At 44.9% G+C, this 144179-nt stretch overlaps 1 protein-coding gene across 2 annotated transcripts; it reads right to left on the bottom strand.

Moving 5' to 3' along the window:
- Positions 1-46679: 46679 nt before the first annotated feature.
- On the bottom strand, positions 46680-113393 carry ETS1 (ETS proto-oncogene 1, transcription factor). Of its 2 annotated transcripts, XM_060103001.1 has the most exons (8): positions 112929-113392; positions 80215-80334; positions 78234-78434; positions 75408-75485; positions 74163-74411; positions 69518-69778; positions 51645-51763; positions 46680-50456 (listed from the first exon to the last, which is right to left on the bottom strand). In XM_060103001.1, the coding sequence occupies exons 1-8, from the start codon at positions 113008-113010 to the stop codon at positions 50241-50243; spliced, it is 1326 nt and encodes a 441-aa protein (XP_059958984.1). In that variant the 5' UTR covers positions 113011-113392; the 3' UTR covers positions 46680-50240. The 2 variants fall into 2 exon arrangements, with proteins under 2 accessions (XP_059958984.1, XP_059958985.1); XM_060103002.1 differs by lacking the exon at positions 69518-69778 and having other exon boundaries at positions 112929-113393.
- Between the last annotated feature and the right edge of the window lie 30786 nt (positions 113394-144179).

A 144179-nucleotide genomic window follows, 5' to 3' on the forward strand; every position in this document is an offset into this window, starting at 1 on the left:
GCTGTCAATTAGCTTATATGAGCTGGTAGATATTCTTGCTTGGGGTAAGGAGAGTCCCAGCGATTCACTGTGTTTTCCCTAGGAATTTGCTCCTGCCAGCCAGTTTGCTTCAAGACCTTTGTAACTTTCGTGGTTCCCATATGCTGAGAAAGCCATTTTTTAAGACAGAACAGTTGTCCTTTCCTCAAGTTGTGCAATCATCAATTTGCAAAACCCAAAGCCCTTTGTTGCTCTGCCAGATTTCATCTGACCCCAAACAATTAAGGGACCAGTGTTGGTTATTGGTATGGCATACGGGATCCCCAAAAGAAATATGAAAAGAAGCACTCATCCTTGAAAGACTGGCTCACACAACCTCGTAACAATGTTTCAGCTCTCTTAGCCCACAGAATGCTTACAATTCTCTTCTGCCACTAGACACAGGCCAGTAATGATATATCTAATAGAAATTGTCCAAAGGAGTTCAGTATCAAAGCTCTGGAATTTGACCCAAATTCAAAAACATTACAGCCTGATTTCCTTTCAGTCAAGCCTAATGATTTTCTATCTCTTCTTTTTCTTGCCAGCTTTGAAACAATAGACGTGGTGGTAGAATAGTTTCTTTATTTAGTTCACAAGTTGGGGGAGGGGGTAGCCTTACCACAAAAAAGCAAAGATACTTACCATATACATTTAGACACACATATTCCCAAACCAAGGCCCTTCTGCACACAACCCTAAACCCTAAAACCTTCCATAACTTTCTTGCCAGAAACATTCAGAACTGGAGACCTTAGCACACATAAGCCCAAGGAGCAAGGGTCATCTTGACCTTTTTCTCTGGGTGGATCTGCACTAGGATAGCTCTCACCTAGGTCTTGTTATATCTCTGTTTCTGTTTTCTGCATTTTTGATTCTTAGGAAGCTGGGGATCCATTCAACATCTTCCTACACTCTTAAGAGACTCGTCTATCCATTAATTTACATTCTTTTGTTTTTTTCTTGTCCAAGACTTCCTATATTTCTGAATCAGCAGCTGTACACATCTGGCATAAACGAGACCTTTTTTTTCAGTTGTCGCTTCCTAGTTTGTTTGTTTCTTTTTTTTCCAGTTTTACTGAGATATAATTGACCTATAGCATGTGTTAGTATAAGGTGTACAACATAATGACTTGTTATGTGTAAATCTTGCAACATGATCACAATAAGTTTAGTTAACATCCATCACTTCACATAATTGCATTCTTTCTGAGGAACAACAGACTCTGCCAGTTACAGCATCACCCTTAATTTTTCTGCCATTACTTCAGTCAAGAAATGCCTAGGAAAATATTGTCAAATCACTGTTGCTAATCCTGATTCAGCAAGAGGTTTCACTCCGTGACTTAAACTCCTTCCAGCCTCTCTCTGTAACACTTCTTTCTGATTATTCAATTTCCCCTTAGAAAGGAGGGTTTTATCTCATCTTGATGTTGTTGGGATACAGATATTGTTCAGTCATTAGCTTTCTCCCTACAGTGTCGGCAGCAAAAGTTCTTGATTTGGCTTATCGCCACAGTAGCTTTTGATCTCTTAATAATCTGGAGAATGGTAAGGTGAAAAGTTTGGCAGCAAAATGAAGAGAATTGCCCCACTGACATTTCTATTGCCTTCTGTTCTCTAAAAAGTTTCTGTCTTCCAAGATAGCATGATCTCCAAGGAGGATGCAGCCATGCCCTGACCCGATGATTTGGCCCCTACACCTCATGCTTGGTGAAATGATAGCTGTGCTAAGACATTGCACACACATCCTCCTCTTCTTCTTATTAATATATAACTGTTGCTTAGAACTGGCCTGGTTCCAACCACTGAAAGATAAAAAAGTTATTTGAAGAACAGTGAGTCTAAATCAAAAGAGAATGATGATAATATTGTTTCTCGGTATGTTAAGTCATAGCCCATACCCACTAAGTATCATTTTATCAGATATCTCTGGTGAGCACAATGATTTCTAATGCCCAGCTAAGGGACCATTTATTTTAAGAAATATTAGCTATATCTACATTCAAGTACATTTTAAAAAATGGGCAGACCCTTGAGATTATAATGGAATGTTGTCCATAGAATATATAGTCACCCAGGTAAATTTCCTTTCTTTCTTTCTTTCTTTCTTTCTTCCTTTCTTCCTTCCTCCCTTCCTCCCTTCCCCCTTCCCCCTTTCCCTCTTTCTCTCCCTTCCTTCCTTCCTTCCTTTCTTTCTTTCTTTCTTTCTCCCTTGTCTACCATTCCTTGATCCAAATGGCTAGATTAAAACCAAAATAAAGGCTCTGCTATGACCGACAAGACTTGTTATAATCTGATACCTATTACATTTCCAACCTACTCTCCAGTCTCCCCCCTCCCTTTATCACTTTTTTGATCATAGTGGCCTGAAATATATAATTTTCTTCCCTCTAATCTTTCACACGCTGTTCCGTCAACCTGGAATGCTCTTTACCTCTAACTAACCTCTACAGATCTTCAGATCTTCAGATCATGGAGATACCATGTCTTCCGAAGAGAAGGCTTCTCTGTTATCCTCAGACTAATTCACTCATGGTGAACAACTGTGGCTTTTGTGTCCCTCTGTCCATTCAACCTTCTAATAATAAGCCTATCCCATCCTTTCTGGGGACCTAGGCTCACCCTCAATCATACACCACACATCTCATTCTGGTGGAGCTCCATGGGGCACAAGCCAAAGCCAAAGTGATTGGCATGGAAATGGGCTTATTACCCAATCAGACCTTTTTCTGAGAATTCTGGTATAAAGATTCTCACTCTTTTCCACTGGGCTTGAAGTTGAGACATAAGATCTAGAGCTGCTCTATCTCCAAGAGTCTTCTGTAAACAGCATGTGGCATACACACAATAGAAGCAGAGATGGGAAACCAGACTTGGATAGTTCTGGAACCCCTACTGTGAGATATGCCTCAAGATGTCAACTCTTTAATTATGTAAGCAAATAAAATGTTTTTTTTTTCTTAAGCCAATTTGATTTTGATTTTCCCTCATTTTCAAGAGAAAAAGTTCCTGAGAGCCCTGTGTTTTCTTGGATTTTGGCAGCCATGATAAGGGCAAGCATTTGTTCAATTTCTGTCTTTCACACAAATTAGAAAGTCTATGAAAGCTGGAACCCTACAAATCCTATGTATTTTTGCTTTCCAGTTTCTAGTACAATGTGGAACACATAGTAGAATATCAATATTTTTGAATGAACAAAGGAATGAATAACACATGAATGGAAGATTCTAAGATCCCAAGGCCTGTCAACTTTTTGTTCCAAGGTCCTGATGTAAAAAGTGATTCTAGTTCTCTGTGTCTCATGTTGGACTCGATGTTCTGGAAAGAGTTCAATTAGAAGATGTTCCCACTTTCCTGTTACTCCTTCCTTCCCAAGAGAGTAACTTACCTGTGTGTACCTTAGTTCTGTAGCTTACAAGCCTCTTCACTCACATTCCCTCCACCAATGCACAATTCCTGGAAACTCTGCCTCATGTGTGAGGGTAGTGGAAGAGGAAGCCTTCATGCAACGCAAGTCCTTACGACCTTCTCACCTGAGCCGTGGTCTCCAACCACTTCATTCAAAGAAAGATGCTATGTCCATCTTCAGCCTGTCGACTCCATAGACTATCTCTCAGTATCCAAACTGGGGCAAGAAAAAAATGGGATGCTATTTATTTTCCTTATGAATCCAACATTCAGTTTAATGAGCTGGAAAACTTCAGAAATAGAAAAGGATTCGAATTTGGAAAACTAAACAGCACCTGTAGATTAAGGTTCCTGATGGGGCCTTGATTGCAGGCTTTAGGTCATAGCTTTTAGCAACCATGGATTTTGTGGAGATTTGACCTTATGCCAGGCAGCTGGCTGTTATAGTTGTGGGTTGTGAGGCTTTTATCTAGTGCAGCTTGTGGAGGCAGATTAAGGCCTCAGGCTTTAGAAGTCAACCATATGGGATTTTGATATTTGTAAGTCACTAGAGTTGATGGCACTTTTCTTCGGCAGGTTTGTAGCTTTCCTCAGCACCCACACACCATAGCAAAATGACCAACAAAAGGGGGGCTTAGTAAGCGCGTGAAAGCTGTGCCTATTCTAGCAAGAATTTGATCACAGGAAAAAGTCTTGCTAATACAGCCCTGCAGGCCTTGTGGTGGGTCAGCGAGGAGCTGGGCAGTGTCCAGGAAGGGACCCTGCAGAACAACATTGGCTGCCTCTGCTGCATTTCTCCAACCAGAAAGGAGGTATAGACTTTACACTTCAAGGGTAGACATTTTTCTAAACAGCAAGGACCTCCTGTATAGCACAGGGAACTGTACTTAATATTCTGTAATAAACTATATGGGAAAAGAATGTGAAAAGATTATATATATAAATGAATCACTTTGCTGTACACCTGAAACAAGCACGACATTGTAAATCAACTATACTTCAATAAAAAGTAAATAGATATAAAAATAAATTTGTTTTAAAAAAGTAACCACTTCCCACCTGTGCTACAGAACACCGTGATGTGACATGCTAGCTTTAAGTGTTTAAACCAGGAAGAGTTAGTCTTAGATCAGCTACCCATAATTTTGTTCATCTTTCCATGTTGTTTTGAAGCCCTTTTAGAGCCCAAAGAGGAAAATGTGGGAGGAATAACTTTGAATTCATGCAGCTTTTCTTATCAAGAGTCACCCCAGAGTAAATGGCGTAACTTAGTTAATCACATATGTTTAGAAGGAGGCTTTAGACATCGGAGTCCCAAGCTACAGCTCCTCCAACAGAAGAATATTATTATAGATTGTTTTAGGAAACAAAGAAAAAGGAAGGAGAGTCTTTATTATTAAAAGAATATGCCATTATCTTGGGAGGACATAAAGAGAAAAAAAAATCAATGGAATCATTGTAAACCCAAATGCTAGAAGAGAATTTGAAATACCTATATTTAAAAGGCTTGACCTCTAGAAATCAAGCCTGCCTAGGAAATTCAAGAAGAACTGTAATTGTTTGCAAAATCAAAACATGTTTGAGTCATACAAACAGAACAGGGGCAATAAAAGATTAAGAAAAATTGCCCAAAACCTGTAAAAAATAATCAAAGGGGAAGATGGTATTTTCTTCCAATATCATACAGAAGCATTGAATAGGCCTGCCCAAGGAGTCTTTAATTTTCTTGGGGAATTTCTTTATGTTTGACTTTCCTAATACAGTTTGATTATGGCCCAGATGCTGTAAAGTTTCAGGTTAACTAGCATATTTCTTTCTATTAGAGAAGATAATCCCAAAGGTTACAGTTTTATTGTCCTGTTGAACATTAACCAATTTGGTACCTATCCTAACAATCTTATTCTAACATTCTTTTTTATTTTTTAATGCTTATAAAATATCCAGTTCCTCAAAGCTGTCCTCTCTGAGGCAGCTTTACCATCTTACTGGTTTCCCCAACGATGAAAAACTAAGAATAATGTTGGAGAAGTAGTCCTTCTACATGTGAATGAGAGTCATGTTTTTAACTTTTTGAAAATTATACTTTAACAGTTGTGGGGGTCCCACTGAGATGCCTACAAAGCCAATTAAACTGAATTATCTAAATATTCATTTCATGGAGCAAGTCCAAAAATCTCTTTTGTTGGTTCTTGGAGTGATTCTCAAGGGGCACAACAACTTAACCTGTCTTGACCCTTTTTCTGGTCTTTTCCTCCAGATTTTGTGTTTTTGTTTTTGTTTCTATACTTAGCCAAGTTCAGTTCTGGGTCTGATTTGTGCATGGCTGATCAGTTATTCCTTATCGATGGCAACAAGATTGGGCATCTAATTTTATTAATCTGACCATTTGGTGATTTCTCTTGGATGATGGGTATCTATTCTAAGCTGAGAAACAGCAGAGAATCCGTTTTATTAATTTTTGTTTGTCTGTCTACTTATGAGCTTAAATAAAAATTATATGTCCTGGGCTTCCCTGGTGGTGCAGTGGTTGAGAGTCCGCCTGCCGATGCAGGGGACACGGGTTCGTGCCCTGGTCCGGGAAGATCCCACATGCTGTGGAGCGCCTGGGCCCATGAGCCATGGCCACTGAGCCTGCGCGTCCAGGGCCTGTGCTCCACAACGGGAGAAGCCACAACAGTGAGAGGCCCTCGTACCACACACACAAAAAAAATTATATGTCCTCTGAGAAGGAGACCTAATCTTTGAGATCTAGTCTGATGAGTCTTTCTGTTTACTTTGACCCATGGTTAAAGTTGTAAAACTGAAGCCAGGGTATCTCTTTGTATAAGGGAGGGAAGTCTTTACCTCTCAGTGTGTGAATGTGAAATATTTTTCTACCTCTAGAGTATATTAAGAAATGAGATCATAATGTATTTTAAATTAAAAGAGCTATGTTTTAATTAGTTTAGCGAGAATAAGTGCTTATAAATATATATTCCCAGAATTCAGAATATTTTCCCAGAAAATAAAGAAACTAAACACCTAATACTTTAAATATATTTTTAAGGGAATAAAAAGTTCTTTTCATAGAAACTGCTAGCCCAGAAGTATTTTTATGTAAAAATCCAAGTTTACATAATTAAAGTGAATCCATACTGGTTTGGTCATTTTGTTTGAAAATAATCATATTTTCAAATCCTGATTTTATTAATGTTAAGTATAATATAAGCATTTATCTTGTTTTTATAAGATTTGATGTTCAACTAAATAAAAATATAATTTCAACAAAGTTTTAACATGTTCTGTAATGTTTCAGCTTAAAAATAAGTGTAAAGATTCTTAGTTAATTTTAACTAGAACTGATATTAAATTAATTAATGACTAATCTCTGTACACCTGAATAGATTCTAAATAAAATAGAATACTAAAACATTGATCATAATATGTATCTAATCTATATACTTTTGTTTCTTATTTTTGTATGTTATGGAGTGACTATACCTTTGGGTCATGTTAATGGATATATTTATTTTGTCACTTTAGGAAGTTGTAAAATGGGTGTATGTGACTGTGGGTAGTTGTACCATGTATATCATATCCTAGCAATTCTGCTAAAATGCTTGCAAATGGACAAATAATTATCAATCACCTCCCTCCCAGTTTTTTTCCTATGAAAGTACAAGTTAGTTAATTTAGTTACAAGTTATAGTAAATATAGGTGATTAATACTATACTAGCAGAGATAGTGGCAAGAAAATACAACTGTGTTTTCATAATGATGGAAAGTGTTTTGGTTTATCAAGGAAAACATGAGGGTGGGCCAGCAGACTGGACACCCAGGGAAGAGCTGGTGCTGCAGTTCAAGGCCACCTGTTGGCAGAATTCCTTTTTACTCGAAAGAGGTCAGCCTTTTGTTCTAGTCAAGCCTGCAACTGATTGGGTGCAGCCCACCCACATGGTGGAAAGCAATCTGCTTTCCTCAAAATCCACCAGTTTGAATGTTAATCTCATCTAAAAACACCCTCACAGGAACATCCAGAGTAATGTTTGACCAATTATCTGGACACCTTGGCCCAGCCAAGTTGATGCATAAAATTATCCTTCACACTATTGTTTCTCAGGCACCTGTGATACTATCTTAATCAAGCCACCAAATCTACTTTTAGAACTCTCTTGAATTTAGTTTGCTAAGAGCATATCCCAAATTTGAAAAACAAACAAAAAAAAGAAATTGCAATTTCTTTTACACCCAAAACTATTTTTGAGATTTCCCAGAAAGCCCTGGATAGTCACAAAGATTTGTCCTTTCACCTTCTATAAAAAGAAATACTAGAAATGATTAGGTATACTTGGTATGATCTGTACTTCCTAATTAGCTCAGTGCTATTTTCAGAGCAGCATGGGAAGAGATGTTAAGTCAAAGGATAATTTTATGTAGGTAAAATGTCATTAATATAAATATTTCTGAAATTGTACACTTTTTGAATTGGAAGTACCTGGAGAATTATTAATGTCTTTACTCTCTATAATATGTTCTTATCCTCAGGAGAAACATTTGTTAAATCTTTATGAAATGGTTACTTATTGTCCCCCAGTAGAGAACTTTGTACTACTCCATTTGGATATTATTAATGACTGTAATAAATTAACGACACAAATTATGGTTAATTTTATCCACACATATTTTCTGCTTTCCTCAGATGCTTACCTGAAAGCTCACAGCTTTTCACGTGTTCAACAAAGGACAATCCCAGAGCTTCATGCAAAGGACTCTACCAAATACTGTTAACTATTGTTATTTCAAGGAGTAGAAATTCTAAAGTATGGGCTTCAGAGCTTAAAGCTGACAGTGCTGAGCCAGTTGTTAGACTGTACCATGGGACTGTACCAGGAGCCTTTTTAGTTCAAAAGCAGATAAATTCAAGAACATAGACTGCTGTCCAAAATCCAGCAGCACAAGAATTAATTTCACAAACAGAATAAATTGATGAGGGATATTTAGTGACGATTATTTATTTGGTAGATGACTTATCTCTTAATGTTTATATTTTGATGGAAATAATGAGAAAGGTCATTCCTTTCCCTTCATAATCTACCGCAGATTTTCAATTTAGTAAACTATGCTCTTGCAAACTAAAATAAAAACATGTGTAAATGGTATCTGATTCCCAATGACCACTCAGAATTCAGAAATAATTTGAGGCTTTGCAGGCCATATGGCCTTGGTTGCAACTACTCAATTCTGATGAATATATCTAAATACTGAAACAGCCATAGATTATATGTAAATAAATATTGTGCTCCAGTAAAACTTTGCTTACAAAAACTGGTGATGGGCCTGATTTAACCCAGTGGGCTATAGTTTATCAACACCTGATCTGAAGTATCCTGAAATTTCTCTGTTTTCTGCCCTGGATCTTGACTATTCCGGTGCCAACATAATTTTTAAGTCTAAAGTGTATCAGGCATAAGCTTTCTTTGGTGAATCATTTTTAGGGTCTTCGAGTTGGTGAGGCTGTTCCTCCACCTCTGTCTAAACGGATATTTTATCTCCAACATGGCAGAAGCTAAATAGCACCAACGCTCTTCTACCAAAGTTGGAATTAATTAAGAGAGAAACACTGGCATTAGACATCTGCAGATCCAAATGTCAGGCTTTTTTACAGATAAAAACTATTTTGGAGAATGCAGCTGAGGTTCGTAGCCAAGTGGGCATGCTAATACCTCATTCTGAATTAGACAGTTACTTACCCAATCACAAGCACATCCGGATGCAGGCCTCTCCATGTGGACCTATCCCTGTAAAATTCAGAGTGTAAGTAGCAAAGAGACACACTCTGCAGGAATATCTTAGGAGAGGAGTAGGAAGGGGGCTGAATAACACATGCCCAGGTGTATCTCCCAATTTCTCATTTAGAAAAATAATTCCTCCTTCCCTGGAGATGTTTACATTAGGGGATTCAGAGGCCAGAAGTATTTCTTTACTAGATATTTATCCACAATGAGATATAAAACAGGGTAAAAAACCAAAAGGTTTCTCCCATTACCTAAATAACCTTTGATCCTTTCACTCTCCTGATCAAAATGTTCAATGACCCCTCTTTCCTAGAGCACCCAGTCTGATATCTTGCTATGGTGTTGGAAGTGATTAGCTATGAGGCTATAAATTGCCATGGTTATAGTACTATTAGCTACTACCTAGTAGCACTCTGGCCAGATGAGCCTATTCACAGTCTCTAGAAGATGCCATTCATATTGCTGCCTCTTTTTTTTCTGCATGCCATTGTTTCCACCTGGAATGCCCTTTCCTGTCTGCTCCAGCCTCTGTGAAAACTTCCGTGATGACTCTAGTTCTCAGTGACCTCTTTGCCCTTGAACTACGAAAGCCTTTAGTGCCTGTCCCACTCATTAGGCATTTGCCATTTTTGTTGTCAGTAAATTTTGCACAATTACATTCTATCTCCAAATTTAGACTTTTACTTCCTTTAAGATCAGAAACATTTAGTAAGATTCTCTGTATTCTCAAAGCAGCCAGCATAGTGACTTCACCTAATGCAGTGTTCAAATATTTGCTCATTGATTATATACTCTTTAAAATGATTTGTTAAATGTTATACAAATGTCTAACCACTAGGATTCTTCACTAATCCAAACTACTCCCATCAGTAAAAATGAATGAGGACTCGCTCTATTCAGAATAAGTCTCCAGGAAATTTCACAGGTTTTATGCTGATGTTGACCAAGAACCATGAAATGAGTTTTTGGCTGAGCTGTTCCTACTCCTGTGGAAATGTGGGCTTCCTGGGCTTCCAGACCACATCCTTCTTGTGAATGGCACAGATATTAAGGGCATTTGCTTCCAGAGACAGAAATGGTGTGTTCAGATTCTTTCTCCTTCAAGAAAGTCTGTTGAATCCTCTTTTGCAATTATACCAAAGTAATTTGAAAGTGTTAGAACACTTGTGTGGAAAGCATAGGCCTTTCAAATAACACTGTTTCATAAAACATGAAGGTGAACTAGTCAAAGCAGGTTTTTCTACATCAGTAGTTCAGCTGCTGTGGTGCCACACTAGTAAAAAAGCCTTAGAAATTGAAAATGAATTTTGCATTGTCACACCATTGCCATTTAGTGTGGAAAAGCCAGGGGAACTAGGTATCCTAGATACAGTGGACATTCCCAGGCAACGAAAAATTATCCCACGTTCCACATGGCTTGTTTTCAGAAGTCCCTTCAGACATTCGTGTGGGTGAAAACCTATTTATAACTATCTGAGCCTAATACTTAATTCCATTTACATATAAACACATAGGACCTAATTTTCGTACAATTTTAAAGCACGGTTTTGTGCAGTTTGCATTTTCCATAAATGCAGCTGCTATGTAAATCGAGGGAAGACGTTCCTTTGTCTTGTATGGAAAATTAACAAGCTTTGTTAATCATTCTGAAAAGTCATATTGCCAAGGGCAGCACCACTTATGCCATCTGAATACCCATGCTACACACTCATCAGATATAGAATCATCTTCTCAAATATTTTCTCCATATAGAAACCTCTTTTTTTCCTCTAGATGTATTCAACCAACTACTCTATCCTTCTCTTGTCGACACTGTAATCCTCAATTATGCGTATTAACTTGGGCTACACTTTTTATTTACACATGCATGTCCTAGCCTTTAAAAACGTGAACACCATAAGAGGAAAGGCTGCGCCCCATTCATCCTTATATCTTTAAAATTTTGCCTAGTACCCAATATGTAGAAGGCACTATAAATGTTTAGTGAATATATTCATTCATTTTGTATTTGTTTTATAACAAATATTTATTTAGCATTTACTATGTACAAAACTGTGCTAGATGAAAAGAGTATTTCAGGGGGCAAATCTGATCTCATGGAGCTCAAACTCTAATCAGAGAGAGAAAAATATTCTTAATTGCACAATTTTTAACTGTGATACAATTATCATAAATGCCAAAATTTACTAGAACAAGGTGCCATGAAAATAGACAAATGGGAGAACAAGATCTGGGTTAGAAGAGAAACAGGAAGTAATATTGAAATGTATCAGTTATGATTTGCTGCATAACAAATCAACCCAAAACTTAGCGTCTTGAAACACCACCATTTATTATTGCTCACAAGTCTGTGTATCAACTGAAAGAACTGGTTGATCCAGACCAGGCTCTGATCTCAGTTGGGCCTCCTCATGAACTTGTGGTTCATTTCCAGATCAGCTGGGGTTAGCTGGTCTGAGATGGCCTCAGATGGGATCCACACGCAGGCCAGACCAGGCTTGTTCACATGGTGACAGTGAGGTTCCAAGAGAGGAAGCAGAAGCCTGCAAGACTGATGAGGCTCAGGCTCATCCCTTCTGCAGAATCCTGTTGATGGAGGCAAGTCACAGGCGAGCTCAGATTCGAGAAGAGGGAAAAGAAACTCTGCCCCTCCACAGGAAGTTACGTGGCAAGAAGTGCCGATGGAGGGGGGGTGAAGAATTGTGACTACTTTTATAATCAGCTGCACCAAGTTAAGACCTAAAGAATAAGTAGAAGTCAATCAGACAAACAGGGAAGGGAATTGTGATCAGCATGTGAAGACCCTGAGGCAGCGAGAAGCCTGGAACATTCCAGGAAGTCCAGAAGGCCCGAGTGGCAGCGTGCTGAGATTGCAGCTGGGCTGTGTGAAAGGAGGCTGGTAAGGAGGGTGGGGCCGGTGTCACAGAGTCAGGGAGGGAAGCCAAGCTATGAATCAAGGCCTTTATTCAGGAAAATGTTTAAAGCAGGACAGGGACATGATCAGAATTTATATATACCTAGCTTCTGCCTGGACTATATCTCAGACAAGTTAAATGAGCATCTCTGAGTTTAGGCATCTGTAGTGATGTAACTTTCCCAGGTGATACCAATATACGACCAAGGTTGAACCTCTGTGTATCAGAGAAAGGAAAGACTTAAGAAGTTATTATTACCTGTTATCCAGGTGAGAGATGACAGTAGCTTGAATTAGTATGCTTGCTTAGTGAATGAATGAATGAATGCAATTGAACCTCATGTGAAAGGATCTTTAGTAAAACTGTCTTATCTCAAAGCACAGCTCAACCATGAACTAGCCGGGTGACCTTGGGCATCTTACTTACTCTCTGGGGCTCAGCATCCTCATTTTCACAAGGAGGACATCAGTAACCCCTACCTGCACAGTGTGTTATGAGGACTAATGGGGTCGTCCTCCCAGAGCACTGAGTACAGTGCCCGGCAAATAATGGGCGCTCAATAAACGTCAGCTGCTGTTACCATCATTGTTAAAAGGATGATGTCGGCAACGTCACATGGTCTCACACAGTAATAGCTTTGTCCCCATCAGCCTCCGGAAGGAAACTCTCTTCTAATCCCAATTCCACTCTGTAGCTCTGACTTAGCTCATGTGGTTACGATTAAGCCAAAGGCCGATCAGGGACCAGATATTGTCTTCCTCCACTTGGCTTGCCATCCATCCTCCAGCTGCCCCTCCTCGGGTCTGTCTCAGGCTCTGTCATCTGGCTTTAGCTCATCTGGGGGAGGACAGGGAGAAGCCAGATGGCCGTGAATCTTGCTGTCTGCTCGTGAATGTCCTCCATCTAGGGAGGGCAAAGAGGAGCTCCTGTCAGGGAAACGTATAGCTACAGTAGCAGGGGCGGATGCCCTTTGGCTGTGCCAGAGCCCAGGGTCAGTGAAAATCCTTCCGGAGACCACAGCACCCAGCCAGAGCCTGGCTTTACACAGACTCCTGTGCAACCCATAGGTGATGGGTAAAGGGGAAAGGGGAGACTTTGAGCCTGAGCCCCAGCTGTGTATGTGGAGATGGGGTCCCAGGCAAGTTCCACTCACAGAAGGAGGTGATCTTGCATCATTACATGTAAAGAATTTGTTTGACTAAATTACATATTTTAATATGTATATGCTTTGTTGAAATCTAGAAAGAAGACAGGACCCTAGGATAGCACAATGGTAATAGTGATTGTTAAGATTAGAGATGCTTTCATTTTACTTCACTCTTTTCTGCATGTTCTCATTCATTGTCCATAAGCCTGTATTTTAATAATCAGAAAAAAATGGAAATTAAAAAATCAAATGTTAAGTATGTCAAGAGTTACCCCCACATTCTTAGTGAATTCATGAATTGCTTGTCATAATCCCATGGTACAGCTCTGGGCACTTCGCTTAGAACCAATCCCAATTTACTCCACTTGGGTGTATTAGACACACATGTGGGCCAACAAAGCGGACCCACAGTCTGCTCTGCCTTTTGCCCTTTTGCCTCCTTTTCATCAGCTCTCACCACTTACGACTTCCCTCACCCATTCCTTAGGGCTTTAGAGCTCAGTTTACAGTATAAGAGGTGAGTTGAATCTGAGTCAGATCCTTCTTGGTCATGTAACCTTGGCTGGGTTATGCAACTCAAGCTCATCATCTGTAAAATGAAGATAAAAGGAGAATCTGTATTAGAGGATTTTTGTGAAAGTTCAGTGAGATACTAGATATAAAGTACTTAGCAGAGCGCCTGGCATATGGTGACATTTGAAGAAAACTTATCATCATTAGTCCAATCTCCCTGGCTATAGCACGCTTGATGTTGACTGTAATCTCTGCGCTCTGGTCCTTTGCCTGATATGACATATAAACAGGAAATAAAAAGGAAGTCAGATCATACAAACAGGACACTGTTTTTATTATGCCAGCCTGTGCCTTATTGAAATCTGCTAGGCAGGATTGGCAAACACCAAATGTTTCTTGAGGAATGTAAGGAAAGAGGACCCTGCCCCTCGTATCTCCCCACCTGATAAGATGTCTTGGTCTGAAATTGGGAGTGGTTAAAAGCAGAGCTTTGAGGGAATTCCCTGGCAGTCCAGTAGTTAGGACTCAGAGCTTTCACTGCCCGGGGCCCAGGTTCAATCCCTGGCCGCACAGCACATGGCACGGCCAAATTGAAAAAAAATGGAAAAGCAGAGATTTGACAACAGACCTTGGTCTGCTCCCTTTCTTCGCTACTTAGAGCACTGGGACTTGGGCAACTTAGTCGCAGGCTTTCTCATCTCTCCTTGGGGAGCTGGGGTGCACACCCAAAGCCATGATGTCACCCAGCACACGCCCAGGAACCACCGGGAGGGCTTCCTCACTTCTTACGGGCTCTGATCCAATGGCAACTTATTGAAAGGCTTTCCCCGATCAGCCCGTGTAAACAGGGGCTCTGGTCCATCTCTGACACGGACACACACTGGCTCTCCACAGCCCACAACTCTGCTTCACTTTCTCCAGTCTTCTTATCCCCAACTGACATCTCACAAGTATTCTTCTGTCTGTCTCCTCTCAGAATTCAGGTGCCATGAGGACAGGGTGGTTGCATGTTTTGTTCACTGCTTTACAAGTACCTGGCATGTAGTAGGCACTCCATAGTATTTGTTAAATGAGTATCAATGAGTAAGTTCGTAGGTGACTGGATTAATTAACTTAAGGACAGCAAAGTCCTTGGGAAAGAAGAACACATGAACACCTCAGCTTGATGTGGGAAGAAGTCCTAAGATGGGTCTCAGTCAACTACTTATTTGCTGAAGTGACCCTGGGCCTGTCAATTTCTCCCTGAGCCTCAGTTTCCCCATCTCTAAAATGGAGACAATACCTTACTTACTTCAAACAGCTAGTGGGAGGATAAATCTCAACCATGGATATAAATCTGCTTTGAACACTGTCAATCACCCTATCAAAATGTGATGTTAGTATCATTTTTTTAAGTAGCGCAGCAGTTTATTTCCAGGGTGACACCCAAAAAGAAAAACAGTTCCAGTCAGAATGGGATAAAGTCAAGGCTTCATTTGGGACCCATGTCTGACTTTAAGCCTTGGTGCCCCTACTTGACTCCCCGCACGCCCTCACTGCCATGGCCCAAGGTCCCAGCTCCACGGGCACCGCAGAGGGTACGGCTGGAACTGTCCAGGCCGCCCTCCCAGGCAACATGCCTTTGGCACGTCCACAGCCCTGGAGCCAGCCCAGGCTTAGTAATGGGATACAGAGCTTGTCACCGGTCAGAGGAGGGCTTGCGTCAGGAGCTGTCGCTTTCTGGTGGTTGCCTGGTGACCTTAATGGAAAATGAGCTGTGGGGACCTAACCCCAGGAGCCACTCCCAGAGCTGGCGGGCCCATCGGAAAGCCAGAGTGCTACAGCAGGGGGAGGGGCCGCCTCCAGAGGAGCTGTCCCCGGCGCCTGTGTGTAGGTGGTGGCGGGGATGGGCAGAGGAGTGGGAACCGAAGGAGGGCTTGGACCAGGGCCTGGATCTCCTTGCAGCCTGAGTTGCTGTTGCTCATAAAGCACAGTCATTAGTGCTGGCCCCAGGCCTGATTTTAGGTAAAAAGCACAGCAGAAAATTCCCATCTGTGCTCCACACCCCGCAGCTCCCCAAACACATGAGGATGGGTTCTGAGTTTCTATGAGGTGCTCACTCAGACCCATTGCATTGCTGATTCCAGGAACCATAGAGGGGAGGCTGGGGACACTCGGGGGTGGTAACCCACCCAGGAGAAGCATCACACACAGGACAAGAGAGGCTTCCTGGCCCTGGGTCTATAAGAAAGAACACCGAGAGGAGAGTGGACCCTGGCTGGTTGGAAGATATACACTGAGCTCCATTGGTAGGAAGACAAATTGTCTCGTACATTTAAAAAAATGGAGGCACAGATTCAGCCAAGTGCACTAAAATGCCAGCTTGTAAAGGGTGTGCAGAGACCCTGGGCTGGACACCATTAGGCTCTCTCCCAGCCCTGCTTCATTTCATCCCAAAGTTACTATCATCATATTTGTAGGTATTAAACGTCTTGTTATAGAGATGAAATTGAGGCCCAGAGAGACTGAACAATTTGTCTGAGGTCACACAGCTACCAAGCGACAGAGTCAGGATTGAATCCTTGCTCTTCTGATTTTATTTTTATTTTATTTATTTTTATTTTTATTTTTTATTAGTTTCTGCTTTATAACAAAGTGAATCAGTCATACATATACATCTGTTCCCACATCCCTTCCCTCATGCATCTCCCTCCCTCCCACCCTCCCCATCCCACCCCTCCAGGCGGTCACAAAGCACCGAGCTGATCTCCCTGTGCTCTGCGGCTGCTTCCCACTATCTATCTACCTTACGTTTGGTAGTGTACGTTGCCTCTGCTAACATCCTGCCAGCGCCCCAGAGGGGAGAGCTCTTCTCCACCGGCACACCGACTCTCTTTCCCGATTCTATTCCCCTTCACCCAATCTCTGGTTCAGTATGACCTCAATGAATCAAGAACTAATTTCACTGATTTGGTCATTCATTTATTCACCAACAACTATGCACTGAGTAGTTACTGAATTTTAGGCCTCAAGCTAGGTGCTGGGGATGCCACAGAGAATTTAAAGATGTGCTCTTAATCCTCAAGGAGAAGAGGTATTGACTTATCCCTTGAAAAGAGAGTTTACAGAGTTATAAAGCAGCTTAGCAAATAAGACACAGCAAATAGCCTTCTCTACCCGGTGCTCCCCATTCCTACTGCTATATTTAGAAGTAAACAATCTCCATTTCGTTTCATCCTTCTCTATTCAAAGAATGGCCTCAGTCAGCAGTCTTCCCAGTCATGCTAGTGATGAAGGTCTATCCAATGAAGACGTTATGAGGTTAAGAAAAATAACACATAACGTCTCTCTTTTTTTTTTTTAACAAATCTACCTAAGGTAGCTCAAATATCTTACTGAAAATCAGAATAATTAAGAGTAGTTACCACAAAGGCAATTTCCCAGTTCTTGGTGCCTTAACTCAGAAGTTTACCTTTTTTACTTATGTGATGGTGTGCTTTGGGTGGCCTCTGTTTTGCTTTTGTTTTCATAGCTTTGGAACAGACTTATTTTTTTAAATTTTTTATTGAAGTATAGTTTATTCACAATGTCATGTTAGTTTCAGGTATACAACACAGTCATTCAGTTATACATATGTATAAATATATATATATGTATATATATATATGTATATATATTCTTTTTCAGATGTTTTTCCCTCATAGGTTATTACAACATATCAAGTATAGTTCCCTGTGCTATACAGTAGGTCCTTGTTGGTTATCTATTTTACATACAGCAGTGTGTATATGTTACTCCCAAACTCCTAATTTGTCCCCCCCCTTTCTCCTTTAGTAACCGTAAATTTGTTTTCCATGTCTGTGCGTCTCTTTCTGTTTTGTAAATAAGTTCATTTGTATCTTTTTTTTTAGATTCTACATATAAGTGATACCCTATGATGTTTGTCTTTCTCTGTCTGGCTTACTTAGTGTGATAATCTCTGGGTCCATCCAATATTGTCTTTATTCATGCATTTCTTTCTAGGAGTGAAAAAGATTTTGCTAAAACTATTTCAATGAATGTGTTCCCAGCACTTATGGATAGAATGGGCTGAGTGCAAGGAAGAGTGGCTGAGACAGCTGAGATCCACCCCATTCATGAAAGAACGAGGCAGAGACCCGGCCAGGAGTTCAACCCTCCCTGTCTACCTCCAAGCCCCTGTGTTTGGAGCAATCCTCAGGTTTCTGGGTGTTTCAGCTCATCTGTACTTGGCAGAGGACGGTTTCCTGTTTCTAATAAAGGACTGCTCGGATATCTTACCAGGTCCCTTGGACAGTGAGTCCTCCTGTTCCAGGCATGACTGGGGGTAGAACCAGAGGGCAGGGATAGTCCCCGGGTGGGAGGTTGGTCCTCATTAACGCCCTCCAGCCCTAAGGTGTCCTGAGACTCACAGAATGAGGCTCTTACAAATATTTGTCAGATTGGCTGAAAAATGAAGATAAGTTTACAACAGGGCTGAATATGCCCGAGCTCTCCGAAGAACATCTGGATTTGCTAAAGCCTGAACCAGGAGACAGGACATGACAGGGACGATGGGGAGGGTCGTGTGTGTAACACCTTTGAGCCCTGGCATGGACGCTACCCTCTCCGCCTCCTGCTTCAGCTCCCACCCCGTCTCTCTCCTTCCAGCTCGGTAGTCCTGCAAATCACTTTTCCAGTGATATCACAGGCGGTTACCATGGAGGCAGCTGTTATGGCAAAACAGAAGTGGCTGATCTTCACCCCCCAGCTCGAATCCTGAGGCAGAGTGAGGAGGGCAGCCATCCTGCGACCACAGGCCTCAGTGGAGCGCTGGGTACAAACACAAACAGAAGCCCGGGACCCGCCGTGGTGGGGAAAGAAGACCCTGTGACGAGATGGGAAACTCCCCCGAGAGGGTGGAGGGAGCCTCCTGCTGCGGCCTGGCCAGCTATCCAGACTGAGATGCAAGGAACAGCTGCCTTCCCCACCACCAGCCCAGCCCCACCCCAGCTGGACCATTCTCCCATCTCCGCTGCTCCCTACATCCGCTGGTCAGCCACAATGAACAGCATCACTTGCAGCAGCTCTCAAAGCCCTTTGGGGGGAGGAGGAGCAGTCTACAGAAAGTTGATGAAGCTGCCTGGGCTCCGTTCCTGGTCCCACACTCTCTAGCGTACGACCCGGCAAAAGCCACTCAAGGTCCCAAAAACTTCAGTTTCCCAATTAAGATGATATGGCATCATCCCTCACCCAGTTGTTATGATAATCAGTTGAGATATTGTAGGTAGTTTCCTCCTAACAGATCTCCCGATTTCCCCTCTTGCCTCTTTTAATGCTTATCGACCAGCAGCCAGCACTCTTTCGAAAAGATGCCTCAGACTGCAAAGCTTCCCTTCTGAAGCCTTCTAATGGTTTCCATAGGGAGTGGGATTCTCACCGTGGCCCAGAAGGCCACGCCTGCTGGAGGCCCCCATGAAGCTCCTCTCCTGCCCCAGCCCCAGGCCCAGGCCACCTCCAAATGCCAGGCCCTCTTTCTGGTCCTCAGGTTTGCTTCTGCCTCAGGACCTTTACACATGTTCTTCTCTCCCAGGAACACACCCCACCCCCAACAAGAACCCCCCTGCCATGGGTGGCTTCATCCAAGTCCAGCACAACCATCACCTCTTCAGAAGGCAACCATCTATATAAAACTGTTGTATCTACCCTCAGAGACTCTCTTTCCCATTTTCTATATTATTCACTTCACAGTACTCATCAGTGTATGAAATTACCTTCATTAGCTTTGTATAATTGTTTACCATCTGTCTCTCCCAGGAGAAACTAAGGCCCAGGAGAGCAAGGATCTTGTTTTCAACTGAATTGCCAGTTCCTAGGACAGTGCCTGGCACCTAGTAGGCCCCAAATAAATATTTATTTTATTAAAATAAATAAAAATATTTAAGGCAGTGTCTGTTAAATAAATACTAACTGCTTATATTATGAACTGATAACAAAATGAATACACATTAACAGCATACTACTTGTTTGGGTAATAATAACAGTCACCTCTCACTCGGGAACAGTCCGTTACGGATTGACTGGACATGTTGGTACTCTCACCTCACCTGAGTCTCAGCTAGCCTACAAAACAGCCAGCACTGCTCTTGCTTGTATTGGGATGGCCAAAAATTCCATTCAGATTTTTCCGTAAGATGTTACAGAAAAACCCGAACAAACTTTTTGGCCAATCTGATAGATGGGGCTTGAGGAGATTTGGCCGCTTGCTAGCCTCAAAACCTAGGCCTCCAAACTCCAAGACAGAGGTTCTTTCAACCACTGAATGACCAGCCTTCAGATAACATCGTGTCTCAAACCAGGAAAATGTACGCCATCCTCTCAGGAGGCCTGGAGGGTGAGGGGAGGAGGGATTCCAGGCCCTAGGACAGGCAGCGGGCGGACCCTCAGGCCACCTTCAAAGCTCAGGGTCCCTGAGAAGGGCCAATTCTAGCTGCTGTCATCTTGGTTGACCCACCTCCCTGTGTCCATTGTCTGAGATACGGACTCCCTCCAGGCCACAGCTCCTGCTTCCCCACCCTGTTCTGGTTCAGGCAGTTAGAAGATAGGAAAACCACAGACCAAGAGAGCCTACTGTGGGCTCCAGGCCCCAAGAGTGCAGAGCTCGTGTAAAGGGCACAGCAGCAGGAAGAGGGTTTGGAACCCACCCACCTAATCAATTCTTTCTCTTCCCCCAAAATGTCAACAGGGTTTTCCCCATCCAAGTATGGAGCGTTGAGGCCAAAGGAAAAGGGGAGGACCTGGGACTACAGCTTCTGGGCAGACTAAGGAATTGGGGTATTTCCTTCTCCAAAGTATGGGATTTGGTCGTAAGAATCGTCAAAATAAGAATAATAGCTAAGTCTGCACAGGGTGGCCACCAGAGAGGTGCCCCACTGGGCTCTAAGAACTGTGGGAGAATCCTGGTCCTTCTGGATTAGCTGGTTGATCCCAGCAAGTTCTCCTCATTCGGCCCAGACCTGGCACGTCCATCACTGTTCTGCATCATGCGCAGCCTTCTCCTTCTCTCCATCACTTCAAAGTGGGAGGGGAAAGTTGGAGGAATGGAATCACCTATCCTCTTCTCACCTTTCCTTTGGATATGCTCAAAGAACGTCATATCCTGACATTTCCCGTAATTTGGACACTGCTTCACACATTTTCAGTGGGTACCAGTAATCATGTGCACCCTTTCCCATTCCCACCTACCTCCTTACATGGAAATGGAATTAACATGAGTACCAAGACCACAAACATTGCCAGGAGTGATTCCCGGGAAGATGGAAGAAGAAAGGTACTAAGCATCCAAGTCCTGCTCCAAGTATCAATTGTGTGTACTAGTTAGGTCATCAAGGGTATGATAAGTGATGTCCTCGGAGGTGCTGGGCTAGATGTTGACTTACATCTCAGGCTCCACTGGCTCCACTGCTTCAGAGAAGCAGCAAACATGGTAGGGGCACGTATAGACTCTGCAGTCAATCAACCGGGTAAAAAATACCTCAGCAAGTATTAGTTGCATGAATCTGGACAGGTTATTTAACCTCTTTCCCCAAGCCTCTGTTTTCTCACATGCACAATGGCGGAAATAAGAGTAATTTCCTCTTAGCACTGTTGTGACTTAGGCCAAGTGATTGGTACAGTGCCTGGCACACAGTAAGAACTGAACAAATGTTAAATGTTGTTGTTTTTACTATTATTATTCAGTCTAGGCTGCATGCACGGCTGAATTCAAACATGTTTGTGCATTTCTGTCAAATTCATAATTGAGGCCATCTGAAAAATTTTAGTTTTACTAGCCCTGTGGGGTCTCTAGGAGAGAACTCATTCCAAAAAAAAGCTGGAGCTAGGTACAAGTATGGTGAATTATCCCAGGAGCAAAGCTTTAGCCAAACACACTGTGGGGAAATTCCCAGATGTTCCTATAAATAGGATCAGGTAGGTCCCTCTTATGGGACTTTGCACTTTTTTTTTTTTTTTCTTTTTTTTTTGCGGTATGTGGGCCTCTCACTGTTGTGGCCTCTCCCGTTGCGGAGCACAGGCTCCGGATGCGCAGGCCCAGCGGCCATGGCTCACGGGCCCAGCCGCTCTGCAGCATATGGGATCCTCCCATACCGGGGCACGAACCCGTATCCCCTGCATCGGCAGGCGGACTCTTAACCACTGCGCCACCAGGGAGGCCCGGGACTTTGCACTTTTGTTTGTCATAGGGGGTGGGGTTTTCTGTTCAGTTCAGTTCAGACACTCAAACTCTCTCTCCATTGCCCTCAGGCTCTGATGTTAGTCATGTACCTCTTAGTATGAATTCCACCAGACTATCGCCTCTCCCTCACAGTAGAAGCATGGAAAAAATTATTCTAAGGGTTAAATGGAAGTCTGTAGCAAACACTGTAGAAAGCCGGAGGTTCTTTCTTGGAATCCTAAAAAATAAATTGGAAAGGCACTTGTGCAATGGGAACTTTTAGACCTAGGTTGTCAGGAATGGTCTCAATTTTAAACCATCTTATCTGTTATTCTCATAAACCATCCACATTTTTCTGGAAACTACATTTCCCAGGCTTTTTCTCACACTTGGATATGGTGCAGAAATCCTTTTTTATGCTTGTGAGGCTCAAATTTAGTCTGTTAAAGTGGGCCGAGTCATTCATGGGAAGAACCCTAGACAGAGAATCAGTTCTGTTGTCACTCTAGGAATCTGATGGGCTGGCAAGTGGAGGAGACCACAGATAATACCAAGCAAAGTACTGTACCACAAAGGCCCATTCCAGGTCGTTTCAAGGTCTTCAGAAGGCTTGAAGTTCCAGTAAAAACCTCCCCCCATGAATGATGACATTCATAATAGAGAACTATTATTAACACCATCCCTTGAGAATCTCAAAGCAAAATCTAGTTATTCCTAATACAGCATCACCTGAATTCTCCATGCTGATGAAACAAAGACCTGGAGGCTAAATGATCTATACAAAGTTTCCGTGTCTATGGGAGAGCTCAGACCGGAACCTGAGAGTCCTATCAGGTTCATCTGATTTTCTTAGCCTGTGGAACCTTGTGCCCTAACCTGGCTCTCACCAAACGTGGATGTGAAACAGCTTAATTGTAGAAAGCAGCTTACATGTCAAAGGCAACACTGTGATAGAGAAACTAAGTTTTACCACCAGCCCTAAAGAGATTCCAGAAGAGGGCATTTCCTACTACTTATTTTGTACGGGCTCACAGTCTCCCCTGCCTCAGTCTGTTCCCATTTCGCTACTATTCCCTCGTCATCTGGGTGTGGTCTCCCTGCCCCCGTTTACTTTCCTGTGAAGTCTGTGGGCGGCAAGTGAAGAGCAGGAGCTTTGGCTCAGACCCAGGCTCTGCAGAGACTTTCTCATGGAAGGATACCCTTGTCCTTATGTGGATGGGGCTGGGATGTGTAGACACGGCTGCCAAGGTTCAACCACCTAGAGGCTTTGCTTACCGAGAACGGCAAGGAAGGGTCTGAACCATCCATGGACCAGCACACGGTGCGTGCACACGCACACACACACACACACACACACACACACACCACAGTCTGCCCACTCACTCCCTACTCCCTACTTGTACAGAGAAGCAACAGGACCTGGAGATATCCCAGCCACCTTTCTTTACCAGCCTTTGCCACCTTCCTCTGGATTTGGCTTTTTCTAGTGAAAAATGAGCCCCAAAGCCCTGGAGGCTTCTCGGTGATTTACCGAGAACTTTACCTCCACAAGGGCTTTCCGGCTGCAGCCAACTCCAAGAGCCAGAGGGAGGAAGAGGGAGAAAATCATAAATGGATAGTAAGATGAGAAACAGATGTTCGGAGCCTTCACTGGCCGGGAATTCCCCACCTCAACCCCCTCTCTTCATGGGATTAGAGGGGCTTAGTCCCTGAGAACAGACTCTTACTCTTACCTGCATTTCACCTCCCACCCTCTGCCCCCCAGCAACTCCTACTCCAGCTCTCAAGGTTCATCCTGACGCCCTGCCATATGGATACCGACCTTGTTGGATCATTTCTTCCTGATTTTACCCAAAATAAACGAATGCTAGGTGATCAGACCACAGACAGGTATAAACATAATCCTTTGCCATCAAGGAGCTCAAAAGGTAGAAAAGGAAACAGAGAAATGAATAGGCAGTGCCAAGTGGGTAGGGTCTGTCCTGGGACAGAGGTCAGTGCTGGACACTGTGGAAGCAAACAGGAGGTGATCTGAGCCCAACCTTGGGCTCAGGTGAGTGGAGGAATGTCAGAGGATATGTGCGCTGAGTTTGGAAGATATTATTCAATTAAAGGTGGATGGAAGTTGCTTTGGAGGTATTAACTGACCCTATGTCAATAGTATTTATTCAGTGTAATGCAGTGGTGAAGAACAGCATCTCTGAAGCCTGAGCTTGAAACCCAGATGGGAAATTTATTATCCCATTGGGCAACTTAGTAAATCTCTCTGTGCCTCAGTTTCTTAATTTGTACAGTAAGGATAATAATACTTATCCTGGAGGGATTGTTACAAGGAGCATGTGAAATAATATTTGTAAAGCATTTAGAGTAGTACCTGGCACATAGGAAGCACTATATTTTTTTAATGAAAAATTCAGAAGTATTTTGAGCCTACTATAGAGCAGGCAATGTGCAAGGCTTTCTGGATACTTAAATAAAAGCCGTAGTCCCTCTTTTTCAGGAGATCACAAACTAGTGTGGCTGAATTATCAATGAATTATGAGGCAGTATTTTAGGTGGTCAGATAGAGGTATTGATCGGAGGCATCTCATATGACCAAACCTGAAATCTAGGAGCCAGCATAGACCCTTATCTGTCACGTTCAACCACCATGTCCTACAGAGTCCACTTCTTTATGATCTGTTGAATCCCTCATCTTTGCTCCTTTCCCACTGTCATTGCTTACTCTGGTCCCTCATCACCTGTCACATGGACTCGTGCAAAACCAGTGTCCATACCTCCAACCATCTTCTTACATCCACCAAGTCAGTTTCTTTTTTGTTTATTACAGTTGTATTGAGGTATGACTGATACACAAAAAACTGCACATATTTAAGGCATACAATTTGATGAATTTGGAGACATGCATACACTCGTTACACCATCACCACAATCAAGGTAATAAGCATATGCATCACCTCCAAAAGTTGGTCTTTTTGCTTTTTTTTTTCTTTTTGTAGTAAGAATGCAACATGAGATCTTCCCTAAGCTCACAACAGCACATCGTTAACTATGGCACTGTGTTGTAAGCAGATCTCTAGAGCTTATCCCTCTTGTATAAATATAACTTCATACTCACCAACAATAACGTCCCATTTCCCCCTCCCCCATCCCCTGGCAACCACCATTCTATTTTTGCCTTCTGTAAGTTCAGCTATTTCAGATGCATCATATAAGTGGAATCATGCAGTATGTGTTCTCCTGGAACTGACTTATTTTACCTAGTATAATGTCTTCCAGATCCATCCACGTCACAAATGGTAGGATTTCCTTATTTTTTAAGACTAACATTCCATCATATGTATATACCATACTTTTTTAAATCTATTTGCCCATCAATGGACATTTGGGTTGTTTTCACATCTTGGTTGCTGTAAACAATGCTACAATGAACATGAGATTGCAGATATCTCTTTGAGATACTGATTTCAATTCTTTTTTTTTTTTTTTTTTTTCAGTACGCAGGCCTCTCCCGTTGTGGAGCACAGGCTCCAGATGTGCAGGCTCAGCAGCCATGACTCACGGGCCTAGCCGCTCTGCGGCATGTGGGATCTTCCCGGACTGGGGCACGAACCTGTGTCCCCTGCATCGGCAGGCGGACTCTCAACCACTGCGCCACCAGGGAAGCCCCTGATTTCAATCCTTTTGAATACATACCTAGGAGTGGGATTGCTGGATCATATGATAGTTCTATTTTTAAGTTCTGAGGAACTTCCATACTGTTTTGCATAGTGCTTGCACCATTATAGAGTCCCACCAACAGTGCAGCAGGGTTCCAACTTCTTCACATCCTCACCAACACTTGTTATCTTTTGGTTTATGGATAACAGCCATACTAACAGGCATGACGTGATATGTCATTGTGGTTTTGATTTGCATTTCCCTGATGATTAGTGATACTGAGTACCTTTCCAAATTCCTGTTGGTCATTTGTATATCTTCTTTGGAGAAATGTCTATCCAAGTCCTTTGCCCATTTTTTAAATCATGTTATTTGGATTATTTGCTATGGAGTTTTGGGAGTTCTTTCCATGTTTTGGAAATTAACCCCTTATCAGATATATGGTTTGCAAATATATCTCCCATTATGTGGGCTGACTTTTCACTCTGTTGTTTCCCTTGCTATGCAGAAGCTTTGTAGTTTGATGTTGTCCCACTTGTCTGTTTTTGCTTTTGTTACCTCTGCTCTTGTTGTCATATCCATGAAATCATTGCCAAATCCAATGTCATGATGCTTTTCCCCTGTGTTTTCTTCTAGGGGTTTTACAGTTTCAGGTCTTGCTTTAAAATCTTTGATCCATTTTCCATTCATTTTTGTCCATGGGGTGAGATAGGGGGCCAGTTTCATCCTTTTGCATGTGGATATCCCATTTTCCCAATGCTATTTTTTTTTTCTTTTTGCGGTATGTGGGCCTCTCACTGTTGTGGCCTCTCCCGTTGCGGAGCACAGGCTCCGGACGCGCAGGCCCAGCGGCCATGGCTCACGGGCCCAGCCGCTCCGCGGCATATGGGATCCTCCCAGACCGGGGCACGAACCCGTATCCCCTGCATCGGCAGGCGGACTCTTAACCACTTGCGCCACCAGGGAGGCCCCCAATGCTATTTTTGAAGAGACTATCTTTTTCCCATTGCACATTCTTGGCACTGTAGTTGAAGATCCATTGACCGTAAATGCATGTGTTAATTTCTGGGCTCTCTATTTCATTCAACTGGTCTACATTGTCTGTCTTAAGCCAATACCATACTGGTTTAATAACCAACCCTGTTTCTTACCGCAGCTATAGTCATATTTTTGGCACCCAAATTCTCTCATACCATTCCTCAATTCAAAAGTTCTTAATGGATCCTTCACTGTTATAGGAAAATAACCAAATTTCTTAACATAACAGAGCCCTTTGTGATATGATTCTTATTTTCCTATCGAGTCACATCTCTGGAAACTCTCAGCCCTTCAACTCAGATGACACATTCTTCTATGAAATCACTGTGCTAATTTTGTGGACATGTTGCCCTCCATATTAGGAATAATTTCTCTGTCCTGTCCATCCAGCACACTCCTACTACTTTACTAGAGAGTTCAAGCATCACCTGCTCTGTAACAACTTGTCTGATTCCTCTTTGCGGGATCAGAGCATAGCACCCCTTTTTCCTATCTGAGCTCTGAAATAAATTTTTTAAAAGATAAAAAAAAAAGAAAGCAAATGGAACAGGATACCAGATTATTACCTTTATTACTGATAAAGCTGACTTAATAGTGTGGAACTTATACCTATGGGCAAGTGGACAAAGGAGCTTCCTAAAGACCCAGAATTTAGCTAACTTACCCTCTGAGGCACAGGCTCAGATGGACGGAGTCAGAATTCCCCACTGGAAGATTTATGGGATGGTCTATCAGAAGAGAATATGAATCCGCTATAAGAAGGACTAATCTCTTCTTTCAAAATTCACCAATCAAACACATCACTCCTTGGAACAGAGCAAGTAAGGGTCAGAGAAAGGCTCAGAGCGTTAGGCTAATGGACCTCCTTCCTCATTTAAGGCAGCACCAAGTGCAGCACTAGGAGCAGAGAAGATGATTGTCTATCCCTTCCCCTATACACACATCATAACTCTCAATCATGTTATATGGTGTTTTTCTTTTTTGTCTCTCCATGAGATTAAATGATACTTGTAGTCAAGAAACATGCCTTTTCATCCTATCTTTTCAATCTACACAAGTCAAAGACTCATACTTGGCACCAAATAGGTGTTCAACCTATTTGTTAAATGTTGCTGAAGAGAGAGGAGCCAATGTATAGCAGGTTCACTTAAGAAGGAACAGCTGGGACTTCCCTGGTTAAGAATCCGCCTGCCAATGCAGGGGACACGGGTTCAAGCCCTGGTCCAGGAAGATCCCACGTGCCGCGGGGCAACTAAGCCCGTGAGCCACAGCTACTGAGCTGGTGCTCTAGAGCCCGTGAGCCACAACTACTGAAGCCTGTGTGCCTAAAGCCCGTGCTCTGCAACAAGAGAAGCCCCCGCAGTGAGAAGTCCGCGCACCGCAAAGAAGAGTAGCCCCCACTCGCCGCAACTAGAGAAAGCCTGCACACAGCAACGAAGACCCAACGCAACCAAAAATAACTAAATGAATAAATAAATTAAAGAAAGAGAGAAAAAAAAAAGAAGGAACAGCTATATCAGCAGAAGTGGAGGAGAAGGAAAAATGGGGGGGCGGGGGAAGATTTCAAAGAACAGGAGATAATTGAGCTGGACTTTGGCAAACAAGTAAACTTTACCCACACAGAAAAGCCAAAGGTGACCATTGCATAAACCCAGAGGCCTGAGATATTAGCAAATCCCTGGATGAAAAAAAAAAATCGTTCATGAATGTAGTACAGAACGTGGGAGGTGAGGCCGTTCTCCACCCGGGAATACTTAATAGATATGCCTAAATACTGAACAGCCAAAAGGGTGACTCTCTCCTTGAGTTTATTCTTTTTTTCTTTGAGTTGAATTTTGGTCATTAGGGCAGTAGGGACAATATTATAAGCTATAGGGAAGTCTCCTCTTCCTGTCTGCTTACACTTTCTTATCTGAAAACAAGACGTATTGAGGGTACTAAGAGTCTCTGGGCTTACATCTGGGAAAACCCAGAATGCTGATGTCACCCCTGTGGTGTGGAGCAGCAGGGATTTGGAAGCCACAAACCTTGACATCAGGGGAATTACATACTGCATGTCTAGATGATGAAAAATGAGGGTCTGAAAAGGCTGCTGATGGCTGGTGCTGTGATTTTTCTACTTAAATGAAAGCCAGGAAGATGCCTTTCCTTGCACTTTTCAGGATTCTTTTTTTCATGAAATAGTTATATGAAAATTTCCAGCCTAATATTAAGCTTTATTTACTTAGGGAACCCATATTTGAACCTGAAATTCATCAACAGTATGTAGAATATACCCCAAATTCTGACTTCAGACAATGCTTAAAGTCCTTCCCATGATGTTTCAATGATTCATGTAAAGGCCAACTATAGAGTTTTCCTCCCAGACCCTCTTTTTGGGGAACAACACTCCCCATCCATAGGGCTGATAACCTCTCACATTTCTGCTTCATGACCCTGACCCCCAGCTGTATGTAATTTGTTCAGAAATAGGAACATGACCCACTCAGAGACTTTGGAATTGGGACTGAAAGATATAGTCTGTCTTCGTATGTGCCTTAAATCGTAAAATCTAAACTTGGGGGCTGAGGACCTGCCATTCATTGCCTTCATGTGGATTGAATAACAGAGATAGATGGTGGACAGATCGGAAAAAAAGATGCTTATGCGTACGGCCAAAACCTTGGCAAAAGATTGGATACAGCAAAGGAGGGAAATGCAGAAGTCCAGGTTGATGTCTCAGTTTCTGGCCATAAATATTATAAGACTTCTGGTTCTAAGGATAGAATAGAAGAGCAGTTAGGATGGGACTGTAGATATTGAAGATCATTATTACAAAAGTACTAAATGACATCATGAAATTTGGTGAGCTCCCTGAGAGGAGGCACGCCCTGAACGCTGAGCCCAGATCCTTGAGACCCCCCAAAATCAGGGGCAGAAGAAAAGGAGGCTCCAGTAAAGGAGTGTAGAAATGAGTTGAAGACACAGGAGACATGCTCCACGGTAGGTAAAAAGCATAACATGAGATTCTGTCTCTCCAATATTTCATTTACCTAAGCTGAACATTACATTTGCAAAGCTTGGATGTAGTAGAACAGACAAGAGAGTTGTTCATTTATTTATTAACTTATTTTTATGGCCCACATTTAAAAATTTTATTTCATCGGAGTAGAGTTGTCTTACAATGTTGTGTTAGTTTCGGGCATACAGCAAAGTGATTCAATTATACGTATGTGTACATCCATTCTTCTTCAGACTCTTCACCCACACAGGTTATTACAGGATATCGAGTAGAGTTCCCTGTGCTATACACTAGGTCCTTGTTGGTTATCTATCTTATATATAATAGTGTGTGTATGTTCATCCCTAAGCTACTAATGTATCCCTCCCCCACCCCATGTTTCCCCTTTGGTAACCATAAGTTTGTTTTTGAAATTTGTGAGTCTGTTTCTGTTTTATAAATAAGCTCATTTGTATCATTTTTAAAATTAGATTCCACATATGAGTGATATCATGTGATATTTGTCTTTCTCTGACTGACTTACTTCACTTAGCATGACAATCTCCAGGTCCATCCATGTTGCTGCAAATGGCATTATTTCGTTCTGTTAATTTGATTTAGAAAGTGTTGCGCTTATATACCATTTGTGGAAATGTAGGCCCTTTGAAGGAATTAAAATTGTCACGTACATAAACTTTGACCCAGGAGAGTGGAAACACTGAGTTGCCTGCCCAGACACTGCTCTCTGGACCCCTGCTCGCCCTACCACTAGTGGAGCTCCCAGCAAGAGGGTGTCTTTCCCCACAGCCTGAGCTAATGGTCAGGGGTAAGCATGTGACCCATGAATCAGAGCCCTTTTCCTGGGATTTTTAAATTGTGACAGAGGAAAAGAGATTTGGTCTCTTGTTGTGTGGCAGGGTCTATGCCATCTAAGCTCTGGAACTTTCCCAAAGTCGTGTTTCCTGTCAAGAGGAGAGAGAATGTTACAGAAGAAATACAGAGGGGAAAAGAAGAGATGGATAGGAGGTCCTGATGACTTTTCAGTCCCTGGTTCTGGAAACTTCACAGTTCCAGCTGCCTTCCTGATGGTCACAGAGGCCCATCACTGAGTCCATGAAATAGGTGTTTACCTTCAGAGAGCTCAAGATGCCTCCTGTTACTTGCAAATTAAATGAGTCTCAAAAGTAGTTCCACTTCCAAGAGTTTGGCCTTAAGGAATTAGGAAATAGTTGCAGTTATATATGTAAAGATAAATATCAGTGTTGCATGTACCTGTGATAAAATGGTCAATAGTTCCAATAACTATCAAGTCGATCGGGTAAAATAACACCTAGGAGTAGCAGTAGTAGATCAATATTGTTAATTAATACTTAGTCACTTACTTAACATTCATTTTGTACCAGGAGTTGAATTTTGTTATTTATGTGTTCATTTGTTTGTTTTTTAAAGAACTGGTCACAGCGTTTTTTGTTTTGTTTTGTTTTGTTGGCCTCGCCGCGTGGCTTGTGGGATCATAGTTCCCGGACCAGGGGAACAGTGAAAGCGCTGAGTCCTAACCACTGGACCTTCAGGGAATTCCCTGTTTTTTACATATAGCATCTATTTTAATCTTCATAGCAGCCCTAGAAGATGGGTACTATTATTTTAAAATAAGCATGCAAAGTATTTAGCACATTGCTTTGCCTACAGCCAGAGTTTCTTCAAAATACTAACTACGACTATTCTGATTTTATGGGGAAATAAGAGCTAAGTTTTATGACCCAAAATTCCAAAGATGTTATTCAAATTAATGTAGTGTGGAAAATGGTATAATGGTTGGGAATGTGAGAAGGGTGGAACACTCAACAGGTACGCCTCCCTAACTATTGATCTTGACAGTGAGCATCCGATAGGACCAACTTTGTACTTTTTTTTTTTTTTTTTTTTTTTTTGTGGTACTCGGGCCTCTCACTGTTGTGGCCTCTCCCATTGAGGAGCACAGGCTCCGGATGCGCAGGCTCAGCGGCCATGGCTAACGGGCCCAGCCGCTCCGTGGCATATGGGATCCTCCCAGACCGGGGCACGAACCCGTGTCCCCTGCATCAGCAGGTGGACTCTCAACCACTGCACCACCAGGGAAGCCCAAGAGCTAGTGCTTTTGTTCGTGATGTGTAAAAGCTAACAAAAAGAAATAGTTACCAAAAAAGTTACACTCAAATTATGGAATTAACTACACAGAGACACACAAACACCTTTCCAAATGACAACAGAGCCACAGATTGTTTTGGCAATTGTTACCCAACTTTGCTTCCTGGCAAAGGGAAACCTCAGTTCCCTAACTCTGTTTCCCTTTTTTTACTGCCACCGAGCTGCTTCTGTCTCCCATGATAATCATCACTAGTGAATGTCAGGATGGTCATTTCTTTGAATAAGTCCTTACTAACTGCAAAAGGTCTTTGGTAAGTGTCCCAAGGTACGGTTGACTATTTCTATATTTACAAGGTACATCACAAATATGAGAAAACGCTGGAAATGTAACTCTTCTCTAGTAACTACAAGTATGCCTGCTGTGACTGCTTGTTTATGATATTTGCACTGCAACTCAGAGCTGGAAGTTTACAGTTTTGGGTGAATTTTCCAGACTGAGTTGGATCTTAACATCTTCCTCATTACACAAGATATTATCACTCAGTGGTTATTTCCCATTGCATGTTATAGAAACCTACACTGCCATCAGAAGCTGGATTTTTAAAACACCAAACTTGTGACTTCCCTGGGATTTTTTTGTTTACTGTGTTTTGTTCACTTATGTGTAAGATACAAAAGTACATTCAAATTCATAAAATAGCATGGAAATTATATCACATACTATATACTCCATTACTATATTCTTAGCATACAGATGATATTTGTCCATCATGACATTAAATCTATTTCTAGGTATGAGAGCTTAATTTTTATCACTGATTTGACTTATTTGATGGTATATTGAACAAAAGTCAGGGGATGAAGGGATTTCAAAATATTAGTGAGAGCCCATCTCGCTCTTGGTTATGCAAACTACATCCCAGAATCATCAGTGAGCCTAAATATTGCAATAAGGCAAAAAAAAAAAAAAAGGAAATAAAAGACATACTTATTGGAAAAGAAGTAAAACTGTCCCTGTTTGCAAATGATATGATTTTTTTAATGAAAATAAAATCTGAGGGGATCTACAGAACAACTATTAGAACTAATAAATGGATTTAGCATGGTTATAAGATACAAAATTAACATAAAAATTAATGTTATTCTTACACACTAGCAACATAAAATGGAAAATAAAAATGTATAAGTTCCGTTTGTAGTTTTGCCTCCAAATATAAAATACTTAATACTAATTCTAATAAAAGAGGCCCAGGACTTTACACTGAAAGAATAAAATATTCCTGAGAGAGATTAAAGAAGACCAAATAAATGGTAAGGTATACCATGCGTACAAGTAGGAAGACTAAATATTGTAAAGATAGTAGTTCTTCCCAAATTGATCTATATATTCAATGCAATATCAACCAAAATTCTATCAGGCTGTGTTGTAGAAATTGACAAGGGGATTCTAAGGTTAATATGGAAATACAAAGGATCAAAGTAACTTTTATTTAAAAAAATAAACCCAAAAGTTGGAGGTCTTAGCTGTTTATTGACACTTTCAAAGTTTATGATAAAACTACAAAAATCAAGATAGTTTGGTTTTGGTAGATAAAATAGACATATAGATCAATGGAATAGAATGGAGGGTTCAGAAATAGGCCCATATGTATTTTTTCAATTCATTTTTGACAAATATACTGGAATTGTTTGGATAAATCTTTTCAACAAATGTTAGTGGTAGTACAACAATTGCTTATGTGCCTGCTTGTTTGAACCATGTACGACCACACACAGAAATTAACCCAGAGGCATCATAGACCTGAACAGAAAAGCTAACATAATAAATTTTGTAACAGCCAAAACTTGTAAACAACCTAATTATACATCAACAAATGAGTGGATAAGTAAGTTGTGGTACATCTATACAATTGAATACCACTCAGCAATGGAAAGGAATGAATTGCAACAGTGTAAGTGAATCTCAAAATTATTATACTGCTAGAAAGGAGCCAGACCCCCCCCCCAAATTACATAGTATATGATTCCATCTATACAAAATTCTAGAAAATGTAATCTACAGTGATGGAAGACAGATCAGTGGTTGCCTGAGGACAGGAGATGGGGTGAAGGATTGTGTAGGAGGAAGGTATTACATAGGACTTGAGGAAACTTTGTGGTGATGGACATATTCATTAGCTTTAATGTGGTGATGGTTTCACAAATTGTCAAACCCTGTAAAATTGTACATTTTAATTTGTACAGTTTATTACATGCCAATTATACCTCCATGAATCTACTTACATTTTATTTTTAAAAAAAGAAAGAGGAGAACAGATATTTAGATGCAAAGAAATGACATGAAAATATAAGTTTAAACGTGTAAGTGACAACTATTTAGATCTTTAGTCATAATGTTTAGATCTAGTGTTAAGGGATAAAGTAAAATTCAGAACTAAGTAGGATTAGTTAGAAATCATTTTTAGGAAAAAGAAAATGTAGTGCTCTTCGTTATAAACCCAAAGGTTTGCTAAGATCCATTGCCTATATGTAAACAATTTACTTGGATAAATTATTTTTTCCCTTGTAGTGGTTGTGGGTTTCCCTGAGCCATCCACACTCAGATTCAGTGACCTTAAAATTTAGGAAAAAGAGGTACATTTTGCTGCTATCGGAAATAGAAGCTAACTGACCTATGACTGGACTCAAGCTTATGGTCTTGGCCTCATTGACACTGAACATCAACCAAATGAACTAACCAGCCTCTGACAGCATTACAAAGAAACTTTATTGAGGTAAAATTACAGTGCACTAAACTGCACACATATAAAGTGTACAATTTGAAATATATATATATACACACACATGAAACCATCACTAAAATCAAAATAACAAATATTTAATCAACCCCAAAATTTCCCTTGTGGCCCCTTTGTAATCCATTCCTCCCTCCACCCTCATCCCAAGTAACTACTGAGCTGCTTTCTTTCGGTACTGAATAATTTTCCTTTTTCTGTAATTTCATATAAATGGAATCATACCATGTGTACTATTTCATCCCTTATTATATTTAATATCTTTAGAAACTAGTTATGCCACCTCTCTCATTCCCGATATTAGTAAATTGTGTCTTCCCTCTTTATTTTTTTCTCATCAGTCTAGCTAGAGAGTTATTGATTTTAATGATCACCTTTTGAGTTCACTGATTTTCTCTATTGCTTTTCTGTTTTCTAATACATTGGTTGTGGTTCTGTTCTTTCTGTGTCTTTTACTTTCTTTAGTTTTTATTTGCTTTTCTTTTTCTAGTTTATTAACTGGGAAATTTGAATTCATTGATTTAGACCTTTTTTCTTTTCTAATATAAGGCATTTGGAGCTATAGATGTCCCCCTAAGTATTACTTGAATACACTTATTTCAGTGTTGTGCTTCCATTTTCTTTCAGTTTAACATACTTTACAATTTCTCTCTAGATTTATGTATGACCCATGAGTTATTTATGAAGATTAGCTTGAACTACTTAGAGGCTTTCCAGCTATCTTCCTGATACTAATTTATAATTTAATTCCATGTGGTTATAGAACTGATTTTCTATAACTTGACTCCTTTTAAATTTATTAGGATTTGTTTTATTATAACACATGGTCTCTCTTGGTAAATGTTTCATTGATTCTTGAGAATGTATTCTGCTGTTGTTGGGTGTAGTGTTCTAAAACTGTCAATTAAGTCAATTTGATTAACAGTGTTGTTCAAATCTTCTAGATACTTACCTTGCGTCTACTTTTTCTATCAATTATTAACATCTCCGACTTTAAGTGTGGATTTGTTTGCTTCTGCTCTCAGCTCGTCACTTTTTGTCTCATGTATAATGAAACTCAGTTATTTGTTACATAAACATTTAGGATTGTTATATCTTCTTGATGAATTGACCACTATATCATTATTAAATGACCCTCGTTATCCCTGGTAGTATTTTTTGTTCTAAAATCTACTTTTTCTGATATTAATATAGCCATCTGACTTAATTTTGACTAGTATTAACATTGTATATCACTTTTCATTTTAATTTTAACCTATTTGTATCTTTATGTCTGATGTATATTCCTATAGGGAACATACAGATGGGGATTTCTCTTTATCAGTCTGATGGCTCTGCCTTTTATCAGGGGTAATTAAACTATTTCTACTTAGTGTGATTATATATTTGGTGAATATGGTGATTTAAAATTTACCAGCTGGCTTTTTTAAAATTATTATTTGTTCTGTTTTTTTTCCCTTTCCCTTCTCTTTATGCTCTCTTTTGGATTAATTGCATATTTTTTATTATTCCATTTTATCTCTTTTTTTATATTATTTTAATGGTTGATTTAGGGTTCATAAACTATGATTTAACTTATTGCAATCCGCCTTCAGGTAATATTATACCACTTCACATATATTAAAAGAATTTTACAACAATGTACTTCCATTCTCTGACTCCTGAATTTTGACTACTGTTGTCACACATTTTATTTCTACACATGTAATAAGCCCCACATTACACTGCTCTTATGCTGCTTCAAACGATCAATTTTCTTAAGTAAATAAATCAAAGAGATTTAAATAATAAGAAAAAAAAGTATTTTCCATTTCTCCACATAATTATCATTTCTAGGCTCTTAATTCCATTGTGTAGACCCAGATTTCCACTTAGTATTATTTTCCTTCGGCTTGAAGAATATTCTTTATGATTTCTTATAGTGCAGTTCTGCTGGTGATTAAAAATCCTTCAATATTTTATTTCTGAAAAAGTCATTGTTTTGCTTTTGTTTTCAAAAGATATTTTCACTAAGTATAGAGTTCTAGGTTGACTGACTTTTTCCTTTCAGTACATTAAAGATGTTGTACACTGTGTTTTTGCTTACAGTGCTTTTGATGAGAAATCTGCTGCTATTCTTGCTTTTTGTCTTCTGTATATAATGTGTCTTTCTTCACTAGTTACTTTTAAGGTTTCTTTTGTTTCTGGTTTTAAATAATTTGATTCTGATGTTTTGCTGTATTTTTTTTTTCAATTTTCATGTGGACTTCTGTGTCTTACATCTGTGTGTTGATAGTTTTAATCAAATTTGGAACAATTTCAGCCATTAATCCTTCTTCATGTATTTTTTTTTCTATCACACTTCCTGCCCCTCTGGGGACTCTAATTACATGTTTATTCAGGCATTTAAATTTGTCCCACAGCTCACTGACATTCTGCTCATTTTCTTTTCAGTCTTTCTTTTCTATGTACTTAATTTCACATATTTTTTATTGCTATGACTTCAAGTTCACTATTTTTTTCTTCTGCATTGTTAAACCTGTCATCAGTCCCATGCAGATCTTTCATCTCATACATTATAGCCTTCATCTCTATAAGCTTGACTTGGGTCATTTTTTAATATGTTCCATATCTCTATGTATCATGTTCTCATAACTCTTTGAACATGTGAAATTGTTACTCTCTTTTGAGATCTTTGTGTACTAATTCTAATACCTGTGTCATTTCTGGGAAATATTCAACCATCTGATTTTTTTCCCTCATTTGGGGTCATATTTTCTTGTGCCTTTGTATGCCTGGTAATTTTTATTGAATGCCAGACATTGTGGATTTGCTGGATATTTTTGTATTCCTAAAAATATTCTTCAGCTAAGTTACTTGGAAATAGTTTGACCCTTTTGAGTCGTGCTTTTCAGCTTTATTAGGCAGGAGAACAACAGTATTTAGTCTAGGGCTAAATTTGTTCCAGGACTGATGCAAAACCTTTCTCAGTACTCCATCCAATGCCCCATGAATTATGAAGTTCAAAAACTGGCAAAACTAACTTATGGTAAGAGAAATTAGAATAGCAAATGCCTACAGGGTGGGAACTTTCTGGATATGCTGCTTACACAGATTTGTCAAATGGAACAATTAAGATCTGTGCACGTCGCTGTATGTAAATTTTACCTGAGTAAAAAAGCATAGTTAGTATCAAATATACATGCATATCTATAAATTCTGAGAGAATTTACACCAAAATTTCCATAGGGAAGGCTAAAGGTGTTTTTTAAATTACCTCCTGAATATTTTTCAGTGTTATCTAAATTTTCAATAAATATACAACCTTTTAGAAAATATGTAAAATTAATATTTAAAAAGAATGAAAGTATTTTCAGGGGATTCTCTACCTTATAGAACGATGACTGAGAGGAAACTAACACTTATTGGGCATTTGCTATATATCAGGTCCTTTAAAAGCCACTTTATTACATTATTCCATTTGATCATATTAACCTATTTGCAAAAGAAGAAATGGTGCTTCACACAGGTTGTTATGTGTCAAAGGTCCCCCAAGCTGATCTTAGGGCTGCATACTTCTGAAGTCCAAGTTTTGATTTTAAGAGAATTAAGCCCCTAGATGGATTTTTGAAATTCAGAAAGTAAAGAGTACTGGGCAGGATGGAAAAGTCCCAGAAATTTATCACTGTCTACAGGCTTAGGAATTGCCACACTGGACTCTGGGAGTTCACTCTTAAAAAGGCAAAGCAAGTTATTTGTGAAGGCAGAGTCACAAATCAAGCATAGTTCATCTGAAACTCAAGGAAGTCTGGCCTGATAAAAAAAAGGAGAAGTGGGTGGCTCGGAGAATATCCATGAGCTCTACACCCTACGTGGCAGGTGGAAGGAGAGGGAAGGAAGCTCTGTTCCCTCCTTACAACCTGTGGGCACCTTACAAGTACAAAGGCTGCTTTGTCCCCAGATGGAGTAACCCCTCAGAGGCCAAGGGGTCAAGGCTGTCAGGTTACAGGAATAGGTGTATCCTCTGTACCAGCTGCCTCCTGCCCAGGCAAGCCTGACTCACAGGTTGGTCACCTGTCTGGAATGGACTGCAGGAGAGCTCACCGGTGAGGTCACCCAGAGAGCAACGGGCCAGAGCAGTTTCCGTGTCAACCCCTCAGGTCACACCAGCTCCCTCCACTTTTTGCTGGAGTCTGTTTCTTTGCAAAGTGAATCTCTTCCAATATCTATTGATACAGCATACTTTGAATGCTAGGCTTTAACAACCTCATTTGCTTTTTCTTGCATCTCCCAGCTTAGAATTGTGAACGAAACATTCATGGATCGTTTTGGTAGACTCCTCACAAAGCTTTGCCAGGTCCAATTACAACAGGGTGGAGGACCTGAGATTCAGACTTGAGCCTGAAGCTCTGTTTAGAATGGGGGTCTGAGGGGTAAAGGGTGTCCATGTGTATGTGTTGGTCAATGTTCTCTCCAAGCTGGCACGTGGTTTTTACGAGATCATTCAAATCCTAGTTTGAGCAACAGTCATGGGTGACAGTTGGTAGAGAGGAAGATTATGGCTCTCACACTTTGATGGCTTCACCAATCCTTTATCTTGAATCCTCATGTGCAAAATGGGAGCCGGGGAGACGGACCAGAAGGACCGAGCCCCACTGCCCATCACAGCCCCTCACCCTGCTTCTTCCATAACACAGCTGGGCGGTGCCAGACCCTCTGCCAAAGGCCGGGCCCCAGGCTCGGTGTGGGCTTCCTCGTTTCCCCCCATGAATGAGTGAAGGCTCATTCACGTCTGAGATCTTCGGCTGATCTGCATCATGGTGGGGCTAATTACTGCCAATTGTAGCACTGCTGGGTTCTACCTTCTGACGTGGAAAAATGGTCTGCTGGGAAGCCAAGTAAAACCAACACAGGGCCATTTATTGTACACTTGTTAGAAAGCCACCAGGAAGACCTACCAGGCTGGTTTTTAAACACATACACACTCAAATCTTCTTTCGTCTTACAGCCAAGAACAGCCAGCCATGTGTTGAAAAGCACAGGTTCACCTTCTCTGTCATGAGGGAATGCTCCCTGAGGGTCAGAGTGGGATTTTGGAGAGAGTGAGCTCCATTCCATTTTGAACTGTCTGACCTTCCCTGGTCCCAGCAGAAGCAAGAAGAGAATGAGAAAGGGGAAAGGAGCGCTTCCTGTATGTTAAGTACTGTTCTATGCACTTAACATGAATTATTATATTGATCCTCAAAATGGACCTATGAGGTAACTGTTATTATTGTGATTTTGTGGAAACTGAGATGCAAAGATATTGAGTAGTTTATTGAGTGATGGAGTCAGGATTTAAACTCTGATTTTAACTGATTGCAAATGAGGTTTTTTCATCATAAGCAGAAAAATTGCTGGCTCACAGCAAATATTCTTTTAGGGCAGTCATCTCAAAATGTTTCTGGCCCTATACCCCCATCAGTAAACATCTTCAAGCACCACCTCCAATAGATGCATATTTATTTGTAGATTAGATGCACTAGCTAATATCTATTAGCATCGATTGATAATAATATTAGTGCCCGGGGCACTGATGCTTTTTGACGACAATGAATGTAAGTCTATATTTAATATAGTGTTGGTAATTTGGAAACTTTTTTGGGCCAAATGTAATTAAATCATTGTTGTCTTAACCCCCCTATATGGATGACAAGTAATTTGTTCCACGGGTTGAAGAAGTAATCCGGCTTTTTTTTTTCTTGTCTTCGTGTGCCTGAATTGTTCCTATTGTCTACAATCCAGTTTCATTGCAGGAAACATTTTAAGCCCCTTGTCCATTTTGTGAAGATCGTTTGGTTAAAATGAAATATTCTGGGTTGTAAATCTACTCGTTGCGTACATGTAAACCTTAAAACACCATAATTTGCTGAAACAGGGGCAGCAGTGTATACCGCCTTCTATGTTGCATGATCCCACCTTGGCCTGCAGAGCTTTGAGTGCATGCAGAGAAGCCAGAGAAGGCTGACCAAAGGCACCGAGGTGGATAAGCATATTCCTTAGTAGTAAGTAAAAGTGTGTCTCCTATTTTCAGAGTGAAAAGAAATAGGAATCAAAGTCCTCCCACAGTCCATGTCTTATTCTGTGCGATCCCTGGAGTGTGCACTCCCCCACAAGACCCCCTGCTCCAGAAGAAGTGGACACAATAGTCCTGAGTTGCCCCTCACTGAAGCCTGAGGGCCTGGGTGAGAGAAGCAGCCTGTGAAGAGCTGGGCGGGTCGGTGGGGTGCGGACACAAGAAGAAGCAACGTCAGTGCTCAGGCATCGGCAGGAGCAAAGCTTGAGGGCTTGGAGGCCACACCAGCCACAGGTTTTGGGCCAAGCCCAGCAGACCCCCATCCTGGGAGGGTCACGTGGGCCCCGACGGCCTGGTGTTCTCGACTTCATCCTTTCTGAGCCCTGCTCTTTCAAAAGCCTCCCTGGCAAATGCTTGAATCCCAGGGCAAATGGAGATGCTCTCTGCAGCCCAGTGATCCCTTAAGGTTTGTTTTCCAAGATGGAAAATAAAGGCATTTCAGCCCTTCTGTGGATAAAAATAACTTGCCGTTGATTTTGAAATTTCAAAATCATTTGTCTCCCGCAGACCAACCCGTACAATGGCACTTTGTGAGCGAGAGAGCCCTGTGCAGGGGCCACCAGGCCCGGGGTCCTCCGCCTGCCGACAGGAGGAGACGGGGAGGCCTTGGAGCCGGCCCAGCGTTGCTGTTGGACGTCATTCAGAAGCCCCCGCTGGGCGGGGGGAGCCCAAAAAGGAACACAAACAGAGAGAAGAGGAGTGGAAAACGCTGAGTCCTGGAGCTGGCCAGAGCAGCATCCGCCTTTCCAAGCCTGGAGCCACTGCTCTGCCCACCTGCAGCTGCGACAGCAAGCTGGCCGTGCCAGGCAAGGGAGCCTTGGCACTAGAACCTTCCATCCTGAGGCCTGGGAGGGCAGAGCAGACACACCTGACTCTGCAGACAGCCCCTTCAGCGCCCTTAACCTAAACGCCGAAGTCTTCTCCTTGTCCCAGGAATCCAGGGGAGAAAAGCGTTCTCCCAGAAGGGAGAAAAAGACTTTCTCGAGCTGTAGTTTCTCATTTACTACTGGGTCCCCTTACATAACACTTACTATGTGTCAAGCGTCAGCATATATTAAATGGCAATCACCGTACCAATCCTGTGCCATTGGTACTATCATCCTTATTTCATGGATGAAGAAATCGAGGCACAGAGAGGTTCATTAACTTGCCCAAAGTCACACAGCCCCAAAGCAGCAGGGCTAGGACTTAAAGCCATGCAGTTTAGCATCAGAGTCCCTACTCCTAAAAGTCACTGCCTTTTCTCTCCAGCCTATGACATTTCCTCTCTAGATATGTAAGATAAGAGAGACAAAGAGAGGAAACTCAGGTGGAGAATAAAGGGAACGGGTGAGAAAAAGAGGAGGAGTCACCAAGAACTGGCATAATAGAGATTTAAATTAAAAAAAAAAAAAAAAGCAGGAGCCTGTCAGTCTCAGAGAAGCAGTGTGAGACCAAGATATAGAGATGGTAAGATGGCCTGATAGTGAAAGCAAGCTATCCCAGAGCTGGTCAGACCCCTGGTCTTTCTCCCGCACCAAATGGGATTCTGGGAATAATGCTCAGCGACTGCGAAGCAAGGGGGGCTGAGGCAGCTCCCAGCGGGCGGAGGAGTGACCACTGGAGCAGAGAAACCAACACCTCTTCTTTCTCTTCAATTTCAGCCTGGGGTGGAGGCGGGTGCCCAGGGCTCCATGGAGATCAGCAAACTGATGAGAGGAGACAGCCTATGTCATCACATGGGGAGGCCCATCGCACCCATTTGTAAGCTAAATAGCTCTTATTCTCAGAAGGGAGGGAGGGAGGGAGGAAAGGAAGAGGTGGACTCTTTCTTGCCTGTGTTGGAGAGGTAAGCCCTCAACCTTCACTGGATACGTAGGATTGGCCTTGGAGTCAGCAGAGCTAAGACCTAATTGTGCCTCTGTCACCAGTCAGCTATGGGACCTCAGACAAGTAACCTAAACCCCCTTCATCTACACGATGAGGGGACTGGGTTTATCTCTAAAGTTCTTTCCAGATCTAACATCCGTGCACTGGGGATATGGTGACCGAGCACAGGGACTGGAATAGTCATCTCTGGGTACCACCCAAATCCCCGTGCTCGCACAGCAGCCCACCACCCACCCAGTCCCAGGGATTCCATCACCTGAGCACCTTGCTCATCCACTCACGGCTGACACTCTGGCAGGCTTCAAGTGAAATCGTTCTCCAGCTGGTCTCTCTCCCTCCATCCTTGTCCCCTCTGATCTGTTCTTGCTCTACAGGCAGAATAGTCCTTCTAAGCACAGATCGGGTCATGTGACTTAGCCTGTGGGAAGATCCTCAGGGTCCCACCTTACTCTCACCTGGCTCACAAGGCCTTGAATGATCTCCTCTCCCCATTCTCCCCTCCTCACCTGTCACCATGACTCCGTGGCACCCTGTGCTGTTTCCACAGAACCACATACAGACTGAGAAATGGAATATTTCCTGCCAGGTCAGTAAACAAAGGATGTTGCAGTCATCAGCAATTGCGGCCACAGCCTAGGTGAGCTGGTGAGCCCTGAGGGAACTCAGGAAGGAAAAAATACCTGCCATCTAGCAGCCACCAGACTGCAGCCACTCCCCACGGTGTGCCCTGAGGAGACTCAGGATGAGAAAGCACAGGATACTGGCCCCAGATAGCTGAGGTGCACATCAAAGGAATGATTTCAGTGATATAAGCCTTTCACCACCCCAGGGTCCAACCTGAACACTGGCATTTAGCAGACTGTTGGAATCCATCCGAACTAATAGAAATGATTGTCATGATCAATTCTGAATCCATCAATTTTATGTTGTTTTGCCTGGAAAGTGGATGAGATTTAATGAGTAGAGGAAGCAGTTTGGGGCTGGGAGGAAAGGGCATTAGAGTCAAGACGGAAATTTCAGGATTTGCCTGTACAAAGGTTAAAACTAGCCTGTTCCTGCCCAGGGCCGGTGTCTTGAGCTGACAGTGTGGAATGGGCAGGGAGAAGGCGGTGGCATTCTCTTCACCCCCGGTAGCTCTCACAAGGGGCTACTGAAAACCTCCTTGCCCTTCCACATGCTGTCATATGGAGAGACCAGAGCCAACCTGACATCAAAGTTCTGAAAGATGCTATGGTCGAGAGCCCACGAGAGCCTGGATGGCAGGATAAGAGATTAGGCACAGGACTAGCAACTCACAAAGGCTTTGGGGATTTGCCCAGCAGGTGGTGAGAGCCGGCCACTGTTGAGTCCCCGGTGCTGATCCGGGCAGATGGCCATCACCGTCATTACCTTGGGCATCAGCACATTGAGGTAGCCCAGGCAATCGAATGAAACTGGCTTTCCCAGGATAGAAATATTTTCCAGGAAAATGGAAAAAAACGAAAGGGACTGGGACATTCAGTAACACAGGAAATGGCAATGACCGAGGGGCAGAGAGGCCAGAGCCACCTTTCCCAGCTAATTTGAAGTTCTCAATTCCCAATAAATGGGACTTCTTTCCCCCTCAATTTCAAGCCTTTTAAAATTTTCACTGGTCAATCAACACCTGCTTTTTTTAATCAGACTTTCTTAAATCCCTGCCTCATTGCAAGAGAAGCCAAGAAAGCACTTTTCTCTTCTGATATTTGTGGTTCTTTGGAGAGGATTCCTGTAACTGGGAGAAATCCCAAAGAGCAGTGGACAGCCAGCAGTAGGCTGAGTGGTGAGCCCATCAAAGGGCATAGGCCAGTCCTTGGAGGGTCAAGTAGTCCTACATCTGAGCTAGAGAAAGGTCTCTGTACAACTGAAATTGCACCACAAACCACCACCCAGAGCAGCGCTGGGGAGAAGCAGAGGTTGGAAAGAGCTGTGGGAGTGGAAAAGCTTCCTTACTGAAAGAAGACTGTCCTTGTTCCACACTCGGTGTATGAAGCATCCCTCTTAGTAACCAGGGCTGTGGCTTCCATGGAGGGTGAGCCATCAGCCAGCATCATCAAAGGAGACCTTTCAGAGTTCCTGGGTGGCAACATGGCGTCATGGAGACAACAAGGGTTTAGAAGTCAGATGGCTCTGATGAACCTGATGACCTCTTGTGCTCTCTTCCACTGCTGGTTTCCAGAATAAAATAAGTTTCATGCCAAGTAAACATGGGAGGTGTAGAGATACCTTCACGGGGTTGACAAACTCACATTCTACAGCAATGAGGCAGGGATGTAAATGTGTTGGGCTGAGCCATGGAGACAAAACAGGAGATTCATGTGCATCTCGAAGGGGGCAGCCTCCACTCAGCGTCCATGGGTGTTTGCTTTACAGGAATGACAGGATTCCAAGACCACCCCATGGCCTTTCTGCCGGACACTGTTCACTTGAGTTGCAGAAGTGAGTCCCAACACTGTGAAGGCCACACTGAACATCTCTGTGGCATAGACTCAGTCCTCAGTCAACCTGTGTGTACCCTGTAGTCTCCACTGCCTGGCTTGTTTCACTCAAAGTACAAGTCACAGTCCTCTTCCGTTTTCAGGTGAAAATAGTTATACTTCATTATACAGGTAAGCTCTTTTTGGTCAGTTTTTGGTCAGGATTTATTAATTTATTTTTAGCATGGGAGCTATAGCTTGCTCCAAAGCCATAGCAGTCTGGAGCCAGACTAGGCTTGGGCAATTACTTGATCCTACAACCGCCCAAAAGCCTGTCAAAATCGATAGATTTTTGACCAACAGCTTCTTTTGAATGATTCCTCTTTTCCCTGCATCTCCTTCTCACCTTATCCCGTTTCCCCAAATCTGGAGGGAGTTTTAGACGATACTGTCTCTCCACCACCCCAACTTCAATACGGTGGTCCCAGCAGTGTCATTAACAGAGCACCAAAGCCCAGGTGTCTGAGTTCCCCAGCTCAACTCTAGCTCGTAGTTTGAGAAACAGAGACCTAAGCTGTTTTCGTTCCAGTGTATCTTGTATCTTTTATCCTGGTCAGCATGAAATCACATACTTTGGGGGAATAAACAGCAACTTGCCACTGAAGGAAAGTTCTCTGACCAAATCCTAGACTGAGGCAGAAACCTATTCTCTGTGCTCTGTGGATTCAGGGGGAGAAGAGCTTAGATGTGGCCTCGGGTTGGCTCTGGAGTTGTGGCTTTGCCCAGGTTGGCAGCTGAAGACTGAAAAATGTAAGGACCTCCAGCCGTCTCCCCACAGTGCCCCAGTGAGTGGCGGTGGCTTGACTAGGTTGTAGACCGGAGCCCTTCTCGCGGCCAGGCCAGCTCCCTGACCACTGGACCACACAGTCAGTGTTTAACGTGCATTCAGCAAACCTCAAGCTCCAGGCCTGAAGAAACCGATTTTCCAAAAACAGAGCTCTCTTTGTGAACAATTCAGCAAAAATTCTCTTTCCAGCTGTGAGTTGGGATTTGTGTTGCAAATGCTGGTGTTAAAGACATACACCTTCCACAGTTCCAACAACAAGAGAAAAGCACCACGCAGGATGTATTCCTAAACCCTCCTCCCCAAAGCACCTATAAATATGATCGGATTGATGACACTGGCTGCTGGGGGCTCGGACGGATCTTATCATTCCCAGTTTTCAGCCCCAGTGAAAGAGTTGGGGCCAAGGAGACGGATAGGATGGGTCCGCATTGGCACAGGACAAAATGAATGTCAGAAGGAGGGAGAAGAATGCTGCCCTTGAGTATGGACCAAAGGTGTTCAACTTCCTGTGTTAATATCAGAAACTTTACCTAGTTGAAATCAAATGTTTATCTGTTGAGTCATCAAAAATTTTCTTCATGTGCCTCTTAGTCCTCCAGACACAATCAAAATGCGGTATGATGAGGCCGGGGACATTCCACAAAGGATGATACCATCTATTTCTAATTGGGATGTCACATTACACTTCCCCCTATTCCTATTATAGTTCTCACTTTATTAGGAAATTTTTATCTGAAATGGTGTAGAGCAAGTGAGATCAGCAAGACAGAGTTGCATTCCTTCCTGTGCTTGTCTCTGGTTGGTTAATCTGTCCTGCTTTCACGCATGAACCAGACAGGAAAGACTGAAGCCAAACCCACATCATTATGAATGAATTTCTTTGCTTTTAATCTCACACAGTTTAAAATACAATATGAAATCAGGCTACAGTATATAAAAAATTCTCCAGCAAAATGATGTGCCAGCATCAGCTACTAAAATAAACAAACAAAAAACTCCCCCATAAGAAATTTTTTTGCATTTAAAAAAAAACACATAGAAACTTACATCGCTACATCTCTAAGCTACCTCAGTTCTGATTTTTAAAAAGCACCTGCTTTTCCTTTTTTTCATCTTGCTTTTACATTTTCAGCTTTTAAAAAATATAAATTATATGAAAATACAAGTTGGAAAATAGTCAAACACAATATAACATCTTTTTCACCCCTATACTTCCGAGCTTAAAAAAAAAGTATTCTAAGAAAAGTTCAATAACTGAGGCAGTATTCCTGATAGAGATAATTTCCTTTTAATATATATATTTTATATATGTATATGTATACATATATTTATGGTTCCTCGAAACTTCTTTGGAATGTAGATAAGAGTTCAACACATTTATATAGACCCCAACAGAGAAAGCAGCATGCACAGCATGACTAGGATAGAGAAGGTGTCATTTTCACCATGAAGATTAGGCAGGTTAATGCTCTCAAACCCAGAGTGTTCTCTCCAAAGTGAGGAAAAGCATATCTGATCTTTGAATGCTACCTCCAATCCCCAAAGCCACAAAACCAGGGCTCTGTGTAGGGAAGTCCCTCCCCTGAATGCAGAAGGGAACAAAAGTGACCCTGAACCCTAGAGCCAAAACCAACACAGGTTAAGGCATCTCCAGGAAAATAAGAGTTTCACCCAGCTCAACCAGATTTGCCCATCCTTCCTCTGAAGTTAACATGTTTTTTGTTTTTTTTTTTTAAAGCAGAACTCCAACAATTCTGCTACATTTCCAGTGTATAAACCACCCACCACTCTTCCTGGGATGGTCTCTGGCCTTTGGACAGAAGGAGAAAAAGCATCTGGCCAGATCGACGAAGCTGTCTGAACTCATACACTATCTACAAATACTGAAAACGGTGCACTGAGAGAGAAAGGGCATCTGAGCAGACAAGCAGCTGAAGAGCATGAGGAAGCACTTGCTTACATCTTATCTGCTATAGGGAATTATGACAGGACTCACACAGGGGAGTTCTCAGCATCAATTTACAAGGAAAGGTTGTTGATGAGTTGAGAAAGTGATTTTATGCCTGGCGGCAAACAAGCAGTGACCGATGCCCAGCCTTGGTCCTACTCTCACCCACCACTGAAATGTGGAAAGACTTCACAAGAAAGCCCCGGGATTATCTCAGCTGCAGTTTTGCATGTCTGCAAACACACCCACACGCACACCCACGCACACGCACGCACACACACACAGGCGCACACACATCTTTGCCAGTGCCCAACAAAGATCACATAATCTAAGAGAAAACAATGTAGTCCAAACAGTTCTGTCTAACACTCCCTGAGCAGCTCCTAAAATATTTTGAGAGCTTCATTAAGGCACCTGCATCCGGAAGAAGATCAAAATACACAGCTGGGCTAAATTCAGCCTTTGCTTTCCAAGCAGACGCTCCGATTTCTCAGTAGGAGGAAACGCGTGAATCACAGAGCTAAGTTCCTGATAATTCGGGGTCTGCAAGAGGACCTGGGAGAAAACAATCCACTTCCTTGAAGGTACGCTAGAAGGTAGTTAGGACTTCCAGTTTCTCAGCTGGAGCCCGTCCTCACTGAAGCCCGAAAAGCCATCCCTCTGTCACCTTCCTTTGAATCAGGCACCTGTATAGCCGGGGAAGGGGGGAATCCTAGTTGTATGAGGCACTTTTCCTTAGTGGTCAGATGCTGGTCCTCTCTCCCCAAACTCCATTTTCAGATGACCCTTTACAACGCCACAGTTGATTACGTTTGTAGTTCAAAGTTGGGAGAACTAAAAATAGATCTGAATCCCATGGACCACCTTATTCCTACACCCCAGCTCCTTTCCTAATAGTTCCTATCCCTTCAAGTCTTCCTTCCTCTGCAATTACTAACCTTCACTTACCCTGTGCCAGAATAACGGATCCAAAGCACGGGGCCCTCATAGCATCTGCACTATGCACCTTGCTTGCCCACCCAGTCTCACCTGACACCCGACTCAGCTGCCTTAAACTCTTCAAAGGAAAACCTTGCACTTCTCCCAAAGACAGCCAAGCCCCATTTTATTCATAGGCTCCCTTCATTTCCATGGCTCCTAAAACTCAAGACATCTAAATGGCCTTATCAGACGCTCTCCAACTCATGTCATGTCTGTAGTTACCCTTTCACTCACCCATCAGAAAGCTGTACATCTCTCTCTCTACTGAACAACAGAGTGGGGGAAAGCAATAAATGTGGGATGCTGGGAAAATAATACACAAAGGAGAAAGTACAGAGTGTTAGTGGGGAATGACATGCATTCAGGACTTATTTCTTAAGGCCTGAGGGGTAATGCCCATGCATACAGATTTTATTCCAAGTCATGTACGTTACAGGTCTAAAACCAGTAAAGAACCAGGTCAATCTTCCCCCTTCGATCCCCTTTCCATGACGTCTACAGTGCTCCTACATTTCCTGTGGTCTAAAACCAGGGCTGCAAAATACATTCAGTTCGAAGACTTAATGCTTAGCTCAACGTTAAGTCCAAACTCTGAGAATCCACTGATGACAAGTAAGTAGAGGGGTGTCATCACAATTTTAAAAAATTATAGGTGAAATTCACATGCACAGTTCCTTTGTACCCAAATCAGCCTTATTTTTTCCTCCACACATCAGTCACATGAATTTGGGATCCCCGATCTCAGTGACAGCGCTTTGTCTTTCCAGTGGGGTCTATATAAACAGTTTCCTTTCACTGTGACAGAATCCTCAGCCAGCAAATAAAAACAAAATTGCATGGTACAGCAATACTGAGACCACTTTAGAGCTTAAGACGATTTTTAAGAAAAAAAAAATACTGGCACAAAATTTAATAGAATAAATTTTAACACAAAAATAGTTTTGGTCCCTCCCCACTAAAAAGTCCACTTTTGTTTGGAAAGTAGAATAAAAGGTAAATAGTCCTTGGTTTTTAGTGCATCCCCCCAAAAAAGGCTTTACCCCACCTCCCTCTTTTTCACCCTCCCAGACCTAACAACAAAAGGAAATTAATTGCCTTTTATTAGTTTCATGACTCCCGATGCATCAATTTCTTTTGCTAATAGGTCCGTACTCAAGACACACTTTTTTTTATGGATGATTGTTTTTTAAATGATTGGACACGTTAGTCTCTTCCTCCCTTAAGCCAGATCCTTCAAGCTTCTAAGAAGGCCCTTGTCTCTCTCCTGAAAATCCGCTCAAGAATTTCCTGTCCCACCCACCCCACAAGTCCTGGTTCTCCTCCTCCAAAGGCGCACAATTGACTATAGCTGCAGCTTACTTAGCTCCCACCCCTGAATGTAAAAAAATGAGTTCTGGAAAATTAAAAATAGAATAACAATTAAAAATTAAGAGTCCGACCAACGTGGTTGTTCTTTGAAATGTCTCAGCAGAGTTTCTCCGGCCCCTTGTTGTCCATCACTCATCAGCGTCGGGCTTGACGTCCAGCATGGCGTGCAGCTCCTCGGGCGTGTACCCCAGGAGGCTCTGCAGGTCACACACAAAACGGTACACATAGCGTTTCCCCGCCGTCTTGTGGATGATGTTTTTGTCATAATAGTAGCGAAGGCCACGGCTCAGTTTCTCATAATTCATCTTAGGTTTGTTTTTCCTTTTCCCCCATCTCCTGGCCACCTGAAATTTAATTTTAAAAAAGGAAGAGGGGTAAACATCTACAGGATAATCCAAATATACACGTTTATTTGCCTGCACCCGTCCATGGTGACCCATGATGTTCAAGAGAGGGTTAGAGATTCATGTACACACAAGTTACTTTTCTGACCAATCTTTTCTGAATTCCAAATTTCAAGGGTTAGGCAACGATGACAGTGAAGTTGATTCTTTGAGTTGATGAAAATACAGTGACCCTGAACTTCTAGGGAGTGGAGTTAAAGCATCTGATATTAAAAAAGAAAAAAAGAAAAGCAACACTATAGTGTCTCCTCTTACCCTGTATTATTAATAGAATGTCCTTGCTTTGAAAGCATGAAATCTAATGCAAGGGATGGACGGCTGAGCTGCAATCACACCTGCCTTTCATCAACAGGAAGCATTTTTTTGGTACTGGGCACAGGGCTCCTCATGTCTGCCTGAACAGAGAGGTTGTCTCTCTTGTTCATTATTTTTTATCCTCAGAATTGGGCGTGGCACAGAGCAACCACTCGCCAAGCATTTTTTGTTTTGTTTTGTTTTTGTTTTTGTATTGAAGTATAATTCAGTACAATGTTGTGATAGTTTCAGGTGTACAGCAAAATTATTCACTTTTATATATATGTATATTCTTTTTCAGATTCTTTTCCCTTAAAGGTTATTACAAAATATTGAGTAGAGTTGCCTGTAGTATACAATAGGGCTTTGCTGGTTACCTATTTTATAAATAGTAGCATGTATATGCTAATCCCAAACTCAATTTATTCCTCCTCCCCTCACTAAAGCATTTGTTAATGAAAACACAAGTTAATGTGAAAATTGTACCAATCTTCCAAGGCCTCTCAAATTGTCAGACCCTTTCCATATTCACAGAGCCACAAGGCCAGGGAGGGTGCAAAGTCAGAGAAAGCAACTCGTGTCTACAAAGGGCCTACTAGGTGCCAGGCACTTTACGGGCATCATATCGATGAATCCTGGAAAACAAATGGCCAATGTAGATATTTTCACTATTTTCCAAATGATGAAACTAAGGCTCAGACGAGGTCACCCAAGTAGCAGGTGGCAAAGCTGGGATTTGAACCCTAGAAAACGTCATCAACCCCACAGAACCCATCTCCAGAGCTCTCTCTCATCCTCCCTCAACAGGAGACTCTGAAGTCACTCCCTTCTTACCTCATCTGGGTCAGAAAGCTTGAATTCCCAGCCATCTCCTGTCCAGCTGATAAAAGACTGACAGGATTTATCGGTGAGTAATTCCAGAAGGAACTGCCACAGCTGGATTGGTCCACTGCCTGGAGACACAAGCCATCGTGAATCATTATACCAGACGCTCCACACTCTCAGCAACTAATCCCATCACAGGGCACTCCCGACCCCTCCTCTCTCAGCCCATCAGCCAGGGGAAAATGAAGGCAACACAGAGCACAAGCAATACAGGAGGCGCTAGGAGCTTGAACAGACTGAACAGGTGAAGAATTCCTACCAAAACAGCCTTTAAGACAGAATAGCAATTGCCTTATTTGGATCGACTTAAGGGTCAGTCCATTGTTATTGCTAAGCAAACTCCAGAAAGAAAACACTGTATCTCTCCTCTGAGATATTCTAAGGCAGCATAATCTTTTTTGCCTTCAAAAACGAAGTCATTATTTTTGCCTTACAAAGTACTCAAGGTATGAACCAAGCAAGGAATGCCTTTGCCAGTTCCAATGAGAAGTCAAAGCCCATTAGCACCCTCTAGATTAGGGAACCTTTGGCCCCTGATTTTCTAGAGAGAAGGATCACTACCCTAGGGTGATCTAACAAGGAAACAGAAGTTAGATGTTCTTTTGGTCGTAATATTCCTCTCTACCAACGTCCCGTCCCCCAGGCCACCTACCGGCAAGCACCCAAACCAAGAAAGGGAAGATAAGCACTTTGGAAGGAACTAACTTGAAATCTTCAGAGGTCAGGTGAGGACTGTCTCAGAAATTCTCCATGGGTTCGGTATACTCTAATTTGTACACACACACACACACACACACACACACACACAGTCTCTTGTCTTAGTCATCAACACTGCCAAGATCTTAGCTCTAGAAGGCCTGACATACTCTGATTATCAATTTATCTTATGCTCAAAGCTTTATGCTACATAGATTTCCTTCTAGGATAGCTTTCTACTCAGAAATGACAATGCTGCCAGTGATTCCTACCTAGTTTATGTGTGTAGCTACAGAGACAGATATGGGTTCAATAGTCCATGACGCTTGTTACAAGTCTACACTGTGCTTTATAACACCATCTCAGAAGCAATCTGGACACGGTGTGGCTAGGAAAGACCCAGTCCATGTAGATGAAGAAAGCCTGGCACGCTCTAACCCATACAGGAAAACTTGACTGTTTTTAGGCTCTGATCCTCAACCTGAGTTTCAAATTTGTCTGATCCAAAGTAAATTGAGATTCAATAGGAAACAAGCTTTACGTTGCCTCTCAGTCTAAAAAATAAATGTCCTTTATGACCTCTAAGGGCAAACTTTTGTTACGTCTTACATGTCTATAAGGCATGTTCACATGCACCATTTTGCTTGCTTCTAAAAGCCACTCTCTACCCTCCTTATAGGCAAGGCACACTGGGCTGTTTCCATTCTACTGGTGCAGAAGAAGGTGCTCAGAAAAGTGATGTGACATTGCTTCAGGCACAATTAGAAAATGGTGGGCCTACTGCCCGGGCCTGGACTCCCAGCCACCAGGGTAACCTTGATGGACGCCTATGAGCAAACTGCAGCTGGTTTGGAAGCTTCCTTTGAGCTCTGGGACGGCCAAAGGAAGCAACTGCTATAGCAACAGCTTCCTAGGGGTCCCTCGTCAGCACAGCCCAAGCTCAACAGGAAAAATGAAATATCTCTACCTCATCCTCAGTCTGAGTACTTTAAACCCATCTGGCAAGAAATAGCTCACACAAATTCTAGAATTAAATGATTCAGCAAATGCCTACAAAATATATTAATGTTCGAGGAAACAGTCCCAGGAACTACACTGGTAAAGCCTTACCCTTCTCTGTTTCTACCCCTCGCTGAAAAACAATTTCATGGACAGCTCGGACACATTTGCAGGTTTCTTAGCAGGTGGATAGTCACCAGCTACCACCCTCTGCCTGGGGTAATGTCCTAAAGTGACTTCCTATGGGCAATCACTAAGAAGTCATCCGGATGGACAGGAGAAAGAAAAGAGATTTCTATTAAGAAATGCTGTGGATTTTTTGGTGGCAAAATAATAAGAAAAAAGCAGTTATAATAGCCCTTGTGACATAATAGGTTCCCTGAAGAAGTGGAGAATGAGTATAGATACCCTCAGGATCCATGAAAGGAGACATGTAAGGAAAAATCAACTACTACAGTCCAAAACTATGTAAATAAGCCAGGGAGTTCACGGTCCTCTCCTGGGTCAATACCACACACCACAGACATGAGAGAGAGCGGGGGTGCTGCTTTCAGACACCTGGCAAAGGAAAATATGAACAGCAGCTATGATTTACCATGTACCTACTATGTACCGTAGTAACATGTGATGCTTTATAGCATCTTATTTATCCCTCACAATAAGTCCATGGGTGGAGGCTGTTGTTATCATATTCATTTCTCCCACTTTACAGCAGAGAAAACTGACCCACTGTGAGGCTAGATAACCTGCCCAAGGCCATGCAGGTCAGAAGTGGTGTGGCTGGAACCCAGGCAGCCTGACCCCCAAATTCTTCATCTCGACACTCCATTTCCCCTAAGCAAGACCAACCCAGAAGCTGGCATCTAAACTTCCCGCTGGCTGCAGTGGTCCCAGGGATCAAAGGACCCGGCTTTATAAACACATCTTCTCTTGCCCGCCTCTCACAGCAAGCAGTCCAGGACACTGGGTGGCCAGTGGCCCTCCAGACAGCCGTCACTAGTGACCTTGGTGTCCACCGCCACAGGTGGCACTTCCAGCCCAGTCAGGTCCCCTCGTGGTTGCCGTTAGTCTATGTAACTTCATTATTTCTCCCCCCACTAGTTACCTTAAAACGTCTCCCGCACTACTTGTCTTAAAATCCCTTTGGGGAGACAAGGGGGTGCTAATTATACCAAGCTGAGGAAAGGGAAAGAAATAAGGGGATTTTTGTCTCCAGGCAAGTCCTGGCCATTGGCTGGGAACAGCAAGCACATCCCGAGTCCGGGGAGGGAGGTCCAAGGGCCACCTCTGTCCTCCACCCTCGAGACGTGCGGCCATCAAGCGGGGAAGGGGCTGTGATTAGCGTCGCTGGGACCAGCGCGTGAGGAAAGGACGTCAGACAGAACTATTACCGCTGCCACTTCCCGAACTGCGGTGTCCGAGCCGCAGGCCCTGCAGCTCCAGACCGTTCTCTGTGTGCATCGGACCCCTGGTGTCTATGGATGTGGCCGAGGGCGGGGTGGGCCCTTGCATGTGGGTGTTTTCGCTTTTCCCTCATTGTGAGTCTTCCTTTGCTCATAAGGAACATAAAGCTGAAATCTGGGAACTGGGAGCCCAGGTCCTAGGTGTGGTGTCCTCTAACTCTTTTTTTTTTTTTTCCTATTTACAGAAGGGAAGAGGGAGGATAAATACGAAAACCAGATGCCTAAAGAAAGCACAGGGCCTGGGATGGGGAGTCTCTGCTGGGCTGCACAATAGCAAAGTCAAAACAGCGGTGATGTCAGCTCAAGGCTCCTTCCTCAGTTCTTGAGGAAAAATCCAGCCAGCCCACTCAGGCCACCCGTGCACACAGGGCTCCCACCCAGGGCTTTCTGGAAGTTGCTGCTAACCCTTCAGAAAGCCCTCACGGTGACCCCGATGAAAGGGATCCGTGATGCCTCCCAGAGATTCCTCTCTTGTACACTTCTGCTGACACCCCGACCCGCCTTTTGGCTGTGGAGGCAACAGAAATGGGAAGGACATGGGGTTCTTTTGCCGGCCAGAAATGCTGGGTCAGGGCAGGAATGCGGGCGTCAGGACGGCTCGTCCGCTGGCTGGACCAGTGGACAGTCCAACGCGGGAGCCTGTTTCCACAACAACGGGGTTGTGGGAGGGCCCGGGAGGGGAAATCAGGGCCACCTGACAGGCCAGCACTTGGAGGTGGCTCTGGGGTCCCTGGTGACACTGGCCTCCTGGCCAGCACCCGAGTCCAGGCCCAAGGCAAGTTCTCAAGCTCCAGACTTGTGCAAACAATGGCTGAGGCTGGCCCTCCCGGTCTGAGCTCTCCCAGGGGCTGTTTCTGCAGCACTTGGAGTTGATCTGCTCAAATCCTCCGGGCCGGGCTCCATCCTGTGCCCTCCCTCCGACACGCCCTCACGTGGTAAAGCCTTTTCCTCTGTTTTCCTGGCACCTCCTCTCCGCTCTGGGCCCAGGCCCACACACCCACCCAACTGGACTGTGGTCCCAGTGACCTTTGTCCCAGGGAGCAGAGAATGGTACTAAGAATAGTGCCAGTCATGGGAAGGGGGAGCTCATACACCAAATGTGACTCACAATGGTGTCCCTGTCCAGGGGCCCCGAGGCAGTCAACGGCGGCCTTCACCAGGCTGCCCTGGGGTGTCACACTTCAGGAATCCAGTGGCATCACTGGGAAACTATGCTTCAGAGCTCTGAACCGCAACAACAGAGGGGTCCCTGTTAGAAGGAAGTCTCTCCCCCAGGCGGTGCGGGAGGGAGGCCCCCTGCCCCACTCACACCCCCCCTACCCCACCGTCGGGCCCCCTCCCCGGCCGCAGTGGGGAATTTCCTCTGACTGCTTTGTTCTTCTCGGCTTCTGGGGGGAAGAGGAGAATTCTTAGCGCAACACTGACAGTCGCGATCTGAAGAGTATGACACAATCTCAGAAGAGACAACATCAGGTGCGTACCTGGAGGGACCCCAGGTCAGCAGAGCAAGTCACACGAGGATGCTTCCCTCCAGAGGGGACCCTCAAAGCACTTCAAATCCAAGGCTACAATCTCTTTTTTTGTTAAGGCAGAGCTTCAAGTAAAGTCTTACTCATTTGGTTGTGTATGTCCCTTCTCTTTGTCTAGGGACTGGGAGATCCCCATCGATCTCAGTGACACAGGGATGGTTATTTAAAAAGCCCCTGCTTTTTTACTCCCTTGCTCTGAGGCTAAGAAGTGAGCAACTTTGGTAAAAGGAAAGCAACAGGCTAGAATGGGATGTTAGAAAGGTGCTCCAGATGCTCAGGATCATAATTCTTTCCATGTGGCCATGTATAGGTATCTTCTCAGTGTCTAGGCTTGGGGGTTGCCTGCCATGGCAATGAGCTCACTGCTCATGAACCGGGGTCAGGGTGGGACTTCAGTTTTTCCTTTGCAGTTCAGCTGCAAGTTCTCACTCTCTCACCTGTGCCCAGTGCGAGGTTCACACACAAGAGTGGAGCCCGGGGCAGCGGCTCTCTCGGGCAGCCTCCCATCATGCTCTGCTTGCACCAAGACCAGCTCTGACAGCTTTGTTCTCCCTGCATCTCTCTCACCACTAGAACACATGCTCCAAGGGCGGGGACTGTGTGTTTTCACTGCTGTAACCCAAAGCCCGGGATGGTGCCTCACCAACAAACACCAGCTATCAAAAAGCTATTTGTTGTGAAGTGACTCCAGCTGTTGGCTCCCTGCAAGCCTGGGCTGCGTCTGATCGACCCCTCTGTGTTCAATGCCAGGCCTGGGACCTCGTCTCGGACAGGTGCTCGGTAAACATTTACTGAACGGCATGATTCAAAACAACCCTCCTCTCCAGAAAGGTGTTGGGGTTTAAAAAAGCGACCCAAACTGCTTCTCTCTATTAAACTATATTTGGGGGCAAACAATATGGGTGACTCCCAGGCTATGTTTCATCAACATGGGCCCCAAAATAAAAACCACCACACCTCCTGTCCTTTGGGGAATTCATTTGCTACTTTGAGAATCTAATCTCTGTAGCTCGACTCTCAAAGTCAAATACCTCAGTGTGGGCAGGACACCACATTTATTTTAACCTATGAAACTCTCATGGTTGGTCACCCTTGCAACAGGGTTCACTCGGCCCCAATAGCACACATCTGACAGGTGGTTCTAAAACAGAGGAACGGGACCGACTGGCCCCTCCCTTTCACCCAGGTGTCTCTACCCACAGCCAAACGATGATGGCAAAAACAGAACACTCAAATCCAGAAATGACCCATCTGTTCACAAGTGTATCTGTCTTTCAGACTACTGCAGGAGTGCCCACCTCTGGAGGGGGTGGGTCACCCCGGAGTCTGAGCATCACCCCCTCTTGTCAACCCCCTTCTAAATTATCATTCACAGAAGATCTCCAAGTCCCTCTGTTTCCATTCAGTTCTTATGAAACGACGTTTAAGGACAAGTTGAACAGAAAGCATCCTGTCAGTCTCTTGCCCTCTGGGCCAAACTCACCATGAAGCTGCACTGTCTCCTGCCTGAGGATGAATGAGCCAAGAGGTGTACTGCTGGATGGTCTGGCATCCAGAGCACTGGGATTTTCAAAAGAAGGAAGAGTAGAGACTGCTTCATACTTTGGCTTGGCCTTATGCCTGCAGGTGCCTTTTCCCACTTCTTCTGAGTTATGTCCCTCCTTTGCCCTCAACTCAACCCAATTTCACCTCATCCCCAACACAATCTGTATATGTACGATACATTCTGTAACTGGCCAAGGTGCCTTGGTTCAGTGAATCACTGTAGATCAATATGTTTTATACACATGTTCCTCTATCAATGGCTAGTAACACAAGGGTAGCAATCAGGGATACGAGTTCCAATAATTCAACTCATAACCACAAACAACATTCTAACAGGCACTTGAAAAACACACCTCATGGACGTCATGAGGGACAACACGTTCATGCCCTTGTGTTTATGTATTGCTGGTATAGCCGGGAGTTAACAATGGAAACAAGTTAGAGAACAATTAAAACCAGCTTTTAATGTCAAGTCCATGTCTCTGACACATTAGACCAAAAGAAAGGAGGAAGCATTTCAAACAATTTAAAAAAACAAACAAACAAAGATGTCAGGCATTGGACATACTGACGGAGAGATAACAACAGATAGTATCCTATAAAATGAAAATGTATACAGGATAGTGGGAAATGCCCAAAACAGGGAGTCGAGTGTCTAGAGCTTTGATCCCAATTTCTTCCCTGATTCACTGAGCGATCTCATGCAGCTGGTTAACCTCTCTGGGCTTTAGTTTATCTATCCCTAAAATGAAACTAGTTATCCCTGCTCCTCTCTACTTTATAGAGATGTAGATTAAGTCCCTATTATTAAAAATAAACATAAATATAAATATATGCATATATATAAAGAGCTGACCACAGCGCAGAGCAGTTTGCGAACAATATAAAACACAACAACAGAGGGAATCCCCTGGCGGTCCAGTAGTTAAGAATCTGCGCTTCCACTGCAGGGGGCACGGGTTCAATCCCTGGTTAGGGAACCAGGATCCCACATGCTGTGCAGTGCAGCCAAAAAAATAAAATAAAATAATAAAACACAACAATGGAAGAATTAAACAACAGAAAAAAATATTTTTAAAAGCAGACTTTTCCAAAAGGAAAGCAAGAGGAAAAAAAGATGGGGCTGAAAAAAAATAGCAAAAGCACTAGATCAAATTCAATTATTCTTCCAAGAATTCAATGGGCCTTTTACATGGCAACTCTGAAAAAGGAGAAAGTTAGAAGCTAAGACAAAATGGTTCAAGTATGTAAGTGTAAAATGTTTTAAACACTGTAGATGAGAATAACCAGTTAAGGTTTTTTAAAGTGAGGGATAACTCTGAAGTTCTTGCTCTAATTCAAAGTAGGCAGGCACAAAAAGATAGAGCAGATGCAAACTGCTTTGCAAGTGAAAGTATCACCGACATTTTATGGTTTGGGGAAATCTTGGCCACAGACAGACTTAGATCCTCTTTTCCCCAGTGCACGTTTTTCCCCTCCTAATCGTTTATACTCATCACCAAAGCACACCCCACCTAGTAATTATGTAGGGCTGAGCTAGAATGAGTCCAGCATTCCCCACAAATGTCTGTAGTTTGGCCCTAGAGACAGATCCCATCGGTATTAACTGAAGGAAGAGCAGAAAGTCTTGCCCAGCTATCAATGTCCAGGACAGTCTGGGCAGCCAGTCTGGTTGGCCGGCAATGGGTCAGCTGGGCTGCCCCACCTGGGAAAGACGAAAGTGAGGCTCACTTGAGTCTGCCTGGGGCCTGAGAACAAGACAGTTACACACTTAAGTGTCTGGAGGAAAGGCCCTTGTTTTTGCTTGGGCTCCTTACACCTGCGTGTGTTCAAGTACACATGTGTGGGAGTGGCCGCAGGGAAAGGAGACCCTTCCTCTCTTAAAGGGGAAGCCTGTACTCGAATGCAGGCACCTTTCCTCCAAACCCAAGAACTCTGCCTAACCATGTTCAATCTGCCACTCAGACACACACTTGGACAGTGAGCCAGCAAAGCTCAAGCCAGGAAGTGGGTTTCTTTACAGCTTTTCCTCCTGATGTCTTCGAGGTAACTGATTGTTTTAAGAAGTCACCAGAAATGGGTACGGTTTGGATTTGACGGTACGGAGTGAAATTTTTGTTTAGAAACCAAAAAAGAAAAAAAAAACAAAAAGCTTTATGTCACTAATGTAAATGTCAAAAGAAAATGCCTTCCTAAGTATGTAGGTGACAAGAAGAAAGAAGGATGTCTTCACTGATTAGAACTAGAAAATAGGACTTGAGAGTTCTGAAGCCTGGACCTTTTCTAGTAGGTTCTCAAATGCAATCTGAGCTTTATTTTATCCTGGGGGTAACGTTTCCCCCTCATACCAAGTTTCCCCCTCGAGAAATGACTAGTTAACGTATTCAAATTCTTGGGGAGGTGACTAGATCCTAAGCCATCATTTGAGCATATAACTTTTCAAGCCTTTATCTAGCAAGTAATTTCTGAACAGCCCTCAAACGCAAAGCATGGTAGCCAGATTGGGTGGAATAACAGAAGAGGGTATTAAAAGCAGCATAGAGGCAGCAGAAGAAACACCTCTGTTCCACCATAATGGGATGAGCTGAAAAGGCGCTACCCACGCCTTGAAAGAACAAAGGAGCGAGAACCCAGCCTTGAGGGGCCTTCACGAGAAACTGCACCCATCTCAGCTCTGAAGGTCAAACACCTCCACGGAGCCCAGCCCTAAGAGCACCTCTCCCGCCAAGCAAGTCCCAGCCTCCTCACCGAGTTCAGACTTTCACATTCACCCACCTTAGGACAACTTTCACTCTCATTATCTCTCAGGGAGAGGTGAGTCACACAGCAAACAATGCAGTTCTGTAAGCTAAAGTCAACAATAGGCACCGAATCCAGAAGCCTGTCATGGGCCACCAAGAGCGTCGGGACCATGGTCTGGAGTCCTGCCGTACGACCAGCCAGACACCACGCTGATCGGTCAGGGATGATGGGGCCATGACCACATGCTGCTGGGCCCTCTGGCCACAGGCAGCATATGTGATCCCATCCACCCTGTCCCCACCAAGGTCAGGCTTCCTGGGGCTGCTCCAGCCAGGGATGGCACAGAGGGCACATGAGGCCATTCCTGCAAGGCAGAGAGCTCCCCGACCGGGCAACTTTGACCGAGGATTCCCATCAGCCTGGCCACACCTCTCTTGGAATTGAGCTGCAGTCGGAGGCTCTTCCTACAAATCTCCTTCCTACCTGCGGCACAGCTTGAAGGCTCCCCTGCCCTCTCTTCCTCTTCCCACTGTGTCCTTCAGATGTTCTCCCCCGAGTCTAATCATGCCTTGGCATCTGCAGACCCAAACTAACATGCTACTAATGTTGGATATTTTCCTACAAATTGTCTGATGTTGTGAAAACCTGTGAAAGGCTTCCCCTTTGTTGTTTGCTGTGTGACTTTGGGCTAGACTTCTTTCTCCTCTGAACCTCAATTCCCTCCTTTGTACAATGAGGATAACAGGTTCTTCCTCATGTGGTCATTGGAGACAGTTAAAAAAAAAGAATGCGTATTAAAGAGTCTAGCACATAGTAGGAGCTCAACGCACATGTGGGTTGAGCTGAATAGCTGAAGTGACCTAATCTGATATGAAATATTAGCTGTGCCCCCAAGACACTGCCCGGAATTACTGGAATTCTGTAAGTCAAATCCATCAGCCCCTGACCTCGAAGAATGTAGAACTGTATTGAAGGACAGAAGGTCTGGAGAATAATACGAAACAGTGGTAACAACTAGCATCTAGAGGGTGCTTCCTGTGGACCTAGCACTGTGCTGGGTGCTTTCCATAAGCTATTCATGTAATTCCCACAATAATCCTAGGAGATAGGAACTCCTATTATGACCATTTTGCAGATGAGAAAACTGAGGCACAGAGATCTCAGCTTGCCCACAGTCACGTAGCTGATCAGTAGCAAAGCCAAGACACGCTCAGGCTGCCTGGCTCCAGAGTCCATACTCTTAACCCCACCACGATGAAGCCTCTGCAACACACCCAGTGGTCAAACAGCCTGGATGGTCTCCTCTCATGTGCTTAACCTGGATTTAAGTCTGAAGGCATAAAAGTGACCGACGGGGTGCTGATAATCATCCTATCTGTAAGCATCACATGAAAGTCACTTTAGGGAGAACAGGGAGGGATATACAGAGGCCCTAGAACAGCAGGGGTTTGAACTTCATGGGTCCATTTATACATGGATTTTTTTCTTTATAAATACATTGGAAAATTTTTTTGTAGATTTGCAACAATTTGAGAAAAACTCAGACAAACCGCATAGCCTAGAAATATGGAAAAACTAAGAAAAAAGTTAGGTATGCCATGAATGCATAAAATATACGTAGATGTACATAGAACAGACAAAGTATGCGTAAATCGACTGTTTATGTTAGCAGGTCAACAGTAAGCTAGTAGTTAAGTTTGGGGATTATACTCGGATTTCTGACTGTGTGGGAGTCAGCGCCCCTCACCCCCGTGGTGTTCAAGGGTCAATTGGAGCACCTCTTGAATGGAGTCTCCACGCCGAGGAACCACTGATCAATCAGTGTCCAGAGCAGCAAAGGCATCCAGGGAACCAGGAGATGCCAAGGGGCGAAATCGGGGCCACCTGACAGAGCCCTTCCCCAGCAGAGGCTGCAGGAGTTTCCAGGCCAGCTGTTGAAGGCCGGCAGGACCTGTGTGGATGCCTCGGCAACACACTGGCTGAATTTTGTTCAGTGGAAACATCTGACTTCAAAGACAAAAAGGTGGAGCTTCAAAGTGGAGACAGAGTGGAATTCCAGAACTGTCACCACCCAGCTCCACCACTTGGAGTTAGATTTTGTTAAAGAAACAGTGACCCAAAAAATGGGAGACTCAGAGACTCCTTTAAAGCTGAGGGACTGGGTCCCCAGAAGAGATGGGTCATCGTGTAAGTTTCCTGCCTCCTAATCCAGGCACCCACAGGCCTCAGGGAGTTGGAACACCAGGGTCTGAGATCTGTTTTGTAAAGTATGAAGGGGCCTCTCTGCCTCAAAGGCAGCTCGCCGGAGCTACCGTAGCTGCGTCCAGACCCCAGGGTGGCTCAGCCAGCTGCGGTCTTCAAGGGCAACTGACGGAAACAGGGAACCTCCCTGTCCATATTTTCGAAGCCAGTTAGAAGGAAAAAATGAATAGTGAGGCCAAATCCTCCCATCGTGTGGTCTTTTCCACGGGTGGCAGATGATTAAGAAAAACGGTCCCAAAGCCAACCAGTCAGGAGGCGGAAGCAGTGGAACGTCCATGCAGGCAACACCAAGGGGTTTCTGCCCGCCCCCCCTCCAGCCCAGAGCTGCCAGGGAGTTCTCCTTCCCCGGGCTCCTAAGTATTTCCCCCAGCAGCCTCATAACTGAGCAGCATGTTAACCCGTTACTCCAGTGAGCTCCCAAATGCACTCCACACACCCGCTTAGGACCCAGCGCCAAACACAACACAGAGAATCAGAGTCCCCCCGGCTTCCGGCAGCAAGCCTCCATTTAGGCTCAGGGGGTCTGTCTGGCTTCCTACAGCCTGCTACTCACAGGGTCCTGTGAGGAGGAAAGGGAAGAGGCTCTGTCTCTGCCTTTCTCACTGCCAAGCTCTTTTCTTCCCAGCCACCCAGGTGCTGCCCAAGGATGGTCTACACCAAGACTGTGATGCTTCCTGTAAGCCTGAGGCCAGGCCCAGCCTTGCCTGGGCCGAGAACCTCAGGGCCCCTGTGATAGGCAGTACTGCACAAAACAGGCACCAGAGTTCTACACTCATGTCAGCAAGCTGGTTCTTCTTGACTTTAGTCAATTCACACCCTCATCGCAACAGCAGGGACATGGAAAGACTATATTCCAGAGCTTGGCTCAGGGAATAACCACCCTCCCCCAATTATAACACTCCGAGCTGTTCCTAATAACATACCCACCTGTAGATTAGAATTAGAATCTTCTGCACAAATTCACACCGCACCACTCCTCTGCTCTGGTGATGCACCGCCCCCCTTCCTCATCAGTGACTTAGGCTCACACCAGAAGCTTCCTTGGTGGTTGTTTGTACCTGAGGACGCTGGGATGATTTTGCACTCCAGCTTTCCATCAGAAAACTGAGATTTCAGGAAATGCCATCCAATCTCACGTTTCACTCTGAACTGAAGGGCTCTGAAGCACTTCTTTTTGCAGGAAAGTTGTTTATTTTCAAATACATGTTTTAGCAGTAGCTTTAGGTTCCTGAACCCTAAAACTCAGTGACCAGTCAGATCCCCCAGGCTCTGGGCATGGCCCAGGGACTCTGTTATTGTGTGACGGTGGACGGACTCTAATTTATCTACAAAATAGCAAGAAGAAGGTTTATCTCAGGCCAAAAGCAACGGGGAACACCTAGGGCTTCTATTTCTACAAGGCTGGTATGGGTTCGTGTGATACCTCACGCAAAAACATCTCCAAGTTGAATTCCTGATAGTCCCATATCGAGCCTTTAGGAGACTGAGAGATCAACTATTCACAAATCTGCCCAGCATGGTAAAACATACTTTCGTTATAGTTACTGACTAGCTTTGGGCTTAGCTTTTCTCAGGCTCCAGGATAAAGAAGAGACCCTCACCACTTCATCAACAATTACAACACAAAGCTGGGGCTTCTCCTAGACAACGACAACACGACAGTTAGCAGCAGGCCTGCTCCATACCAACTGCAGAAGTGATAGGAAAGGATTCCTTATTTGTAGCAACAGAAGTCTGGCAATCTGGAGTGAAGTTCTATAAAGCTGATTTACAGACCAATAGCTCCACTCCCTCCTGCCCCCAAGACCCCCCTCCCCCCACAACACACAGTGTGAATTAGGGACAAGCAAGAGACAAGACTCTTTATCTACTCTATGGGAGCAACTGAGATAACCAATGAGTGTTCTCATTCTTTAAGGGGGAGAAAGATTTCGTACTCAGGTGAGACATCTGGCACTTAAGGTTCAATTCAAGAGCTACCTTCCTGCAGAAGGCCTGGAATAAGTCCTTTCTGGTGCCTCAGTTTCATCATTGATAAAAGAGGCCTGGAGGGACAGAGAGGAAGGGAAGATACTCTTTAACAATCCAGCATATTATTCTACACCTGCTGAAATGGAAAAAAAAAAAATCAGAGATGCCCATGTTTGTCAAGGATCTAGAAAGCTTTTTGTTTAGGTCCATCAAATACATAGAAAACAGCAGGCCACTTCTCTCGGTTTGTTTTGTAATCAGATGGGGCTCGTAATGTATCTTCGAACAAAAGAAAATGGAGCTCTCTGATCGAATCAGTTTGATAACCATAAGCGGTCCCAGTAAGGTAAGAAGGTGCATGCTTGGCGGAAGCCAGCACTGCATTTGATGTATTCTTAACTCAGCTAACAGCCAGGCGTTCAGGCCATGTTATCTGCCCACACATCTTGACCTAATTTAACAAGTTGCCATGGGAGCCCAGTGAAGGTTGATGCAATTTTCTTATCTTGGGAGGAAGAATGCAACTGTGCAAGAGAATGTGAAAATTCAGTTTCTAACTGATTGCCACACTTACAGTGCTGTAACTAAGACAGCATCGGAAGAAGTAAAATGTATTCCTTTGAGAGTGAGATGAACAGAGACCTAGGCTCCTAGGGCACTGGCAGGAAGATGGATTCACACCCCAGCACAGGGAATCTATACATACATCCTTTAGTTCAAGCCAAGTAAGAGTGATGTAAAAGGTACACGTGCTCTTACTGTGTGGCCACACATACTCTGGAGTTAGTCGAATTTTAAGGAAACAGATTAAAAAAAAAAAGAGCTCAGAACTTGAGATAGAAAATAGGTGTGACATTTATGAGCAATGAAAAGTTTTGCCAACACCTCTACAATGATTTCCACTTTTCAAAGTACTTTTCCAAACTTCAGCTCATCTTAGCATGTCTGCATAGACTCAGAGATCCATTTATAAAAACTCCAGGCACTACACGCTCCCTGCGTGGTGGAGGGGGCTGAGTAAGCATGTTCTATCCCCCTTCCCCGTTCCCTAGGATGTATGTGAAACGATAAGGGGTCACAAGGAGGGGCAAGGTAGAGTTTGCACTGCGGACAGGAGAAGTCCACCAGGCACTGAACACAGGAAGAAAAGCCACCCAAATGTGGACCACTGCCGACATGCCTAACAAATTCCTGACCTTCATCAAACCACAGCAGTAAGAAAATCCAGTTCAAGTCTAAGGACAATGACAGTGTCTTGAATTCGTCAAGATAGTGAACCTTCCAAGGCTATGAGGAACACTTGTCTGCACTCAACATGTGCTCAGATTTGCTGAAATAATTGATTTGTTACAAGCGAGCTCTCTCCCCTGCGTCTAGCACCACGTCTAGCCCTCATTTGTCTCGTTAATTGAGTTAATTCAATTACATTTTCACAGATCTCCTACCACCAAGAGAGGGAGGGACACTTCCATTTCACTAAAAGTAGAAGAGGGTACAAGGTAAATTTGCCTGAAATCACACAGTGTGTTAGCGCTGGGAGGAGCACAGAGGACTTCTGTTTTCTGGGCTATTGTTTGCACCTCCATTTGAGATGGTTTGAGAAGTTAAATCCCCAGTTATAAAGAAGAAACAACTGAATGGTAAGATACTTAAAAAATGTTTTTAGTTCAAATGACTACTTGAATTTTTGAAATCTTTAACTGATAATCATCCTCTCTTTTCTTGCATTCACTGAATGTTTTATTCCCCTAGAAAGAAAGAGATAGAGATAGCGACAGAGACAGAGATAGAGAGACAGAGAAAGAGAGAGGAAAAGAGAGAGAGAGAGGGAGGGAGGGAGGGAGGGAGGGAGGAAGGAAGGAAGGAAGGAAGGAAGGGAGGGAGGGAGGGAGGGCCACCCATTAAAAATAATCTATCCAAATAAGGGATGACATCAAACATAACTCAGAGCTCCAGGACATTCCTGTATTTGTCCTGAAAAGAGCTTTTGATGTTCTCATCTGTTTGGCTCTGGGTTAGGATTGCCAGAGAAGACTCACAGGTGGCATTTTGGTGTTGGCCCTCTTGATGGCAGTTCATGTCCCTAATTTGTACTTCACACTCATTCCTAGTTCTTAAAATTTCCAATTCATCCTCTTCCTTCTCTTCTTGAAACTGGGACACGTGGAGAGATTCCCAACTCTCAGATAATCCTTGCCAAGGTACTGAGATCATCTTAGTCAAAACCCTTGAAATCACTCTTGTAGACTATTAGCTCTGCAAGCTTCTCCCATCTAGGAAATCCAATAACTAATATATATATACCCCTTTCAGAGGAGTTTCTATTTGAGGTGGAGATGAGGCTTTCACCATTTCTAGAAACTTCTAGACTTTCTGTAGTGTAGCCGTGAATCCTTAACAGAATCTTTTCCCATGAAGGCTGACCTAAATCATAAGACTCTCTCTGGCCATAACCCAAACTTTAGAACTTAAAGTCAGTTTATTTAATATCATTATCCACAAAACCGCCTTAACTAGCAAAATTTTCAGAATTGTACACCAAGCTAAGAGAGAATGATGAAAATTGTCATGGGAGAAGAATTATAACCGTGCCTGGTAATGGTGGTTATGATGGAGATTATGCCAGAGGGAATAAGGCAGGACCTTTTTTTTTTTTTTTTTTTTTTTTCTTTTTGCGGTATGTGGGCCTCTCACTGTTGTGGCCTCTCCCGTTGCGGAGCACAGGCTCCAGATGCGCAGGCCCAGTGGCCATGGCTCACAGGCCCAGCCGCTCCGCGGCATATGGGATCCTCCCAGACCGGGGCACGAACCCGTATCCCCTGCATCGGCAGGCGGACTCTTAACCACTGCGCCACCAGGGAGGCCCAAGGCAGGACCTTTAATAAGGAGAAACTAAGTTGAGGATTTGGTCCTGGAAGCTAGGGCAGAAGGAGAAGAAGAGGTGGCCTTTACACTTGGGCAAACGACAGAGCTGAGTCATATGACTCAGTCAAATGACTGAGCTGCGCCATAAAAACAGAAGCAAACACAGCCACTTAGAGATGTCTGCCACCTCCACAGCCCAGAGTCATTTCAGAGCTACCCCGGCCTCTCCTCCTCCTAATTAAGCAGCACTTCTCTCCTCCTTCTTCAGTGTATCCAACTGGAGTCCAGTTCTTACAATACCTAAGGGTTATTACAGGAGCCAGCACTCCTGTGCCTATTGAAAGTGACTTAATATATACTTCCCTTATTCCAGATGTCATTAATGGAAAAGGGCAAACTTTCACTGTCTGCTGCCCAAGATGGGAAGGAACTCCCTGGCAAAGCAGCAAGTTCCCACCTACTTGTGATGTTCCAGCAAGGACTTGGGGAATACTGCAGAAAGAAAAAAGTAGGGAACCTTTAAGCTCCTTTCTGGCCCATGACTCTACATACAGACCTTGTCGCTACCTCAAAATCCAGACCTAACTCCTGAGCACCTATCCGTGCACTGAACTGCATGGGGAGCTGGAAGAATGCAATGTAGAAGACACACACACCCCTGATCCTTGAAGGAGAAGGAACTTTTCTAAGCATGTGAGCTGTTCTCAAAGGTCAGCTGGCTTTCCTAGTAAAGACCTGAGATTTCCCTCACACAAGAACAGGGATCCAGCACACGCTTCAGATCAGACAGACACGTCACTAGAAACGCAGATTTTGCTGTCTGTCTTCATCCATACAAAGGGTCCCCACCAGTGACCTGTCCAGGGTGGATAAACTGTAAGAGAAGAGAGGGCAAGATCACAGCTGTGTCATCCAAGCTTAAAATAAGCTCTGCTCGCGACACAATTTCTAATGTTCACAAAACACGACCATCTTACAGAAAGGGTCTGATCATTCACATGCGCCTGCTCCTTGGATAGTTCTCAGATATACTCTTCAAACCCTTCCAAAGTTAGACAGCCTATGGGCCACACCTTGCTTGGACAATGAATCTTTTTGCTCTATTTCCAGATTCTCAATCAGAGCCCAGACTCTCAACATACATCTTCCTTTCTCTATGATCTTTCTTCGTTCACCACTACTACAACTTTCACTCCTGGAAAAAAAAATCAACAATAAAGCTAAATGACAAGAAAGGTTTCCTGTATAGGGCAGGATCCGGCCAGAGTGTCGGGTGACTGAGGGCACTTTTCCCATTGGAGAGACCAGCCTAATAATGAGGATTCTACTGCAGATGAGTCCAGGGTGTAGGCCATTCAGTGACGGCTCTGAGAGATGCCACTGCTGGTTTTGGGTTTACAGAGACCTCCCAAGAGCAGGCGAGAAGTCCTTTGATGCTAGACCACAAGGCAGAGGTTCCAGAAACACCAAATCAACAGAGTTCCCTTCTCCCAGTTAGGGGTAAATATCCAAAATATCAGTTTTCCCTACCAATCTTCGAAAGGATCCCTTGGGATAGAATGACACTGCCTGCTTCCAAAACCCAATGGCTATTCACAGAGTGGCTTGAGAGGCTAACCCAACCTCTCAGAGCCTACTTCTCCCCACCCCCCAGAAAGAAAGAGGCTGACTTCAGGGGCTGGGAATGGGCGCAGAAGCTTCCAGGGGGCGCCCCCCCCTTCAGCGAGCAGCAGGCAGGGCAGGGGCCTACCTGTGTAGCCAGCCAGGGCCGCAGCAGGGATGACAGGCTTGTCCTTGTTGAGGTCAGCACGGTCACGCACATAGTCCTTGAAGGTGCCCTTGGGCTTGTGGTTGGGCAGGGCGGCTGGGTAGTCCTCTGAGTCGAAGCTGTCGTAGGACGGGACACGCTGCAGGCTGTTGAAGGATGACTGGCTGCTCCAGGACTGCGTGAGGCGGTCACAGCTATCGTAGCTCTCTATGCTCTCAAAGGAGTCCTGGCCCCCGAGCTTGCCTGGAGGAGGAGGAGGTGGGAGGAGGGCAGGGAGGAGGGATGGGAAGAGACACTGTGAAACCCTCTCGGTGAGGATGCGCAGGAGGGATGGAGGGAGTGGCCGGTGGGGATGGAGGCGTGTGGGTTTGCTCTGGGGAGGAGGGGCTGCCTGGGCCCTGTCTCCGAGCCCCCTGCATGGTCTCGTCTTGCTCCAGAGCCCCTAGGACAGAGATACAGAGTCGGGCGCAACTTACATCTGCCAGAGGGAGACAACAGTGTTTGGGACCGCAAGAACTCCAGAGCCAGAAATCTACAGGCTGAGAATCATGTCTGCTATGATGGGATTTCTGGCTGACGAATTAGACCCAATGAGTAGATGAAGAAATCTGAGCAGTGTCAGGCTCAATTCATTCCCTATCCTAACTCAAGCCAGGGAGACGATTTCAAAAGGCCCCATTTGGCAAAATATTCTGGTCGTAAGAAAAAAAAAATTCCATTAGACTAAGAGCAGATTGACCTTCCTTGACCTTGGAACTAAAATCTTATTTTTTAGCCTTTTTTCCAAACACTCTTTTAAAATGAAATAAATGCAGTACTGCCTCTATGCCTTCTCAAACAGAGAAAGAAGTTATGAGATGCTTTCTCCAGGAGGTTAAAAAAACGAAAACACTATCACTCTTCTAAATAGAAATCCATATTCTTTATCCTCTCCAAGTGCAGCTTTGTACTTGAAATTTGTACTTTATTAGGGAAATATAGGCAATAAAAAACAAAGAAGTTGATTAAAGAGTTAAGGTCCATAGCAATGTCAGAAATCCTTTACTCTATGAGTTGCTTAAGGCATTCTTAACTGACCACAAGATCATGCAAGTTCATTAATTTCCCAAACCAGGTTATAAACAGCTGCTACGATTGCATAATAGCTGCTAGAGAAATTTCCACTGGCAAAAATGCCATTAAAAAGGAGCCTAACAAAATGGGGGGGGGGGACAAAAATAAATGCATCTAACTACTGCAAAGGCTCACAGGAATATTTTTTTATGTTTTATTTCCAGATGCTTTCCAGGCAACCTAAATTAAATCATGGGAGATTAAATGGCCACTTCAGCCAATTCAAGAAGCCAAAGGATGTGACAAATGTGTATGCTGAAATACCTGTGAGTCAGGGCTGGCTGGTCTACCATGAAATTTCAATCCCAGAATAAGGCTGGCATACACAACGTAATACTAATATGTTTCTGGTGTATTCTCCCCTTCATAACAGAGGGTACTCGTTAAACCAGTGAAATTCAAATATTTAATCTTGGTGTCCAAACCAAAATTAAATATACAGTAATTAAGAAAGAAGATACATTGCTTCCCCAAAAAATTTTTTTTAACCCCAGATAAAAGATACTCATTTAAATATGTAATTTTTGCATAATCTCCCCTTGTAGAGTTCCTGAACCTCTTAACCCCTCCAACACTGCTTGGAACAGAAACATAGTTATTTATCTGCTTCATCTCATTCCTTCTTCCAATCACTCATTCAAAGAAAGGTAATCCCCAGAAGGTAAATGGAAGAGCCCCAGAAGGTAAATGGAAGAGCTTCATGGAATTATCGGCCCCGCCTAACCAGTCCACTGTCATATTTGCAACTTTTTATTATTATTATCTCCTCAGTACTCTGTAATGACCTTCATGGGAAAAGAATCTGAAAAAGAGTGTATATAGGTATACGTATAACTGATTCACTTTGCTGTACACCTGAAGCTAACACAACATTGTAAATCAACTCTACTCTAAATACAAATATTTTAAAAATAAAAAAAGAAGGGATTGTCCCTTCCAGAAATTCACATTAAAAGACTCAAGAAAACAGCCCCCAACCAAGAATGCAACAGCTTCTTTTCAACAGAACAGGAAATTTTGTGGTCTCTCATAAAAAGGTATTTGCTCATACCAGCTATCCATCTTACACATCTTACACAAAAACCTAAGAAAGAAAGTCTATATTTTCATGAAGAACACCCCCACGAAGTCACCGATGTTGAGGCTGTATTTATACTCAAATGTCCCTGAGATGATCCTCTCAGTCATTTTTATATTTGGAGGGCACAGAGACTGGAATTTTCACATGCAAGACAGCTGAGCTTCCAAGGAGACCCAATAAGCAAGGGCACTAAACGAGGCCAGAACCACTCTCTGGCAGCCTCTCAAACATGAGCCAAATGCAAGTCTGTTGAGAGTTGCAGTTTATAGCAGGAGGCTGCTTTCATTTTAGCTCTCTTTCACAATCCTGGAGCTGGGAACCATTATTTACGGGTATTTTCTCCCAAAATGGGTTGACTCCAACTGGATTAGACACTCGGTTAGGCTACTGTGCTCACGCAGGGAAGCTCGTGTCCTCCAGGCCATCCATCAGCTGGCTTTCCTGAGAAATGTCTCAGCGAGGTCCTTCTAAGGCTATTCCACCACTCAGACCTCGGAGCACTCAGAACAGTAGGTTGGGGAGGACAACGGTAGCCCACTGAACAGACCAGCACAAAGAAGAAGAAGCTCTCCGAGTCCAAAGAAGTGGAACATAGAAACACTCTGTATACCCTATTGCAGTACACGAACACTACGATGATTGTTGATAATAAGCAGCTCACAGTGATGCTTTCAGTCTAGACCGACCGATCCTACCATGTCAGAGCCAATCAGCCCCTGGAATACATCCCGTGTGCGGCACTTCTAGCTCACCAGAAGCAACCGTGAACAGACCGGTCTCCCCTTCAAGTCTGTGTGGTGTGAAGCTTGGTGCGAGGGAGGGAGAAGGAGGCCAGAGAGAAAGCCCTCCTGTCCCTTTGTACAGGTCACCGTCTGGTCCATTGGGATTCATCTGGGGTCGTGGGGCAGTTGGGGACCAAAACCAAAAACCAAGAGGAGGAGAGGGAGAAGGGGGAATTACACAAATGCAAAGCCAGACGCAACTGGAAAACGACCTGGCAGCAGATCTGCCCAAAGTGACACCACGGCTGAGTCCCCACGCACACTCAGCCTCATGACACACGCACAGGAAGCCCCGTGAGAAAGAAAGGCGTTCTCTTGCTGTGACCCGCCCGAGAAAAAAGGTACACATATGTGTAAGTATTTAAATAGACCTGCATCCAAAAATAAAGAAGAAAGGGGAAGGCAAAGCTGGTCCCACCCATCCCCTTCTGTCTGAAACACAAACACCCCAGGGCTGCAAGAAGGCAGATTACAGGTTCCGATTTTGCTGGGGACTTTCCCTCTGCAGGCCTGCTGGTCATCTCGAGGCCTGCTGGGAGGAAGTAGGAGCCTGAACACTCGAAGGGGATGACAATGCGTACGGCCCACAAGGCCTTTGGGGTCTTAGGATAGGGAGCTGGGTCATCACTGAGCAGAAATCACCACAAGGCGGCCAGGCCCGACTTCTGTGACCAAAGGCCTCACAAGCATCGCTTGGGAGGGCTTTCTCCTGTCCTCTTCCTATCTGTAATTCTCTCCCATTTATCCATCAGAAGAGTCATCTTTTTCAACTTGTTAGAAATCAGCTAGCTCTTCCTGGATGAACAAGTCCCTCTTTACGACGGACTGCACTTTTGTCAGAAACAAAACAATCTGGACACTTCACTAGGTGAGCCGTGCCTCTGAATGTTTATGTCCTGATCTTAAAAATTGGGGGTATTTAACCTTTTTTGCTTTATAACGTCAGCCAGCTCTATTTTGAACCATTTATTTCACTGTCAGTGAATATTTTATCATTGTCCTAACGGTCATGGCAACAAGAGTACCTTCTTCTGGAAGCCTCTGGCCGCCTCTTTCCCTGGTCCTCTAGCTAAATACACACTTTCACCACACTGCTGAAGACTGGTTCCAAACAAGCTGTGGGTTAACCATCTTCTATCTTCCCAAACCAAAGAAGTCACAGGAGGCTAGGAAGCCCAGGCTGAGAAGCAGGGGTCATTCAGATACCAAGCCAGGATGTGCAGTCTGACCGGGAATATTTAGAACACCAGGATGATGCAGAGACAAGGGCTCTCCAGGAGGGTCTCTGAATCATTTTTATGTGATTGTGTCCTCCCCTTAAGCAAAATCCTCTCCAAGAAAATAACACATACCTTAAAAAACAGCCACAAGCACCTCAAGTTATCACGCGGGGAAATGTTTTACCCAAATAAGAAAGGTGATTGTTCTTCCTGCGAGATTTCAGTTCCACCATGGGCCCAGAGCCTCTGTCATCATGAAGGACTTGGCTAACATTCCATGATACAAAGTTCTTAATATCTAGACATTCTAAGATGGAAAGGCTAAAACTCAGGAATGCCTGGGGCTAAGAGCAAGCGGGGAAAAGTGGGACCTGGAGAGCTCACCAACGCAGGTAATTCTTAGCATTTTCTAGAGCAGAAATCTGACCTACCACGACTGGTCCTCCCCATGCACATGTTGTCTGGGGTCACCACTTCTTGTTTGATGGCAAAGTAGTCAGTCTGCAAGGTGTCTGTCTGCAGAGGGTCCCGGAGGATGACCGAGGGGTAGTCGTTCTCATACTTGAGGGAGAGAAGCTCCTCCGAGCTGATGGGATGGAGGGTCTGGTAGGACTCTGTAATGAAGCTGGGCTCGGAGAACTCCGACGGAGGGACACACTGGGCATGCTCGATACCGTAGCCTGGAAACACAGAGCATGTGCAATTGGAGAGAGGAGAGAGGAGTACCGGAAACAGGTCATTCCTCCCCATTTACAAGGGCCCCGCAATGTCAAACAAGCTGACTACCTTTGGGAATGCAAGAAAAATATTTGAAGTGAAAAGGGCCTGGGTTTTCAACCTTGCTCCACTACTCAAGAGCCGTGGCCCTTGACGACACACTTCCCTTTTCTGACTTGATTTTCTCATCTCAAAAATAGGAATGGTGGGCCTCCCTGGTGGCGCAGTGGTTGAGAGTCCGCCTGCCGATGCAGGGGACACGGGTTCGTGCCCCGGTCCGGGAAGATCTCACATGCCGCGGAGCGGCTGGGCCCGTGAGCCCTGGCCGCTGAGCCTGCGCGTCCGTCCGGAGCCTGTGGCTCCGCAACGGGAGAGGCCACGGCAGTGAGAGGCCCGCGTACCGCAAAAAAAAAAAAAAAAAAAATAGGAATGGTGGCAACCTTCCTCAGGGTGTTGTGATGAAGATCCAATGACAGCATACATGGAAAAAGCCTACCAACATTTCAACCACACAATAAGCTCGTTGTTGTTGTTAGGATAAAAATCATAATAGTAAAAAGATAAAGTGAAAATAAACCTGCTTAAGATGCCCTTTGAAAGCAAAGCCATCAGATAAGCACAGCCCTAGGCTAATTCTCTCCCTCCAGCCACCCCCCCCCCACCCTGATGGCCACCACGGGGCACATAAGAGTTTGGAGGCAAGTCATTGTCTCTCTGTGTGACCTTCATGCTGAAGACATGGGAAAGACCCCAGTGTAGGAACGTGCAGGTGAATAAAACGTGCAGGTAGGTTGAAGCCTTGTGCTTTGTGGGAAGAGCCAAACAACCAAGAGTCTACATTTAAGAAAATATTATTTTCTGTAGAATTACCAGGCAGGGGCCTAAGATGGCCTAGGACAGGGATCCTTTCCTAAGTTCCCGTGACAGGAAGAGCGGAGAAGAGCAGGAGGCGAACTTACTAATGAAGTAATCCGAGGTATAGCGCGACTCTGGGTAGGGAGGGTTGACTCCATTAACTTGGTACGGCTTCACATCCTCTGCAACAGACAGGGGAGGAATGAAACAAAGAGGTCAGCATGCAAGCAACGCTCAGCCCACGAGGACCCTGGACAAAAGGACCAGAGCCATCTCAGCCCCTCTTCGCAGAAATCTGCATGTCCACTAACTGAGCTGGTGTTGGAGTCTCCCCTGACTGGGGCCTTGTCTAGAGACGAGCTCGCTGAAGTATGGCTAAGTTTATGATTCCAGTAGCTGCAGAATGGGATTTAGTATCTTAGAAAGTGCATTCTGCGAGTAACCTCTAAGGGGTGGGAAGGCACTCACCCTCTTTCGGATGTATGCGTGTGCCGCCAGCAGCCAAGGCTTGAAGGCATCTTGGGAGGTTACCAAAACCAGTCGCCAACACTCAAACTGATCAGGTCCAAAGCTTTTCAGAAATAAAGGACAATCTCTAGGCAGGTAGATTTTAGAGCCTCCATTTCTTCCAACAGATGTCTGGTTTTTGTTTTGTGTTTTTTCTGTTGCCCTCAAATGTCAAGTTCAGGCCCACATAAGATGCTAGTGAGGTGACTCTACTTAGTGAACTATGACAGGGCTCATACAAAGAGAGAGAAGAGCCACATACAAACTCCTGTCCAGGTGCCAACCTCTGTAGGAATGAGAATGGAACATAGATGAAGGTAACCAAGCAGAGGAAGGCTCTCTCCATGGAACTAAGGTGAGCTTGTGGATCGTCTAATGGCCCTGGAATCTGGTGGTGGCCCCTGACCATTGTATGGAACAGTCTGATTACGTTTCACTGTAAGAATCAGACATAAAGACAGAGGGCTGGTTTGGGTTTCTCCTCAGGTATTTGATAGCTTGTTGGGAGCAGAGACTGCTGGGAAAACAAGTTTATGCCTGCACAGAAAAACAGTTCCCAGCTGAGATAAAATGATTAAACTCTGCTTTAGCAGCTTATCAGATTAAAACATCCCCTGTACCTTTGGCCTGCCACCCCACCCAGAAAAGCTATGCTTTTTCGGCGCTGGGTTGCCTTAGTTTAATCACAGAACAAAAGCTGTAGCCTCGATACAAACGTCACGTTCAGCTGTTCAAGGACCTGAAGAAGGACGATTCTCCTGCCTCTCTCCCTTGAAAATGTTGTGAGATGTCCTCAAACCCACTCCATTATTTCCTAATTCTCCTAAATTTGCTTCTATTATTCCTTTGCAGGAAGGTAGGCCAGAAGCGACCCCACGAGTCCGCATCATTACACAAAGAACACAGGACAGGAAGCTCGACTGAAAAGACCTAGGTTTAAGGAAACAAGTGATGTTGAGGAAACCACCTAACCTGTCCTCATTTTACAGACAAGGACACCGAGAGAACATGCCCTTCCCACGTCCCAGGGTTGTTTTGAGAATCCAATGAGAAAAACGTAGTTTCAAGCACTTCGGAAACAAGGAGGTGCTGTACAGATGAGTTATAACTGATCAGAGGCAGGTTTAGACACTCCAGGACAGCTGGCTGCCCCAGGGTGAAGGCTGGAGGGAAACGGTGAATTAGCAGCATATATTGGGGCGACACGGTCTGGTATGCCCCCCCACTGCTGTGTTTATAAGCCAATGCTTGCATCAGATCTGTTCTGAGCCTGCTGTATCTTTTCCCTCTATACACAGGTGCTCACGTCAACACGTGCAGGTGGTGTGTGTGCAGTTACACCGAGATCACGGCGTTGCTTCGGGGAAGGCCAGATTCACCTAGTTCTCGACTCTGCTTATTTATTTATTTTTCAGCAGAAGCTGAAGGGAAGGGGAAAAAAGAAAAAGATAACACTTCTGTGCCCAGAGGAGTCTAATTTGGGTCTCTCCTGGGCATTGCAGAGTGGAAAATATCCTTAAACAAAGGGAGGTATTATATGGAATAAAAGTGCTAAGCCTGAGTTCTGCTCCCTGCCCCCCTCCCCCCGTCACCGCGTCTGCGCCAGGGCTTGGAGCTGGTGACCACAGGGAAAGGGTGGGCCTGGGTCAGAGAGGGCAACAGGCTTCTAGGCTTACAGTCAGCTGGAGGGCACTGCTGACTGCTGGTAACTGCAATTTATTTTAAGAAGAAATTCAGAAAAATAAGCGCAAAAACACCCAAGTTTGCCGCCTGCTGCTGTTTCTATACTCAGCCAGGACTGTGGTACATGAGTCACTTGGTCCAAAAAGGTTGGAAGAGGCTGGTAGGAGAGGCCATGTCATTACAAGGTTGCAACACGGCGTCCTGACATAACCCCGGTTTCTGCTCCGGATGGAAAAGGTGTACCTCGCGACTGCAATTCCAATCCAGTTAGTGGGCAGAGAAGCCTGCTTATTAAGAAGCTCTGAGAAACGAAGCTTGGATGTGGCCATGGATCAAGAGAATGTGTCTTAAGATTATCAAAAAAAAAAAAAAAAAAAAAAAGAGAGAGAGAGAGAGAGAAAGAAAGAAAAACTCTCTTGTTGCTGGCTGTGGGCACTGCTTATTCAAACAGTACATGAGTCTAAGATAAAGATTGGGATCAGAACTTTGCATACCAATAAGCTTCAGGAGTACAGTCTAGCTAAAGATTAAAATTGGAACCTCCAGTACATAGAAGAAAAAGAAACGAACATTTATGGAACACTTGCTATTTACCAGGCACTGTCTACGCCGTAGACCACACGTGCTGTGACTGGATGCCCAGGTGATGGCATCGACGTTGCACCACTGGGCATGCTCCCAGACCTACTCTCGAAGCCACGCCCCACGGCTCCCACCTCACCCTGCCCCCAGGCATTTACCTTTCTGCAGGATCTCCAGATGCTCCCACAAGATGTCCCCAACGAAGTCTGGGGCCAGCTCGAGAAAGCAGTCTTTCCCCAGTGCGCAGAGGGCTGCCCCGTTCATACAGAACTTCTGGAAGTCCACACCCTTTAGGCTGAACTCATTGACAGCCCACATCACCCAGTCCCGAACATGGGTCTCTGTCCACTGCCGGGGGTCTGCGGGGAGAGATCAAATGACGTTCCAGCAGATCGGGCTCTTAACTCTTCCCCGAGCCTCAGAGACAACACAGAAGCATCTGACCTTCACTGAGGATGTTCTCGGATTCATAGAATTAGGAATGCCTGATGGGGGCATCTTCCATAACCCTCCCCCCACCCCCACCCCCGCATCCAACAGCCCCATCTTCTCTATCTTGCCAGCTAGAAGATCACTGTCATCAGCTAAAAAGTAGCAGAGTATTCTCTACCCTTAGAATCTTCCAGGAATCTCCTCTTTCACTGCCTTATTTCCATCAGACTTTTTTAAAGCCTGGGGGACAAGGGGACAAATGACTTCTTTAACAGCAATAATAACAAAGTCAAGTGTGCTCTGGACGTTGCACTCACCTCTCCCTGCTCTTAACTCTTATAATTTACTTGAGACCATTATGCTTAATTATTTTTATCTTAGTTAATCATGGTTAGCCGAGTTGTCCCTGGGTATCCAAGGAGGATTGGTTCCAGAACCCCCTCGGATACCAAAATCTGTGGATGCTCATCTCCCTTATATAAAAGGGCGGGGTACAGTCAGCCCCCTGTATCTGCAGATTCAGCCAAGCGAATCCGACCTGTGGTTGGTTGAATCTGCCAATGAGGAACCCTCGGAGGTCTGACTGTAATAATCACAGCAATCGGTAACAGTAAGCCATTCAAATGATACTTAGTAATAACGACATTATTAGATACCTGTATTATACCAGATACCCTTCAAAATATATACACATCACAGGCCCTGCGTTGAGCAGAAGTGTAGGACAGACGATATATAATCTTCACGCATGACCCCTGGTTTAACATGACTACACCAGCTAATGACACTTAAAGAGCTCGGATGATGGCAGGCTGTGATGCCTACAGCATGCCTGCTCTCAGAGTTACCCCCCTCAATCTAGACGATGACTTTATGAGATGTTGGAAAACCCAGTGGTCGGAATTCACTGTATTCTGCCTTGTGATTGGGCATTGCTGTCAGCTGAGGTTTGTGGGAAAGGAGAATACATGGAAAGGTAGACTGATACACTCACAGAATCTACCAAAGGCTTGCGTCTGGCAGGGTGGAAGCCTCTCATGCAGCAGTAGCACTGGCCTGGTCTAAAGACAGCTTTTGTTTCTCTTATTCAATAGCAAAGTGTTCTTTCTGCTCTCAACTGTTCAGGAAATGCTGCTTGGTCAAGGCTTAAGTCTTCCCCCATCATTTTTCCTTTCTGACAACGCAGGTCACTTCCCCTTACATTCCCGAATAAACCCTTTTGGATGAGAACACCCAAAGGTAAACACATTTCACCAAAGGACATGGAAAAGAAAAGAGTAAATTCCCAGAAATGCAGCACATTGAGTTCATCCAATGGTGGCCCAGAATGACTCCAAGACCATGCCTTCCAAACTTGTCTGTACTATGGAGTCTCTTGAGAAGCTTCAGAATTACTGATGCAACCAGCAGTTGTGACTTAATTGGTCTGGGATCTGACCTGGACTGTGGAATTTTTTGACGATCCCCTGTCTAATGTGCAAACAAGTTTGGGCACCACTGCCCTAAAACCAAGATGGCAGGGGCAAGCCTGGGAGATGAAGGAGCATCAGCATGCGTCTATGCTTGTTCCAACAGATGTCTGCAACGATCTGTGGCTGCTGACTGAAGTGTGGTGAGTAATAATGTCTATCTCACCCAACAGGTGAGAAAACTAACCATACCTCAAAGTCTGATCCCATCCTCTCTCCTTCCAGCTACAAAACCTACCTTTTGGAATTCCCAGGCGTTGCTGCTCTTTAGAGAAACCACTGAAAGTAGCTTTCAAGGCTTGAGACATCATTTCTTTGCTGCTTGGAGTTAAGAGTGGAACATCTGCACATTCCATATCTGTAAGGAAAAAATATCACATGAATACTAACAAAAACGAAATAGGTGATGGATGTTAGCTAGACTGATGGTGGTGCACGTTGTGCAACAGACACAAATATCAAATCGTTATGTTGTATACCTGAAACTAACATAAGATTACATGTCAGTTATACCTCAATTTTAAAGATAAAACTAAATAGGTAATTAACGACCCATAAAATATCATAGAGCATGAATGGTCTGAAGAAGACAAGCTGAGAAATAACTGTAGTAGCATCCTCACCAGGGCACGTAAAATTTGGGGGGCTTTCCACAATGTGGTAGGGCCCATAAAAAAAAAAACCAAAAAACTAAAAACCCGACTCTTGCCTCGTACGCCCTGCCTCTCTGACAAAGTACGTGTATTCTTTCTGTATAGCTCTACTAACTCCCCCACAGCCCCTACCCATCCTTCACGCTCACTGAGAACACTAATGTTTCTACACACGTGCTGTTACCTATGAAAAGGAAGTAACAACATTCGTTCAATAAATAATTATTTAGCATTTGTTACACGCAAGGGATTAGAGAAAGAACAGTGAACGAGACAGTAACGATCCCTACCCTGATGGAGCTGGATATCAGATTCTGGCAGGGAAATCAGTCATTAGAAAAACTATTTACACAATTCAAATACAATGTCCGTAAGGGCTTCATAGGAAGAGTAGAAGACGCAATGTTAACACGTAACAGGGAGTCCCGCAAGTCTGGAGGAATCAGAGAAGGCCTCCCTTAGAAGTGAGATGTTCGACCTGAGACCTGAAGGATACACAGGAGTTTTTTAAAAAACGACTCCAGACCAGTGGTTCTCAAAGTGCGGTCCCCAGACCAGCCATATCAGCATCACCTGGGAGAACGCAGCCCCACCCAGGCCTCCTGAATCGGAACCTCTGAGGGGGCGGAGCCCGGAAATCCGTCTGTAACACAGAATCCAGGTAATCCTGATGAGCACTAAAATTAGAGGGCTGTGATCCGAGATAAGAGAATAGCGCAAATGAAGGTCCTGAGATGGGGGAAGAGGGGAACCTTGGCCTGTTTTAGGATCAGAAAGATCCATGCAACTGGAGCAGAGTGATCAAGGGGACAACAGCTTGAGAGGAGGCTGAAAACGTAAGTAAGGAGTGTGTTAAGGAATTTATAATTGTATCCTGAGCAAAACAGGCATTGAGAGTTTTATGCAGAGGAATGACATGACTACATTTTGCCTGAAGAATATCATCTTACGGTAAGTCTATTTTTATTTTATTTATTTATTTATTTTTGGCTGCATTGGGTCTTCGTTGCTGCGCGCGGGCTTTCTCTAGCTGCGGCGAGCAGGGGCTACTCTTCCTTGCGGTGCGCGGGCTTCTCATTGTGGTGGCTTCCCTTGTTGCGGAGCACGGGCTCTAGGCACATGGGCTCAGTAGTTGTGGCTCACGGGCTCTGGAGCGCAGGCTCAGTAGTTGTGGTGCATGGGCTTAGTTGCTCCGCGGCGTGTGGGATCTTCTCGGACCAGGGATCGAACCCGTGTCCCCTGCATCGGCAGGCGGATTCTTAACCACTGCACCACCAGGGAAGCCCCCGGTAATCCTATTTTTAAATTTTCAAGGAACTGCCATCCTGTTTTCTCACAGTGGCTGCATGATTTTACAGCCCCACCCCAATGCACAAGGGTTCCACCTCCTTGCCAACACTTATCTTCTGCAATTTTATAGTAGCCATGCTAATAGATGTGAAGTGGTATCACACTGTAGTTTTGATCTGCATGTCCCTAATTATTAGTGATGTTGAGCATCTTTCCATGGGCTTATTGGTCATTTGTGTATCTTCTTTGGAGAAATGTCTATTCAAGCATTTTGATCATTTCTAATACAATGATTTGTCTTCTTGTGTTGAGTTTTAGGAGTTCTCTATATACCCAGAAGAGCTGCCAGCAGGGTCTTGAAGAGATATTTGTACACTCGTGTTAATAGCAGCATTATTCACAGTAGCTAAAATGTGGAGGCAACCAAGTGTCCATCAACAGATGAGTGGATAAGCAAAAGGTAGTATATACGCACACAGTACAATATCATTCAGCCTTACAAAGGAAGGGAATTCTGACATATACTGCAACATGGGTGAGCCTTCACATTATGGTAAATGAAATAAGCCAGTCATGAAAAGACAAACCATATAAGGGACTTAGAATTGTCAAATTCATAGAGACAGCAAGTAGAATGGTAGCTTCCAGGGCCTGGAGGGAGGAGGGAATGGGCGGTTGTGTCCTGGGGACAGAGTTTCAGTTTTACAGGATGGAAAGAGTTCTGGAGGTGGATGGTGGCAAAGGTTGTGCAACATTATGAGTGTATTTAATCCCACTAAACTGTAACTTAAAAATAGTTAAGTTGGTAAATTTTAGGTTATGTTCACTTTACCACAATTTTTAAAAATGGGTTAAAAAAAAAAAAAAGATTGCCTTAGCTGCCGGTAAAGAATGGTTTAGGAGGTAACTCCAAATGGATGCAAGAAGACTTGTTAAAAAGCTCTTGCATCAGTTGTGGTGAGGGATGATGGTGGCTTTAGCTAGGAAGATGGCTCTGCAGAAAATGTAAGTGGTCAGATGTGACATGCATATAGGAGGTAACACCTATAAAACTTGATTTATGTAGGTGGTGAAGAAGAATGAGGGATCAAGATCTGCAGATTCACAAATGTGTCCTCCTTTGCTATTGCCACGTGCACCTTTATCTCTGCTGTGTCCCTCTTGTACTTGCAGACCATGTGCAAAGCCAAGATACATAGATATGGTTCAAGTTAAAAATCCTCCAAATTCACCTCAGGCACAATTTCCAACAAAAAGCAAACAAGCCAAGAAATGACTTGGGAATTCCTACTAGCTGTCCTGTGACCTTTAGACAGCAGTGCACTTTACTGCAGTAATTTCCAGAAGCCCTCTTGCTCACCCTGACTCTTCAGTGTATCATATGGAACTGACAGAAAATGGCGGGGCCACTGGAGAAGTTCCTCTACCAGCCATCTCTAAACCCTGGCTAGTTAAACAGTTCCCTGGATGTAAGTAATGTGTTATTGGCTGGATAAAATGGAAACATAGGAGGGAAAAAAATGATAATTGGTGACCTCTGAAAAAAGAGACAAATATATTGCCTCTGAACATCAAAATGAATGGAAATTACGTGGCACGAAAGAAGGGTAGGCAGCTCTTTCCCTCAGTTTGCTTTGAGCGGTGCTATCAGGAAACGGCCCAGAGTCTGCCCTGTGCCCTAGAAGAACAGAAGGGTTCACAGCTGTGGCTCTCCCAGGCCCTGCACTGAGGGGGATCTGAAGTTATAGGGAGTGGAGAGTTTGGGTTGCCCTGGGACATGCCCAAAAAAGCCTAGTGGAAAAATCAACACACTTCCAGGAAGGTTGACAAAATGCTGGAAAATCCCAGATTGTTAGGGGGGAAAAGTAGGGGAATGGGATAAAATGTTGATTACATAACATCCAGCCCTTTGAACAATGGAATAATCGTCACATGAGTCACTAAGAAAGACATCAGTGCTCCCCCTTCGTCCCCACTCTCCTCGCCCAAGAACAGCTAAGGGACAGGTCCAGGAGATCTTCCCTTACAGTGGAAGTCAGTTGGACCTTAGAGAAAAGGGCTCCCTATTTAACCAAGAGTATCGCTTCTGAAAGAAGGAACAAATGCAGCAACCCCAGCTCCCAGCACAGGAGTCAATCAACAAACGCCGGATGAATTCAATGTCTTCCAAACGTGAATCAACTTTCCTTCCCTTCGCTCCCATCCAACACCAATTCATGAACTTGCACTGTGTGGGTTTTGTTGTGTGTGCTTGTTCTCTCCATTGGATTTATGACTCGATGAAAAGGACTCTACTGATGGCCGAAGTGGGCCAGGAAAATGCACGTGAAAAATGTGGGCCAGGCCAAATGGACCAGCAGTGGTTCTGCTGCAAACTGGAACTGAAGGATGAGGCTAGGAGGCCCCAGACATCTTCTGAACAGGAAAGCCTGGGCAGTTGGATGCTAGGGTGATGTGAAGGCTGAGGATGACAGCGGAGAGCCCGGAGTCTGCTTCCTATCACAGCAGTGCCCCAGCAGTCCGGCCAGGACAGGGCCTCTGGCTGACAACTCCCCGCGCAGGTTTCCACGTCCTGTCAGGGAGCCGGCACTTCCAGGTTCTGGCTTGTTCTCTCCAAGGGAAGTATCTGGAATTAACTTGTGCCTGTCCACCTCAATGCCATTCTCAAAAGCCTGGTCCACATGCCAGGCTTTAGGTGCTGCATGGCACCGAAAGGCTGTGCCCCTGACTGGGGACTCAGAGCGCTGGGTCTCTGGAAAAGGTGCTCCCAGCCCAGCTGGGGAAAGCCAACACCACACACTTGGGACACCTGGACTTGATGAGCTCAGGAGAAGGCGTATCAGTGCCTTTGGACCCAAAGGATTCAGAAAGGAAAGTCAGAGCTTTATCTATTTTCATGAAGTGTGGAATGGAAGGTTTAAAAAAAAAAATCAAAACTCCTCTATAAGTGAATGAACAATCAGCCAGGACTGTCTTTTTTAGTAGCACAGGCACTGCATGTAAATGATGATGAATAACCACTTTCAAAAGTGGTATTAACATAAAACATTAAACTCTCATCATGAAGAATACGAATGCAAAAATGCCCTCTGTGTTGCTCGTTCATGTCTGTGGCAGTTCTGTCAACTACACTGACCAATAAAAATAATGAAATCATTACACAGGTGGAGAAGCTGACATGACATGGTTTGGCCCAAGCAGGCATCTCTGTTATTCTGACCACACCTTATCTCATTACTTATTAAAATACTTTTCTATTAGGTACCAAAAATATTTCTAATTTTAGCAACAGCATCTATAAATTAATCAATGATCCACAGAAGTTAACTAATTGTATTTTATGGACAAGAACTAAAATTGCCTTTGTGCTAATAATTGTACTTGCAATATCTTGAATTGCAGTAACACATTTGTTTCAAAATGCTGAGCACCTGACCTGGAAATATACTACGCTGATACGGTGGAGGCTCCAAGTATATTTATGAAACATAAACATATTACAAGTATATTTGATTTCTGACCCAGGGATTATTCCTCAGGACCCTAAGTCTGAGTTAATATTTATAGGAATCACCCAGATTTCTGAGAGGAGAGTTGTACAGAAGCTAGTGAGCAAATAACGGTCCCAAACTCTGTCCAATCAAGACTGCACAGTACCAGAGCAGAAATTAGCAGATAGTTTTTCTTGCATCAGTAGGAACACAATGAATTGTGGCCTTTTCAATGCAGGGAAACATCTGCTTCTTTTTCACTGTGACCTAATCCTGAACAAAAGCTTATACAGCCCAAGGATGTTTTAAGTCAAATGTGGAACAAGGGTTTCAATTCACTCATAATGGAACTCAAAGTTAAGGACTGCTCAGTGTCCAAGAACCCATCAAGAACATGTCACGTGACTTTTCATACCATTCTAGTAAGTCGTTTGAAACCGAACGGCTCATATCAGCAATGTTACCTAGAATCTAAGCCTGAAGTGGCGGTGGTTCCAGGAGAAGTTCAAGACCTATGGCCTTGCTGAACTGAGATGTTCCTCCTCTCACCATCCTCAAATAAGTGGCAGGAAGACTGGAGCATCTGGGACCCGAGGGTTAGGCAATGGACTAGAAATCCAAGGTGCACATTCCAGTCTTGTGCAGCCATTGGATTGGCCAAAGCCTGGTGGGTTACCATGACGACACCAGCCACGGGTGGTGGGTATTGCCCCAATCAACAGCAGCAGGAAAGAAACACCAGGAATGAATGATACGCCTTACATCTGAAAACCACTACGGTCCACCGAGACCCTTCCCATATACTGTTCCCCAATATCCTCACAACATAAAGCTTCCGGGGGGCCTGGGAAAGTATTACAGGACCCCCACTTCACAGGTCAGAAACCCAAGACTGCAAGAGATCAAGAGCCTGCCTTAAACTCCATCTTTCAACTCTCACATCCAAGGTCTTTCCATTCAATTCCACGGCTGCTGCAAATAGGAATGGATCAGAAATCCAAGAACACTAAAATTTCTACAGCTGAGACACAGAAAACGGGACTTTTATTTCTCAGTTTGAAAATGAGATACACTTGAGTCAGTAAATTAAAAACTTAAACAAAACCATTTCTGGATCGAAGAAATCCAGGATTTCATATAGCTCACCCCATAAAGACATAATTAAAAGCCATTTACAGAACCGACTGTAATCTTTTCCTTTCTTGGAACTAAGGGTCTTGAGGCTTCCTTCCTTCCATACAAAGTAACACACGGTAAATGACAACCTGGCCTCCTTCCCTGTCTGTGCTCACCCCTGAGTCACCCTGATGGGCAATTGTGCACATAATATAAGGTTAATTAGTTACATAAAGTCTGGCTGAAATAGGTTCCTTAAAGTGAAAGGACCAAGAAGAAACCTTCTCATTCATACAGAGAAGAAAAAAAGGACACTTGTCCCAAATGGAAAGAGAGGATTCTGAAGACAGGGGGGAAAGACACAGTGGGACAATGAACTGGGCTTGCTGCCTTAACTTGTTGGTCAAAACCCACGGGTTCTCAGTTTTGCCACTTACGTAATCACGCTGGGTAAGTCACTCCATCAGTGCATTGTTAAAAAGAGGTCTGTTGATAGGTAGTGTCTATATCCCTCATAGGGTTTTAAATTTTTCATTACGCCAATTTTTAAACACACACCAAGGTAGAGAGACTAGTATAATAAATCCCTATTCAAAATCCATCAACACTACCAGTTTTTATTTCATCTGCCCCCCCCCACCAACACAGAAGAACTGTAAGGCTAATCCCAGGCACCATGCCATTTCACCCACAAATATTTTATTGTCACGAGGATATTTTTGAGATAAAGGAGGATCATACTATGAAAGCTTACAAGAAACAGATAAGCTCATGGAAAAAGAAAATAAGGCTTCAGATTACTTTCCACCGTGCTTAAATCTAGGTCTACATTTCATTCATTGGTCCACTCGAACCATGGAACTTCTTTTAAAGCAACATTATCATGACCTGGAGAGTGATGAAGTTGGATCAGAGAGGGATGATTTCAAATCAGGGCAGCCAGCCATTCCTTTGACCACCACGCCCTACAAGCAAAAGACTGCAGAGGTAAGTCCTCCTGACTGCTAAGGTCCTCAGGAACTTACAACTGTAACTACGAGTGGGCAGAAAGAGCTGAGGATTTTGGCCAGCACCCAAAGGGCAGATGTCAAACTGCCTAGAATAAGAGAGGAGGCATCTTTACCCCTTCAGATCAATAGAAATAGCAAAATGGCTGTGGTCAGGGACTGATTCTGAATGATCAACATTGTCCTTAGAAAGCTGTTACTGGTCCCTAAGAGAAGTTACCCAGTGAAGACACTAATATCTCAGAAGGCTGTGAAAAGAAATCTCATTCAACCTTTCTCTCATTCATGCAAGGATGGACTGGAACTAGGAAGGAAGGGTTCTCTTTGTCCTACACTCCTGATTCCAAACCCCGTTACAGGCGCTAGAAACTTGGCAAGGCAGAGCTTCCTGTTGAGGAAGTCAGTATAATCCACAAAGCCTCTGGCCGAGGCTAATGCAAAGAAGGGAAATGTGTCCCTCCTCAGCCCCTCGACCCCATTTTCGCAAACCTAATGAAGTGACAAAGCGATGAGAGACAAGCAGGATCCTTGGCTCCAGCAAGAGCTCAGCAAGAATAGCTCAGCGCCGTGGTTGGACCACCCATCCCAACCAAGCAGTCCATCACTGCCCCAAATGATGGGACACCCGGACCCCAAAACAGAGTTTTCTTATCAGCTAGGGAAACACAACTGGGCTTCGGTTCTTCTCTTGATACCAATGCCCTTGAAGTCACCAGCAAATTAAAAAAAAAAAAAAAAAAAAAAAAAAAACTCTGAGGGATGGAGAAAGAAGCTGCACAGAAAATCCCCAATTCACCCTCCAATGATCTGATTGACCAAAAATTCGAGCCAGTCTCTAATTACTGCCTCGGGGAAATAAAGCACGCTGCTGGGGTACAGCGCACCAAACTCAAAGGTAGATGCCTCTTCTCAGAGGGAACTTGTCCCAGGACAAAAGAGATGGTCCTCTGAGAGGCAAAGCAGGCTGCAAACTGCCCAGGGAAGCCTGCCTTGGGCCCAGCAGCTGGGCCTGGGAACCAAGGCTGCAGAGACAGCCGAGGACCCTGAACATCTGTAGGAAGTGACTGCAGTCCTCTCCCTTCTCCCCTCACCCACCCCCGTCCCATCCCCCAAAAGGAGTTTTAACACATTATTGCCACCGAAGTCCCGAGGATTTGGTGACTCACCAGGCTCACACATGGTTCCAATGAGCCCTTGACCATTACATGGTAGGGGAGCAGGAAAAACAAATGAAAGCGGTTGTAATTCGGCAGCCAGGAGCTTAGACCTGCCAGACAAAAGGGACTGTGGGCGTGTTCCCCAATTCGTTCAGGCACCTGACATGCACAAGCTATTTTTAATCACTGGATTTATTTCTTTCCTCCCCAACCCCTCCTCCAACCTCCACCTCAGCAAATGTTTCCAAGTCAGAGCAAAACCCAAATCAATCCCAGGTGCTCAGGGAAACCCAGAGAGGCTCTTCCGTTCCAGGAGCTGCGCCAGAAAGCAGAACTGCCCCCTGGGTCCCGCAGCTACGTTTTCTTGCTCTTTCCTTACTTAGAACAGTTCAGATCTCCCACCCCAAACATTGGGCACATGGCCTGAAAGAGGAAATATCTGAATGAATGGGCCCTGCTGGAATGGCTCCTAATTCTGTGTTTTCTCCAGCAGCTCTGGCAAGTGAGGGTGTGTGGGAACGTCCTTGGGGACCACTGCGAGCTCAGGAGCATCCTTCACTCGCTAGGATTCTCTGCCTACCTGGCAGTGAGGATTCAATTAAATATGTGTGAAAACACCAAAGCCTAGTAGGTGTTCAATGAATTATTGGTGACTTGAACTGAACTGAAAAGTATCTTTTAAAATAGAAAGACTAAAAAAAAAATACGTTTTTATTTTCCAAAACTTAGGGAGACAGCAAGGAGAAGGAACCTGGCGATTTCCCCAGGTACGTACGACCAAGCAACTGAGAAAATGAGAAAATGAATGTAAGGATCAGATTCTGAGATATAAATGGAAATTGACATCCCCTGAATCTGGCTGTTTGTTTTAGCAGACAGACTGACTCCTTACCTATTCTGTACCCTCCAATCCGCTATGGGGGAAATCTTTTTTGTAGCAGTAATCATCTAGAATATGTGTTTTGCCACGACAACACCTCACAGCTCCAGGATCCAAGGGACCTAAGATGCCTTTTGGTTTTAAAAACTTCCTAAGAGTGCCAGCTTAGAGTCTATATGGCACAAAACAAAACTGTAGTTTTGTGCTCAAAACTCTTTTCTTCATTTTTGGTATTTGCCAGAACCCAAGCTGCATTTTACCCAAGCCATACATATACCCTTAAATGAATGACATGCTCACAGTTTGAAAGAATGTTTTAGCTATTAAGATTAGGATTCCTGCATAGAAGGCCCGCCTCAATAGGGTACTTTAAAGAATAAAGTTCTTTAATGGTCATTCAAAGCCATTTACAGAACATATCACATGTTTCAAATCATTTCCTACATAGACAGTTACACTTGACTCCACGCCAGGCATTTTACAAGTCCTGGATGTCCCAGAACAGTGTCACTTCTTTTGTCACGGAAAACACAGAGGCAAGGTCTCTATATTACTCTGGAAGAAAGCATACATTGGGCCCTTTCAGCTCCAAGGTTCACAGAGAGCCATGGTGCATCTCACTGGTTCCTCGCCAAACTTCGACTTCTGAGCCATGTCAAACTCCTGTCCTGTCCTGCCTTCAATTAAAATACTCATGACAGGGCTTCCCTGGTGGCGCAGTGGTTGAGAGTCCGCCTGCCAATGCAGGGGACACGGGTTCGTGCCCCGGGCCGGGAAGATCCCACATGCCGCGGAGCGGCTGGGCCCGTGAGCCATGGCCGCTGGGCCTGCGCGTCTGGAGCCTGTGCTCCGCAACGGGAGAAGCCACAACGGTGAGAGGCCCGCGTACCGCAACAACAACAACAAAAAATACTCATGACAGGGTCAGAAGGCTTTTGGCAACAACATGGCAAAGGACAACCCCACTCAAGAAGACTCTGGAAAATATCTGACATCCTACATCTTGCTATTATCCCAGCTTCTGCGATTTCAGTTTACATATTACTCTTAGATGCTTCACTCTCTGAGGCCCCGGAGATGCTGCCTAATCAGGCTGACCAATTAATTTCCATGTCACTTGATTCCCACCTATGATGTTCAGTGCTGCTTTCTGAGGAGAAGTTTCCATTTTAGAAAATGGTTTCTCCCCTATTCTACTATGAGCCTGAGAACAACCAAGGGTTTAGTATTCTCTGTGTCACATAGGTGAGGGTATGGAGGCTCACAAAGGGTACTTCAGTGACTGAACCAAGATCATCAGGCCAGTTGAGTGATCTTACCAGCACTCAAACCCAGAGCACTGGGCGCGAAAGCCAGGTATTTTCCACCCGTACCTGAAAACAGAGTTAAAAGCAGGGGAGGCAGAAATGGACACAGAAACATTTCCTTTCATTTTTCTCCATTATTTTCATTACAGAGAAAGTAATGACAAAGGAAGCGCCTCCATCCCTGGGACTCTCTTCGCAGACAGCAGCTTGTGACTCCCACCCAGAAGCCTGAGTCAGAGGCTCCCCCCGCAGGGCCCCCTCCGCACTTGGCCTGGGGGCAAGACGGGCATGGAGGGGGCGTCCGAGCACAACTAGGAAGACCGGGCTGGTCCAGGTGAAGGATGAAGAGTTTTCTCGGTGGGCAAAGGAACAATCTGGGCAAACAGATGGAGTGGAGCCCGTTTATTTAGGCTGGAAGAGGTGGAGTTTTTCTGCACTTTTGAACTGTTTTCTCAAGGCCTGCCTCTCCCTCCCACGCAGGAAACAAACACAGAGACAGGCCTCTTCCAGTGAGGGCTCTAGCTGCTGAGGGCTGCCGGGGAAAGCAGAAGAAGAGGGGCTTAGGAGCAACGCAGGAGGAGTGGGGGCGAGCAGACAGGGAGCAGCTGGGAGAGGAGATGAGAGGCAGAGAGGGCAGTGAAGAGGGGGGAGGGTGGATGGACGGCAGAGAAGGGACCAGAGGGAAGGAAAGGGAAAAGCCGAGGAAGCCAATGTTGGAAAAATTTAAACCAGAATAAAGGGACACATGGCAGAGTGGAAGTGGGCTGGGAAGGGCCAGCAACGAACTACCAATGAATGATGTTCAGAAAGCAGCATTTTTCCATAAATTTTGAAAGGAAATTCTCTCTCGTCTTTCTTATTTATTTATACATTATATAAATATATTTTCAAACCAAAAAAATGGGCTGTTTTTTCCAATGGGAAAAAGCCTTGTTTGAGATGAAAGCCAGTCTTCAAAAACCCCTTGGAGGAAGCTGAAACCCCACATGTCTCGGTGCTACAGAAAGAAAAACAAAGTGGACATTCTTCCTGTGTTCTAAGGCTTTTTTATGCAGATGTGTTTTTCTTTTAATAAATAAATCTGGACAGAGAGGGCAAAAGCATACTCATAGACATTCACACAGTGCAACTGTCTGTTTTCAACCCAGGGAAACCACAGTGAACAATAAGAATATCTATGTCCATTTTCCCAGTACAGAGACAAATGATCTCAAAATGCCAACCGTTTTCCAAATGCCAACCGCAGGCACTGAAGCAATACACTCTATGTGCATGACCCCCCCGCCAAGCTTCCCAGACCCACAAAGGTTTATCTGCAAAAGTAATGACAATCAGAGGCAGGGCAGGATCTGGGACGGGATGGCTACACGCCCCAGAAAGGCCTGGAGGGGTGCTTTAGTATAACTTCTCACTTAAGACCTTCAGTCACTCTCCACTTTTTGAGCCACTCAGTTTCACTTAAGGACTGCAATAATTATTTTAAAACAACTGCACACACTGAGTTAATGTCTGCCTTCTTACGCGTTCCAACCATTGGCTCCAGTGCTGTTGGCTGAAATCACACAGTACAATTTTAATCTTTCTTCATCTATCAGCTTTTCAATATTTTTACTCATCCCTTTATCATCACTTCCGTCCAGGTATTAAAATTCCTTGGTTCCTGCAACCATTCACAATGGCCTGGCTTTGGCCATGCCTCCACCCAGGGTCACCCCTGTATGTCCGTGTCCCTAAAAAGCATCATGAACATTCACAGCTGAACCAGACTTCTCAGGAGACAAATGAGAACACGGACATGACCAGCCTACTCCCGCATTTCTATTGGTGCAGACCAACCCCGATCTTTCAACCCCGATCTTTCGCAGCCATGCTGCGAAAGCCACTCACTCGAAGTGCTCCGCCAGACCTTCTCCATAGGCGCCGCGATTGAGCCAACTCTGCACTTATTGACTGAGGCTCATTAACCTCATGCAGAGGCTGCATCTATCCATACTAAACTTCACCTTGTTTGGATCCATGTTTCCATGCGTAGAGACCTTTTCTGTATCATGAATCTGTCCTCACCCTACTAGCTTTGCACCGTTTGAAATTTACTAAGTATACTTTCTGCACCCTTCTCTAACCTGAGCCCCTGATAAAAATGTTGAAACGTCAACAACCAAGTACTGGGATCCATAACATAACACCAGAGACGAGGCATCATTCCGATACTGACACATTCATCAAGACCCTTTGGGTTTAGCTGCTCAACCAGTTACAGATCCTCCTGCCTTTACCGTCATTGGATCCACAGGTCCACATCTTGGCCACAAATCATGGAAACACTTGGACAAAGTCTTCCGTGGAGTCTGTTGATCTACCCGTTGGGGAGCTCCAGACAAGTGCAAAGGCGGCTGAGGGAAATGGGGGAGCCGGGACTCAGATCCCTGCACAGTGAAAGAGGGAAAGGGGGGGGAAGGGGGAGGGGAAGGGGGAGGGGAGGGAGGGGGAGGAGGGGAGGCGGGAGAGGGAGAGAGAGAGAGCACAGAGCTTAAAGCTCTAGAGCCACAACCACTTTGCTTCCAGAAACAATGGGCACTTAGAGAACAATGGCTGCAGACAAAGTCTTGGTCTATTTTTATCTGCCACTGTGAGTCCCAGACAGGAGGAACTGGATTTCTGCCCCGTACGCACAGCTCCAACTGGATCTGGGCTGGGAGGAAGATGAGGTCACCCAGAACACTGCCTGCTTAGAAATAGGCTCCTTTTTCACTCACAGAGTAGTTTCTTCTTAGCCTAAAGGATCATCTTCAGCCAAGTGAAGAAGTGTGCGTGCCTACTTTGCTAAAATACAGCCACCATGGAGAACGGGTGGGTCCAGACTGTAACTGCTGCTCAGCCCAGGCCAGAGCCATGCAGGCAGGGGTGCACGGAAAGCCTGACCACTAGACAGAGGTCAACTCTCTTGTTCCTGAGACAACGGTCCCGTCGGTCCCGTCGGGTCTGTTAATGACACATGGTTGGAGTCCCTCTCAGAGTGTTTCTTCTTGGGAACGTTCCCTCCTCATTTCTGTGGCGCATAAAGAGGCTGAGGGCTGATCTTCACATGTACGTGTACCTCATGCCTCAATAAAGGCCTCTGACTCCCCTTTAGATCATCCTCTTTGGACAGTTTCTCTATTTTCTGGAAATGCCATCTTCTGCTCTGACATAACTTTGGAGTGACAATTTTAATCCTTCCCAGCTGTGTTACTTACAGTCTTAATCCTCCTGGAGGCTTACTAACAAGGACCAGCAATGGTTGCATAAGCCTGTGATAGACACCAAACCAAAAATGAGCAGAGCCTGGGCCTGGGCTGGGGAAGGAGGCACAGGGACCCTGGAGCAGGCCCTGCGAGCAGCCCTCCTGCAGCAGGGCTTCACTGTGAGTTTCCACCCACAGCCCGGCACTGACCAGCAACTAACAGAGTCAGTAACTGCACCCCCTGGATCCAGTCCAAGCTTACAGACTTCAGAATCCTAACTGCAAAGCTGGAATCTCCCAAAGGCAAGACATCCAGGGATTCGTACAGACGCCCTGCTAAGGAAAACCTGAAGCTCCCCGCTCATGCCTACGAGTTCCTGCCATCAACCTCCTTGCTCCTGGAAAACCAACACTAAGTAGGTAGAAAGGAACCTGAAAAAGATCGTTTTCGTCCCTTCCATTGAAATAGCTTAGGGTGTTTCACCGAGAACATCCCAGGTAATGTCACCACAGCAGGAGGGAGCACTTAAATGTCGTATAATTTAAAAGCTTAAGCACAGAGCAGGCAAGTGCTGCACACAGCTGGGACCAATGTAACCAACGAGTGATTAAAAGTGACGCACTGTGTTCCTTCCCCATCCCCACACTCTCTTTGCTGACTTCAGAAGTGCAGGGATCCAGATGTTCAGGGGTCAGACCATCTGTAGAGTGGCCTGCTGAACCTGAAACACGAGGATATCTGAGATGCCACCTACAAGGCCACGACAAGCAAACACCCCTATACACTGCTGTCCTAAGCAAATGGTGGAGACTGAAACCCAAGTGAAACATACGACCACCTAAAAGGCACCAAACTGTTTAAGATCTAAGTGTGTACTTGGGCCATCCAACCTGGTCCAGGACCTCATTCAAACACTGCTTCCTTGACTTCTCCCCCACGCCCTGCTCCCAACAGGCTAAGAAAGCATCCCCTTCTTCTCCAAGGGCCTTGCTGACTCATCCCAGTGTCATTCAAGAGAACCACGTGGGAGCCACATGGCAGGAATATAGGGAGAAGGCAGAGGAACACACGTTCCCGTCCCGAAGAGACTGACATCAGAGAAGATGCAAGACTCCCCACCCATAGTATATTTGGCAAGCGCATGAGACAGCGCTTCTCTGGACCGATCACAGTCTTCAAAGACGCCTGCTAAATGCACCAAAATGCACACCAGCTACATGCACCAAAAACCGATGCCACTGCCCTAATGTGGAGCATCTGGAATTTACAGCATAAGGCTTTACATGTTCAACAACTCGTGAAATAAAGGCCCCACTCAGCTCAGTAAATCCAAACGTACATCCCTAACGAGGAGTCAGAAATCCTGTTGCTTTAAGGGTTTTAGGGAATAATCTGAGTCCCAGCTCAAGTTTCCTGAGCTGCTAGGGAGGTACTTAGAACCCTGAGAGACAGCTTCAAGGGATTATGGGTCCTCTCCCTAAACCATTAGGTTCCCTGCTAAGCCTAGCATCTGAGGCTGCTTCCAGGTATTCCTGGTCTAGAATTTTGGCGCCTCTATCTTTTCAGCTTTGGCCTTCTCCATGGCCTTGGGTAGGAGCTAGCGGCCCACGCGCACCCTACGTGCGTGTTCACACTTTTCCCTGCCTCGGCTCCGCTGTGTTGCCCTCGCTGTGGTTATCTGATGCACACAGCTTATCCTCGGCCAAAAAGGGAAAAGAGGAATTCACAGAATTTGCTATAAAGCTTTAACAAGTCCTTGGAGGGATGTTCCCCTTCCTGGCAACTCGACGTAAGTACAAGATGAATGACAGGAAGCTGCCATAGAGATGAGGGTGGGTGAGCGCCCGCCCTGGTCAGGTGGCCCACAGGACTCCCGATCCCGGAACACACAGGATTAGAAGGGACTTGAGACATCACCTAGTTCAACCCCTTTCTCTTACGGATGGGGAAAACGAAGCTCAGGGAAGTGACATCACATGGTTACTAATTCGAGACCTCTTGGCTCCATGCCCATACTTTTTGTCCTCTGAACCACTGCTGTTTCTTTATCGTGGTGGCTTGGGAGGGAGACATCTCCCTCCCGTCTTTGCTGCTATCAAGCCCCGGTCATCACTCGGGACAAACCCTGCTGCTCCCCAGGTTCGTAAGAACAACAGAGGAACGAGCCATCCAAAGATCTAAAAAGCACGGGGTATAACGGGCCCAGGATGGGATCTGCTCCTGCTCTAGGTTATAAATGTTCAATCACGATGGCTAGGCTCTACGGTAGAAGAGCTTCCTGCCAGCAGGGATCCCAGCTGAATGCCAGGGATCATAAAGCAAGAATCTTCAACACCCAACTTCAACTGCACAAAACCACTCTGCGTAAGAGGTCTAAAAGTTGAGGGTGCTATTCCTATCGATCCAGAAGGAGTGAAGGCGGCAGTTAATTTCAGTGATCTAGTGACCTTCACCTAAAAAGCACTGAAAGGAGAGGAGCGCACCATCGTGTCATCCACCAGGTCTGTGACGCAACCATTCCAGTCCTGCTGGAAGGGTAAAGAAGACATGGTGATAGCAATGAGGGGATACAACCAACCCCACTGACAAAGGCAGAACATAAGATCAGGGGCGCTGGCCTGTAAGTTGAACCTGATGCATCTTAACAAGGCCATAAGTCTAACTCAAAAAGGCCAGGTCCTGGAGCAACACAAGCAGCTCCTGTTCTAACTGCAAATGCATTCAGAGTGCAGACAGCTAAGGGTTGTGCTGTGGTCTCTTGTAGCCTCCACAGGTTTTTTTTTTTTTCCTCTCCTTTCAGAATGGGGCCCCAAACACCCAGCCCGGGGCATTCTGGCAGCCCTAAGGCGACCCCAGAGTCTCGCCCACACTGGCCCAGAGCAGGCAGCATCGGAGGCCTCTCCCAGGGGCCAACCCAAGAGGCTGAGAAGTCCCCAGGCAGACCCCATCTCCAGATCCATGGGCCTGATAGGCCAACGGGTGGAGAGCAGAGAAGAAATGATCAATGCAAAAGGGGAGGGAGCAGAAGCCACCCTCCATCCGCAGCCTCAGGTGGGAGAGGGAAGGACCCGGGTGCGGATACCCTCATCCTCATCCGCTGCTGGTAAGTGGTTCTGCCTCATCAGGAAGCCATTAGGAAACTGCAGCCCCCACAGACCCAAGCTCCGGGACTGAACAGCCCTTCAGCTAGTGAAAGGGCTCATTATCTATGCCCAGACAGACACTAGCTTCCTACACAGCAGAGCCAAAACAAGCGAGCCCAGAGCTTCCCGGGTCTGTGGGTCCGTGCTTGGAGCATCAGGGGAGAGCGGCGGGGACTCTCACCAGGAGACACAGCTCCACGTCCCCCTGTGCCCTGCTGGACAGCCTGACCAGCATGCCTTCACGCAAAAAGAGCGACTGGCTGCGATGGGCGGGGGGCTTCTTTCAGGAGTGACAGAAAGGTACCCAAGTCAGTTATTGGTGATGGCTGCACAACTCTGTGAATGTACGAAAACCCACTGAACTGTACTCTTTCACATGGTGAATTTTATATTATGTGCATTATATCTCAGTTGAAAAAGCAATACTTTTTTTTAAAGAGCTAATGAGCCACCTGCTATGAGCCAAGCAATGGGAACACCTCCCGGTGACTGGGAGACATGGACCCTTCACAGAAGCACACAGACCACCTCTCTACACTCACAACTCCTGCTGATGACTGAGACTGAGTGACGGGCTGGCTTCCAGAAGCACTGGGGCAAGGGTGCCGACGTCTGGCGTGTAGGGGGGTGAGGAAGAAGAGGGGCCAAGGTGTCAAGGACAACTCCAGTGGCAGGTGGGTGGCATTAGCGAGAGGGAAGAGACATCGTTGTGACCTCGGACACAGGGAAGCCTCATGAGAGGCAGACAGGCCCACTCACTGGGAGGCCACAGAAACGCTGGGAGAGGTCGTTTCCAGAGGCGGATGCCTGGAGTCTACAACTTCTGGGACCGCTTACAGGAGGATTGAGAGGGAGGCCACAGACTCCAAGAGACAGGACGAGAGCATCAAGGTCGCCTCACCCCAAGCTGTCCCCAGAAGAGGCTGCCCCAGGGCCCACGGAGACTGACATTAGCATTTGTATATTTCCATGTTGAAGGCTTTCAGGAGAAGGAGATCTCCATCAGACCTGGCTCTTTCTGAAGGTTTCTCTCCCAACCCTGGGGGGAAAAAAGGAAAGGCAGACAAAAGGGCTTCAGGCAAACAAACACGGGACCAGGCTCCCTGGCCAGGAACCGAGAAAAGGTGCAGTCACAACACTGTGAGCAAATGGGGCCTTTTGGAAAATTCTCTTCCAAGAGGGATCATGAGTTTGGGCCCCTGGAATGCCCCAGAGCAGCTCTGATTGGTTCCCCAGCCCTGACTCAGATGGAGCACTGGCTCTACCCTCGGATGAGTAAATAAACTGACCCAAGGTCTGGAGGGAGGGAGCAGGCGAGAGCAGGATGGGAATCCGGAGAACGCAAGTGCTGATTCTGGTGCAGGGAACAGACAGATGAGATGTCCAGTCCGTTCCAGAGACGGGTGGTGTGGCAGAATTCAAGAAATAATTCCCTGAGCCTTAACACACCACTCCAGTTGGGATCCAGCCCTGCCCTGGCAGCCTGCTCATTGCTGCTTTATAATATACTGAATTAGTCACTGGATTAGCAAGCACATTTACACACACTGGAGCACAGCTGTTTAAAGACACAGGATCCCCTTTTCCAGGTGCCAGATTCTGGCTGTAAATCAACCACTGCAATTGGCCACAGGCAGATTCCAGAGGAGGCATCTTCAGTTGCGAAGCGCTTTAGCGGAAGTCTGCTAGTACTGCGAGGGTCTACTGGGCATCTGCTGGGGGACAGAAGGGACGCGGGGTGTGGAGAAGGAAGCAAGGCCAGTGGGCTTCCTCCGACCCGAGGCTCATTATCTTTAGGAGGGCGCCGAGTGGACGCACTCACCTGGCCCTTCCCAGCAGCAAGCTCACGTGGAGGGCAGCCTGAAGGAGGCAGCTCCACTCCAGGCCAGCTGCAGCGACAGGTCGTAGAGGTTTTTCCTCCTAAACCTCACATGCTTAGGTCACTCCCAGAAGAGAAGAAGAGGACAATGAAAATAATTCTATATCCTGATAACGACAATTCCAAGAACCTGCCCTGGTGACCTGGCCAGGGCCTGAACATGATGCTTTTAAAGTCGGACCCATGACCTGAGGCCAAGCTCAAGTTTGGTAAGTGTGCGTGAGAGGAAGAAAACACTATCACTGGCCACAGGGACCGCTCCAGCCCACTTGGTTATAGGGGTGTCGAGTGGAAAATTTTCTGTAACCAGGTTCACAGTAACCACAGTCCTAACAACCACTGAAGTAGCAACAGCAACAGTAGCAACAGTCAGCAAAGAGCATCTGTACAGAAATGGCGGCCTACGAAACAGAAGGATAACACACCACTTATGAGACCCTGCGTCAGTGGAAAAGTATCTTACGGGAATTATCTCAAACCCTTGCAAGAGCCCTGAAAGCTCTTTATGATTACCTCCATTGTAAGGATTATACAAGGAAGGCTTGGGGAAGTTAAACACGTTGCCGAAGGGCAAATTAGCGAGCAGAAAATTCAAACGCGGGGCTGTCTCACCTCCACACCCCGCTCTTGCCAGGACAGGGCGGTGGCTGCAGGGAGAGACATCATCACAACCAATGTCATGAATGAGAGGCTGTGGGATTCACGGAAAAAGAAGATCTTCTATGGAGCCACCCAAAAATGGATCCCTCCCCTGTGACTATGAGGTCTCATCTACCGAATGGGAAGAGAATGCATCTGTATCTTAAGATGATGCTAAGAAACCTTTGGCATAAACAGACCATCTGATGAATATAAGAACCAAACTCCAATGACTAAAAAAGTGGATGGCATTGAGGCTCCATTAGAACAGGAATTTGAAGAAGAGTCTCAGATTCCTGGCGAGTTTGTGTGGGAGGAGCCTCCTGCGTATCTTGCACCAGCTTTTGGAAATTCAAATACTAAGTCCTTGGAACTGGTTTGCCCATAAAAACACTGTGAGTGTTTTCTTACAAAGCAAGGCAGTTGGGGCCCCTGGAGACTGGACTCATCCTCTCCGGTCACCGCTCATTGTCTGTAGCCGATGCCTGTGAGTAGCTCACGCTAACCCGACCCTGTGAATCCAGCAGCAAGTTGCCGGGGCCCGATCTCATCGAAAACATGAAGTTGCTGTTTTGCTCATCCAGCACCCAAAACCCTTTGGAGACACTGCAGCCAGCCTGGACTTTCAAATTTCTCCCATCAGGCCATCCATCACAGGTGAGGGCATAGAAAAGCCACAAGGCTCCCCTAAGAGAGGCCTTCAGAAATCCAGAAATAAAGAGATTTTTCTTTTTTTCTTTTTAAATCTCCAACTGAATCAGAGGCTAACTCCAGGTCCATCATGCAGACATTGATTCATTCCATGTGTGTGTTTATTTTTCTACAAACATTCCTGTTGTATCAAGTGGCCTCAAGGCCTAGACGTGTGCCTCTGAATATCCACTCCCTGGAGGATTCTCAAGAATGAGTGGAGCCCTTACTTCATTCCTCGATTTCCCAATCTGGAAAATGGAGCCAAAAGCACCAACTCTCTCTATGCATTAGTAAATTTAGGTACCTACGTTTCATTTGTCCACTTTGAACTTGAAAATGCACATGGAAATGATGGGAACTATGTTTTTGGCTTCCGCTCTATTACACATCCCAGTGGTATATATTTATAGATATACTGGATGTTTTTCTTTCTTAGCCTGAGAATAATGAGGAACCCAAAAGAGCACACTGCGCAGAAGGACGCACCAAGAATCAAAGCCTCTGATGAGAATGTTAGCAAATTTTCTCTCCAAACAGATTCTAAGTTGGTAGGACTTTGTAATTAGAAGGATCTAAGTTTAAATTTGTGACTTGAGAGTTCTATGGGTTTGGGAAAATTATTGGAGCCTTTCTGAGACTCAATTTCTTATCTTCATAATGGGGGTTAAGACACCAACCTTGGTACAAAGTCTTATGTACGAAAAAAGCTACAAGGAAATATAATACAACACAGGGCATACAGCCAATATTTTATAATAACTATAAATGGACCATGACCTTGAAAAATTGTGAATCACTATGTTGCACACCTATAACTTATACAGTATTGTACATCAACTATACTTCAATAAAAACAATTTTTAAAATAAAATTTAAAAACGTTAAAAAAATAAAACACCAACTTCAGAGGGTTGTTTAAAGAATGTGATTATTTGTGTGAAGCACTCTGCAAAGTGCCTGGCACACAGTAGGTACTCTAGAACTATTAGTTTCACTTCTCTCATGCCTCCAAACTGAAGCACAGATATGTACAGAGACCAAAAACAAGCACCCAGCAGTTCTGGAGAATGTTTGATTTCCATTAGGAGGTAAGGAAGGTGTAAGATTGAACTCTTGATCTGATGTGAAATCAAGGATGCATTTCCTGTACACACACACGATTCACCCTTAGAGAGTTCCTAGGTATTCAGCATCGCCACTCTGTATCATATCTCCCAGTAATTTAAAACACTCCTTATATCACGGATGCCTCCAGAGTTTTCTGTAAATGTGAGCTCGTTAACAGTCCCACTCTCTCCAAGCAAAGGCAGCTCACTCACCAGGAACGCCCTTCTTCCAGAAGAATGCGGAGCTGACGGAGGTGACAGGTGACGCAGAGATGTGGCCAGAATCTGGCAGCTCAAAGTGAATCATGTATCCTGATTCTCATGCCAGGCAGCAAAAGGTAAAGGATGGGCACCTATCTGGGTGGACCTGTCTGGCTACCAACACAGAAAATGCTCAAACCAGGAAAAGGGAAGACTAAGGACACTGCAGGCCTGACCAAAACGACTCAGAAGTCGAGGCCTGAACCCCATTTTGAAGAGGTGACACTTGGCAGCCACACTAAGATTTGCTTTACAAGACTAATGTTCCTGACAAGACTAAAGTTAGTGCCCACATCCGAAAATGCCAAACTTAAACCTATTCTCCATTCTGGCTGCAATCAAGTGTACCAAGCTCTACACCCATCCCCACCTCCTCTTCCCCAATAATCCAGAAGCCCCCGAGGGCACTGCTGGCCATTTAGAGTTAAATTCACTCCCAAGGAAACAGCCACATGCCAAGGGGCCACTGCTCCGTGTAACAACCTGTCATCTGGCTTTGGAATGCTCTTGTTTCCAGAATGACCAAAACAGGGGGAAGAAGGCTTATTTTTATTGCTAAGGAACAACACATTGCATTAGGGGGATAATCTAATATAACTTAACTAAACTCCAAGGGTATACACCTGGTGCCATAGCAAATGCCCCTGCCCCACATGGAAACTAACAGGGGAAAAACATCACTCACCGAAAATGTAATTCTTGTACACCTCTCTGGCACAGTTCTTTCCCATAGCATGCAGTATGAGATGCAAAGTTTCTGGGGTTTTGTTTTACTTTTTATCCTGAAGTGCTCCTCTGCCTACCTGAAGTTCGTGCTTGTCATTAAAGTGGACCTCATTTGCTAAAAAGGGTAAACCGAGGCTCCGAAGACCAAAGCAATATTTCAGTATAAGGAAACGGGGGTTGGACAGGAATTCTTTTCAAAACTCTTTAGATTAAAAAAAAAAATGCATTTCTCAAAGTCCAAAGTCAGCCTACCCCAGAGGAAAACTGCATCTTTGTCTAGAAGCCTGTGGGGTAACTCACCTTTTTCTACTTCTTGAGAAAGAACTAACCTACCATCCTACTTAAAGTTTGGCCAGTGGTTTGGCATCATGGAAAGCTGTGCAAATTTTCCAGACCCCATATGATAGTGATTTGTGCAACCCACCCGAAGCTGAATAATCAGCCACCTGTCTACAGGGGACCGACTAACTATACATAGAAAATATGCAGGGAACTCAGTCTCCAGCAAAAGAGCAGAGGATGCCTTGTTAAGACTTCTACCTCAAGCTAATGTTTAGTAGCCATAGTAGTAATGTGAATGCACTATGTATTCATCCAATCAAGGAAATATTTAAAATGTGTGTGGCCGAATGGACACGTCAAGGGGTTAGGAGAATTCCAGCTTCCTGTTCTAACTCTGCCACTTACTTACCCAGTTACCTTGGGAAAGGATCTTGGCATCACAAATGGGCATCCATTTCCCGACCTGTAACATACTTGTAACTCAAGGGACTGTGAAGCTAAAAGGGGGAGTAAGTCACATGTCAAACTGCGAAATGCTACCAGATCACAACCAAGGAATAAGTGAAGTGGTAAACAATAGGCACAAACAGACCTTAGTATTTCCCCAAAGTCAACAAATATCCAAATATTTCTGAGAAGAGTGAGCTTTGGAGTGACCTACAGCTGGGCTTGAATCTAAACTCCGCTCACCCGCTGTGTGGCCCTGGGCACATTGTTTAACCTCATGGTTTCTTCATCTGAGAGATGAGAATAATACTTAGCTATCAGGGATAGGGGTAAAAGAATGAGGTTCTTGGCACGTTCATAAGCCGGCATCCAATAACTAATAGAAAAGAAAAAAACAAGAAAAAGGTAAAAATGAGATGAGAGATGCCTACACAATTACGGATAGATCAACTCTGCCCTCTTATCAGTGGCAGTTTTTCTTGTTTTTCCCCCAAATTGGCACGCTGATCTTAGGTCCCTGCTCCTGAAAGAAAAGGGCAACCGTGTCAGATCTTTCTCAAAATGTAGCAATAACATCAAGAACCTGATTTTCAAATAACAACTGTGTGCAGGCGCCGTGCCTCCACTGCTGTAAATGCAGCCTTTGAAAGGCCGGCAGCCCGTGCTCACCACACCCCAGCACACACTCGCAGCTTCCTGGACCCGGGTAAACCAGAGCAGGTGGGATCTCCTGGCAGCCAGCACCTCCGGGAGGTCCAGACCCCATTCCCGAGCGCCCAGCAGCCAGGGCCCGGCCCCTGCCTTGGTACACACAAGAGGCACGGGCCTCACCAGGGTGGCTTTGAGCAGAATGCGTTCCTGCTGCAGGAGGGGCCTTTTCTGCCCAGAGCACCGCCCTGAGAAGGAGCAGCCGAGATGAAACAGCTCTGGCTCAGACCACACGCTCAGCTCCGAGGATGCAGCTGGGGCTGCTGGCTGCTTCACCTACCGGACCCCCAGCCTACATCTCCTTCCTCCAGAGCAGACCCCCCGCACTGGAGCTGCTTTCCGCTGCAACCGTAGCAAAGGCTGATGGAAAAAGGAAGCTGTTTCATGGAGAGGGACCAAGAGGAAGGTATGACGCCTGGTCCAGCGTCACCCCAGGGACAATGTGTTTCTCCAAACGTAGGCAAGGCCTGTGACAATTCCTAACGCCTCTCCCCATGAAAGGTAGTCTTCACAAATGTGTTCAAAATCCTCCCAGTGATGGAACTGTGATGAACAGAATATGGGACCAGGAGAAAAATATCCCCATTTTGCCTACCTCTTGAATGACATTCCATGCTCTCTCTAAGCCTTAATTATTTTAAATGCTATCTAGATTCATACACTATCAGCGTTAAGAGAAACCTTACAGGTCATCTTCTCCAGTGAGTTTATTTAACGATGAAGACCTGGAGGTTCAGAAAAAAGAAATGACTTGCTCAAGGTCACACAGACAAAGGGTTGCAAAGCCATGGCTAGAATCCAGGCCTCCTGGGTCTCCAGGCAATGATGGGTTCCCCAGAGTGGACACTCAGCTAGGCTTATACACAAAATGTACTCCTACTAGGTTGATAGATCTCCCCTTATTAGTCCTGAATCCTCACTGCATTCCACACATTAATTAGTATTTCAATGATATAAGATAACCAATGCATAATGTATAGAGTTAAAAAAAAAAAAACCTAGGCAGGGAATCTCAAATAGATAGGAAAAAGAAAAATAAATACTAGAAGTATAGAAGTCAATACATGGAAACTCTTCCACTGAAATGCCCTGTAGTGGATTTTCTGAAGGGTATTTGAAAATCAGACTCAACCACACACTCTCATGAATGATAAGTAATGACAGTGATTATCCCAGCACAAAAGTCTAACTGCACAAAAATATCATTAATTGCGAGTAGGTATAGTACCCAGCACATAGTAGGGGTTTCTAAATACATACTTCAAAAAACCATGTATCTACAAACACTCACCAGATTAGGAACCCCCTGGCCTAACCTAGGTTCTTATTTTCCATTTGTACCTTGAAAATATGTACCTGACTGATTTTTTCATCTTCTCTGAGGTTTAACGCTTATTCTGATAAACTGATACAGAGGTTTTAACAACTAACAGTATGACTGGGAGGTAAAGTAACGCTACCAAAAGAAAAAAAAAATCACTTCTCTCATAAGCCTTTTCAATGACACTGCTCTGTCCTTAAAATCTCCCTACTTTCAAAGGCAAAATTCATCCTGAGATGCAAAACGCTCTCACATAGGTCCTGGTCTCACACTTGCAACTCTCTTCCCTTTCTACAATCAAGGTGTTTTTCTTCATAGTTATGTAAGCCTTTCTTTCACTCCAAACTTTCAGCATTCTCCCCATGCTGTTCTCTCTATCTAAAATATTCCTCTCCCTGTTTTTAACCACATCTTCCAAATTTTTCTGAAATACCCATGGTCTCCCTGAAGCTGACCCAGGGAATTATTCTAACCTAGAACTGTTGGAAGAAAGCGCCCAACAGACACAGAAAATAGAATCATTGATCCCCATGTACTTCCACAAGTTCAAATGATGCTCCTCCTGCACTTTTACCCATGAAAGCACCTAGAGCACAACGATTATTCCATCTGGGTTGCCCTGACCTGCCATACAGCCGTGCAGGATGTAAAGTATTCAGAAATGATTACAGAGACAACGAGTGGAAACAGATTACCCACCTGGCCACTTGGACTAGAATTCTTACCCAAGTGCAATGTTTGGTCCATATGGGGGTTTTTCCAAAAGTCTATGAAATATCACTTAAATTCTTTGATCGTTTTTTTCACTATCCCCTTTCATTCTTTAATTAGTCCTTTCATACTTTCTAACTCTTCTCCTGTCACTTCTCTTCTTTTTTTCTCTTCTTTTTTAGCCAGATGGGATATTGCAGTTGAATCCACTATTCCATTCCCTTCCTCCGTCCTAAAAAATTGAGGGCTGGCTGTTTTACTTTTCTTTTTGTTTTTACCCATTTTAACGGTACAAAGAAAAAAATTTTTTTTGCCCCTTTTGATCCCAACGTAAAACTTCTCATCTTGGATAAACATTAAAACAAAACAAAGGAAAAATGTCATTGTCTTCACGTGTGTAATGATGGCATTTCCCCCTACTCAAAAGTTCATTTTTCACACACACACACCCTACACGCAGAGAGTTTACAGTTCCTCTGCAGAACTTTGCAAAGCAAAAATTGACAGCTTAGCATAGCTCCTCAAAGCTACCAAGAGGTTTCAAATGCTTAAAGTGAACTCGTTTGAGGTTGATTTTTAGTTGTTTCCCAGGTGCTGAGAAACATTATATTATGTGTCAAAAAACACATTTACAAATATAACTCATGCTTGGGGGAAACCACACTGAACTTGAATTTCTTCAAACTCTTAATTTGGTTCTTTTAGCTTACTCTGGATGGCCTAAGTAGATATCATAAAGAATATTATTGTCCAAAATCAGTGTCTAAGGAGTGTGCACCCCATTTCCAGGGACTAGTCTATCTCTCATTGTGGTGTAATTATTAACAGCACCCATTACACTCTCAAAAGTGTCCCAGTTTGGATGGTAAATTACAAGCAGACACCATCAAGATCTGAAATCCAATACCCTAAAACTTTCCAATGCTACATTGGGCCTTAAAGCACCATCTGGGTCAATCTCTTACAATTCTGAGACCGAGCAAAATGCTACAGAAAAAGGACAATGGGGAAAAGGTGATGGGGAAGTAAGAAGCCACCTTTCCAGTGCCCAGCGACAGGCCTGCCCCCAAGCAGCAGAAACTGGAAAGCACCTGAGAAATCTCAAGAAGTCGGCCAAATGATCAATAAATATTTATGGCTCAAACAGCAATATTTTGAGTGTTTCTGTAAGCATGGCTCCCCGCCAGTGATATTGGATCTGCTGTAACCTACACTACAGACCAATTTCCTTCTGGATCTGCATAGAGACTATAAACTACCCAAGTGAAAGAAAAAGCTAACACAGATAGGCACAGAGCTTCAAGAAAAGTAGCCAAACAGCCTGTTTCTGCAATGTGAAAAACATCTACTGAAGTTCTGGAGAAAGAGCTCTTCAACCCAACTGAAAAAAAAAAGCAAACTGGAGCTGTAGATACCTGCCAAGGAAAAATGATAGATTTGGGGATTGTCTTCACATTCCTAACTCAGAGTTAAGAAGAGCTTAACAGCTGTAAGCAAAGGGTGGACCTAGAATAGCGTGAACAGGGAGGCAAATCCCATCTGAGACTCTGTCTGAGCAGGGGGATGGGGCCCCCACTTCATTCGGCAGCAGCCAGATGAAAACACGAGGACTGAGTTGTGAATATACAGATTCCTCTCTGTGATGACCGTGGGACCCAGGGGTATTAACTGTTTGGAAACAATGCTCCCCATAAGGCAGTGACAGAGGAACCAGGACCTCACCCATGGACGAGTCGCCAGGGAGCCTGTTGGTTTCCCTCTGAGCTGTGGGCCAGCGGGGTGGGGGTGGGGGGTGGGCTGGAGTGGGCAGGTCTGCAGGTAGCACCCTGGGGCTCAACTTCCCTCCTTGTGCCAGAACAGCTACACACAATGTGCCCTGACCCATGACACGGGCTTGAAAACCCTACATTTTAGGCAGGGAAAAAGATAAAACGTATTTGCTGTGCAGACAATCAAGGCAGGTACCTCTGGCCTCCTTGCAGGAAGGAAAATTAAATTACATCTGTACTAAGAAAATAAACTGCTGCTGATGTGTGTCTCTCGTCGCCCAGACTGTGAGTGAGATACATGCAGAGCTGTGTCCGTGACGAAAGAGGTAAATCAGGCCGAATGGGGAGGCTCTGGGAAGGATGTGACCTTGGAAGTGAACACAGTCACGTCCTCACCTGTGAGAGAACGAACTACATCTGGAAGACATTGGAAAAGCAAGAAGCCTGGTTCTCTGCTTGGTGATCTCAGGCAAGCGTCGCTGGAACCCTCAAGCATCTTCTTAAAGCAACACACCTCGACTGCCAGTCCTGGAGGGAGCTCATGGGACAGACAGGCCCTAACCCCAAGCTCAGAGGAGTCGTGCAGGGCGGCAGGGGTCCCCTGCACCCCTCAACCCCCAAAGCACCAACCACCAGTGGCTCCTCGTTTCCCCTCTTAATTCCCTGAGTTTCTGTGAATAAGACGGTGCTTTACATTAGGTATAAAATGCTCGCAACGCTCATCAGTTTATAAATTTCTATCAGTGCGGCCTAGAGCAAATTATGCATCTCTCAGAATATCCTCTTCCTCATCTAACAATGGATATAATAATATGTGCCCGTACCCCAGAGTTAGTGGTGTGAAGTGGGAAAGAACCTGGCACGTAATGCAAGTTCAGTACGTGTTTCAGAAATATCCCTACAACTTGGGAATGGCAGGAATCTACCTTCACTGCAAGCTCAGGGAATGCCACCGCAGCCATGGGTGATTCATTCCGCAAACCAGGGATGGCTGTAATTATACTCTCGCTGTCGCCATTGTAGGGTTATCTGTGCTCTTTGCAATATGGAGCCTCGCTTTCCTGAAAAAATCCTGACCTACGCTAACCAGCTCTCGGTTTTGCAGAGATTTTGATGGAGCCCAGAGCAAGCTGGGCTCTGGGAGGTTGACCGCGGGCTGGTTTGTCTCCTAGGGGGAGGTGATCCCCCTACAGGGTGGTCTGGTCTCTTTAAGAAAGAAAAAAGTTACACAGACCAAAAAAACAGCAATACAAACCAACCAAAAATGCCAGGAATGCAAGCTCTGCCAAACAAATAAATACATAAGAAGATGTGAGATACTTTATAATAACTGGACGTGATGCATTTCCCAACCCTGCGTAACTGAAGAACCCTACATTTCCATCAACCCTGCAAATGTTCCCCGGCCCCTAGTCTTGGTGGCCTTCTGGCTCTGAGGCAGCGCTGAAAACCTCCATCACCCACAGTGACTGATCCCTGAGCCTGTAACTGACAGCCGGGCCCGGAGATGCCCTGACACTCTGAGAGTTACCTGGCTCGCTGTTCGCTGCTGGGGCACAGCATGGAGTGTGAGATCTCAGTGAGGCAGGTGAAAAGGTCCTCTTTAACTTTACTCTTCTTTCCCTCTCAAATAAGCGATTAGGGGAGGGGCATAGGCAGCTGCAGCCCCTATAAAACACTTCAAGGGCCCCTAAAAAGTCTACATCCGTCGTCATTTTGTGTTGTTATTGTGGATCAGCACTGTTTTAAGATTTGCACACAGTAATAGATTTAATTCTCACATCAACCCTAGGACGTAGAAGGATTATGGCACTCATTTTACAGATGCAGGAGCTGGAGCACAGAGAGAGGTGAAGTAATTCGTCCAAAGTCACACAGCTAGTAAGTGGCAGAACTGAGATTCAAACCCAGACAGGCTGGCTACAGAGTCCCTGCTGGGAAATGCTGGCCTCATAGTCACTAATGGCGCGTGGTCCGTGGGGGTCTGGAAGCACAGTGAACAGGCGATCCTAAGAGCCCGGCAGCTTGCCCTTCTTTCTCGTCTGTACAGATGAAGATACAAAGACTGACCAAAGGCACTGGGAGAGGGACGGAGCTTCTTCCTATCTCTAAGGGCAATACAGGTCCCTGAGGGATGGACATCCTTTCCTAGGGTAGGAGGGGGGCTGATCCTTTTTCATTCTTGTAAAAGCGCAAACAAGCAGAATTAGAATTCCTGATCTTCCCTGAGCATTATGCTCACCTCACCAAGAAAGTGGAGTGGGAAAGGAGAGGAAAAATTAAGCGGCTGGGGAATGTATTTGCTTTGGCACCCAGCCTCCACCCCTTCTCAGCAAACTCCACACCAGGAGGGAACTCCATGGACACTCTATGGCTTTGCCTGTTTTAACCTGTTTAAGCTCTGAGAACCTGGCAATCATGTATTACAATCAAAATGATATGTCCAACTTTACACCTACAAGGAAAATTCAATGCCAATGTTATTTCCAAGTATATGGTAATTTGGCACTTAAAGCTGTCAAAACTCCTGTGAGGTCTCAACCCAGAATCAAAGTGAATAAAGGTTCTTGATAAGGTCCTAGCCACTGAGACTGGCAAATGACCCAGGCTCCTGCTGGGACACCCACCTCCCTCTTGCCTCTCTCCAGCCCTCATATATGGGGGAAGGGGGGGAGAGAGAAATCCTGGTTTAATTATTTAAACCAGGTAAGTTCCCCAAATAGTTGTCTCCACACATAAGAAACTAAACAACCCAAAGAATCATTCTGACAAATACTTGTCACAGCTGTAGACACAAAGCCACGCTATGAGAAGTTAAACTTTAAAAATGTCCTGTATGGTCTGATGGGCAAAGCAAATCCCCACTTTGCCAGTCAGTGTCTTTTCCCACCAACAAAAGCAAGCAGCCCTGGCCAATGCCTCCTGCATCCTTGCACCTGCAAGTTTAAGTCTCAACTGAAGTTTCTCTGCTAAGCTTTACAGAGGTAACTTGCAGTATTACTCAAGGCAACTGTACACTGAGATGACAGAAACCGGGATGCGTTTTACTTGAGCGGCTGGCTCACTAGACATTCTTAGGTAAGTAACTTACCTTCTCTGTGCCTCAATTTCCCTTTCTGGGGTATGGGCATAATATTCACGTATATGCTACTAAACCTCCAGAAAAAGATGAGCTCAAACTTAGTTGATAGCGCCAGAAATCAAATCTTGTTACAATGAATGGCAGAAGACTGCCCAATTTCTTTGATCAGTTGTAATTTTCTTGTATTGAAGGTTGCTGACAAAATATTTTTGCAAAAGAAGGGCACTGTAAATTTGCTTATTATAATGGGTATGACTGCAGCATTAGGCCTCACTGTCCCCATTTTACAGATGGGAAAGCTAAGAATAGTTACTTGCTCAGGATTTATTTTTATCAATAATCAACAGAACAGCACCATATACTTAAAACCTCTAATATTTACTAAATTACTCCCCCAAAATGCTTCCGCTGTTTACTGTGATCTAAAACATGTGTTGCTAGGGGCTCTTTTTCCTTCCCAGTATGCCAAATCCATTGTAGGTTCATGGACTGACATATCGACACCATTTCCCAGATGACCAAATCTGTCTCTTCCCCATAAACACACATATAAACAAGCCATACTTAAGGAAAGGACCTACTGGTTGAGATCTATCTTTGCTGGGAACTATCCTTTCACTTCCTCTATAAATGGTCTGAATCAATTGTGACTAACAGAATTTATTCTGGCTGCCTTGAACTCCCCAAAACCACCATCACAGCAGCATCATTTCTGAACTGCAGCTCTATGTAGCCGAAATGTCTCCGAGGTGCCAGTTCATCTCAGCATCCTTGTGACAACAAACAGCCTTAGTCCTCCTGCACCTCCCAGGGATCAACCCTGGGCTTGAGTGTTAGGGGGTCTAAGAGGAGAAGACACCAGCCACTACCATGTCTTTATTAAGATTTCTGCAGGATCTCCAAATGACAAAACGTCAGCTTGGCTTGTGTTGAAAGTTTAAGCAGATTAAGAAAGGGTTAAAATAAGCAACTAATTATGGCGGAGGCAAGGAAGTGGTAAACATGGGGAGCCGCTGAACTTACTGATAATCCAATACAACAGAGCAGCATGTTACTGCGATTAATTTTTTTCCAAAAAGCACCACCTTCTCCCTACATCTTTCTATATAGCTTTACCTCCAAAATAACGAATCTCTTAAGGATAGCTGGATAGCTGGCAGTTCCCTATCCTACAAGAAAGCGTCTTTTCTTCTCAAATTGCATCTATTCCAGAAATTCTGGAGCTCCAGCGTCCATTAAAGTGCTTAGCACCAAAAACTGTGTCTAAGACAAAATGAAATTTCTGTCCTACCCCTTTCCTTTTCAAATCCTACAAATCCAAGAGTTGGATAACACACCAACCAAAGACCCAAAGTCACGTTTGGTGTTGGGAGGTTTTCCCTCTTCTAACAGATCTTTGGTACCAAGGGACAATTTTCGGCAGATTAGAAAGATGGATAAAGTGAGTAACCTGCATGAACAGAATCGGGATGTTTCCTGCGGTTAAGATGACCATTTCAGCTCCGCTCCCACCTCCCTATCCTCAACCCAGAAAAGAGAAGCTAGGTAGCAAAGGGACATGTGACAGGGGAGCTCAGGAAGGCAAGACATTTGAAAATGTGCATGAAGGCCAGCCAGTTAGACACCGCTTGGGCTCTTACTACCCAAGGCCCTCCATCCGGCTCCAGTTCTGGGGCATGACTGCAGGGTCAGGGGATGATGCCCTCGGCGGCAGTGTCCACCCCCCTAACGTTAAGGAATAAGGCCAGAGGGTTCCCGCTCATTTGGAAAAATAAAAAAGCAGAATGGGAGTGCTGGCCATTCTAAAAGCTTTTTCCCATTACTCACAAAAACACAGCTGTGAAAATAAATACCACCCCCCAAACAAGGGTCTCGGGCCACCAACAGTCCTCTTCTTCCTCTCTACCTCTCTCCAGCTGCCACCAGCATCGCCTGCTCAGGCAGAAGCTCCGGCAGAAACGCACCACTGCCTGGAAGGGAAGAGCGAAGGGGATAGAAGCGGAGGGGACCCCGGCCTCTGGCCGAGAGCTGGAGTGGGGGCTTCGGCAGTCACCACTCACCCGGGGATGGGAAAAGCTCCAGATCCACTTTTTCCGTCTTGATGATTGTGAGAGTCGGTTTGAGATCGACGGCCGCCTTCATGGTGCCAGGAGTGGGGGGACAGACGGGACTAGAGCAAGTTTGCTGTTATTCTTGTTGTTTCTCTTTTTAATGGGGATAAGTAACAAGGGACAGGGGACGGGGGGATCGGACCTTCTCCCCTAAAATCTCGAATTCCCGCTGACTTTCCCCGGCGCCCAGAAGGTGAGCGGCCGGAACTCTCTCCCGGGTAGTTGGCACTTTGCGGGAAAGTGCGCGCGCCGGGTCCCCGCCTCGCCTGCGCCCCGCCGGCTACCTCCTAGTCCTGGCCCGGCTCCCTCCTCTCCGCGGGCAGCCGCCTGCGCTCGCCCTCGCCCTCGCTCTCCGGAGCCGACTCCCTCCCTCGCCCGCGCGCTCTCCCCTCCTCTTTGGGGCGTTACTCAAGGCGCCGAGCCCTGGCCGTGGGTCTGCGCGCCCGGCCCCCTCCCCCAGGGTCTCCGCGGGGGGGGGGGCGGGAGGGACGAGGGGCGGGGCGGCGAGGGCGGGCACGGCCGGAGGCGGGGCCCTGGACCCGCGGCCAATCGCCGGCGGCGGTCCAAACCGAAAGGAAGGCTGGGCGGAGCTCGGCGCCCGCCGCGCCCTCTGCCCCCCGGGCACTGCAGCCGGGCCGCAGAGGGGCCGCAGAGGAGCCGCACGCGGAGCCAGCGGGCGCCGAGGCCGCTCCGGCCCTTCGGGAAAGTCCGTCAGATTCTCCACGCATTCTTGAGGACTTGGTCACCCGCTCCCGCCCCGTCCCGGGAGCGGCATAGTTCTCCAAGTGCGTGTCTATCATTCATTCACAAAGACTGACACACAGGACGTGAGGCAGCGACTGGAGGGGCATGCGTGCGAGCAAGCGCAGGGGGCTCCGAGCCAGTGTCCTCAAAGGGCTCTGGGAATATTGGACTCCAGCCGATTATGAGTCAGGGATCGGGACTGGATTGCTGGAGGAGCCTTCGATTTTTTCAAGGGCCAACAAGTGTCATCGTTAAGAAATTAGTTGAAAATGACCTGCCCTTGATAAGGATCGAGCCCAAGGCAGCCTTCAGGAGACCCAAAACAAAGGCCCAACGTCGTCTTTATTACTGGGAGAGTCAGGAACAGGGCCCCCAAACTAGCATCCACTCCTGGGCTTCCTTAAGCTTCCAGTTTCCCTACAGCAGTGGTTGGGTGGCAGGGAAAACTATTATTCTGTTCCTCCAATTATGTCACCATTGGCCAAAAGTTTTGTCTTTCCTTTCACAGATTCTCCTCCGCTAGATAAAACTGACAACCCTCCGATCACGACCATCAAAAATGTGATGCACAGGCTCTGTGGTTTTGAATTTCTGGAGTACGTCATTCGCAGCCATGACAGAATCCCAGTACACAGACCCCTTTTCCATTTGGGAAGCCCAGACACTTCAGACACCATAACATGATCCTGCATAATTAATGGTTTGCCACTGGCACACTGGTTATCATAAATGGAGAGAGTTGGTCTGAATTAACAAATCCAGCAGTAGACATTGAGGTGCAACCCTAGACACATATGTATAGCTGGAGCCAGACACTGATAGCTATCTCTGATGAACTAAAAGATTAAACATAAATCTTTCTGGGGCTTCCCTGGTGGCGCAGTGGTTAAGAATCGCCTGCCAATGCAGGGGACACGGGTTCGAGCCCTGGTCCGGGAAGATCCCACACGCTGCTGAGCAACTAAGCCCGTGCGGCACAACTACTGAGCCTGTGCTCTAGAGCCCGCGAGCCACGACTACTGAGCCCGCGTGCCACAACTACTGAAGCCCACACGCCTAGAGTCCGTGCTCCGCAACAAGAGAAGCCATCGCAATGAGAAGCCCATGCACCGCGATGAAGAGTAGCCCCTGCTCGCCACAACCAGAGAAAAGCCCGCGCACAGCAACGAAGACCCAATGCAGCCAAAAATAAAATAAATAAAAATTTTTTAAAAACATAAATCTTTCCGAACAACCTCAGAGAAAGCTATTTTTAATACTGTTTCCTGGTTTCTAAGCATATGTTCAGCTCCCACCACTTGGCTGTAACTGTAACCTCAAGCTCTGATAAGTTTTAACACACCTGCTTACCTTCATCTAATTCCAGTTCTGTCCCCTTGAAGTACTAGTAACTTCAACGTTTCCCACAGCCAAGGAGGGAAGGAGCCAAGAATAGGAGATAAATCTCATATCTCAGGCTCCTGGTTCAAACTGCAGATCATGCTAGTCTTCCAGTGACCAGAGGGAAGTATTTGTATGTGATAATCCTAATTGTCGAAGGAATGTTGTCATCCAGCTGTGTTTCCAAAAGGTATCAGAAAACAATGCTGGCCCCCAGATGACAAGAACAGACCCGTCTGATCCTGGAAGAAGCTGAGGGAAACAACGCATGAATGAATTGTGCATTTACACATCCAAATGAGCAGCAAAGAAAAGGATCTTGAACCAATCCTGCCTTACCCGCTGTGAATACATCAGCAAAAGAACTGTGCAAATCAGGAGTTGCTTTGCGGAGTTTTGTTTTATGGATGTTATGTTAAGGAAATGCTGGTATTTTTTTTTAATCCAGGTGTAAGTGCTCTATTTCAAAGGCAGCTTCCTCAGAGCAAGTCCTGTCTCTCTCCCTCAGTGAGTTTCTCAGCCTTCTTTCCCAGGCTAGCCTAAACACGGCTGCTACCTCTCCCTCACCCCCAAACTAGACACTAGAAGAGCCCGCCATGATGAATCCGAAACCAGTGTCCACTTCAGCAATGGGGGAATTTATTCCTTCAGTTCTTTCAATGATGACAGCTCAACTTGTCAATCATCCTTTCTAACCCTGTCCTGAAGCACAGAAGTTTGAAAGGTTTGACTGTGCAAATCAGGGAGTGGGGTTTGGAAGATAGCCAGAGGCCACCACAGACTTCCAGGAAAGTTACTCCTGCAGGAGGCCAAGTGTGAGTATTGATGTTATCAGAAGTTATGCATCTAACCTCGGATCTGGTGGAAACAAGGAGCACTTAATATGGACAAGTTAAAGTATTTTTACATATTTGGGGTATTAATATTAATATCCCAATATTAATAATTAATTAATATCCCAATATTAATTGGGATATTAATGATCTGATCAGACCTGCAAAGATCCCACTTGATTAATCTGATCAATTTTGATCAACGAATTTTTTATTCTCTCTAGGACACAAGTAGCTTTTTCTAAATGTTCCTATGAACTCTAGATGTTATTTCTATCTTACCGTATCCTAAAAAACAGTGCCTTGCCCGGTGCCTGACACATTGCAGATGCTCAATCAATATGTGTTGAATAGTGAGCTATCACCCTCCTGGTCACTAGGGGCTTTTACTTTGCCACCATGGCTTTCCAATTCAAAGGTTAAGTGAGTTTGCTATGCTGGCGCTTGTGAAAATGAGCTAAACAATGTTAGCCACTCTGCCTCTAGGTCTGGCCTTGGCAGACCAGAAGCTCTGTCCTCCAGCACTCCTGTCCACTGGGTTTCATTTGCGCCTCAGTTTCTCCACTAACAAGACAAGATCAGAGGAGCTTTGCCTTCCATCCCCTTGGCCAAGTTGTTTCAAGACTATATCTAATTTTTAAGGCACTCAAGAAAAATCAACCAAGGGACAACTTTTTCTTTTTGCTGGTAATGCAGCAGTCTGCTCCTCCGGTACTTGGGAGAAACCAGAATTGTATTTTCAAATATTCCCAAAACTTGGGAATCACACCCAGCAAGGGCTGAAATTCCTTAAACTAGAAGCCTCATGTCAAAGGGGTTAAAAAAAGACAGCAGGAGTTGAGGGACAGGGGTGTGAAGTTAGATGTTAGTGACATCAAGAAAACAGTCACATTTTTATAAGAATTCCCTCAAAAACATAAAGTATGTAAAAAACATAAACTTTCTCTTTTATGCTCCTCCCTCAACTCCCGCTCCAACCTCAATAAAAAAGAAATATAAAAATACACCTAATTATAAACAATCCTGAAAGACAGACTTTCCTCCTGCAGAAGCGTGATAGAATAAGTTACTTTTCTATTTCCCACATCTTGACCGTCAACAAACCAAAGAATCTCTGAGTTTTGAGCTAAAAGATGCTTTATTAGAGGTAGGTGCAAAAACATTCAGACCACTAACGGCTGATCCAGAGCAAGTTTATGACTCACAGATGTTCATTTACTGGCTTAAATGTAAGATCGAAAAGAAAAGAAAAAAAAAGTCCTTGATTAACAACCTGCCCGCTTTGCATTTGTGGTTGTTTTTCTCTGAGAAAAGAAGCAGCAGTCCCCCATCACACACAGAAACAGGCTTCTAAAGCTTAACTCTAAAGCAAGTGGCTTCTGTGTAATAAGTTGAGTCACTAAAAAGCACCCTGGGGGGAGCAAGATGCCTGGGGCTTAGGTATCTACCTAAGTTATGGAGCTGCCATAAAATGGAAAATTGGAGAAAATGAAAAGAACTCCCTTAATTAAATTCTGATGCCAAAAGGCCTTAGGGTCAGTTCAGGAACCCAAGTGGGGGATCGGAGCCGCTGTCGCCGACAGCGGGCTGGCTCTGTGACCTCACCAAAGCCACTTAACCTTCTTGTGTCACAACCTCGTCTCTGTTTCAGGGAATAAAATCACCCCTGGCTCTCCGACCGTGTAATACAGACTCATTAACTATTGTTTAGAAGGTACAATAAACAATGAGCGATAAGTAAGGAGGGAAGCCAGGGAGGAGAGGGTGGGCGGGGAGAGGGGAGGACCGGGGGTGGGGTGGGGTGGGGGGGCCCCCGTTCGCCCTGGGAAAGTTCTCCAGGATAAAACCAAGATGAGCGTGAGCAGCGCAGTGTCTGGAATAAGGCTCAGATTCAAATTCCAGCTCTACCCACTAGGCAGCTGAATGACTACCGCAGAAGTCATTTAAACAATCCTAAACCTCAGTCCCTCCCTGCTTAAAGTAGGGTCCTTTGGAGGATTAAATGAGATAGTGCATGGAAAGCATTTAACGCAGTGTCTAGGTCAGAAGAGGAGCTCAAAGTTAAATCACTGTTACTGATATTAACAGCCAGTAGACCATAGGCTATAGGAGGAACCGCATAAAAATCTTCTGCATGGTCATCCCCTTTACAGAGTAACATGGACCCCCTATTCACCTGAACTGTCTTATGGAGAGATAAGGAGAACGGTCATATCTAATTGAAAAAAATCTCTCCAAGCCCCTCCTCTCAGTTCCTGATTTGGGAACCTGCCCAGCTTCGGCCTCAGTTGAGAAATTCCAGCACTACCTGGTTAGGAGAGAAAACTGCAGACTTGTATTTAAGAGTCACCGAAAAGTTGTATTTCAAATTCAGAAGGAAGATCACGTTTGTGGTGACAAAACCTTAGGTCCTGGCTTTGTCACATGTTAGAGTGAGATGGAGATTCTTAGAGATAGTCAAGGTCAGCCCTCTTATTTCCAGAGGGGTCATTCTGCCCAAGGCCACACAGCCTGAAAAAGACTGTGTCAGTTCTAGAATGAGATCCCCTAATCCTCTCTCCGGGCATCTCCTTGGGTTTACAGATACCACACTGCAGGGGAAGTCACTGCAGTTCAGCTTGGTCTGTTCCCAGACACTCTTGAGAAAGGAAGCAGGATACAGTGCACACAGGAGCAGATAGATGATCAGCCTCAATTTCTAGAAATCTAACAGTCTCCTCTGCACTGGACGTGTTGTCTCTGGGCAAGCACACTGCAGGGTAACCACACTAGCATTCCCTGTGGGTGACAGCTTGGCATGGGCTGTGAGGAGAGAAAGGGTCTGGGCTGGCTCTATTGCTGTCTGCAGTTTCTTTAGACTGTAATTATGAACCATTCAGCTGCATCTGCAGCCCCAGCAATGTGGGATGGATGGGCCTCATCTACAGACCAAGCGACATTTGAAAATCCACCAGTTCGGATGGCACGTACTCCTCTTGAAGCAGCTCAGGCTCTGCCCACACAGAAGAAGGAGGTGAGGGGCCGCCGATCAAGGCTGTGGGGTCCAGAGGCTCCCTCCACACCACGGTCAGCTGGCTTCCTTGAAGCGAACGGAGCACATTTCCCAGCATTTTTTGCTCCCTCCTGGGCCTGGGTCATGCAGAAGGCAGGCTACCCTGGAGCCTCTGGGATCATGTAGTATGAATTCCAATGTAAGTTGTCCTAAATTGGCCTCTGGAGGAGGTAGAGTGGCGATGACATTAGCACAAATGGCAGGAGACCCAATATTCTTTAATAACAGGGTGGAAGCAGAGAACCAGGCTCCTGGCAGGGAGCTCCGAGCCCCAGGAGGACAGGATCCCGGCTCCTTCCCCACACGGCAGGTGGTTTCTTCTGGTGGAAGGCTAAGGCCTTCCTCTGATCTTACCCTGCTTTTCTCTTGGGTTACAAAGACAACACCAGATTTCAAAACAGATGTTCTTTGCAGTTGTGGTCTACATCTTAAGATAATTTTATTGTGGAATCTTCCCCTTTCTTTTCCCCCTTTCATTTTGAAATGCCAAGTCCATTGCCCCAAAGGAGGAGCATTTACCACCCTAGAGATGAAGGAGCGGGGATGGGGTGGAGAGTTTCTCCATCCAGTTCTAGATGCTGGAAGTTAGGCAGAGGAAGCAGATTGTACTAGAAGAAGAAACAGCTCTAAGAGAAAAAGGAAAGATAGTACAGGAGGAAGCAGTAGAGGGGAACTTTGCTGAGAAGAGCGGAAGGATGGGCGGTGAGGGGGGGACATGAGAAAGTAGAGTCACCAGGGATTCTATGTCCTTGTCATTCTGGGACTTAAATCTCCAAGATTCCAAAATGAAACTGAGGCCTGGGCATGGATCCAGTACCTTCACAGAGTCGATTTCATTGACTTGCGTGACCAACAGTCAAGGGATGACAGTCAAACAAATCAGTAGGAGGTCCTCAAGCTGGAAGAGTTGCAAAGGATTCAGAGCAGAATGGAGGTGAAAGGAGGTGACCACAGAAGATGCAAGGGAAGGTCAAGCTGAAAATCTACACCAGACACAGAGGGTATTTCTCAGTATTTCCCCAACATGGACATGTTCTGTATGCAAAGAATTTCCCTCCCCACACCCACAAGGTGCCCCTTTCTGCCCAACAGCCCAAGCACACCCCAAGGGAATATTTGAATATGCACATCGCCTCCTACAGTCCCTCAAGGCAGTGATTAGTTTCTGTCATCACCTCCAGTGCTCAGCTCAAAACAGTATGAGCTCAATACATTATGCTGATTATTTACTTAATGAACAGATAACTTCCTAAAATTCCAAATACAGATCTTGAACTCAAATATCAGTCTTTTTTTTTTTTTTTGGTGTAATGTAAGACTCAAAGTTGCCCAAAGTTGAAGACCAAAGAGATAACCAGGTGACTCTTTTCCAACTGAAAAGGTCTTTATAAAGTTTTACTCTGCTGTTCTCATCACCTGCCTCTCATGCCCTTAAAGGAAAATGCTGTTAAGGTCACCATATTCATTTTATTTTTCGTCTGAGTATATACAGGTATAGCTGTTTGTGAAAAATGGCATTTGGCTTAGCACAAAGCAAACCAGTCATTTTGTCATCGCTCTGAACTTTTACACAGCATATCGTTCATATTGTCAGAAGCAGGCTTCAGGAATTTCTGAACTTTAACTTGAATCTTTTATTTCACTGATTATCATGAAGGTAAGATGTAGAATCGCTATATCCATTGTTCGTAGGATAAGAGAATACATGAAATGAACCCAATTTTCTCCATCTTTGTGAGGAAGAATAGTTAGACCCTTTATAGGGAGTCCAGTGCCTGTTACAAATCCCCTCCACCTTCTCAAATTTACTATAACTTGTCAGGTCCCCAGAAGCAATGCATTTTTTTAAATTGTTTGGCCATGCTGTAGGCATCCTCTCCAGTGAGAAAGGGGATACGTTGAGAGATGATGGGCAAGGGGAGGGGAGGGAACGTCAAATGAGCTGCTACCACCTAGCAGGTGGCACAAAGACACTCAAAGAAGGCCTAACCTCTCTGGCTGGCTGGACCATAGCAGATGACACCGCCCTGCACTTAATTTGTTATATCTGCTGATGCATCATGGAAATGTTGCAAGGGAAACGCAGGCTGATTTTAAACCATGGAAACCAAGGAAGTAATGGGTTTGGTTAGGGTCCACCATTGCCACTAAGCTGTGAAGAGAATTAGAGACACACATCATTTTACGTCACTTTCTCTGAGCTAGTTACACATAATCGACCCAAGAAAAAATGAAATGTATCACACTGAGAATGTCTTCCTAGCCAAGAAAATTAACATACTTTGAAGCTGTCATCTACAAATATCTCACTCAGACATCTACCCCTCCCTGGCCTTCAGCATCCTCCAGTGCACGGCATCCCTGCCTCATAATGAATTTATACGAATTCTCCGTTTGTTGAGGCTAAATCTAGTAACAGAGGAAGTGGGATGCAGAGCAGTTTTTAAAGTCCCTTGCTGTTTCAAATCTCTTTTTGTATGTGTCCTGTCCCGAAAAAAAATGTGCACAGAATCTAACTTTCATAAATACGCAGGAACATAAATCCATAAAAACAACTCTAGGGTGTCCTGAGTAATTATTCATATTTAGAATGTACTGAGTCCCAAATATGTCACTGATAGAACGACAGTTGAAAAACAATCTCCAGAAGGGATATGTCAACTTCTCTGGGATTACAGCTCACATTTAATTCTGTTCTCCAGGGCCAAAGAGATGAAGCCGTCTTTAATTTACAAGAACACAGCTGGGCTCACTAGGCACATTGCATCACCCGTTATGAAGGTGTCGGAATGTAGCGGATGGTGGAAGCGACCCCAGCTCACATCTCATCTATCTGGATTGGCTCCTGTACAACGAAAACCTTTCTCCCTTCACATTGGTGAAGAGGAGAGAAGCAAATCCAGCATATGGGACGTGCAAGAAGGCGCCATGTAATCAGTCGGGGCCGGGGAAGTCCTTTCAAGCCTTGAGGGCTCGAGATGATGGGTAATGATAGGTAAGGTGGAGAAGGAAGAAAGTAGAAAACAGAGAAGTTATTTCTTAATGGAAATGTATTTCATCAGATTGATCAGAAACATGTGTTTTCCCCAGACAGGGAGACCATCTTTAAAGACTTCATCACACAAGGCCTTGGGTGGAAGCAAGCACCACCAGGGACCCACTGGGGAGGGGAGGGGAGGGGAGGGGAGGAGGGAGGAGGAAGGTCCAGCTGGTTGGGGAACTGGCAGCAGAGTGTGGGAGGGCAAACGGCAAGGGGCTCTCTTGTGGAAGGTTCCCAGGAGATGTCCCTTTCCAGGAATTAAAAATTCTAAATAATGTTCAGAATTTTGAAAAATCAAAAAGATCATGGACTTTTCTTTCAGGGAACTCCACAACCTTGAAAGAGACCGGATGGCTGGCAACCACCATTCCAGATCCAGGAAAGACCCAGCATCCACATTTACTCCCCATCTTTATTGCGCTAACATTTTCTCTCCCGGAGAGTATTTTTTTAATTGAATGGAATGCAACTGAGGTGTGGAGATAAGGAGACAATTCCAAATAAACGTCCCTGCTTCCAAGGAGCCCATTTTTTTGCCAGATCAACTATCAGGCTTTGGTTTCCTAACTACAAGGAATGCCCTTAAACTCTAAAAGAACTGAGGAGGCAGTGGGGTAGAGTGGTTAAGAGAACAAGCTTTGGCCACAGGTGGACAAGAGTTTGAGTCAGCTTGGCCCCTCTCCAGCTGTCGGTCCCTTGGCCTCAGAAAGCCTCAGTTTCTTCATCTGTAAAATGGAGCTGATCATAGTGCCCAGCTCACAGAGCTGATCTGAGGATGGAATGAATTTGTGCCTCGCCATTTGCACTCTGTCTAATGCAGAATGAGCACTCGACACCGCTTCGCCGCTATTAATAATTTAAAAAATCGGAATCGTGACTTTAGATTTGGTGACCATAAAATTCTCATGGAAGTTCATCCAAGCTGTGGTAGATAGTGTTCTCACCAAGAGATGAGGACATGGTGGTCCCATGAAAGTCATGACATAATAATAAAGATAGTTTTAAGTCTGAGTATGTAAATTATACAGATCCGGACACCAGACCCCTTGGATGAAAGGGAGTTGATTCCCATTCTGTAGACATGAAATATGGTTATGGAAGTTCTAAACATATGGTCACAGCTACATCACACACTAGCAGGGCAGAGAGGAAGATACACCCTCTAGGACTCCTGCCAATACTGGGTTCTCCCCACTCTGGGTTGTATGTTTGATACCCATTCAATGATTTCATACAAACTGAGCAAAATAAGATCCCAGGCAAACAGCCTCACTATTTGGCTTCCGAGCTGATCACTAACTTAGCAGAATCTTACACACACTGTCCAGTACTTACCTTGTATCTTGCTGCTTGAAACGTTCCCCAAACTAGCACCCCACCGCCCCCCATGCACACACCATTGCAGTCATTTCACAGAAGTCTTTTCTTACGTTATCCCCTCTGTTTCTGACAGCTAGAAGTTTCCTAACAACTTAACTTGTGCTGTAAACCTGAACCTCTAGCCATCTCTAATTGTGCCGTACCCATGCATTTTTAGCTACAGAATTCTGGGCCCATGTAGCAGCCCCACTCTGAGCTTGGACTTGCCTCCTGGCATTCAGATGAAGTGTTTTACTTGCTGTGTCACTACCTGTGCCGACCAGTTGAACCCTAAGGGACGACAGCCCACCCTGACCCTCGTGCTGCCAGTCAGCAACACAGATTTTGCTATTTAGGGGAATCCGCTACATAATTCGTACTCTGGCATCGCCAACGCCTGGCATCTGGCCATGAAGACTGGCAGCATGGAACACACAGACTCTCCTTGCAAGTTGCCTGCTCCATTTGGCAAGATTAATGCCATATCACTGGGAAAGTGGACTTAATTGGATTTCTGAAAGTGTTTAGTTGTCACCCCACCTCAGCTCCAAGTTGATTAAAGGATGGCTTTGCCCTTTCCAACAAACATAGCAAATAAGTGATGGGGAAATACTCTAAAATGCACATGGCTGGGTCCTCTTTCTCTCTCTCTCTCTCTCCCTCTCTCTCTCTCTCTCTCTCCCTCTCTCTCTCTTTTTTTTTTCCTAGTGACTTTGGGGAGGTTTGGGCACAGATCCTGCATACACAATACTGTTCTTGTTCTTCTTTTCTCTACAGGGCAGCCTTGAATAGCTCTGTCTAAAATTATAAGCAGGGGCAGCCCTGGGCTCCAAGAGATCAGAGCCCTCATGCTGGGCCGGAACAAAGACCCTGCTTTTTCCCAACAATTAGCCCTGCAAAAAAGGACATCTATCTGCCTCTATTAAAACCACCACGTGCCTTCAAGTCAGCCCATTGTAAAGCTAATTAAATAACACGCCTCTCTCCCTATGCAGGTCTCCTGATTAGCTTTCCTCCATCCAGAACCTCTGCAAAGCGCCTAGAGATAGACAAGCTAATGTTCCACTTCTCCTACTGTTCCCCCATCGCAGATTGCTGGCCTTTGAAAAGCCACCGCATCAGTTCTGCCGGGTTTGTTCAGGCTCCACATTCATCCAGAGCTCAGGCTTGAGTTATACTCAGCTTAAAGAAAGAGACAAATTTTATATTATTTTGAAAATAAGGGACTTCCCCGGCAGTCCAGTGGTTAAAGACTCCGCACTTCCACTTCCACTTCAGGGGGCTCAGGTTCAGTCCCTGGGTCGGGGAACTAAGATCCCACATGCCCTGTGGCACAGCCAAAAATAAATAAAAATAAATGATTTGGGGAGGCAACACTTCTGTCACAATGTAAAACCTTTGGTGGGAATCCACCCGCATCGCCATCTGGAAATGCTACCCCAGCAGCGGAGCGTTTCCGAAGCACTTTCCACGGAAGTCGAGGAGCCTCGGGAGGATGCAGCCAAGACATCCACCCAGACCTGCGTGAAGCAGAAGCACAAGCTTCTCAGAAGGACACTATACAGGAAAACAGAGATACGAGAGAACCTCTCAACCCATTTTTTTTTTTAACGCGGTGTAGAAATTACAAATTCCTTCAAAGACTCTGGAGTGCTAACCAGATGAAATCCAAGCATGGGCCAAATGGCCCAAATTGGCCCCCGCCCAGCTCTCAGACCGGTTTCACCTTCTTCCCCTGTGCTCCAACAGTCCTGGACTTGTTGGAATCCCTTGAACATGCCCTAGTGTTTCACCGCTTTGTGTACTTTTACAGGCCTTTCCCTTTCTGGAAAGCCCTGGTCCACCCGTCCCACTCATCCATCAGGAAACAGCAGCAAACATCACACCTACCCTGCCCACCCTACCCCCACCCCCCTGCAGGTCTCCTGGGTCTTTGGGATAAAATCAGGCACTTCCTCCTTTGCACTCTCACAACAAACTGACTTCAAGTCAGTGCCCAGGGGCTTCTGACTGAGCACTTACTACTTGGCTTAAAATAATCTCAGCCCTTCAAGGTCAGGAGTCATATTCTACTCAAATTTTAATTTCCAGCTTAAAACACAGTGACTTGGACCTGGTGACATAGTAAATGCTTAATAAATGTTGAAAGAATAGATAACTGAATAAATGAATAAATGAATGAAATCATGAAGAAATGGAGGAGTGACTAAAACAACCATTTGATATTAAAAGTGATCTGAGGGACTTTCCTGGTGGCACAGTGGTTAAGACTCATGTGCCCAATGCAAGGGGCCTGGGTTCGATCCCTGGTCAGGGGACTAGATCCCACATGAATGCCGCAACCAAGAGGTCACATGCAGCAACTAAGGAGTCTGCGAGCCACAACTAAGGAGCACACCTGCCGCAACTAAGAACCAGCACGACCAAATAAATAAATAAAGTATTTTTCTAAGTGATCTGAGATGGTAAAATCAGGCCCACTTCCAGCTTCACTATAGATAGATGGTCCTGCGTGTTTAGAAAAGGGCAGTATTACCTTATGACATGGTTCTCCCCATTTGAAATTGTCCAATCTCATACACACACATACACACTTTTCAGACACAAAATTTTTTTAAATAATAAAATGAAAGGAGACCAGCCCTTTTCTAAATCTGTTTAATAGTTCTAGAGCTGAACTTTTCAAATCAACTCCAGTCTTTGCGGTTTGTAGCTCATTTAATCATCAGACCATATCAACCTTTCCTTCTAAGTGTTTTTAAGAAGAGTCACCAATCTTCTCAAATGTCCTATACAGATGAATGGATGGCTAAATTATAAAGTAACCCCATATACAATTTAAGTTTCCCATGTAATACTCATGGACCTCAAAATTAGCAGAAAAAAAATTAAAGCACTTGGCAAAACAGATTTTGAACTCTGCCAAATCCACAAACATTTAAAAACAGCCAAAGTCACTGAATGATTCCCATACTTAAAACATAAAGCCTTATAGTCACTCCCTGATGGTTCTTGTATAAATTCACTTCCATGCACAATGCCATAGGGGGTCAGTTCTTCCTTTGTTATTTTACCATCACAATCTCAACATTTAGAAAGATGCGTTTTTCTAATATTTGAGGGTACCTTCTATATATAGAGAGAAAGCAAGGGGATAAACACACAGAGAAAGATTCCATGATCTTACAGCAATGAGTAATCATATCAGTGAGTACAGAACCTCCAACCTAAGACCAAGGGAGAAAACACTGCCATTCCTTTGGCAGCCACTTTGTTCTGGCAAGCCTCCTACTTGCTAAAGTGGAATGCCCACTTTATAATGATCATAATGGATTGAAAGCTGTAAAATTAGATTCTGGCTGGCAATAAGCTCTTTATTACTTGCCTTTACCACAGTGCGCCTCCATCCTCAGGTCTTGCCTTAAGGAAGACTCATCCAAGACCTCTAAGATTTGTATAAAGTAGGATAATAGATGAAGGCAAATCGATCTGCATTTTTATAGCGATTTTTTCCTCAACGTACCACTTAGTATGACTACAAAGCAGCCACTGAGCGTCGAGAGTGTAAAAATCCCACTTGTTAATTTATCAAGGACAGATCAAATAAACTACATGGCAGAAATAAATGGCTAACAACAAAGATAAATAGAAAACATAGTAGAAAGAGAAGAATGATTGGAAATGAACGTAGGTGTGAATGCCATAGCATTAATCAAGTAGAACTATCAGATGTATATAATCAATGCACTTTAATCAAAGAATAGGAACATAAGGAAAGAAATATGTATTGTAAATATGACTACTGTCATGAAGCTATTGGGTACAAGAATTAAGTACAATGGGTAAACACAATATTATTAAGGTCTTAGAAAATAGCATACATTATGTGTGATAGCAATAGCTGCTTTCTAAATCCAGTTGTGGTTTGGAGCAATATTAAAACGCACAATATAGACAAATCAAAACACACAAGGAACCTCTTATTTGGAGCAGGAAGAGATTGGAATTGACCGTTGGGAGAAGCTGTGTTGATAGTTCATGTCAATACATTCCAGTTAGCAGGTTATTTAAGCAATGACTTCAGGGTAAGCTGGCCATGTAATTCTGCAAATGGGGTCCCTTAGAAGAGCAACTAGGAGATATCCCTTTCACACTATCTTCATAGAGTTTGGGTCATTTTAAGTCCTTTATGTGCCAAACCTCAGAATTAAATGTGAGTAAGCAAGGTTCCTTTCCTCTGATTGAAATAACAGCAACATTTCACCTTATAGTCTGGAAGGTCACTTCCATCAACATCTCACAGCACCTCTGAGAAATGTCCAAGAGGAAGGCAAGCCTCCTGGCCCTCAGCATACAGCATCTGTCCAAGGTATAGAGGCTTTCCTAGTCTGCATGATTCTGATCCAAGTCAGCTGTGCAAAATACTGAAGGCACACATTCATGCAACTCTTTCAGATTATTCCTATGTCCCGAATTACTCTCCTCTATCACTCGGGGACTTTCAAATGTGGTTTTCTCCTGCCAAGTCTTTTGTCATTATTTGTTGGATTTCTTATTAAACCTTTTATCACTTACATATCACAAACCGAGTCATCATTTTTCCACCAAGAAAGTGTGTGTAGGGGGAGAAGGAGGGAAGGCATGGTGCAGCGGAGAGAAGACGATTCATGCATTAATTCCTACCCATCTCCACTCAAAATAGAATTAAGCAAAGCTGTCATTGGGAGGAGGATACAGTAGGACTCCCAGTGATGCATCTGCCTGAACTCAAGGATGAACCAGAGGAGGAATGAGATCAGGATTGGGGATTAAGAGGAAGTGGAGGATGGTGTCAGCTCCCTTCCCTCGGGAACTATGGGGCAAGGGAAACTGACAAGAGGATTCCTGCGCCCAGAACATTCCAGTCGACCTCCCATCTCCTTGCAGCTACAGCAGGAAAAAGTGGGGACGTATTAGCAATAAGAGCAGCTGGTCACAAAACACATATTTCTAATAGCTCTTTTCCCACTTATATATGTTCATTGGGACTTTATAATAACACGTTCCAGTAGAGACTTCATGACAAGTAGGACGAGGCATCACAAACACACAAATAATACATCCTGGGAGACATTCCACTGTTGTAAAGTCACAGACCCCAAATTCTTCACCAAAGGGAAGTGAGCACTGGAAAGAAGAGAGAAAGAGAAAAGAGATGGGGGAGAGGATGTGGGGGTGATTTCAAGTCTTCTGTGTATTGACACCTCCAATATTACAGGTGTAATACAGTAGAAATACAGGTTTCTACTTCCCTGGGCTTCACAGTGGTTATTCCTTCAAGATGCCCAAATTGAACATATTAAGTTGGTTAAAAGTCTTTTGTATGGTCAACTCTGTAAGTTCAGGGTGTTCTCCAGACAACAGTTAGTAACTTTGTTAGAAACTTATCAAACATAAGACCAAAAGGATGAAACAGAAATATCGATGTCTTGGCAAACGCACTTGCATTAAGTTGAGATTTGTACAATTAATTCATAAAACCATGGTGACTTTTTCCTTAAAAAGTCTGCTGATTTTTTTTTTCTTCTTGGAGTTAAAATACACTAAGTAACTTCAAAATTAAATACCGTTTGTCTTCATTTAACTGTAACACAGGAGGTCAGGGGAAGGTGTTATGTTCCTATTTAGAGATGTGGAAATTGATAATTATTTAGCATAACTAGATTTTCAGATTTTGCATTCTTCACAAATTGCACACATAGTGGCTGCTTTCTGTTTCTTATTCCTGGTTACTATTACTTCACATAACTTGCTCAAGTCCCAGCACGGTGTTTAATACTAGGCTACAGAGTCAGGCTGACCTGAGCTCAAATTCGGGGTCTATAACTTACTAACAGTGTAATTTTTGGCAAGTTACTTCAACTATGTAAAGCTCAGCTTCCTCATCTATGACATGGAGCTAATAATAACTCACAGGATGTTTGGGTAAGATTTAAATAAGATAATATATGTAAAATGTTTGACAGTATCTGGCTCAAAATAAACAATAAATGGCAATTTGGGGTATTTTTCAGGTTCAAAAAAATCACATTTCAAACTAGACTTAGAACCCCGGTATCCTAACCCACCAAGTTCACTATAAACCAAAAAAATACTGATTTATCATAGTGAACAATGTTGAAAAAAACACTTAATACAAAATTTTATTTATTTATTATTATTTATTTGTTTGTTTGTTTGTTTGTTTTTGGCTGTGTTGGGTCTTTGTTTCCACACGCGGGCTTTCTCTGGTTGTGGTGAGCGGGGGCTACTCTCCCTTGCAGTGCACGGGCCTCTCATTGCGATGGCTTCTCTTGTTGTGGAGCACAGGCTCTAGCTGTGTGGGCTTCAGTAGTTGTGGCTCGTGGGCTCAGTAGTTGTGGCACACAGGCTTCATTGCTCCGCAGCATGTGGGATCTTCCCGGACCACAGATTGAACCCGCGTCCCCTGCATTGGCAGGTGGATTCTTAATCACTGCACCACCAGGGAAGCCCTACCAATTATTATTTATGCCATATATTAAGAAGACAGTTCATAAACATAGGTGGCCTATGTATTTTAAATTTATAAGAGGGCCAAGACATTGAGGAAAGAAAAATCTTTTAACAAATAGTGCTGGAACAATAAGATATATATATGCAAAAGAAAAAAATCGGATCCCTTATTCACACTATGCACAAAAATGAACTCAAAGTGATCCTAGATCTAAACCTAAGAGCTAAAGCTATAAAACTCTTACAAGAAAACATAAATCTTCATAACCTTGCGTTAGGCAATGATTTCTTAGGTATGACACCAAAAGCACAAACAACAACAAAATGAAGCAAACAAACAAAATAGATAAATTGGGCTAAATCATAACTGAAAACTTTCATGCTGCAAATTATCACATCAAGAAAGTAAAAAGACGACTCATACTAGTGGAGAAAATATTTGCAAATCATATACATATATATATATATATATATATACCTGATAAGGAACTTATGTCCAAACTACATGAAGAACTCAATAGTAAAAAGACAATTCAATTAAAAAACGGGCAAAGAGTTGGATAAACATTTCTCCAGAGAAGATAAACAAATGGCCAATAAGCATATGAACAAGTGCTCCAGATCATCAATCATTAGGGAAACGCAAATCAAAACCACAATGAGATACTACTTCATACCCGCTATGAAATCTAACCAGAAAACAGAAAATAACAAGTCCAGGTGGAGATATGTCATTACTGGAACACTTGTATATTGCTGGTGGGAATGTAAAATGGTGCAGCCAGTTTGGAAAATGGTTTGTCAGTTCCACAAATAGTTAAACATAGAGTTACCATACAACCCAGCAATTCCACTTCTAGGCATAAATCCAAGAGAAATGAAAACATGTTCACACAAAAACTTACACATGAATGCTCATAGCAGGATTATTTCTAACAGATACAAAGTGCCAACAAATGTCCATCAAATGATGGACGCGTAAGTTGTGACATATCCATATAACAGAAGAGTATTCAGTGATTAAAAAAGAATGAAGTACTGGGCTTCCCTGGTGGCACAGTGGTTGAGAGTCTGCCTGCCGATGCAGGGGACACGGGTTCGTGCCCCGGTCCGGGAAGATCCCACATGCCACGGAGCGGCTGGGCCCGTGAGCCATGGCCGCTGAGCCTGCACATCCGGAGCCTGTGCTCCGCAACGGGAGAGGCCACAACAGTGAGAGGCCCGCGTACCGCAAAAAAGAAAGAATGAAGTACTGATATATGCTGCAACATGGAGGAACCTTGAAAATAGTGAAAGAATCAGTCACTAAAGCTCCCATATGGTATGATTCCATTTACAAGAGAAGTCCAGAAAGGGCAAATTTTAAAAGACAGACTTAGACCAGTAGTTACTAGGGCATGGGGTGGGTGGGTGGTGGGGAGGGAGGAGGGAGAATAGGACTTACTGCTAATGAGTATGAGGTTTCTTTTAGGAGGGACAGAAATATTTTAGAATTAAATTATGGTGATAATTGCACAGTACTGTGAATATATTAAAAACCCTTAAATTTTACACTTTAAATGGGTGAATTGTATTGTGTAATGAACTATATCTCAATGAAGCTTATTTCAATAAAGTTGTTTAAAAAGAATAAAAAAACCTGTGCTTTTCCAGAGGTGAAGCAAGACGAATAAAGGAAAGAGAAAGAAGTTCCAATCATCCAGTAAGTCTGCCCAGTGGAGTCTGTGAACATCATCCCAAGACCATTTGCTTAACCAAAGTTCAGTGGAAAAACATCTAACATTTCTGTGACCTTCTTTTCTAAACTTCCTAAGTGGCTTAAAGAGAGGCTGCCCGGGAAACTCCAAATGGAACCTAAAAATATTATCTCCTGGCTTTATAAACATCGGCAACGCTAACGAAGTGAGAAGCAGCAGACCCAGGGAATGGAACGTTGCACTCAGGTTGGGAAGCCCGAGGAGAGGATAAACTCATCTCTGGAGGCAGGCAGATTAGGGCCAGGGAGGTGAAAATCAACAGAGGGGAACGCAGGAAAGACTAACAAGGAACCAGGATACATAAAGCAGAACAAGAGTGGCCACTATTCTAAACATCAGTAAAACAACCCCTTTTCAAATTGAACTCTGTCCTGTTCCCCTGACCAAGTTTGGACAAATGAATGAACCTCAAGATGAATTCCCCCCACACCACCTTCCCTTTCACTCAATTTGGAAAGAGGCCCTGGGGGAGCCCGGCTGTGCTGGTCTCTCCTTACCTGGAGTCTGCAGCAAAAATACCGTCCTTATCATCCCCATTCCTCCCAGGCTCACCTGACTGCTCGGCGTAGCTGTATCTGCCTTAGCGCCCCACCAAGGCTGTGCTGATGCTCCTTGAAGACAAGTGTGCCACCCTACTTTGTGGCCCAATATCCCATGCAGAACAAGAGCTCAATATGTATGTGCTGATTGATGAAGGACAGAATAAAAGGGCTCTAACCAAGGTAAACTTGGACCCTAACCCAGTGCAAAACTTTGAATTATTTCTGATCCAGTTGACTACCAAGCCACCAACCACCCACCACAAGCCGTGGTGAGTTTGGACAAGCAGGATACAGATATTGATCAACCCTCTGCTCCATGGCAAGTATTAGGCTCAGTATTGGGGACACAGGAATAAATGGTAAAGTCCCTCGACCTTAGAAGGAGAAGAGCCGGAACACAAAGGGCCTTCTGGGACCATATTGGAATTTTCGTTTGAAGGGTTTTGCGGGGGGGGGGGGGGGCGGTTTCATTGTTTTTTAATTTAGCGACTTAATTGATTTTAAAATCCTGGGTAGTCTTCACAATCATCCTGACAGAAGAATTTAATAACCCGGGTCTCTTTACCTAACAGACCTGAATTGAGTGCCTATGACAGTTCAGGCCCTCTGCCACGTCCTATGAACATGACAAGGACAAAGTCCTACCCTCAAGGTGCATGTAGACTAACAGGGAAAACAAAAACCAGTGACTGTAACACATTGTGATGATCTCAACAATAAAGGGTTAGCTCACTGATACTGGGACCTGAACCAAGGTTTTGACAATAATAAGAGAGAAGATGGGATAAATTCAGGAGATATTTAGAAGATAAAGTTGACAGACTTGGTCATCTACTGTTTTTCTCTCTCGAGAGTTTCCCCCTCTTCTTAGAGCAGGGGACCCCTCTCAGCTCCCCTCCACTAAGGCAAAGACATGAGCTAAAGAAAGAGGAGAAGGAGTAGGGCTTCCCTGGTGGTGCAGTGGTTGAGAGTCCGCCTGCCGATGCAGGGGACACGGGTTCGTGCCCCGATCCCGGAAGATCCCACATGCCGCGGAGCGGCTGGGCCCGCGAGCCATGGCCGCGGAGCCTGTGTGTCCGGAGCCTGTGCTCTGCAACAGGGAGAGGCCACAGCAGTGAGAGGCCCGCGTACAGCAAAAAAAAAAAAAAAGAAAAGAAAAAGAAAGAGGAGAAGGAGGAAGGGAAGGAGGAGGAAGCGGGGGAGAGGGGGAGGAGGAGGGGGAAGTCGGGGAGGGAGAGGAGAAAAGGGGAATTGACAAGATTATTTGATTGTCTAGAGTTCCCCAGGCTGGCTCTTCTACTGGATCTCTCAGTTCTGTAACTCAATAAATCCCTTTCTGAAATTGGATAGTTAGGGAGTTTGGGACTGACATGCACACACTGCTATATTTAAAATGGATAACCAACAGGGACCTACTGCATTACACAGGGAACTCTGCTCAATATTATGTAACAACCTAAATGGAAAAAGAATTTGAAAAAGACTAGCTACATGTATATGTAGAACTGAATCACTTTGCTGTACACCTGAAACTAACACAGCATTGTTCATCAACTCTACTCTAATATAAAATAAAAAGTTAAACAATAAAATAAAATAAAGCCAGTTAAGCCAGGTTTCTGCCACTTGCAAACAAAAAGAGCCTTGACCAACACAAGGCTTAAGGCACGAAGCAGGGAGTGGATAATAAGTCCCCATTTTCCAGCCTGGTGATTGATACAGGACGTGACACTGGGGTAGAGGGTAAAGACAGGCTTCCTACAGAGGCAAAGAGTAAGAGATAAGCCCAGTGGTAACTGAGATACCTGTGTGATATCCAGGTGAACTGGTCACAGAGAAAATATCCACGGAAGAGACTTCAGTGTGTTAACCATTAGTGATGGAACTGAACTGCCTCCCCCTCCCCTCCCGACTAGTCTTTAATTTACACATTTTGTTTAAAGAGATGTATGATTTTTATAGAGATTATTACAACAAAATAAACAAAGCCTGGTATATACGCACATGGCACAGGTACAGAGCCAGGAAGAGGGAAAAGATTAGGTGTTTTAAAGCAACAGAAACAGCATAGATTTGTTCTTGCCTTTCCAGCAGATCTTTCACATCCATTAGAGCGGGGAAAGAATGATTCATTCCCACCTGCCCACCCTGCCACAGACTTTGGGAAAGTTGGGAAGCGGAGGGAGTAAGGGATCAAAATGGGAGAAATTCAGAATTACATTTCAGGCGCTCTGCCCTCTTCTTTTCCTACCTGGCCTACTCTTACCCATTTGATAGCATCCTGAAACATTCCCTTGAACCTCTCTCAAAAGGTTCAAAATTTTTGTCTTATGTGATAGAAGCAGAAGGATAATAAAAAATTACTTAAACTACTTCTGAAATATCCTGAAGGATATTTGAAGGGAGAGGCAATTTGCAAAGTCCTTTAATAATAGATTTCAGAGTTAAATTTCACCGTGGCTAATCTAAATCCCTCTTCTTCCCATTTTTTCCCCTGTCTTTTTCTTGGATTTCAATGGATCTAAAGAATAGCTGGTAACTCCCCGATGATACTTTAAGAAGAGTTAAGGATACGCTAGTATTTAATATTAATCAATTTTATACTTAGTTCCAATTCACTGATTACCTGAAGCTCAATGTCTACGGAAGGCAATGAAAAATTTGAAGAGGAAAAGTAATTCAAGCAAGGGAAGATGAGTGGATACTCCGTGACGCACTTAATGTTCTAGCAACAGTAAGGTCAAATATGTCCTAATTGTGGAAACTGCCCTCAATGTTACAAGAAAGCAGTTTTCTTTGTGTCTTTTACACTTTAAAGTTTTTAAATGCTCCTTGATATAAAAATAGGTAGGGAGCAAAACAAGGGTTCCTTCAATGCCATTAAAAACTTGTGAGATCAGGAAGGAATTTTGAAAGGGCAGATGGAAAAGTGATTAATTGTTACTAAAAAAAAATATGGAATTTCCCGGCTCCATAGCCCAGCGAGTAGGTCTGGGAGATGCAGGCGGCCCTGGGGAAATGTGGATGGATGTACAGAGGCTGGCGGTCTGGTCCCTGAGCACCTCACCCCTGCCTTTCCCAGCTCTGCTCAGACATTTCCATCGTATTCTTCTCCGAGGCTCTCCCTGCCATCTCCTGAGCAGCAGCCCTGCATCACATTGAGTTTAAAATAAAGAAATGCTTTTCCTAAAGAATTCGCACACAAATAATCTCATTACCCCAGTGCTTAGGTTTATACAGCAGACGTCTTCTGCCAGGAAAAAAAAAAAAAAGCACTCTGCTCACTCACATGGAACAGCTGTGAGGAGAGAAATGGTATTTAATTCATTGTGAAATATTCAACAATGGCTCCACTACACTTTTGAAAGCCTTTTGATAGTAAAACCCACAGAGAACAGCCCATCCTGTGCGCTGAAAGGCAGCTTCCCCACAATTAGTCTCTCTATTCAGAGGTCCGAGGAGTCTGTGTAAACTTCAGCACGTGCTGCCTGCACTGTGGAGAGCTTCAAGGGTATAACCTTTCAGAAACTTCTCAGGGTTGAGCTGGGCTCAGCGACTCTGTCTGCTCACAGAGCTGGCTGATGGAGGGAGGGGGCAAGGGGCAAAGGGAGTGCCATGCTTCGGTGACAGACCCGAAGTGAATGCCAGCAAAGGAAACCGTTCTCCATGGCAGCTCTGCAGATGACCTTGCTCCTTCATGCCCTTAAGGAACCAATGTGGAACCAAAAGAAACCAGAGAGAAGGTCCAAAAAGTAGACCACAGAGGCTCATTTCCTCTATTTCACCTCTGCAAGGTTTTTAAGGGTCTCTAGTTTGTGGGGAAATTAGGAAAGTGTATATTATCCTATAGGGTGGACATCAGCCACTAGGCAACGATGCAGTTTAAAAAAAATGTTTGGGCAGCAAAGTTTGTACAATGCTTAAGAGCATGGGCTTTGAAGGAAGATCCCAGTTTGACTGACCCTCTCCCCACCTCCCAGAATTATAGTTAGACTTGTGGGGGAAGTAACTCTCTGAACCTCATTCATCTCATCTGTAAAATGGGAATAATATCGCCCTCTTAGGAATATTGTAAGAGTCAAAGAGACCACACGTATGTGATCCTTAGCCTAGAGAAAGTATTTCATGAATGGCAATTATTCTACCTCTCAAGTTGTTCTAGAAAAAGGCAGACCTTCTCCTGGATGTCCTACAATAGGATTATTTAAAATTGAAGAAGAATGGGATAGGAACTATTTTTACTCTACATTTTTAATTTTTTAATTGATTGGTAGATAAACAACAAGGAAGAGAGATAAGCACAGATATCTAACTGAAAATTCTGAGGGATCTGAACCATGCTGAAAACAAAACAAAACAAAACTACCACTAAACATCAACCAAACTTTGCACCATGGTAGGCTGGTTTTGTTGTTTAGGAACTTGAAACTCAAATTTCTCAAAGCACAAAGTACTGATGAAATGCCTGAATATTTTGGATCTGGTTGAAGGCAACACGACAACTTTTCTGTAATTTCCAATCTTTACTCAACAGACCAGGAACAGGCTACAGACATTTCAGCCACTTTCATTGTAAAACCCAATATTCAGCCTATCAACGGGATGCAGGCCATAGGCCTGCTCGGTTAAGAATGTCCATCTTTACTGACCAAAGGAGGAAACGCTGAGCCATCACCGGGCAGCTCCAAATAGCTGACCAGTGCGGGTTAATGCCTCGTGCTCGATTTGAGACTCTGAAAATGGTCTCCACTTGTCTAAGTTAGTTTGTGGAAGCGGATATAACAGCCAATGGTTCTAAGAGAAGGTAAAGAACGGAAATTAGAGCTAAGACTCCAAAGGACGGCCAGCATAAGAGGCAGTGGCTGGGGGAGTGAAGGATCTCTACGTGCCCCGGTGGCTTCTGCCCCCACTGTGGGAGGGGTGTTGGCTCTGGATTTCCATCCCCCTTCAGAGGCACCGTCCCTACTGCTCATTTTTCCCCACTGCATGAGACAGCGATGCTGGGAAAATCTCTCATTCACTGGCTAGTCCGTGAGAAGCAGGTCACAGTGTGATGCTCCTGTGCTGCTCTGAAGTGGCCCAAGGGCTCTGCCCCAACCCGCCTCCACCTCCCAGTAGAGACCACAGGTCCCTACCCTTCACGGGCATATGGAGAGATCATTCTGAGGAGTGTGAGATAAAGGGAGACGTTGAAAAGGAAACATAAAAGAAGTGGCTGGACTTCAGACAAGGCGTCCGTGCCCAATGCCTCCGAGACAATGGGATGGAAACAGTTTCCAGATTTAAAGACAATCTCTTGGGACTGACCAGAGTGGTGAGAAGGGATTGAGAGGAAGGAAGCTTTACAAGTGAATTCAACCCAGTTCAACAAAATATGCTTGGCATACTCGCTAAGTACAACATGCTAAGTGCTGCCAGGGGGTACAAAGGTACCTTAACCTCCTGGGGATCTCAGACCACTTGAGAACCAGAGGAAAGCTACAGATCCTTAGAAACATCCTTGCACACAGTTTCAGAGGGAATCCCACATTTCTGAAACTCATCTGCATCAAGCACCCCTGCTCTCTATGAGAATCTGCAGGCCTGAGACTCAGCAGAAAGTTGTCAGGGTTGATAAAAAAACATGTCTGAAGCAGGTAAGAAATCAAGTGACAACTGCAAAGGCAACTAGAACCCTGGCTCTGTGGATATTGAAATCACTGGGGTCTGTTTCTTAAGGTCCACTTCAGCAAGTCTGAGGAGGTATGGAAAAGACTGGTAAAAACAACTTCAGGAATTGGTAGCTTTGTTTTTTGCTTTTTTTAAAGATTTTTTTGATGTGGACCATTTTTAAAGTTTTTATTGAATTTGTTACAATACTGCTTCTGTTTAATGTTTTTGGTTTTTTGGTCTGGAGGCATGTGGGATCTAAGCTCCCCGACCAGGAATCAAACCTGCACCCCCTGCATTGGAAGGCAAAGTCTTAACCACTGGGCCACCAGGGAAGCCCTTTTTGTTTGTTTGTTTGTTTTAATGCCCCCTGCAAGGATGAACAGAGGTTCCGAAGGTCTGTTTTCTTAAATAGCAAGAAAGTCCAAAAGAGTCAAACGTTTCTGTGGAGGTGCTGAGTGAATCTAACTGGGCTGTGCAGGAACCCAGTAGAGGAAGGGTCCTCATTCCTCATCCTCACAGTGAAGGGGGGGTGGGGGGCTGGGGAGCGGTCAGCTGACTATACCATGGTATGGGGGCAGGGTCAGAACCGAGGCTGACGGGCCTCTCACACTGGCAGCCTCAGAGAGAGCCAAAGGTTGCCCTATACATCAGTGGGAAGGTAATTTTTCTCAGAGTGCAATTAGGTCCCATGTTTGACTTATGACCTCTGGCCCATGCGATATTTACGACCTCCAGACAGGCAGCAAGGAGGCGAGTGAGTGAAGATGGAAGCTGAAGGCACTGACTAGGGGACGGAAGGAAGGCAGGAAGAAGGAAGGAAAGGGGGGCGGGCGGAGGGAGGAACCTGATCAGTTGAAAGTAATCTATGAAGTCAGGAATTGACAGCCATGCTTTGGTGCTTGCCCTTTCCACGTTCAGTACGGTTTCCTGTCCCTCACCGTAATTCTGTGAGGCAGGCACTATTGTATCACACATGAGGACGCTGAGTCCCAGAAGGGGTCAGTGATGTGGCCAGGCTCGCTGAGCTGGGAGGTGGCCGGGCGAAAACCTCGGTCCAGACGAGTCTCAGCAACGCCCATGCTCGTTTCCCAGCAGGATCCGTGCGCACGTGCGCGCCGGGCAGAGCGTTGTCTCCCTGAGCCACCTCATCGATCTCCCCAACCCATCTGGAGCTCCCTCCAGCCTCTTGCAAAACTGAATCTACGCCCAGAATCTCTTCTGTTCCAACCGTCTCTTTCTCAAGCTCTGCTCGGGGCAGATGCGCTACCCGCGACGGAATGGAAAGGCCGTGCGCTCCTCGCGGCTCTCCTCCCCGCCCGGACCGGGATCTTGCAGCCCGTCCTCCCGGACGCCCTGCCTCCCTCCGGGCGGGCCCTGCCTGCGCCCGCCTCGCTGGCAGCGCCGGGGTTAAACCGCCGGCCTGCGGAGCAATGATTTCTGTTTTATTTCAGCAGGGGAAGTGTGTGCCGGCCTGATTAGCCCGATGGTTTCCTCTTTTCCCATAACCTCCAGACCCCCACGGCCCAAGTGTTTACTCTCTGAAATAAAAAATCTGCTGGTGTTTTTCTTTTTGTGTGCTCGTGTATTTTGGGAGGATTGCAGAGGAGGAAGGCGGGGAGGGGGTGAGGCGCGCGGAGGCGGTGGGTGGGGGAGGGGCGCCTCCCCTCGTCCCTCCTCCACCGCGCCTCTCCCAGCTGCAGGCTGGGGCTGAGACCCCTGGCCGCAGCGCAGGAAAGAAACTTATTAATGAGGGAGCTGGGTCTCCTGCTTCAGCAGCTATAAACACAGCGAACATCTGGAGAGAGGAAGAGTCGGCGGCCAGACGCTGAGAACAACAGGCTGCCTCTGCGCATCCCTCCCCCCGCTGGACTGCAGCCCCCGCTCCCTCACCCACCCAGCGCTTCATTCACCGAGGGCGGCAGAGGGAGGACTGACGCCAGGCGGCTTCCACCAGGGTCCCCAGCCCCCGCTACCCGCGCCGAGTTCCTAAGAGGGGTCAGACCGCTTGAATCAAATAAGAACTCCGTGCCCCGGGGACCTTTTCCCAACTCGGACCAAATATTTGTGGTTTGAAAAAGTTAAGAGAACTTTTTTCTCCCCAGCCCCCTGGGACTTCCAGTGCAATGCTGTTACTTCCTAGGATTTTTGAGAAGCGGCACTGGAGGACTGCCAACTGAGAGCTCGCATCCTCTTTGTAACTCACTAACCTCGGCCCCGGTTTCTCCCACTAGGTTACCTTCCCTCCCGCGGAGCTACAGAGGTGATTTACATTTGTGAAGGTCTTTACAATCCTTCCTACTCTGTGCTGCTGGAATCACTCCAGAGAGACACAGGTCTCTAACCCGCAGCTTCTCTTTCTGGTCCTCACCCGGCTCCCTTCTCCTTTCACTGGTAAAATGGGACACAAGGGAAGGTAAAATTGGCAGGTGTCAGAAAATTAGTCTGGGGCAGGGTGAGCGTGGGCAAGACTCCTGAGATAAGGGTGGGACACCAGGTTCCCTGGGTCACTTAAATTCACACTCAGATCATGGTGAAAGGAAAAGGAAGCATCTACTGATCACCTGTTATAAGGCCCTTTGAAGTATAGCACCCCATTTAATAGCGCAAGAACTTCTTGAAATAAGTGTAAGGATCCCACCTGTTAAAGGCGAGGGGACAAGATCCCAGGTGAGTTCTTGCTCTTTCTACCACGCCCCCTAACGCTTTGCTAGGACCCAATACCTTTCAGGTTATACTCAAAAACTTATACTGGGGCTTCCCTGGTGGCACAGTGGTTGAGAGTCCGCCTGCCAATGCAGGGGACACGGGTTCGATCCCTGGACGGGGAAGATCCCACATGCCGCGGAGCGACTAAGCCTGTGCGCCACAACTACCGTGCCTGTGTTCTAGAGCCCGAGAGCCACAACTGCTGAGCTCACGTGCCGCAACTACTGAAGCCCGCTTGCCTAGAGCCCGTACTCTGCAACAAGAGTAGGCCCCACTCATCGCAACTAGAGAGAGCCCGCATGCAGCAATGAAGACGCAATGCAGCCAAAAATAAATAAATAAATTTTTTTAAAAACTTATACTGAAAGTGATTGTAATCTGAATATGAAATAGTGTAGGCTGGAAAGCTACCGAGGTGGTGGTGGAGGGGTGGAATAGGATGGATGCAACAGTGTAACGTTGGCAAATAGGAGCAAATTCAATCCATAGCCAGAGAAACATCCTTCAGTTATGGAGAAGAGGTTCAGGCATTTGTAGAAATCTCATGATCAGAAGAACAAAATGATAGAGCAAGGGCGTAGGCTAGTTTTTGTACACGGATGCTCTTCGTAATGCACTACTAGGGCGAGGCAGATCCGTGGCTCTTCCCCCAGCCTCTCCTCCTTGCAGTCTTTGGTCCTCTCGGAGGTGGGATGTGGGTCAGGAGAGGGTTTCCTGCATTAAGCTTCCATCAGTGCTGTCCCCTGGAGGCTGCTTGTCAGGGCAGCTCGGGGCCAACGGGAGCCTCCCATGAAAGGCTGAAACCTAAGACAGGGCTACAGTTTCCCCCTTCTAAACACAAGTACCAAGTCCGACTCTGAGAAGGTCGAAATTTTCCCCGAGAGGAACGGTCCCCATTACGACATCCCAGACAAAGGCACATGCACACACACACACACACAGGATCAGAACTGTTTTGAAGAACAGAGAACCTGGAACAGGTCCTTTAAAAAAGGAAAACATACCCAGAATGAGGAAAGAACAGATATGTGCAGCAGACAGAGTTTAAAAAACCATTTTTTTTTAAAACCACAGGGCCGTCTAAGATGGTCAGCTGAAAGAACAAGGCTGCTAGGAGAATAAACATTTCAGAGCAAGGTGAATCTCCATTTAACAAGCCTCTCTGGCATTCCCTCAATGTTCTCAACACTTAAAAGCCAAACTAGAGGCATCTATTTTTCCTGCTGAAACTTCCCACCTGGTTGTCGATAGCCCTTTCCAAACATTGGCCCAGGTTTGATCTCTCCCAGCCGCCTGGCCGTCTGGCCTGGGAGAGACCATGAACTCGGACTCTCAATACATCTCCCACATGAACTTCCAAAGTTTACTTGGGAAAGACACTCTTTTGTTCTACAACTTTGCTAGTAAATTTCTTTTAGAAATTTTAAATACTGTAGTGAGAGCCAAAGTCACCCCAAACTTTATTTCATAAATAAGTGTGATATTTCATCTAGGAACCATTTCTCCTCATCACGTAAATGTAGCCTCACATACACATCTGAATAAAAGTTGCTGAGAGACAAGGCATGAATCTTCCCCTTTCTCTCTCGATCTTCTCAGTTTCCAGTGCCTGGCACTGGCCACCCAAAGTGTTCATCCCATCAAGGGGTCACTTTCTGATTCAATGATACCCAGACATTTTTTGGACTCTCAGGCACTTTGGGACAATGAGTTACAGTGGCAAACGTTCATATCGTGCTTGCTTAGTGACGGCACTGCTTTACACTTGACATACCTTAACTTAGTGGTTCTCAACGTGTGGTCTTCAGACCGGCAGCAGCCATAGCACCATCTGAGAACTTTGTGAGAAATGCACATTTTGAGCCTTACCCTAGACTCAGTGAATCAGAAACCGCGGGGACAGAACCCCACAACCTGCATTTTAACAAGCCCTCCGGTGAGTCCGACACACTTGGAAACACTGGTTTAGAGGAGGAGACTGAAGTACAGGGATAAAGTAAGTTAGTTGTCTAAGGTAACAGTTAGGAAGGGCTGGTGGGCAAGCCCCATCGATCTGGTTCCAGAGGCTGCAGTCTTCACCTTACGCTGTGTATACTTCCTCTCTCATGAAGAATGAGAAGTATGAATGTGGGTAGATGAGATTTTTACTGTGACCCATGACAAAAACATTCCAAACTGCATGATACAAGAAGAAAAAAAGTATTGTCTTGCTTCTCAAATCAAGGACCACGGTAACGAGACCATAGGTTCAGTCCCACAGGGTAAGTTGGGTTTACTGCAGTGTTCTGAAGTGTCAGACTGTTTTTTAAGCAACTATTTTGCAAAAGTGAACTTTGGTCAAAGAGCACCTCTGTACGTTTAGCTGTTTCAAGACAGATCCATCCCTGAAATGAAAACTACTTTGATAGTCTATCACTCTGAAAGTGTGTCATAGTTTCTGATACACACTATTGTCATTCACGGTCATCCTAGCTCTGAGGTTAAAGTCAAATATGGACAGCTATCAGTGGATGGGATGGACGGTGGTCGTGTGGCCAGGTGTTCAATTGGGTCTCTGATGTCACTCTTCTGGTTCCCTGTGGAAAGCAGGCTTTGCATGACTCCAGCTGGGTCTGGGCACCACTCTGAGCTCACTGCCTCTGTCTGAAAATAGTTTGCCATCTACTCCATCCCTTCCGTGGGGCCGTGGATAAGAACTAGTCATGACAGTTAATGGTAGTGAAATTCTGGTGACCTCCTGGAGATGAGGAACAAGAGACTGACATTTTAATACAATGCTTCTTGCTATGATGATTGAGAGAAAAGGGCTGAGGCTGGGGGACAAAACAGAGGAAGGGAACAGAGGGGAGGCAGGGCCAGTGGACTCCACTCTAGTCAGACTATACACAGCAACAGACATTGCAGCCGTGTCTCGTGTAAGGGGCTCCATTGATTCACGAGTCTCCCCGACAGAGGGATGAGGAGAGGCTTAGAACAGAAAGAGCCCATTCATTCATGCAGAACCCCACTCTCCGTCCCCATTGGCTCTCGCTAATGGCTCCAGGCTGATCCGGAGGAGGGGGAAGAGGCGAGCCGGAGGAGGTAGAAATGAAAGAAAATGATGACTACAAGATTGTCATGAAGAAATGTACAGCTGCACAGGCAATTGCATGCAAATGTGGCTTCCTTTTTTAGCTGTAGAGTTAATGTCCTCAGATTCATCTCTTTTTCTCTTTCATGTTATCCTCCCCTCCCCTTCTTTCTCCTTCCCATTCATCTTTCAGTCTATCTTCCTTGCATCCTCCATCTCTCTACTAATGCCCACTTTTTCTTTTCTGTCCATTTCCACACACCGTTTCTTGCTTCCTCAGAACCAGCTATTCTGGCCAACCGATTATCGACTTGTCTTGATTACTGAGTATTCTGTCCCACTCGCCTAGTAACCTCTCCCCCACTCACGTTCTCTCTCAGCTTGATTCTCTCTCCCCCCCTCCCTCCCTCCACTCCTCTCCTCCCTCTCAGCCTCAGTCCCTTCAGGAACAGGAACGACATTCAGAGAAAGGACCCTAATCCTCGACGGCCCCTCCTGCCGGGCATTCCAGGCACTGACAGATGTGTAGTCCTTACAAAAGAAGTGCCTTCA

The sequence above is a fragment of the Mesoplodon densirostris genome, chromosome 7 (assembly GCF_025265405.1).
Source record: "Mesoplodon densirostris isolate mMesDen1 chromosome 7, mMesDen1 primary haplotype, whole genome shotgun sequence".
NCBI classification, from domain to species: domain Eukaryota; kingdom Metazoa; phylum Chordata; class Mammalia; order Artiodactyla; family Ziphiidae; genus Mesoplodon; species Mesoplodon densirostris.

Excerpts from the sequence above, each read along its gene's own strand:
- ETS1 (XM_060103001.1), bottom strand. The coding sequence starts at position 113,010 with ATGAAGGCGGCCGTCGATCTCAAACCGACTCTCACAATCATCAAGACG. Across the intron at positions 78,435-80,214 it reads ACGCCTGGGAATTCCAAAAG|ACCCCCGGCAGTGGACAGAG; the intron begins GTAGGTTTTGTA and ends CTCTCCCCGCAG. Across the intron at positions 75,486-78,233 it reads TCTGGAGATCCTGCAGAAAG|AGGATGTGAAGCCGTACCAA; the intron begins GTAAATGCCTGG and ends TGTCTGTTGCAG.